This window comes from Hyla sarda, chromosome 3, assembly GCF_029499605.1.
Source record: "Hyla sarda isolate aHylSar1 chromosome 3, aHylSar1.hap1, whole genome shotgun sequence".
NCBI lineage: Eukaryota > Metazoa > Chordata > Amphibia > Anura > Hylidae > Hyla > Hyla sarda.
The window spans coordinates 92,719,231-92,863,409 of record NC_079191.1 but is presented as its reverse complement, the minus strand read 5'-3'; the positions used below and the strand labels follow the sequence as shown (position 1 = coordinate 92,863,409).

General features: G+C 44.5%; 2 protein-coding genes across 2 annotated transcripts; one reads left to right on the top strand and one right to left on the bottom strand.

Moving 5' to 3' along the window:
• Window positions 1-13,096: 13,096 nt before the first annotated feature.
• LOC130360597 (uncharacterized) lies at window positions 13,097-15,186 on the top strand. Its single transcript, XM_056563140.1, has 3 exons — window positions 13,097-13,140; window positions 14,109-14,199; window positions 14,334-15,186. Exons 1-3 carry the CDS (start codon window positions 13,134-13,136, stop codon window positions 15,067-15,069), a joined length of 834 nt encoding a protein of 277 aa, XP_056419115.1. The 5' UTR covers window positions 13,097-13,133; the 3' UTR covers window positions 15,070-15,186.
• A 52,257-nt stretch (window positions 15,187-67,443) lies between these two features.
• LOC130360596 (thyroglobulin-like) lies at window positions 67,444-135,707 on the bottom strand. Its single transcript, XM_056563139.1, has 17 exons — window positions 135,587-135,707; window positions 133,344-133,507; window positions 133,040-133,145; window positions 128,374-128,598; window positions 124,534-124,758; window positions 121,778-121,999; window positions 116,572-116,790; window positions 113,956-114,174; window positions 110,718-110,936; window positions 107,429-107,647; window positions 102,004-102,096; window positions 91,720-91,935; window positions 90,239-90,466; window positions 88,924-89,139; window positions 85,824-86,042; window positions 74,126-74,208; window positions 67,444-68,623 (listed from the first exon to the last, which is right to left on the bottom strand). Exons 1-17 carry the CDS (start codon window positions 135,627-135,629, stop codon window positions 68,597-68,599), a joined length of 2,943 nt encoding a protein of 980 aa, XP_056419114.1. The 5' UTR covers window positions 135,630-135,707; the 3' UTR covers window positions 67,444-68,596.
• Between the last annotated feature and the right edge of the window lie 8,472 nt (window positions 135,708-144,179).

The following is a 144,179-nucleotide window of genomic DNA, read 5'->3' as shown; positions in this document are numbered from 1 at the left end:
GAACTATACCATCGGGGATCGCGAGCTCCTGATCATTAAGTTGGTGTTGGAGGGATGGCGTCACCTTCTGGAGGGCTCTGTACATCCTGTTACAATTTATTCTGACCACAAAAACTTGCTCTGTCTGCAGACCGCCCATTGACTCAACCCACGGCGGGCCCGGTGGTCGCTATTTTTCTCCAGTTTCGACTTCTATATCCACTTCCGTCCTACAGAAAAAAATGTACGAGCCGATGCCCTTTCCAGGTCCTCTGATGTGCATGACAATGAATCTCCTCCACAGCATATTTTTTCTCCTGAACGTCTCATCTCTGTGGCTCCTGCAAGTCTTCAGCATCTGCCTCCCGGAAAGACTTACGTATCTCCCCGTACGAAACTTCGAGTCTTGAAATGGGGACATTCTTCTCTTCTGGCTGGCCATCCCGGTATTCGTAAATCCCTACAGCTCATCTCCAGGCAATACTGGTGGCCTACCTTAAAATGGGATGTCGTTGATTTTGTCCGGTCCTGCTCAGTATGTGCTCGCGACAAGACACCTCGTTCCAAGCCAGCGGGACTTCTTCAGCCCTTGCCAGTTCTTGAGCTTCCCTGGACAAATATTTCTATGGGCTTCATTACCGACCTTCCACCTTCCCGAGGCAATACAGTCATCTGGGTGGTTGTAGATTGATTTTTAAAGATGGCGCATTTTGTACCTTTACCCGGACTTCCTTCAGCACCACAGCTTGCTAAGGTATTTCTTCAGCAAATCTTTTGTTTACATGGACTTCCTTCCCATATAGTCTCAGACCATGGTGTCCAATGCGTGTCTTAGTTCTGGCGGGCCCTCTACTCATGCTTACAAGTTAAGCTGGATTTTTCCTCGGCCTACCACCCTCAGTCTAATGGACAGGTTGAGAGGGTGAATCAGATCTTAGGAGACTATCTGAATCATTTCATCTCTGAGCGTCATGACGATTGGGATGATCTGCTACCCTGGGTGGAGTTCTCCTTTAATCATAAAGATTCTGACTCCACTGGTACTTCACCCTTCTACGTGGTCTATGAACTTCACCCTCATCCTCCTCACCCCTTGTCTTCTTCTTCTACTGGAGTTCCTGCCGTTGATGAACTGCGGAATTTTTCATCCATCTGGCAGAAGACACGTCGCTCTCTTCTACATGCTACTTCTCGCATGAAATTCCAAGCGGACAAGAAAAGATGACCTCCTTCTGAATTCTCTCCAGGTGACAAAGTCTGGTTATCTTCTAAATATATCTGGTTCAGCACCAAGCAACGGAGGAAGTGATGGCGGCATGAGCTAGGGCCGCGCGCTCCGGGGTTCCGCCCCCGGCCTCTGAGCCCTCGGGACGTGGAGGCAAAGTGGACCCCGAGATGCCGAGAGGCCGATGGAGTAATGCTGCTAGGGCTGCATGCCTACCTAGACAGCCTGTGTGAGCTGGGAGCGCAGTTCCCTGGATGGGTCGTAGGAGGAGGGAGGAGCGACGCGAAGGCGTCTGCCGACTCGCGCGATGTGATGAGACGCGATGTTCTCCGTGGAAGGCGATGGCGGTTTGCTGCCCGGCAGGAGATGGAGGTGGCGTGGCTGATGTTTTCCCTCCCCTTGTGTGGTGTGGGGAGAGGCGACGGAGAGAAGGTGAGAGAGAGGGAGGTGTGAATTTCTTCAGCCAATACAGGAGAGGAGTGCCGGCCCTGTTCCGGAAGCCCACCCATGTGTTGAAGTTTAATATGGCAGTACGGTGCGGCGGCATTGAGGTGGAGAAGCGCACATGTGGGGTCTTGCTGCTCTTTGCTGGGACTCTCTTAGACTGGGCCAGACCCTCTCATGGGGAAAGGAGAAACGATATAGATTTGATGCCACACTGACAACAGTCACACGAGATCTAGCTTGCAGCCTTCAAGCCGGTGAGTTATCCCCCCCTTCTGGGGTGGTGGGACATTTAAGTAGCCAGTCTCCCTGGATAGAGGAGCCTAACACGGATAGAGACTGTTATGTAATCCATCTATGGATTTCCTTTAATAGGTTAAATCAGTCATTAGCATCTCTGCATATTATGAACGGCAGCGGCCCTCAGTAATGGCCCCAGGTGAAATAGACAACATTGGACGCCAGATATCCTGCCTGGTTATTCCTTCTGGTGACTTGGTGAGTGAAAGTTGTGGCAATGTATATGACCAAGTCCTTCCTCTCCCCCCCGTGGGGGTTGGCACTGATCTCCCTTGTGGTGTTCCTTGGTGGTTATGCATCGGAAGGGAGTTATAATATCTATAATCACAGGGGTAGTGGCGTCCCAACCCTGCCTTACCGAGGTCAAGCCCTAATGGACAATAGGGGGTCTTGGGGAACTGAATGTATTGGGTGTTGTGGGACTGGCGCCCCCCTCCCTCCTCTAGACATCTTTTTAAACCACGAAAAACACTGCTGCCCATAATGGAATCTCTATGGACTTTTAAGGGTATGGCTAATATAACTATGGCCACGCAGATGTATCCATGGCCTGCTCTATTGCTAAAGTGATGTCCCTAGAAGACTTATTCCTCCCTCTCTCTCGCCCATATACAGGACTAGTCCGGATTCACGGATATAATCGATCGGTTGGACCTTGGTAGATCCCCATTTCCATGAAATCGGACTCTTGCTCTGGATCCAACAGAGGGCTTACAAGATCAGTGACTTTAGGGGGAGGCTGGACTATCTATCAAGGGGAGCTTGAATATGTTAATGATTTCTTAGTGGTATATTATTATGTTATATTTGGCGGTGGATACTTGCAGATCTAAGTGTATCTCAGAATTGTGTGGAGCCACGAATCCTCACCTTTGTATGTTGTAAATAATTGGATGCAAATTATTGGATCTGAGGGGCTTATGGTATATAATTTTGTTAAGATAATAGGTGGCATCTGGTTGGGGATTCGTACACTTTGTAAGTAAAAACCGAAGAGAAAAAAAACGGGAGAAATGGCCCCTAAGGTGAACCCCAGAAGATCAGGGGGTAGCTCGCCACAGAAAGATAAGGGGGCTATGGGGAAACTGGATAAAATATGGAAATCTCCAGCTGTGGGTATTAAAACCAGAACCCAGAAGGATCTCTCCCCTAGCAAAACAGGCTCTAGATACTCAGTTCTGGAGGTGGAAGAAATGGAGGACAGACAGACCGTGCCCCCTATGAGAACCCAGTTGTTGGAGGAGATCTTGGGAGGGGTAAAAAAATCTAATTGTGCAATTGAGGAGATAAATAAACAACTGGGTGTGGTATCTACCGAGGTATCACTGATAAGACAGGATATGTCTAAGATGAGAGATAGGATTTCCAGACTAGAGGAAGAAGCCCCAAAAGTTTAAAAAAGGATCAATGTTCTGGAAGAGGAGGTCAATGATTTGAAGAAGGATAAGATATCCATCAAAGACAAGCTCACTGACCTTGAAGATAGATCTTGATGCTGTAATATAAGGATGGTGGGGTTCCCTGAAGGGGCAGAGGGGGGGGGGGGGGTACTCTGCTATCCAGTTCCTCAGTGGATGGCTGAAGGACGCGATAGGTGAAGGGCACTTCACCCCAATGTTTGGGATCGAACGAGCTCATCGGGTCCCAAGGCGGATACCCCCTCCGGGCAATCCTAATCAAGTTATACACCTCCCAGGATAGGGATATGATTCTTAGGAGGGGGAGAGAAATGAGGGACTTACAGTACAATGGGCAGAACATTTTTGTATATCCGGATTTCTCCTGGGAGACCCAGAGGAAAAGGACATCCTAAAGGCTAAAAAGGCGGCTAAAAAGTGCGGGGGTGCCTTTTTCCCTTTTGTTTCCAACGAGACTCCGGGTAGAGCATAAGGGAAAGGTAATAATATTTGGAACCCCACAGGAAGTTTCAGATTGGATGGATAAAGAAGGCATGTAGTATAAGATATTATTGTGGCATTAGGGGTTGGAAGCATTAGTTGAGTATTAAATGTACGTCTCGGGGGGGAGGGGGGTGGGGGGGACCTTTGGGTTGTCACTAGGATAGGAATGCATAGTAGAAGTACGGTGCATTATAGGGAGGGGGGGGAAGGGTAGGGGGAAGGGGGGAGGGATGGCACGGGAAGATGGAAAGAGGTGTTCCCTTTTTTTTTTTTTAGGTTAATATGTCTATGCTTAAATTGTTAGTTTGGAATGTGCGAGGCATGTCGGATAGAATTAAAAAGTGTGCAATCTTTGATTATATTCGGAGGTGCCTTCCTGCGATTATATGTTTAGTCGAGACCCATAGGTCAAGAGATGAGCAGATACTACCAAGGAAGTGGGCCAAAGAAGAATACCATTCTAGACTCTCTTCGTACTCCGTGGGAGTATCAGTATATGTCCATAGGAAGGTACCATTCGAAACAAAAAATGCAAAGGTAGACAAGTATGGTCGATATGTATTTCTTTATGGAATGCGGGAAAATAGGGCCATTATTTTGGCCTTTGTTTATATTCCCCCACCTTTTAGAGTGGATGTTCTGAGGGACCTCGTGAGTTATAGCAAAAGTAAGACACATGCGGCAGTATGGATAGTTGGAGATTTGAATAATGTAATGGACCCTAGTATGGACAGATACAAACTAGGTAGGAATGTAGGGGGGAGTGAAACAGCATTGGCGGGGTACTGTGGAGAGATGAATTGGGTTGATGGGTGGCGGAAATTAAATCCAGGAGTAAGACAGTACTGCTTCCCGAATTGACCTATGCCTTTGTGATAAGAATGCGATGACCTGGACCAGTAGGGTGCAGTATAGAGCTAAAACCCTATCGGACCATTGCCCAGTGGTGGTGGAAATTGGAGGTAAGGCAATGGGTGGGAAAAGGTTGGGCTTTCGGCTCAACCCCCACTGGATAGAATTAGTGGGAGACCAGGACTGGTTTAGACAGGAAATGGAGGCATTCTGGGAGATTAATCATAAGTCAGCGAATCCTCAGGTAGTGTGGGATACCATGAAGGCATACTTGAGGGGCCTATATATAGGGCGAATTAATAAAAAGAAAAAGGAATTTTTACAGGAAGAATCAACACTGAATAGTAAAGTGGCAACATTAGAAGCAGGGATAGATGAGGATAGTGAGGGTGAACGGCTGTTAGAATTGAAGGCAGCCCAAGAGGAGTACAAAGAATATCTACTTAAAAAGGCACAAAATAAACTATTCTTTAGTGGGCAATTTAACTTTTTTGAGAAAGGGAAACCAAATAAGACATTGTCAAGATTACTTAAAAATCAAGGTGAGGAATGTGATATTATGGCTCTGAGGAGGGTGGATGGCAGCATAACCACAGAAACAGTAGAAATAGCTCAAATGGTTAGCTCTTTTTTCTCCAATCTCTATATAAGTAGCAACATTAATAGGGCTGATGTAGTGGAATTTTTGAGGGGAATTAATATTCCAAGTCTGACAGAGGATGCCAGGGATTCCTTGGATGACCCAATCTCCCTCCAGGAATTGGAGGAAGCATTGGCATCAATTCAAGGGAATACATCCCCTGGGTCCGATGGTATTCCATTCCAGATATATAGCATATATTCAACCCTGCTACTTCCAAAACTGCTGGGTATCATTAATGAATCCTGGAGGGGTAGTGTTCTCCCTAAATCAATGTGTGAGGCTAATATCAGACTCATTAGGAAAAAAGATAAAGATCCTTTGGATCTGGGTTCATATCGCTTTATCTCCTTGCTTAATACGGATATGAAGATAATAGCGAAAGTATTAGCAAGGAGATTAGATAAAGTGGTGGAGGTAGTGGTGGAGAACGACCAGGGAGGATTTAGGTCAGGAAGAACGGTCCACGACAATATCCACCAGGTGTATGAGGCAATCCAGAGTGGATCCCGGGGCCCCCGCTCCATTTTGTCACTGGATGCTACTAAAGCTTTTGACAGGGTGGAGTGGGGATACCTTTGGGAAGTTTTGAAGAGGGTGGGGGTGGGCCCGAGACTTTTGAGTTATATTCAGTTATTGTATACTAATCCGGAGGCGAGCGTAGTGGTAGATGGAATCCCCTCTTACCCATTCAAACTTAGTAGAGGAACAAGGCAGGGCTGCCCCCTTTCACCCTCTTTATTTTTAATTTATATTGAACCCCTAGCAGCTTGGATAAGAGATAACAATGTCTATGAGGGATTTGGTGTAAACAGAGAAATGAATAAGATCTTATTATTTGCAGATGATATCCTCCTTTTTGTAACTAACCCACAAGAAAAAATACATCGTATCATTAAGCTCTTCGAGGTATTTGCCCCTCTATCTGGGTTGGAGATAAACTGGAGTAAATCTACTATGCTCCCCCTGGATGAAGATATAGGGGAGATGGCGGGAAGACTATCCGTGCTAAAAAAAAACGAATGTTTCCCCTATTTGGGAGTAAAAATAGCAGGCACAAATGATAGGTTTGTGATTAACAATATACGAATATACGCCCCCTATTAAATAGTCTAGTGAAGAGAGTAGAAGTATGGATTAAAATGCCTTTCTCGATGTCAGAAAGGATGGCGATAGTAAAAATGGTGGTCCTCCCACAGATCCTTTTTTTCCTTAGTGCCTCGCCAATGTGGATCGGCAAGGGCTGGTTCCGGAAGATAGAAGTGATACTGGGCAGATTGTTATGGGGAAGAAAAAGGGTCCGTTTGAAGTACAGATATTTTATGGCCCCTGGAGATAGGGGGGGATTGGACATGCCCAACGTTCTTGTTTATTAGTCGTGAATTGGAGGAATTCTAGATATTTGGAGAAGATTGTAGTAGATAAGGAGAAAGAGAATATATATGAGGTGTTGGAGTTAGATGATTATGAAGGGAATGGTTCAAATAACACGACGCTAGTGCACAAATATAGAAAAGTATGGGAAAGATTAAAGGAAGAATTACACATAGAAAATAGTTTTGGGTTCACACCCTTATGGGGTAACAACAAATTCAAAGAATTGGTGGATTGTGAGTCAACTTTTTGGGATAGTAAGGGTATAAAACGACTGGAACAAATATTTGATAAAGGACAACTTTTTTCATTTAAGCACATAAAAAGGGGGTATGACATTAGTGACAATGATTGGCTGTATTACTGGCAGGTTAGCCATGCAGTCCATAACACGATAGATAAGGAGGTATATGTAGCACAGAAACACAATTTGATAGAAGCACTAACCCAAATACAACACTTTAAAAAAAAAAAGGAATATCAATTTTGTATAAGAAATTAAATAAGATTATTGAAGTAAGGGGGACCGATAGAATTAAAGAAAAATGGTCTGGGATAGTGGGTACTGTGTCTGAAGATGAGTGGGACATTATGGCCCAAAATATTAGTAAGGTTTCTCGTAATATGGAACATAAAATTACACAATTTAAGATACTACACAGGACCCACTGATGATGATTAGGTATACTTCTCAGATGTAAACAAGTATAAGTATGGCTATTTGGCCTTTTGTCTTTTTTCGTTTCTTGATTGGTGACGTTGTTATATCTGAATGGTACAATGTATTTTTGTAAATTTTTATTATTAAAATAAAGAAAAAAAAAATATATATATATATATATATATCTGGTTCAGGATACCCAGTTATAAACTTGGTCCTCGCTATTTGGGTCCCTATAAAGTCAAGAATAGACTCAATCCTGTGGCCTATTCTCTCCATCTGCCCTCCTCCCTCCGGATCCCGAATTCCTTCCATGTTTCCCTCTTGAAACCAGTCATCTACAACAGATTTTCTGCCTTGACCTTCTGCTACGTTGACTACGCCTCTGCCTCATCCTCATGTACCTCGCCTTGCCCAGTTACCTGTGTGGTCGTGCCGTGTCGGGGTAGCGACCTGTGTGTCGCCTGCCGCTGCAAATCCATCCTGCTTTGCGGCGGGCTCTGGTGAAGACCAGCGGCACCTTAGACTCCGCTCCCCGATACGGTTCGAGTCATCAGCCACACAGGTGAAGGATCCACATCCAGTTTGTGACAGCCCCTCATACAGGTGCATAACAGTTATCATTAGAGATGAGCAAATCGAAGCAGACGAACCCGAATACGTTACAAATTTCAGGATTTATTCGATTCGCAACTAATGTGAATATCGCTGCTATTCTATCGCGCAAATCGCTTCATTAAACTCCATTTTACAGCGTTCTAGGCCCAGGACACCTAAAATGGTGGATCCACATGTCATTAAATGGGCCAGGGGATGCTGGGAAGGCAAGGCGGGAAGGGAGGTAGGCGGGATGACCCTGAATCACATGCAGGATGCAGCCTATCAGCATTCATTGACCCCTGTGATACCACAGCCCTATATTATTGGCAGCCATTTGGAGGCTGCTCATTTCATGCTATACACTGCAGAGAGAGAGGACAGCTGCGTGTCTCTGTGTGTTACACAGACACGCTGAATTGCTTATGCCACAGCGTTCCATTGCCAACTGCTAGTCACATCAGCGTTGTGGACAGAGAGCAGCGCAGTGCTTTGCTTGTTCTCACTGAGAAGGATTTTTACGCCATTATCCTCCCAGTCACTTTATTCAGCATTCAATCAGAGAGGGGCAGATAGCTTTTTTGTTGCCTCATACATATCAAAAAGCTGCCTTAACTTCATGAACTGTATCACAGGAGGCAGGAATGATTTTTCAGCGCAATTCTGTGTATTTTTGCCACAAGAAATCATCTGCTGCTTATACTAATCTGTAGATGGTATAATAACCAGCAGTTCACACCATTCTTAATACACTGTGACATAGTGCAATTTTTTTTTGCAGTGCTGCACTGTTGTGTCCTGCTGCTGTGCAAATATAACTCCAGGCAAAAGTAATCACCAGCTGGTGTTTTATGAAAATACGTTTTCCAAGTGTACTGTAGCTAATATTTTTGCCCTCATACGTGCATACCACATGCCTACATCTAAGTAGTGAACTTTTTTGACCTTTTAATCTGTAACAAGCCTACATACAGTGAAAGGCCAGGGAAAACTAATCACTGGCTGTTGTTTCATGAAAATACGTTTTCCAAATGTACTGTAGAGCATTTTTTTGCCCTCATACGTGAAAACCACATACCTACATCTACGTAGTCTACCATATTGTACATGCTAATCTGTCAAGGGCCTACATACTGTGAAAGTCCAAGCAATAATACTCACCGGCTGGTGTTTTACAAAAATACAGAGTTTTTAATGCGTATTGTAGCAAATTTTTCTACCCTCATCAGTGCATACCACATACGTACATCTAAGTAGTGTACCATTTTGTACCTGTTAATTTGTCAAGGGCCTACATACTGTGAAAGTCCAAGCAATAGAACTCACTGGCTGGTGTTTTACAAAAATACAGAGCTTTTAATGCGTATTGTAGCAAATTTTTCTTCCCTCATCAGTGCATACCACATACGTACATCTAAGTAGTGTACCATTTTGTACCTGTTAATCTGTCAAGGGCCTACATACTGTGAAAATACAAGCAATAGTACTCACCGGCTGCTGTTTTACAAAAATACTGTCAGGATTCGGCAGGCTGGAGGTGGATCCTCTGTGTCAGAGAGGGATTGGTGTGGACAGTACCGGTGGACCGGTTCTAAGTTACTACTGGTATTCACCAGAGCCCGCCGCAAAGCAGGATGGTCTTGCTGCGGCGGTAGCAACCAGGTCGTAGCCATTGGTAACGGCTCAACCTCTCTGACTGCTGAGACAGGCGCGGTACAAAAGGACAAGGCAAGGGCAAGGTCGGACGTAGCAGAAGGTCAGGGCAGGCAGCAAGGGTCGTAGTCAGGGGCAACAGCAGAAGCTCTGGAACACAGGCTAGGAACATACACAAAATGCTTTCTCTGGCACAAGGCAACAAGATCCGGCCATACTGGGAAGGGGAAGTGAGGTTATAAAGGCGTGGAGCAGGTGGGAGCTAATTACAGTGATTTGGCCAGGCACCAATCAGCGGTGCACTGGCCCTTTAAATCTTAGAGAGCTGGCGAACGCGTGCCCTAGAGAGCGGAGCCGCATGCGCCAGAACGTGACAGCTGGGGACCGGGACAGGCAAGTAGCTTGGAATGCGATTCGCGAGCGGGCGCGTCCCGCTATGCGAATAGCATCCCCGTTGGCAGCGTCAGTGCAGCGCTCCCGGTCCGCGGGTCTGACCGGGGCGCTGCAGAGAGGAGAACGCCGTGAGCGCTCCGGGGAGGAGCAGGGACCTGGAGCGCTCGGCGTAACAAATACAGATTTTTTTCTGTGTATTGTTGCGCTTATTTCTGCCCTCATAAGTGCATACCACATCCGGACATCTAAGTAGTGTACTATTTTGTGCCTGTTAATCTGTCAAGGGCCTACATACTGTGAAAGGACAGCCAAAAGTAATCACCGGCTTGTGTTTTACTCCAATACGTTTATTAAGCATACAGTAGCGCATTTTTCTGCCCTCATAAGTGCATACCACATACCTACATCTAAGTAGTGTACTATTTTAAACCTGTTAATATGTCAAGGGCCTAGATACAGTGAAAGTCCAGGCAAAAGTACTCACCAGCTGGTGTTGTACTCAGATACTTTTTTAAGTGTACTGTAGTGCATATTTCTGCCCTCATGAGTGCATACCACATACCTACATCTAAGTAGTGTACTGTTTTTAACCTGTTAATCTAAACAAGACAGCAATCGCCAATGGCAACTGATCATATGCTAATAAATATAAATACTGCGAAACAAGCGTATAAAGATCAATGTATCAAAACTTTATTGACATGAATGCACAGAAACATTTAAAAAATATTAAAATACAGGTATGAGACAAGAAGGGGGAATATACATATGTCAAATATAATGGGCATATATGTCCAGGGAAAAAACTAAGGAAAAGGAGGATAGAGGAGGTCTAATTAATGTCCAGCAACAACATCATTGCCAAAGTGCAGAGTAAATGCATATGTAAACATTTGACTATAAGGTGCATAAAGAAATGTAAACACCCTAGTAAGTTGCCCTATGCTGAAAAATAGGGACATGGCAGCTAGCTGGCATTAAAAGTTAAATAGGTAAACAGTATGTAACATGCCTAGTGGATGACTGTAATAGACCTCCTGCACCCGATGATTCGTCACCAGACTTCATCCGGGAAGACTTCTTCCGGAGTGATGTCTTCACGGAAGAAGTCTGGTAAATGGTTTTTCCCTGGACATATATGCCCATTACATTGGACATATGTATATTCCCCATTCTTGTCTCATACCTGTATTTTAATATTTTTGAAATGTTTGTGTGCATTCATGTCAATAAAGTTTTGATACATTGATCATTATACACTTGTTTCACTGTATTTATAAACCTGTTAATCTGTCAAGGGCCTAGATACTGTGAAAGTCCAGGCAAAAGTACTCACCGGCGACGTGTGCCGAGCCGAGGTGGAGAGTGCTAAGCTGTCGTTTCTTTGCGAAGAAGGCAGTACCAGCCCTGCACAATTTTGTAAAAGAGAAGGTGGGCCAGTCCTTGAGCCTGTCGGTTTGTACCAAAGTGCACGTTAGCACCGACGTCTCCATATGCGTGTTAGAACAAAGAAAAGTGTTTTACACCCCTATTGAGGCTCTCTATAATCCAGAAATAGCCGATTTTAATATAGATTTTTTTTCGAAGAATTCGGCGAATCGTCAGAATCAAATTTTTCTAAAGTTTGCTCATCTCTAATTGACACACACTGGCTGTATAACTCTGCCATATGTTGTATAATTGAAAAGGTAATAAAACATAAAAAAATTTAAAAATTCACAAACGACCCACTGGCCCACCTAATACAGGAAAGGCAAACAAAAAAGTGAACTGGAACCAAAAATAGAACAAATAAATATAGAGGACACATCCAGGCAGAATAGAAAGATAGGAAAGACAAATAAGAATTAGATGTGTTAAAAGTCTAGATCAGTTTTGGTTCTAGGTGTTCAGACTCCACCAATTGCTAGATAAAGCATGAGAAGTGCGCAGATTTGTGTTTTATTTGCTGTTTTCCTGCTCTGTTTTAGGAGCTGGGCTCCATAGACTTAATATAGAACCTGACTCCTGCACCTAAACTGGGAGAGCAGCGATCTGAGGGGAGTGAAGCGCTGAGCTGAGTGCTGCTCCTGCTTCTATCTAGCAATTGGTGGGGATCTGTGTTTGGAAACAACTCACATGCAGAACCAGAACAAGCCATCACTGATAAATGGTAGCACACCCAATATAATCCATTAGAAAAATATTTTATTGGTACAAAATGTATTAGAAACAAACAACTGCACACAAAAAGAAGATTAAAAACATTAAAATCCCTGGCTTGCTAAAGCCAGCACACAACTTAGGGGAGGGGCCATGAACCCCCTCTCCTAACTTGACACCCGCCCTCAGTGATACAATAAACGACCTGTGTGTCACATCTGTAGTTTGCATGCAGGTAACAATAATGCCAATTATGCAATACGTAACACCATATCCATACGTATGTTATATAATGACTACACTGCAGCTATGTAGGGAAACAACTCACATGCAACACTAACTTTTTCATGTCAAAAAAGCCTCCTGTCGTAAAGCCATGTACCCCCTGCATTAGCTCCCCTGCCTCCAGCCAACAGTGTGCTCTCTGCCCCTCCTCCCCTTTCTCTGTTATTTCACGTTCACGATCTTCCTATATATTTGCATATGGGGGGGGGGGGGGGTTGGGGCACATTCAGGTCCATGGTCAAACCCCATTTCTGGAGGTTTAGATCTTCCGTGTTTACTATAATTGGCTATGGACGCGAACAGGTTCCCGACTTTCAAATGAATGTGAAATGATGGTGCAGATGTATAGATAGGTCCTGATTTACTATTGTAAACCCGACCTGTTTTGTTAGGTTTGTATGGCTGGGGCCACACAAAACCCTTCTGTCCTTTCTACAGCAGAATTCTGCTTTCACATTCTCATTATAGGATGATGGGTGCAGATTGAAGAGGAAAATCTAAATTTTTTTGATTTCCTACAACATAAAAAAGTGAAAGGGTCTTACATAGAGACATGTAAAAAGTCCATAGTAAGATCCAGTCAACTTCTCCTTTGCACGATGACATGTGATGATGTCACAATGTTGAGGTACTGTACATAGAATGTTGACCGACTGCCTGAGGTCTTTGTGGCGACAGGAAGGCAAGATGGAAGGTATGTAATATAAATCTTCTGCAATACATATTTTATATTTCATGTCTATATGGCACTCCCCTAGCTGGCTGACACCAGAGAGTAATACATCAGCACAGCATCCAATTGCTTTGATCTCCTTTAGCAATAAGAATTCTATTGAGATAACAGGAAACACATAGGAGATGTACAAACCTCAGAAGCTGTGCAGAAACACTTTAGCTAACATACTGGGGAAGACTTATTACAGAAATACTGGAAGGGAAATTGGCCAAAAAATGTGGAGGACATTTTGTGCACCAAATACAAGACATATTTTAAGCTCTTTTCATTATTGTGTGCAACTTTTTTTTTGCACCTTTTCATCACTCAGCAACTGGCTGAGAAATCACTGTAGTCAAATCTGTCTGCAAATGCAGTGGTTAGGAATTTATCATTGTGACTTTTTTTTTGCAAAAGACTCGCAAATCCCCCAATTTTAGTGCAAGTCCCCACCCTGGCAGGGACCATACTTAGAAAAATGACTAGGCATAGGCAAATGGTTTAATCCCTAGAGGACAACCTTCCCTAACATATGTCACTCTATGATACAAAACTACAACTCTCAGCATTCCCTGACATTGAGGACATGCTGGGAGTTGTAGTTTTGCAACAGCTAGAGAGTCATAGGTTGGGGCTTGTTGCCCTAGGCACGTGTCTCTCTATATGGTACCCAACTACAACTCCCAGCATGCCCTGAGTTTTAATAAATGTGAACAAGCCTGTCCCCCTTACAAAATACAAAAATAAGTAAATAAGCAAACATATTTGACACCACCGCGTGCAGAAAAGTCTGAACTATCAAATGTTTATGTCCCCGTGCGGTGAACGGCGTAAACGTAAAAAAATACTAAAATCATTATTTCAGACAATAATAAACCATATAGAACATGGGTCACACATTGTACGTTGCCAATAAATAAAGTTTTCTCTCTGTTTTTCTCCAACAGATTATGTGAAAACACTGATTATTGTGGTGGCTGCAGTGACTGCAGTATTATCGTGGGGTTTTACTTGTTGTATAGTGGCTGTTTGTATCCGGTAAGTTACTGGCAATATACTGTATATATTATTTCCTATTAGCTAATAAAACTGGGCACATATGCCTCTTTTACTAAACAATATTTTTAATCAAATGTTCTTACTTTTTTAAAAACTTTTTTTTTACCTTTTAGAAATAAAAGAAAAGCTCAAAGAGACAATGCTGACCTACGGGAAATAATTGTCCATAAGATCACAACCAGCAAATCTGACCAAATTTTGGACAGATCAATGGAACATGAAGCTGTCCAACCATACAACATGCCTATACCTACACCAAGGCGATCTCCGGAGAAACTCACCAAAAAACAGAGAGAAATCCTGGAGAGTAATGAAAGGCCGATAACTGATGACATCATAGACGCTTCCCAGAGGATCCTCCAAACACAATTTGCGGCAAATGGACTGCAATCCTGTTGGGGGGCAATACGAGGATTTCTACCAGCGTTTGGCCCTTCCGTCCAAGTTCATTATGATGACGATCGTTGTCACGCATTCACATCCTGCTTCAGAGATGGTAACATCTTTATTGCTGACAGCATTAATAGAACACTTTCACATGCAGGGGAGAGGCAGCTAAAGCAGATTTACAGTTCTGTTGCTCATGATCCCCTAAAAGTGGTGACATTTCTGGATGTGGAACGGCAGCCAAACAACCTTGACTGTGGACTATATGCAATAGCCAATGCAGTTGAGCTTCTTATTGAAAATGGAAATCCATCATATACATATGATAACAGCAAAATGAGAGCCCATCTAGCCCTCTGTATAGAGAGAGGGTTCTTCAGCCCCTTCCCCAAGGAAGAAATCCTTCCCAGCGACATGACCCGCAGGCCTGAGGATGCTGAAGAGCCCATCTGCACTGAGTAGAAGGAGCCTCATTTTAGGTGGAAGCTTCATAAGCGGATATTATACAGAACCAAAAGGATGGACTGGTTCCAGAAGGACTATTACTTATAGTGTAGTAGTAACTATTAAAATAAATGTATCAGATAAAAAAAATCTAAGCAAATGCATTCATCAATTATTTTTTTATTTTTATTTGAATTTCTTGTCATATAAAAAAACATATAGAAAGACAAATCAAAAATTTTAGAAACAATTATTACGTATTTCATGCTGTTGTGACTCTATCTACAACAAAATTATCTATCTAATCATCTTAAATGGAAAAAGCTGATAGGCTTCTATACTTGCCAACACTCATTTTTAGAGATGAGCGAATCGAAGGTGACAAACCCGAATTTGTTACGAATTTCATTGAAAATTTGATTCGCTACGAATACGAATATCACCGCGATTCTATCACACAAATCGCTTCATTAAGCTCCATTTTACAGCGTTCCAGGCTATTGGAGACCTAAGATGGCGGATCCACATGTGAGTACATGGGGCAGGGGATTATGGGAGGGTGGTAAACAGCGGCGGAAATGAAGGTAGGCGGGCTGACCCTGAACCACATGTGAGATGCAGCCTATCAGTGTTCACTGACCCTTGTGATGTCACAGCCCCTATATAATCGGCGGCCATCTTGCCTCTCTTCATTTCATCTATGCACTCAGATGGAGAGGAAGGGACTGCATGTGTGAATAGCTCATACCACAGCGTTACACTGCAACTGCTAGTCACATCAGCATTAGGGAAAGACAGGAGTGCAGAGTGCTGTGCTGTTACACTGAGAAGGATCATTGATTGCTAAACCTCCTATTCACGTTATTGAGCATTGCAGCAGAGAGGGGCAGATAGCTGTCAGCTGCCTCATACAGATCTCCAAGCTGCCTGAACTTTCTGAAGCATCTTATCTCCTCATTGTTCACCCAATTGAGTTAATTTTTATTTGCTCCACAAATCTTCTGCTGCTCAGAATTGTGTGACAGAGTGCAATTTAGGGTTTAATCTCTGGATTTTTTTTTGTGGTGCTGCACTGTTGGGTCCTGCTGCTGTTCAGAAATAAGTCATATTAGTGTGGACTTTAGTGCCTTTTTACCATTTTTCACCTGTTACTCTGTCTCTGTGCTAAATTCAGTGTTATACCACACGTTATACACCTGCCGGTGTATTAAAGAAAAAAAAGGTTTTCCTGAGTACAAATACGCTTTTTCAGTGGCCTTATCATTGCAAAGGGCCTAAATACAAGAAAATAGCGTACCATATACTACCTTTTTTCTGTCTCTGTGCTAAATTCAGTGTTATACCACACGTTATAGACCTACCGGTGTATTAAAGGAAAAAAAAAGGTTTTCCTGCGTACAAATACGCTTAACAGTGCGCTCATCATTGCAAAGGGCATACATACAACCAAGTAGTGTACTATTTAGTACCTGTATTTCTGTCTCGGTGCTAAAGTCAGTGCTATTCCACACATTAGTATACTCCGGCTGGTGTATACAACAAAAAAAAGAGTTTTTTTCTGTGTATAAATACGCTTAACAGTGCGCTCATCATTGCAAAGGGCAAACATAGAACCAAGTAGTGTACTATTTACTACCTGTTATTCTGTCTCTGTGCTAAATTCAGTGCTATTCCACACATTAGTATACACCTGCTGGTGTATTTAAAAAAAAAATGTTTTTTCTGCGTAGAAATACGCATACCAGTGCGCTCATCATTGCAAAGGGCATACATACAACAAAGGAGTGTACTATTTAGTAACTGATATTCTGTCTAGGGCCTATATACTTTGAAAGGACAGCCGTAAGTAATCGCCTGCTGCTGTTCTATACCCTCATAAACGCACTAAGTATGTCAAGCAGGGAAGTGCCAGGACGTGCACAGAGAAGGGGCAGAGGCCTACATACGTCAGGCAGAGTTGGCAGCAGACTTGGGGCGAGTGGCAGCAGGAGTCGCAGCAATAGGCCTGAGCTCCCATTAACACCCAGCGGTCGCGTCGTCGACCCATCTCTCCTCATCATTTGGCTTGCACACTCATCCCCATCATCACAAGCGACATCTGACAACCCCAGTCAAGAGTCGGTGGGTTCCTCAGACACAACCTTCAGTTGGCATGGCCCGGGAGCAGTCCCCATAATCCCATTGCCTTTGTCCTATGCTGTTCCCTCTCCCAAAGAAGTATCTCATGCTTTGGGTTCAGCTCCACTTTGAGTTCAGCTTTTTCCACTCGTAGTCAGCCATTCCGCCAACAATCAATCGGCGAAGCCATGTCCAAGAGACAACAGTATGCGCCCACTCATCCAACGGCGCAGAAGTTGAATGTGCTCCTCTCCAAGTTGCTGGTGTTGCAGTCCCTCCCTTTCCAACTGGTGGACTGTGCAGCTTTCAGGGAATTGATGGCTTGTGCCGAGCCGAGGTGGAGAGTCCCAAGCCGTCATTTCTTTGCGAAGAAGGCAGTACCAGCCCTGCATAAGTCTGTACAAGAGAAGGTGGGCCAGTCCTTGAGCCTGTCGGTGTGTTCAAAAGTGCACGGCAGCGCCGATGTGGGGAGCTGTAACTACGGGCAGGGACAATACATGTCTTTTATGGCCCACTGGGTAAATGTTGTTCCTGCACAGCCACAACAGCAACTTGGACAGGTCACACCGCTTCCTCCTCCACGCTCTCGCTCCCAGGCAGTTGGTCCTTTTACAGTGTGCGCCTCCTCCTCCTCCTCCCACGTATCCTCGGCCTCCACTGCACATCCAAATCTCGGTGTCCCTTCATCGTACCAACTGTGTAGGGCACAGCGGTGTCTAGCTGTCCTTCACATGGTTTGCCTTGGCGAACGGAGTCACACAGGGGAGGGACTGCTGAAGTTCATTAGGGAAGAAATCCGAGTATGGCTTACTCCACGAAATCTGGAAATGGGAACCATGGTGACTGATAATGGGAAGAACATTGTGGCCGCGCTGCGACAAGGAAGTGTGAACCATTCGCCCTGCATGGAACACGTGTTGAATCTGGTTGTCAAGAAGTTCATCAAGTCTTCACCCCATTTGCAAGAGGTCCTGACAATGGCAAGGAAACTGTGCATGCACTTCAGCCACTCGTACACCGCCAAGCACACTTTGCTTGAGCTGCAGCGTCAGAACGGTATCCCACAACATAGTCTCATTTGTGACGTTGCCAAACGTTGGAATTCCACCCTGCATATGTTGGACAGACTATACGAACAAAGCAAAGCCATCACAGATTTTTTGATGATACAAGCAGATAGGAGTGCTCCCCTGTGTAACTTTAATGTGAACGAGTGGCAGCTCATACGTGACGCCTGCTGTTTGCTAAGGCCCTTTGAGGAAGCCACATTTTTTGTTAGTCGCTCGAATTACTCCATGAACGACGTAATTTCACTCCTACATTTACTCCAAAAAATGATTGAAAACATGGCTGTTCACGGCAATGGAGACGTTGCGCCTACATCAGAAGGCTACATGAGTCCTGTGGGGGATGAACTGGAGGAGGATGATGAGGGGTAGAGCGGAGCACAGTTTACGGTGGATGAGATGGCCGGTGTTTCTGGTCATTGGACAGGAGAGGAGGAGCAGCCAGAGGAGCTGGAGGGTTATTACTAGGGAGGTGAGACAGAGGACCCAGACACACCGTGGCAGTATGCAGTGGAGATGGAGGCAGGTAGTCCCAGTGAGTCACTGTCACAAATGGCACGATGCATGCTGAGTTGCTTGCGTAGTGACCCCCGAATTGTCAAAATTCGTCAGCGCGATGACTTCTGGATCTCCACCTTATCAGACCCTCGCTACCGGCCCAGAATGGGGGCCTTTTTTACACCCACTGAGAGGGAGGACAAACTGACCTACTTCAGGGAGCTTCTACATAGTCGGTTGGCCGATGCCTATCGGCCACATGGTCCATCCACTCGCAGGTCTGACTCAGGGGGCCCTCTGCGCTCACCTTCCACTGCCATTGCTGCTGGGGGGGGGGAGGGGTGGCAGGAGCAGTACCGGCTCAATCAGCAGCAGCCTGAGTCTACAGTCGCTGATGAGTAGCTTCCTTCAGCCACATAGTGAAGCTACTCATCAGCAGCAGGTGGACATGGAGCAGGACCTGAACCAGCAGGTGGTGGCTTACCTCGACATGACCCTGCCAACAACCGTTGAAGATCTGCTGGACTTCTGGGCAGCCAAACTCAATTTATGGCCGCAACTAGCGGAGTTTGCCCTGGAAAAGCTGTCCTGCCCGGCCAGTAGTGTGCCATCAGAGCAGGTGTTTAGTGCAGCCGGGGCCATAGTCACCCCAAGGCGAACTCGCCTGTCCACTAAAAATGTGGAGAGACTGATGTTTGTCAAGATGAATCAGGGATGGATCAGCCAGGATTTCCAGCCACCAATGACAGATGGGTCTGAGTAGATTGACCATGCTCCTACAACAACATTTTCTCTATTGTGGTTGGTTATGAAACCCTCTGGGGCAAACCTGGGCATTGTATGGCCCGCTTGCCACATACGGCCCTTTGATTGGCTCTGACCGGCCCGCGCTGATTGGGGGACAACTATGCTGCCTAATCTGGGGGACAACTATGCTCCTAATCTGGGGAACATCTATGCTGCCTAATCTGGGGGACAACTATGCTCCTTATCTGGGGGACAACTATGCTCCTAATCTGGGGGACAACTAAGCTCCTAATCTGGTGGATATCTATGCTGCCTAATCTGGGGGACAAGTATGCTCCTAATCTGGGGGACATCTATGCTGCCTACTCTGGGGGACAAGTATGCTCCTAATGTGGGGGACATCTATGCTGCCTAATCTGGGTGACATCTATGCTGCCTAATCTGGGTGACATCTATGCTGCCTAATCTGGGGTACAAGTATGCTCCTAATCTGGGGGACATCTATGCTGCCTACTCTGGGGGACAAGTATGCTCCTAATCTGGGGGACATCCATGCTGCCTAATCCGGGGTACATTGATGCTGCCTACTCTGGGGCATAACTATGCTCCTAATCTGGGGGACATCTATGCTGCCTAATCTGGGGGACAACTATGCTCCTAATCTGGGGGACATCTATGCTGCCTACTCTGGGGGACAACTATGCTCCTAATCTGGGGGACATCTATGCTGCCTACTCTGAGGGACAACTATGCTCCTAATCTGGGGGACATCTATGCTGCCTAATCTGGGGTACAACTATGCTCCTAATCTGGGTGACATCTATGCTGCCTAATCTGGGGGACATCTATGCTGCCTAATCTGGGGGACAACTATGCTCCTAATATGGGAAAAACTGATGCTTCTGGCCTTGGGCCTATAATTTTTTTAAGTTTAGCAGTAGCTAAATACATGCTTAATGCAAATGTCAACATTGAAGGGGTTATGAAACCCTCTTGGGTACTGCGAATGACTGCTCCAGACTCATTCTGTGTCTTTCACAAACTACTTGCCTCCCTGGTGCCTCAGGCCTTGGGCCTATAATTTTTTGAAGTTTAGCAGTAGCTAAATACATGCTTAATGCAAATTTCAACAATGATCGTTAAATTCTCGGCGCTCTGCCAGGGCCTTCTCCTACCCCGACCTGGGCCGATCCGAGGACCTCACTAACCAACTCACTAACTAATCCAATCGCTTATAGTGACGGGCGGTGTGTACAAAGGGCAGGGACTTAATCAACGCCAGCTTATGACCCTCACTTAATGGTAATTCCTCGTTTTAAGGTTAAATAATTGGAATCCCAGATCCCTATCACGAACTGGTTTCAGCGTGCAACACGCACCTGTCCTTGAAAGATAGAGACACGCTAATCCGTTCAGTGGAGCGCTAGTGCGGCCCAGGACATCTGAGGCCATAACACACCTGTTATTGCTCGATCTCGCAATTGATCGGGCAAGGTAAGGGGTTATTAAAGCCTCTTGGGTACTGCTGAGGTCTACTCCTGACTGCTCCTGGTGCAATGTATGGGGTAATTAAACACTCTTGGGTAGTGTTATTGTTAAATTTACTGATAATTTTATTAGTAATAAAATTGAAATTTGCAGAATGCTAACCGTTACACAACGAAACGCTTGTTGCGTGTGATTTTTTAATGAAAAAAAAAATTTAAAAAATATGGAGAGGGATTAACTCTGCTTAATCATTTTTGGCGATTAGAATCCTTTTGTGATCTGATCTTTTGGAGACAGATGCGCTTACACACATGTAATAATTTTTTTAACCAAATTTCAAACATTGTGTGGTTTATTATTTTTGAGAAGAATGTCTTTTGGTGGTCCACCGTCCTGCATTATAGAGTCTTCTGAACTGCTGTATATGCGCTTGTTTTAAAAAAAAACAGGTATTTTGACAGAAAATTTCAATAATATTTTGCGTTTTTTTGGGGTGGATTGTGAAGCCCGGGTGTGTACTCGTGCATCAGCCAACTCCAGGCTGTGTCTTTCAGGCAATCTATGGGTTCCTGATGCTGCAGAGGGGGGGCCTGGGTCTGGGAATTAAAAATTTTTGGATTGCGGGTGCTACCAAAAAAGATGGGCACACCCTAATCCGTTCAGTGGAGCGCGCCTGCGGCCCCGGACATCTGAGGGCATAACACACCTGTTATTGCTTGATCTCAGGAGAAGGGGGGTTCATCATCGGGAGAAGAGAGTTGCAGGTTGCCCTTGAGTCAGCAAGGCGGTAGCACGGTTGGCAGTCAGCGTGGTGTGGCAGTAGTGGAAATTCTGGAGCCAAACGTGCCCGGGGGAGACCACCTGCTTCGCGGAAGCTTACCTTTCCGGGAGTTAGCGTATTACCAGCACCGGTCGATGAAAGATAGAGACACGCTAATCCGTTCAGTGGAGCGCGCCTGCATAACACACCTTGTATTGCACGATCTCACAATTGATCGTGCAAAGGTAGGGGGTTATTAAAGCCTCTTGGGTACTGCTGAGGCCTACTCCTGACTGCTCCTGGTGTAATGTATGGGGTAATTAAACACTCTTGGGTAGTGTTTTTTTTTTATTTACTGATAATTTTATTGGTAATGAAATTGAATTTTCCAGAATGCTAATTGTTACACAATGGAATGCTTGTTGCGTGTGATTTTTAATGAAAAAAAATATATACTGACAGGGATTAAATCTGCTTCATCATTTTGGGCGAAAAAAGTCCTTTGGTGATCTGATCTTTTGGAGACAGATGCGCTTACACACATATTGACTTAGTTCTTGTAAAAAAAATTTCAAACATTGTGTGGTTTATTATTTTTGAGAAAAATGTCTTTGGGTGGTCCACCGTCCTGCATTATAGAGTCTTGTGAACTGTTGGATATGCGCTTGTTCTTACACAAAGGTATTTCTTTAAAAAATTTCTAAAATGTTGTTGTTTTTTGGAGGGGATTGTGAAGCCCGGGTGTGTACTGGTGCATCAGCCAACTCCAGGCTGTGTCCTTCAGGCAATATATGGGTTCCTGATGCCGCAGAGGTGGGGCCGGGGTATGGAAATTTCAAATTTTTGGATAGCGGGTGCTACCTATGAGAAATCTTTGTAAAAAATGTCATATATTGTGTTGTTTTTTTTGGGGGGGTGGGGATTGTGAAGCCCTGGTGTGTAGTTTACTAGTGCATCAGCCAACTCCACGCTGTGCCATTCAGCCACTATATGGTCTCCTCTTGCTGTCAACATGTCCACGCTGTGCCATTCAGCCACTATATGGCGTCCTCATGCTGCCAACACCTCCACGCTGTGCCATTCAGCCACTATATGGTGTCCTCATGCTGCCAACACCTCCACGCTGTGCCATTCAGCCACTATATGGTGTCCTCATGCTGCCAACACCTCCACGCTGTGCCACTCAGCCACTATATGGTGTCCTCATGCTGCCAACACCTCCACGCTGTGCCATTCTGCCACTATATGGTGTCCTCATGCTGCCAACACCTCCAAGCTGTGCCATTCAGCCACTATATGGTGTCCTCATGCCAGTGGCGTTGCGACCCGGGTGCAGGGGGTGCGGCCCGCACCGGGTGACACCAACCTAATGGCGTGACACCAAGACGCTCTGCAGCACCCCCCCCATCTGTGCCCGACCGGCCTCCCATCCGTCAGCACACCCCCCCCCCCCTGCGCTCTGTGTGCGGTGCGCCCGTCCGTCAGCAAACCCCCCCCCCTTTCACCTGCACTGTGCGCTCGTCCGTCATCACCCCCCCCCCCTCCTTCACCAGCACTGTGCCCGGCCTACGCTCCCACGTCTGCGCCGGCCTGACATCACACCGCATGGCCGCGCAGGAGGACGTCAGTTACGTCACTCGCAGGGCGCCAGGTGAGAAGGAGCGCTGCGCTGGATGGGTGAGTGTGTGTGTCTGTCTCTCTGTCTGTCTCTCTGTCTGTCTCTATCTATGTTTGTGTGTGTGACTGTGTGTGTGTGACTGTGCGTGTGTGTGTGTGTGACTGTGACTGTGTGTGTATGTGACTCTGTGTGTGTGTGACTGTGTATTTGTGACTCTGTGTGTGTGTGACTGTGTGTGTTTGTGTGACTCTCTGAGTGTGTGCGTGTGACTGTGTGACTCTGTGTGTGTGTGTGTGACTCTGTGTGTGACTGTGTGACTCTGTGTGTGTGACTCTGTGTGTGTCTGTCTGTGAGTGTGTGTCTCTCTGACTGTGTGTGTGTGTCTTTTGTGGGGAGACTATTGTGGGGAGACAGCGATCTATTGTGGGGAGACTTTGACCCATTGTGGGGAACCTGCAAGGGAACCTGCGGCCTAATGTGGGGAAACTACTACCTAATGTGGGGAGTCTATGCTACTTAATGTGGGGAACTTGTGCTATCAAATGTGGGGAGTCTATGCTACCTTATGTGGGGAATCTGTGCTACCGAATGTGGGGAATCTAAGCTACCTAATGTGGGGAATCTGTGCTACCTAATGTGGGGAAATTGCTACCTAATGTGGGGAATCTGTGCTACCTAATGTGGGGAAATTGCTACCTAATGTGGGGTAACTGGTACCTACCTAATGTGGGGGAACTGGTACCAAATGTGGGGAATCTATGCTGCCTAATGTGGGGAAAAGATGCTACCTAATGTGGGGAAACTGCTACCTAACTAATGTGGGGGAACTGCTGCCTACCTAATGCTCCCCCCCCTGGCAGTAGCACCCTCATCATCCACCAGCAACACTCCCCCCCCCCCCCAGCAGCACCTCCATCAGCAGATCCTGATGGTGGATGATGGCGGTGCTCCTGCCAGGAGGATGATCCTGCCGATGGATGATGGGGGTGATACTGCCAGGGGGTATGGCCAGTAGCACCCTCATCATCCTCCAGCAACACCCCCCAGTAGTAGCACCCCCATCATCCACTAGCAACACCACCAATACCTCCCTCCTGTGGTAATAGCATCAGCTAACAGATGTTGAGGGGTGTTACTGCGGTTGTGGTATTATATTCAGAGGGCGCAGTTTGTGGTAGTATTATATTCAGAGGGCGCAGTTTGTGGTAGTATTATATTCAGAGGGCGCAGTTTGTGGTAGTATTATATTCAGAGGGCGCAGTGGGTGGTAGTATTATATTCAGAGGGCGCAGTGGGTGGTAGTATTATATTCAGAGGGCGCAGTTTGTGGTAGTATTATATTCAGAGGGCGCAGTTTGTGGTAGTATTATATTCAGAAGGCACAATTTGTGGTAGTATTATATTCAGAGGGCGCAGTTTGTGGTAGTATTATTAGAGATGAGCGAACTTACAGTAAATTTGATTCGTCACGAACTTCTCGGCTCGGCAGTTGATGACTTTGTCCTGCGTAAATTAGTTCTGCCTTCAGGTGCTCCCGTGGGCTGGAAAAGGTGGATACATTCATAGGAAAGAGTCTCCTAGGACTGTATCCACCTTTTCCAGCCCACCGGAGCACCTGAAAGCTGAACTAATTTATGCAGGAAAAGCCATCAACTGCCGAGCCGAGAAGTTTGTGATGAGTTTAATTTACTGTAGTTTGCTCATCTCTAAGTATTATATTCAGAGGGCGCAGTGGGTGGTAGTATTATATTCAGAGGGTACAGTATGTGGCGGTATTATATTCAGGGGTACAGTATGTGGCGGTATTATATTCAGGGGTACAGTATGTGGCAGATTTATATTCAGGGGGTACAGTATGTGGCAGATTTATATTCAGAGGGCGCAGTTTGTGGTAGTATTATATTCAGAGGGCGCAGTTTGTGGTAGTATTATATTCAGAGGGTACAGTATGTGGTAGTATTATATTCAGTGGGTACAGTGTGTGGCGATATTATATTCAGGGGTACAGTATGTGGCAGATTTATATTCAGAGGGTACAGTATGTGTTGGTATTATATTCTGAATGTACAGTGTGTGGTAGTATTATATTCAGTGGGTACAGTGTGTGGTAGTATTATATTCAGTGGGTACGGTGTATGGAAGGTTTATAATCAAAGAGTATAGTGTATAGTAGTTTTATATTTAGAGGATACAGTGTCTGTCAGGTTTATAATAATAATTGTTTTCATATAGAGGATGAGAATGCGCTGACATAGTGAGGAGACGTCTGGGCGTCACATTCTACAGACAGAAGTTTTAGCTGGACCAGGCGGTATGTACCATCTGAATTAGATAAGGGAAGACTATAGAGAAGACGTCACCTGTAGTCACTGATATCATTGTTCATTCTCCTCTCTATGTCCTATCAGACCTGTAGTCACTTGTCAGTTCTACAGTTATGGTGAGTGTAACTACAACCCCCACCATAACCTCACCACTGCTCAAAGGGGTACTCTACTAGAAAACATTTTTTTTAATCAGCTGGTGCTACAAAGTTAAACAGATTTGTAAATTACTTCTATTTAAAAATCTTAATCCTTCCAGTACTTATTAGCTGCTGTATAAGCGATTCACAGGAAGTTCTTTTCTTTTTTAATTTCTTTTCTGTCTGACCACAGTGCTCTGTGCTGACACATCTGTCCATGTCAGGAACTGTCCATAGTAGGAGCAAATCCCCATAGCAAACCTCTCCTGCTCTGGACAGTTCCTGACATGGACAGAGGTGTCAGCAAATAGCACTGTGGTCAGACTGGAAAGAACTACACAACTTCCTGTGGAGAATACACCAGCTTATAAGTACTGTAAGTATTAAGATTTTAAATAGAAGTAATTTAAAAATCTGTTTAACTTTCTGGCACCAGTTGATATAAAAGTAAATGTTTTCCAGTGGAGTACCCCTTTAACCCCTTAAGGACGCAGGACGTAAATGTACGTCCTGGTGAGGGGGTACTTAACGCACCAGGACGTACATTTACGTCCTAAGCATAACCGCGGGCATCGGAGCGATGCCCGTGTCATGCGCGGCTGATCCCGGCTGCTGATCGCAGCCAGGGACCCGCCGGCAATGGCCGACGCCCGCGATCTCGCGGGCGTCCGCCATTAACCCCTCAGGTGCCGGGATCAATACAGATCCCGGCATCTGCGGCAGTTCGCGATTAAAATGAACGATCGGATCGCCCGCAGCGCTGCTGTGGGGATCCGATCATTCATAACGCCGCACGGAGGTCCCCTCTCCTTCCTCCGTGCGGCTCCCGGCGTCTCCTGCTCTGGTCTGTGATTGAGCAGACCAGAGCAGGAGATGACCGATAATACTGATCTGTTCTATGTCCTATACATAGAACAGATCAGTATTAGCAATCATGGTATTGCTATGAATAGTCCCCTATGGGGACTATTCAAGTGTAATAAAAAATGTAAAAAAATGTAAAAGTAAAAGTAAAAAAAAAGTGAAAAATCCCCTCCCCCAATAAAAAAGTAAAACGTCCGTTTTTTCCTATTTTACCCCCAAAAAGCGTAAAAACATTTTTTATAGACATATTTGGTATCGCCGCGTGCGTAAATGTCCGAACTATTAAAATAAAATGTTAATGATCCCGTACGGTGAACGGCGTGAACGAAAAAAAATTAAAAAAGTCCAAAATTCCTACTTTTTTAATACATTTTATTAAAAATAAAATTATAAAAAATGTATTAAAAGTTTTTTATATGCAAATGTGGAATCAAAAAAAAGTACAGATCATGGCGCAAAAAATTAGCCCCCATACCGCCGCTTATACGGAAAAATAAAAAAGTTATAGGTCATCAAAATAAAGGGATTATAAACGTACTAATTTGGTTAAAAAGTTTGTGATTTTTTTTAAGCGCAACAATAATATAAAAGTATATAATAATGGGTATCATTTTAATCGTATTGACCCTCAGAATAAAGAACACATGTCATTTCTACCAGAAATTGTACGGCGTGAAAATAAAACCTTCCAAAATTAGCAAAATTGCGTTTTTCGTTTTAATTTCCCCACAAAAATAGTGTTTTTTGGTTGCGCCATACATTTTATGATATAATGAGTGATGTAATTACAAAGGACAACTGGTCGCGCAAAAAACAAGCCCTCATACTAGTCTGTGGATGAAAATATAAAAGAGTTATGATTTTTAGAAGGTGAGGAGGAAAAAATGAAAACGTAAAAATTAAATTGTCTGAGTCCTTAAGGCCAAAATGGGCTGAGTCCTTAAGGGGTTAAGTAATTCTGGGAGCTGTATATTTCAATAGTGAAAACTTCTTTAACACTTTCCTATTCTGTGGCAACTGGTATATCTGATTATTATACTGGAATTTCTCACAATGCCCTACACCAGTGGTGTCTGTCACACCAGGCTAAAAACTTACTGGGGGGAGGGGGGAGGCTTGGGGGTGACACCATTTTCTACCGCACCGGGTGACACCAACCCTAGCAACGCCACTGCCTCATGCTGCCAACACCTCCACGCTGTGCCATTCAGCCACTATATGGTGTCCTCATGCTGCCAACACTTCCACGCTGTGTCATTCAGCCACTATATGGTGTCCTCATGCTGCCAACACCTCCACGCTGTGTCATTCAGCCACTATATGGTGTCCTCATGCTGCCAACACCTCCACGCTGTGCCATTTAGTCACTATATGGTGTCCTCATGCTTCAGCTTCATCCAAGCTGTGTCATTCAGCCACTATTTGGTGTCCTCATGCTGCCAACACCTCCACGCTGTGTCATTCAGCCACTATATGTCTCCTCATGCTGCCAACACCTCCACGCTGTGTCATTCAGTCACTATATGGTTTCCTGACCCTGATGCCACCACCAGGCTCTGTCATTGTGCTGCTGTGCGGCAGTGATTCTAAGAGTGAGGCCGGTAATCTGCATGTTATTCTGAATAACAGTATTATTTCACTACCCCAGCACACTCCATATGCGTTTTAGGACACAGCAAAGTGTTCTATACTCCTATAGAGGCTGTATGTAGGCTAGAAATAGCCTTTTTTAATATCGATTCGCCGTGAACAAATTCGGATCGAAACAAACTTTTCGGGAAAATTTGGCGAATCGGCCGAATCGAATTTTTGAAAAGTTCGCTCATCTCTACTCATTTCTTCAATAACATTATTTGTGTTAATAGTAAATAATTCTTTATTTTGTGATTTTACATAAGCACCATATAAATTTAAATCTCAAGGCCGACATTTATCACTGTCTTTAGACTGCTTTTTGTGTCTAGAAAAGGCGCACAAAAGGTGCAAGCAGGGTTTATTTGCGCCTTTCTTGTGCCTTTTGGTTTACACATTTCTGCTGATTTTGAGTTGTAATCCATTGATTTTGGCAATACACGTGATATGGAAGGGTTTTATCAACTGTGCCTTTTTGTGAAAAGGCGCAAAAAAGGTGCAAAGCCACTGAAAAGTCTCTAAAACTACACCAGCCCTGACTTAGCTTAGCTTTTTGGTGTATGTGAAGAGAGAAATTTCAGAAAATGTGACCTGCACAAAATTTATCACATGCTCTGTGACCATTTCATAAATGTGGTGCTCCTACACATTATCAGCACACAACAAAAAGGTGTAGAAAAATGCACTGTATTGTACATATTACTGATGTCCCTGTCCTCGGCTCGTCTCTGACCCCCGCAATAATTCAAGGCAGCACATCTAAATGCCAAAAAAAATAAAATTAAATAAGTACTAAAAAAGTTAAGTGAAAATTAAAAAAATTATAATTTAGAATGAAAACTAGAAAAAAAATTATGAAATGCACTCCTCATTCATTTTTTATATTGAGCGATGAATTATTTGGTTCCTGCCCAATCCCCAAAAATGTTTACATTTTTTTTTATCAGTAATGTTTTTTTAATATTGTGTTTAACCCCTTAAGGACCAAGCCCATTTTCCCCTTAAGGAACAAAGTTTTTTTTTTATGTTAGTGGTAAATTTTTGTTGTTACTTGCGTCATTTCTTGGTGAAAAAGTCAAAAATTTTATGAAAAATTTTTAAATTTAGCATTTTTCTTATTTTGAAGCTCTCTGCTTGTAAGGAAAATAAACATTCCAAATAAATTATATATTGATTCACATATACAATATGTCTACTTTATGTGTGCATCATAAAGTTGACATGTTTTTACTTTTTACTTTTGGAAGACATCAGAGGGCTTCAAAGTTCAGCAGCAATTTTAATGGATTTGAAGGGTCTTCATATTAGAAATACCCCATAAATGACCACATTAAAGAAACTGCTCATGTTCTTGTAGACCCAATTTTTGAATTTTTACAAGGGGTAATAGGAGGAAAAGCCCCCAAAATGTGTAACCCAGTTTCTCTTGAGTAAGGAAATACCTCATATGTGTATGTGAAGTGTTTGGCGGGCGCAGTAGAGGGCTCAGAAGGGAAGGAGTGATAATGGGATTTTGTAGAGTGAATTTTGCTGAAATGGTTTTTTGGGGGGGCATGTCACATTTAGGAAGCCCCTATGATGCCAGAACAGCAAAAAAAAAATAAAAAAAAATAAAACATGTGGCATACTTTTTTGGAAACTACACCCCTCAAGGCAGATAACAAGGGGTCCAGTCAGCCTTAACACCGCACAAGTGTTTGACGACTTTTCGTTAAATTCAGATGTGTAAATAAAAAAAAAAAAAAAAAAATTTCACTAAAGTGCAATTCCCCCCCCCCCCCCCTCCAAATTTACAATTTTTACAAAGGGTAATGGGAGAAAATGCCCCCCAAAATTTGTAACCGCATCTGTTCTGAGTATGGAAATACCCCATGTTAGGACATAAAATGCTCTGCGGGTGAACGACAATGCTCACAAGAGAAGGAGTCACATTTGGCTTTTGGAAAGCAAATTTTGCTGAAATGGTTTTTGGGGGGCATGACGCATTTAGGAAGCCCCTATGGTGCCAGAATAGCAGGAAAAAAAAACACATGGCATACTATTTTGGAAACTACACCCCTCAAGCAACGTAACAAGGGGTACGGTGAGCCTTAACACCTCCCAGGCAGTGGCGTCTCCTGCATTCATATTTAGGGGGGGCACATGGGGGGCCAGTGACAAAAGTAGGGGGGGCAATTTTAAAACGTGTGTGCGTGTATGTATATATATATATATATATATATATATATATATATATATATATATATAAAAATTGTAGAGCAGCACTCCCAGGTCAGAGTAGAAGTAAATGGGTGCAAGCAGTCTCAGGGATCCCGGTCCTGGATCCAATGATTGTAGATACAATAGAAGGCAACTGCAGCACACCAACTTAAAGTGCAGGAGAGTGGTTTATTCCAGAAAATACAGGCAACGTTTCTGTGGCCTCACACCACCATTTTCAAGCAGCATATGAGTGATTCAGAGAGCTTTAAATAGTTACACATACATGTAAGCTCATTAGTAAGAATTAACAGTGAAAAATTACATAAGGTGCAAAATAAAAATCCAGATATTATCAGTGAGTCATAAAAGAGAGAATATGAAAAACAAGTGGTATGTATAATTGATTAATTGCATATACAGTACAGGCAGGGCTTACCTGGCAGAGGATCTGTGTAAACCGCCATAATGGCGGCATGCAGCGGCAACCACGCTGCCTCCCGTATCCGGGATTATGTTATTGGCCAATCACAGACACACTACGTTACATTATAGACCCACGTGGGTCGCGTGTAAATGCACGCATGCGCACATCGTCTGTTGTGCTCACATCTGCCATGTAGAAAAAGGGCAGTCAAAGTAAAGTGCATAAAGGCAGTAATGAGTGAGCTATAGCTCACAAGTTTTAATTGGCTGTAGCTAAAAATCATCAGAAGTATATTACAAAGGCCCATTATAACCATTCAAAAGAAAAAAGAAAGACATTTTTATTTTTAAGTAAGGCTTGGTCTTGAACCCACATCACTCAGGCACAAGCACTCAGCACCGTGTCTCCTATACCCCATCACTAACACACTTTGCCACCATCTCCCAGGACTGGGTGAAGTGACAAAGAGTCCAATCTTGGAGGCAGTGTAAAACACAACCGACAAGGACAAGACACACATGCTGCTGACATATTAGGGTCACACATAAGTGTGAGGAGGGTGCTCATGCATGCTACACTTGCACTGTGGGAAAAAGTCGTTGACCAAGTAGTAATGGCGGATATATAATCTTTTATTGGGGCCACCGAAAAAGTAGTAAATATATCTGTGATAGGTCAAAAACAGCAATACTAAGGGGCGGGAGAAAAATGTTTTATAGCAGAAATTTATTTTTATTTTTAATTAAATACAAATAAGGAAAAAAGGACGCAAAATCTTCAACAGAATTGCCTCTGTCCGGTATTTGCTGCCGTTATTCTGTTTCATGTTCTATAAAGAGAAAAAAGAAAGAAAAAAATTATTAGTATAAATACATAGAATCACTACAAAACCTTCTTATTCGACAGGGGTTCATCAACAAAACTTAATCAGGTATCATGCATGGTAAATTTGCGGCGTCACAATACACTCGACATTCAGACCGTGTGGTTTCAAAGATTGAAGTTCATGAATCCATTTCAATTCTCTCTTTTTCAAGAGACTAATACGGTCACCCCCACGCTTAAGTGGGCGATATGGTCAATTAGAATGAATTTAAGGTCTTGTTCTTTATGCTTGGCCTCAGTAAAGGGTTTCGCCATGGAAAGATCTAGCCATTTTTTCTTATGCTATAGCGGTGTTGATTCATCCTGGTCTTAAAATCACATGTGGTCTCCCCTACATAGAGGAGACCACATGGACAGACCAGGATGTACACCACAAAATTTGACGTACATGTTAGATAATATTTCAGTTGGTAATTTTTGCCTGTGCTCGGGTGGACAAATGTAGAGCCTTTAATCATATATTTACAATTTACACATAGTCGGCAGGGAAATGAACCTCTAGCCGCTACACTGAGACATTTTTGGGGATTTGTTTAAAGGGAAACATCCGATTTGACTAATTTATCCCTAAGATTAGTGCCTCGTCTGTATGAGAGTAGTGGACGAACCTGGAATTCCGTGATATTTGGGAAACTCTTATGTAAGATATTCCAATGTTTGTTTAGTACTGATGCTATCCTTTTGGAATGGCCACCAAAGGTGGACACAAAAGGAATACGACCTTGCAATTTTTTACTCTTCTTTTTAGAAGTCTGTAAGGTTTCCTCTCTATTTAGAACCATAGTCCGGGCCTTACCTTCCTGTAATAGTGTTATCACTTTTGGACACTACCATCAACTTTGATAGCGGCATCTAAAGGGTTAATGTCGGACATCAGCCTGATTGGTGATGTCTGGCATTAGCCGAGGGTTCTAGCTAATGATTTATACAACACAGTGGGAGCAGGCACTATGCCTACACATACGCCTTGTGTCCTTAGGTCTCATTAAGGCTGGATTCACACTACGTTTTTTTCCATAATGTTATCAATCGGTTTTTCTAAAGAAAACCGTATGGCAAAAAAACGGATGGAACAGTATGGAAAAAAGTAAACCGTATGCGTTTTTAAACAGTATACTGTTTTTAAAAGTGCATACAGTTCCGTCAGTTTTTATAGAAAAAAAACCCATACGTTTTTGAAAATTTTGTCCATTTTTAATGGGAGGGGTCTTGGGTGGGGACTTTAGGATTCAAATGCGCATGTGCAAAGTAAAAACGTATATGTTTTTCCCGTATGGAACCGTATACATGTGCGTTTCCCATTGACGTCCATATTAAAAAAAACATATGCGGTAGCAGTACGGTTTTTAAACCGGAGTCAAAACCGTGGTTGACCACAATTTTGTCTCTGGTTTAAAAACCGTACTGCAACCGCATACGTTTTTTTTAACATGGACGTCAACGGGAAACGCACATGTATGCGGTTCCATACGGGAAAAAGGTATACGTTTTTACTTTGCCCATGCGCATTTGAATCCTAAAGTCCCCACCCAAGACCCCTCCCATTAAAAATGGACAACATTTTTAAAAACGTATGGGTTTTTTTTCTTTAAAAACTGACGGAACTGTATGCACTTTTAAAAACAGTATACTGTTTAAAAACGCATACGGTTTACTTTTTTCTATACTGTTCCACCCGTTTTTTTGCCATACGGTTTTCTTTAGAAAAACGGATTGAAAACAGTATGGCAAAAACGTAGTGTGAACCCAGCCTTACACGGATGGATCCCCAGCATATTTTACGCTGCAGATCCCCCGACAATGGACCCTACAGTGCTGCCTCCATCTGTGCTTGCTCAAAACAGCAATCCTCCGCTACGAGCAGACACGCTTTGATGTGTATACTCGCACACATCGCGGCTGCTCTCGGCCTAGCTCAGAGAGCAGGAGGAGCAGCCATGATGTGTGCGAGTATACACATCAAAAGCGTGTCTGCTCGTAGCGGCGGAGCAGGCACAGATAGAGGCAGCACTGTAGGGTCCATTGTCATTGGATCTGCAGCATAAAATACACTGTGTATCCACCCCTGAATGAGCCCTTAGGGTACGTTCACACGTACAAGATCTGCTGTATATTTTCTGCAGCTGATTTTGCTACCTATTGAAGCTAATGGGTTGCAAAATCAGCTGCACAACATATGCAGCAAAAATATGCAGCAGATCCTGTACATGTGAATGTACCCTTGAGGGGTTAATGATAAACTAGCAGTGTGTTCACATGTTGTCCTTCCAGAGAGGTCACTTTCCCTCCTCCAGTGTCCACAGGTCTCCAACAGGTCACATTACCAGAACAATTTATGGAAAAATCGCGGCAAAAATTGCGCTGTTTTACCGCGATTTACGAAAAATCGCAGTAAAAGCGCACAATTTTTGCCGCGATTTTTCCCAAAAATTGTTGTTATAATGTGGCCTGTTGGTGACCTGTGGACACTGGAGGAGGGAAAGTGACCCCACTGGACTGCTACCAGGGGGGAGAGAGGCAGGACACAGGACATCACTCACCTCACATGAAGCGGCTGCTCTGCTGTGTGACCTGTCAGCTCTCGGCCCGTCCTCTCCTGTGCTGGGGGCGGAGCCATCAATGTATCGGGACATCCCTATTTATTTTAAATTGGGGGGGCCCAAGGGGGGGGCACGGCCTGATCTAGGGGTGGCCATGGCCCCCTCTGCCCCCCCCCCCTAGCGACGCCACTGCTCCCAGGTGTTTGATGACTTTTCGTTAAAATCGGAGGTGTAAGTGAAAAAAATAAAATTTTCACTAAAGTGCTGATGTTTCCCCAAATTTTACATTTTTACAAGGGTTAATAGGAGAAAATTCCCCCAAAATTATTAACCCTATTTCCCCTATTAACCCATGGAAATACCCCATGTGTGGACATCTAGTGTTCTGCTGGCGCACTACAATGCTCAGAAGAGGAGGAGTGTCATTGAGCTTTAGGAGAGAGAATTTGTTTGGAATGGAAGTCAGGGGCTATGTGCATTTACAAAGCCCTCCGTAGTGCCAGAACACTGAATCGCCCACATTTGACCCCTACTTTAGAAACTACACCCCTCACAGAATTTAATAAGGGGTGCAGTGAGCATTTACACCCCACTGGCGTTTGACAGATCTTTGGAACAGTGGGCTGTGCAAATGAAAAATTACATTTTCAAAAATTTCCAAAAATCTGTCAGACACCTGTGGGGTGCATAAATGCTCACTGCACCCCTTATTACATTATGTGGGGGGTGTAGTTTCCAAAATGGGGTCACATGTGGAGGGGGGGGGGGGGGGTCCATTGTTCTGGCACTATGGGGGCTTTGTAAACACACGAGGCCTTCAATTCCGGACAAATTTTCTCTCCAAAAGCCCAATGGCGCTCCCTCTCTTCTGAGCATTGTAGTGCACCAGCAGAGCACTTTATATCCACATATGGGGTATGTTCCTACTCAGAAGAAATGGGGTTACAAACTTTGGGGGGCTTTTTTCCTATTTTCCCTTGTGAAAATGAAAAATTTAGGGAAACACCAGCATTTTAGTGAAAACATTATTTTTTTTTTCATTTTCCCATCCAACTTTAATGAAAATTTGTCAAACACCTGTGGGGTGTTCAGGTTCACTATACCCCTTGTTACGTTCCGTGAGGGGTGTAGTTTCCAAAATGGGGTCACACATGGGTATAAATTTTTTTGCTTTTATGTCAGAACCGCTGTAAAATCAGCCACCCCTGTGCAAATCACCAATTTAGGCCTCAAATGTACTTAGTGCGCTCTCACTCCTGAGCCTTGTTGTGCGTCCACAGAGCATTTTACGTCTACATATGGGGTATTTCCGCACTCAGGAGAAATTGCGTTACAAATTTTGCGGGTCTTTTTTTCCTTTTACCTCTTGTGAAAATAAAAAGTATGGGGCCACACCAGCATGTTAGTGTAAACATTTAACTTTTTTTACACCAACAGGCTGGTGTAAAGCCCAACTTTTCCTTTTTATTAGGGGTAAAAGGAGAAAAAGCCCCTCTAAATTTGTAGTGCAAATGCTCCCGAGTACGGAAATACCCCATATGTGGCCCTAAACTGTTTCCTTGAAATACGACAGGGCTCCGAAGTGAGAGAGCGCCATGCGCATTTGAGGACTATGTTGGGGATTGCATAGGGGTGGACATAGGGGTACTCTACGCCAGTGATTCCCAAACAGGGTGCCTTCAGCTGTTGCTAAACTCCCAGCATGCCGGGACAGTCAGTGGCTGTCAGGCAATGCTGGGAGTTGTTGTTTTGCTAAAGCTTGAGGCTCCGTTTTGGAAACACTGCCGTACTATACGTTTTATTTTTATTGGGGGGGGGGGGGGGGGTGGGGGGACAGTGTAAGGGGGTGTATAAGTAGTGTTTTACCCTTTATTATGTGTAGTGTTTTTAGGGTACATTCGCACGGGCGGGTGTTTACAGTGAGTTTCCCGCTAGAAGTTAGCACTGCAGCGGAAAATTTGCAGCAGTTCAAACATGAAGCGGGAAACTCACTGTAAACCCGCCCGTGTGAATGTATCCTGTACATTCCCATTAGGGGGGGGGGGGGGAGTCAAACCTCCAGCTGTTGCAAAACTACAACTCCCAGCATGTACTGACAGACCGTGCATGCTGGGAGTTATACTTTTGCAGCAGCTGGAGGCACACTGGCTAGAAAACATTCAGTTAGGTTCTGTTATCTAACTCAGTATTTTCCAACCAGTGTGCCTCCAGCTGTTGCAAAACTACAACTTCCAGCATGTACTGATCGCCAAAGGGCATGCTGGGAGATGTTGTCATGCAACAGCTGGAGGTGTGCAACTACAACTCCCAGCATGCCATGACAGCTGTATGCTGTTCGTGCATGCTGGGAGTTGCAGTTTTGCAACATCTGGTGGGCTACAGTTTAGAGACCACTGTACAGTGGTCTCCAAACTGTAGCCCTCCAGATGTCACTAGGCAACTACTCACCGGCCTCCATAGGATTGTCGCACCAGGGAGCCACATCGCCATCCTCTGCCGCCCACCGCCAATCGTCAATGGTAAGTGGACCTGCAGAGCTTGTCCCCTTCGGTTCCCTTGTTCTGCCCGCACTACTGTGGGTTGGCAGAACGGGGGAACCGAACTTTAGCCCCCCCGCCCCCGATCTGCTATTGGTTGGTCGTTTCTGACCGACCAATAGCAGGCATAGGAGGGGTGGCATCCCTGTCACCTCACTCCTATCCCTTCAGGGGGATTGTGGGTATCTTGGACAACCCCAATGCACCTTATTTTCTGGGTCACTGGAGACCCGTATGACCGGCGATTTGCGTCGATTGCCGACATGGGGGGGGGGTCTCAGGACCCCCCTGGGCATATGCACGGGATGCCTGACTGCTGATAGATATCAGCAGTCATCCTGGTCCAGTCCCCGCCCGGTGTGCAGCGGGGATTGAAATTCCCACGGGCGTACAGGTACGCCCTTGGTCCTTAAGTAGCAGGGAGCGAAGGCGTACGCCCTTGGTCCCTAAGTGGCTAATGAAGTGTGTGTGTGTTTCACTTTTTTATAAATTTTTTCGGTAGTACTACTACTCCCAGAATGGAACAGACTGTTGCATGATGGGAGCTGTAGTACCTGTACTAATAGACAGATCGCCCCGGGTGTCACTCCTAACACCCTATGCGATTGTCCTTTCTATTGCAGAGATGGAGCAGTTTTCTCTTGCGCTTTCATCTCTGCACTGTACTCTGGCTGGCCAGTGATGTGAATAGAATTCACGTAACTTATTCATATTTCCCGCAGATAGCTGTGATTGGCCAGATGGTTCCATTGGCCAGACATTCTGTCAAAATGTCCTTCGACTCTATGAGGTACAACTGGGCTACTGGGGTGTATTTGGGTAAGACAGTAGCAGCATCAGACAAGTTGACTAACCACACCGGGACTCTCCCTTTGGTGACAGTGACTAGGCTTCCCACAGCTCGGACAAGAGGATGATCTTCTAGTTGCATAGGTTCCAGCAGGGCCTGATAGTCCCTATTCTTGACTCAGGACGTGCACAACATCAGATGATAGTCTTTGTGTTTGGTTGTAAAGTCACCGAGCTGATGTCTTGAACTCTTACTCATCAGATTTCACCTTGCTTGATGGCAAACTTCTGCTCCGCCTGTAGAACTTTCAAGTGGTGCTGTGTAGCCCGCTGGCCTGAAGGGGACATATGGGGAAGAGGGGCATACAAGGCATCCAACACCTCAGTGATACAATTTTTCAAAATGTTCATCCCCAGTATAAACTCAGAAGACCACTTATCTGGCACACTAGTTACAATCACTTCCTGCCTGCTAAGTACATGCTCTCCCAACTGAATGGTTGGCTCCCAGTATCCATGTCTGGGGACTGGTTGCCCATTTCCCTCAACTACTCTGAAATTAACATCATCAGGCTCACACAATAAACTAGCATACCAATGCTGATAGAAAACACTTTTAGGTATAGAAGACACTTGTGACCCTGCATCTATCAAAGCCTCCAACGGTACACCTTCTACAATAACTTTTACATAGGGGCAGAAAGCGACATAAAGTGAGAGTCCGGACTTAGGTCGTTCAAGGATTGGGCCTGATGACTGTTTTCCTGAGGGCCGGTCCGCGACCTCAGGGGAAATCCGTTTAAACTCCAGCACTGCATTTTCCAATGTCCTGACTTATTACAGTAAGTGCAAAAGGGTCTGAATCCCCGAGGGTCTATTGGGTGGAGGATTGTGGTAGTTGGGATTGCAGGGGGTAGGAGCAGGGGCAGGTTTTCTAGGCAGGGGTGGTTCACGGTCAGGTGGAGCGGCATGGGTGGCCAGCTCCTTTACAGCCTTGGTCAGTTGCTCAATGACCTGCCAAACAGTCTGTAAGTCTGAGGCTGCAGTGACTGGCAAAGTAGACGCAACTGGGGCGGGGACAGATGACGGTAGTGGTATAGGTCTGGCTACCGCCCCCTAGTAGCTCTTGGACGGGTGTAAGGGGTGCACAAACTTCCTCTAACACAGTCCAGGACTCAATCACTTGGATAGCAAGTCTTTTGAAAGCGGGGAATAACATATTAGGGTTTTGGACCGCTAACATTCTCAGCTGGGCTTTGTCCCATTTGTTAAGGGCCCCATCAATAAATCTGTCCATTAACACCTTGTTGCCCTGCTCAGGGGTTATACCATCTAATTTTTGGACAGTCTCTAGGGGATTCTGCAGGGCTACGGCTTATGCTCTCAAGGTCTCACCTGGCTTTTGCCGCTTTTCATACAGCTGGAGACGTACCACTGATGCAGAATGTGACTCAAATACCTGGTACAGTACTTCAAAGATCTGCCCTACAGTCGCCTTCTCAGATACTGGCCAGTTACAGACTTCCTCTAACGCTGGTCCCTGCAGTTGTCCTGTGAGCAATTGCACCTGTTGATTAGGAGGGAAAGAGTAAAAGACAAACAAACTCTGGATCCTCAAATATAAAACTAACAAAACCTTAGGCGCTATGCATCAAAAAATATATGTCCCACAGCAGCTATATATGCCAACCTAATGGGTCCCTGTATGACTCTGGATCCTCTCTTTGAAATACCTCCATTGTAGGTAGGGAGGACAGGGTTCCCCATGGACACCGTTGCAGATGCTGGAACACCAGGACTGTTGATGTTGACTGCAGGCAGGGCGGGCAAGGTCCCGACTGCTGTGGCAGGTGATGACCTTGCTGCCGGAGATGAAGGGGCACTGTCGTCTGGTTGATCTGGAGAGCTTTGTTCTGACATCCTGTTGATTTTTGAGTGTGCTGTCGCTTTAAGAGATATAAGGTGCCTTCTCCTTTAAGATGCTTTAAGTTGACTAATGGGGTACTGTAATGGATGCTCCCCCTCAATTTTGCAGGCACGGAAATAGTCTTGCAACCGGACTTGCAGGCACTACCGGGTTAATACTGACAGCTGCTAGCACCGGAGACTTAATACTGACAATGATTGGTGTTTGCAGAGTCTGCGTTGCAGCGGGTGCTTGACAGATAACAGCAGAGATGAGCGCAGAAGCCGGAGCTTCCAATATGGCTGCGCCCAGGGAACTTCCGGTTTTGGTACGGTCAGCAAAATCTTCCCCTGTGCAACATGGGGCGCCAATTGCCGGATTAACGTAGGGGCGGATGGAGCTGCTGCTCCAGGCCCCTACGTTAAAATAGGCCCAGCATATAGCACGGGCAGCCCGCGACCAGGGCCGGCGTTAGGGCAGGGCAAACCAAGCAATTGTCTAGGGCCCCCATCCCCCAGGGGGCCGGCTGCTCAACATAGGCCTAATCAAGCACGGGGGGATCCGCGGCCGCCAATGAGCAGCCCGCATGGGGCCCCTGTCACATTATGGACATCCCTGTGTCCTGAAAAATCTTTTTGGGACACAAGGATGTCCCTGTTATCTTTCCGCGGGTGGAGGCCCCCGCGTTAACTTTAAAAACGCAGGAGCCGCCGGGAGTTAGCGCACGCAGGGACGTCACTGACGTCCCATGCGTGCGCCCATAGCGATGGAGGAGCGGAGCTGTGAGGAGGACGCGTGCCGGCAGGAATGGTAAGTCACCAGCACCAGCTGGCAGCACGTCCTCTTTGGTGCTCCGACCACCGGTTCTCCGATCCCGGGACCTACTGCTATGGTCTATAGGCCATAGCAATATATCGTGACCCTGGACCGGAGGAGCGGTTGTCGGAACACTGAAGTGGGGCAGTGCACAGACATACAGCCTCCAGCTATACACTGTATATGGCTGAAGGCTGTACGTCTGTGGGGGAACTATACTGCACCTAATGTGGGGGAACTATACTGCACCTAATGTGGGGGAGCTATACTGCACCTAATGTGGGGGAACTATACTGCACCTAATGTGGGGGAACTATACTGCACCTAATGTGGAGGAACTATGCTGCACCTAATGTGGGGGAACTATACTGCACCTAATGTGGGGAACTGTACTGCACCTAATGTGGGGGAAGACTAGGGGCAAATGGCATTAACCCCATGTATTCGTGATATCAGGGCGTGGTTTTCCCTCAATACCACCCGAAGGTATACCACTGGATCCTGGGATAGGCATGGGGGCGATGATGACTCCGATGACAATTTACGGACAACGATAGGCCTACTGAGTGACAGGTGGAAGAGTCTATACAGTTCAGCCCGGCCCACGGAGGTGACCAGTGACTTCATAGACCTTAAGGGCATGCTGGGACTTGCAGTAGATTTGGCCAATTTTAGTGCAGGCCACTCTGACTTGACAATAGATTACTGTGACTGACTTGACTTGAGACTGACTAAGCTGTGATTGTAGCTTATTTGCAGACTTGAAGGCTTGTGGCTGCAGGACGGACTTGAGGCTTCCTATGGACTCCAGAAACACTTTAGGAACTCCGCAAAGACTTAACTGGAAATCAAGAGCATAAGAGCGAGAGCTTGCTCCACCCAGGGCTTCTATGGGGGAGACTAGGAGGGGTCCAATAGGCCACCCTTAGGTTACATGGTCACTGATACCTAACGGGGTTACACTCACTTGCCAACTCACATGACAACTGGTGATGACATGTTAACATTTCTTAAAGCAATAACACTCTTCTTTACATTTTACAGTATAACACATGGCAGAATATATATATATATATATATATATATATATATATATAAATAAGGGGACAGGTGTCGGGGGTCCAGGGGACACTGCAGAGATGTTGCCTGTCTGGGCAGCAAGGGTACAGGGGTGTAACTCCTGTACTGGGCCACCACACTACCAAGCTTACAGGAAGGCTACCTACTACCTGCATAGCTTTAAATATATAAGTCCTAATATTATGCAACAATTTCGCCCTTGTGTCATCATGACACTACTAAGGGAGTGCATACAATCCTGTATATCACAGGGGAATTCAGACAATCAAATATTATACACAGAGTTATTATACACATATTATCACAGAGGTCAAACAACACCTGAAATGAGGGTACAAAATTGATTTTTATTTGAAACAACAATTATTTATTAAAAAATATATATTATGTAATTGGAGAAGTGTTGTGATGGTCAGCCAATACAAAAATATGGGTGAGGTCCCCAAAGTCAGAGTCCCTAGGTACCGTTGGGGTCCTCATCTATAGTTAGCCTCTAGTCACCCCTTTAGTAGTTGAAATTATTCAAATTCTAAGTGTATATATGTATATAATGTATACTTACCTTGTTGTAGTGTCGCAGGACCTGTGGGTCACGTGATGCGTTCCAGAACTCTATGGTTTTCTAGTTAAGGACCTTTGGAGGTAGTCAGGTGATCACCCACCATGCATTGTAACGGTGAGTAACAGCTGACATTGGACCAATCCAAAATGGCCCTGCCCCTGCCCATATAAGGGAGCGGCGGCCATTAATCTCGCTCTTGTTCCTGCACTGCTCATGAGGAAGGATCTGCGCAGCTCTCATCAGCACTTGCTAGGCCTAAGCCCTGCGGCCACGGCCATCTCTCAAAAACTGTGTTACTTCAATCCCTGTTAACTCCGCAAGATCACTGGACCTAAATACTCCTCTAAATCCAGCAGATCTCTGAAAGGAACCCTAATTCCAATAATTTCTGGATAACTCAATGGTCCTCAGCATCTGTCAATCATTATCATGCTGAATAGAGACTTTGTTAATAAGACTGTTGCTGTTATTGGATGTACCGCAAATACCTCAGTAAAGTTTCACGCAAGTTCAAGTTCATCTTTGCTCTGGACATTCAGTCATTTAAGCACGCACCTATCGTTTCTGGGAAGGGTGGCGATAGGCCGAAGATTTACCTCAGCGTATTAACCCTCACCCTGGCGTCACGAGTAACAAGGGTTAAATTAACCCCTCATATACCAACACAGCAACACCCCATCTACACCACACCCCAAGGCGGTTACCACAGAATTAGCAAGAATAATTAGTCTGTAAACATGTACATTCAGCAGTAAAAAATACACTGAGGCACTACAAAGCACATTGTGACCAAAATAGGTAAATAATATAATGAACATGTGCAAACCAAAAAAATATATATTTTTCCTCATGAATAACTCCATTTTTCTAGGTACAAATTTTGTGGCACATATTGCATATCACATATCATATAAAGTGCTCATAGTAAACATGCAGCGATATAGTGCAAATGTAAATGTAAACAAGACAAATGCATGGATAGCGCAGGAAGTCATTTTTTGGGATGAGCGAACTTTTCAAAAATTCGATTAGAATTTTCCGAAAAAGTTTGTTTCGATCCGAATTTTTTTGCGGCAAATCTATATTAAAAAAGGCTATTTCTAGCCTACATACAGCCTCAATAGGGGTATAGAACACTTTGCTGTGTTCTAAAACGCATATGGAGTTTGCTGGGGTAGTGAAATAACACTGTTATTCAGAATAACATGCAGATTACCGGCATCGCTTTTAGAATCACTGCTGCACAGCAGCACAATGACAGAGCCTGGTGGTGGCATCAGTGTCAGGAGACCATATAGTGGCTGAATGGCACAGCGTGGAGGTGTTGGCAGCATAAGGAGACCATTTAGTGGCTGAATGGCACAGTGTGGAGGTGTTGGCAGCATGAGGACACCATATAGTGGCTGAATAGCCCAGCTTGGATGAGGCTGAAGCATGAGGACACCATATAGTGGCTGAATGACAAAGCGTGGATGTATTGGCAGCATGAGGACACCATATAGTGGCTGAATGACACAGCGTGGAGGTGTTGGCAGCATGAGGAGACCATATAGTGGCTGAATGACACAGCTTGGATGAGGCCGAAGCATGAGGACACCCTATAGTGGCTGAATAACACAGCGTGGAGGTGTTGGCAGCATGAGGACACCATATAGTGGCTGAATGACACAGCGTGGAGGTGTTGGCAGCATGATGAGACCATATAGTGGCTGAATGACACAGCTTGGATGAGGCCGAAGCATGAGGACACCATATAGTGGCTGAATGACACAGCGTGGAGGTGTTGGCAGCATGAGGACACCATATAGTGGCTGAATGACAGCTTGGATGAGGCTGAAGCATGAGGACACCATATAGTGGCTGAATGACAAAGCGTGGAGGTGTTGGCAGCATGAGGACACTATATAGTGGCTAATTGACACAGCGTGGAGGAGTTGGCAGCATAAGGAGACCATATAGTGGCTCAATGACACAGCTTGGATGAGGCCGAAGCATGAGGACACCATATAGTGGCTTAATGACACAGCGTGGAGGTGTTGGCAGCATGAGGAGACCATATAGTGGCTGAATAACCCAGCTTGGATGAGGCTGAAGCATGAGGACACCATATAGTGGCTGAATGACAAAGCGTGGATGTATTGGCAGCATGAGGACACCATATAGTGGCTGAATAACACAGTGTGGAGGTGTTGGCAGCATGAGGACACCATATAGTGGCTGAATGACAGCTTGGATGAGGCTGAAGCATGAGGACACCATATAGTGGCTGAATGACACAGCGTGGAGGTGTTGGCAGCATGAGGAGACCATATAGTGGCTGAATGACACAGCTTGGATGAGGCCGAAGCATGAGGACACCATATGGTGGCTGAATTACACATCGTGGAGGTGTTGGCAGCATGAGGAGACCATATAGTGGCTGAATGACAGCTTGGATGAGGCTGAAGCATGAGGACACCATATAGTGGCTGAATGACAAAGCGTGGAGGTGTTGGCAGCATGAGGACACTATATAGTGGCTAATTGACACAGCATGGAGGAGTTGGCAGCATGAGGAGACCATATAGTGGCTCAATGACACAGCTTGGATGAGGCCGAAGCATGAGGACACCATATAGTGGCTTAATGACACAGCGTGGAGGTGTTGGCAGCATGAGGAGACCATATAGTGGCTGAATGGCACAGCGTGGAGGTGTTGGCAGCATGAATAGACACTAGGCCTTCACAATCCCTAAGATTAAAAGATGAATTTAGAAATTTAAACCGAAGATTTTGGATAGTGGGTGCTACCTATGATAAAATTTGAATTTTTTAGACCCAGGCCCAGCAGCGGCATCAGTAAACCATATATTGCCTGAATGACACAGCCTGGAGTTGGCTGATGCATGAGGAGACCATTGAAATATCTGATTTTTTTATTTGAAATTTAAATCAAAGTTTGATTGTCACGGACCCCAGCGTGTGGGTACAAAGGACCAAATCCTACAAGCCCCCACAGGGCTCATGTGGCTGTGAGATGTAGGCGCAATGTCTCCATTGCCATGACCAGCCATTGTTTCCAAGACTTTTCACCAAGGCAAACCATGTGAAGAACAGCGTGACACCGCCATGCCCTGCACACATGGTATACTGAAGGGCCACTGAGACTTCTCCGGGCAGAGGAGGCTTAGGACACAGTGGAGGATGTGGAGGCGGAGTTGCACACTGTCACAGGACCAATGGGCTGACAGGGTAGAACAGGAAGCAGCATGAGTACACAAGAGGGGTTCACAACCCCTAAAATGAATAGATGAAGTTTGAAATCTCTATTGAAGATGCATGTTAGGTAGTGCTACCATCCAAAAATGTAAGGCCCAAGGCCAGAAGCATGAGTAAGCCAAGTAATTCCTGAAAGACACCGGCGCAGGCATCAGCAGTACACCCGAGGGTTTCATAACCCCTTTACATTGCAAGATTAATGTTGAAATTTGCATTAAGCATGTATTTAGCTACTGCTAAACATCCAAAAATTTAAGGCCCAAGGCAGAAGCATCAGTGAGGCAAGTAGTTCCTGGAAGAGACACAGAATGAATCAGGAGCAGGCATTCGCAGTACCCAAGAGGGTTTTATAACCCCTTACATTTAAAGGTCAATGTTGAAATTCGCATTAAGCATGTATTTAGCTACTGCTAAGCTTCCAAAAATTAAAGGCACAAGGCCAGAAGCATCAGTGAGGCAAGTAGTTCCTGAAAGAGACACAGGATGAGTAAGGAGCAGGCATTCGCAGTACCCAAGAGGGTTTAATAACCCCTTACATTTAAAGATCAATGTTGAAATTTGCATTAAGCATGTATTTTGCTACTGCTAAACATCCAAAATTAAAGGCCCAAGGCCCGAAGCATCCGTGAGGCAAGTGGTTGCTGAAAGTCACAGGATGAATCAGGAGCAGGCATACGCAGTACCCAAGAGTGTTTCATAACCCTAATTGATAACCCACGAGGGTTTCATAACCATAATTGTGAAGTGTTGGTGTAACAGCATGGTCAATCTACTCTAAGGCATCTGGCATTGGTGGCTGGAAATCCTGGCTGATCCATCCCTGATTCATCTTCACAAAGGTCAGTCTCTCCACATTTTTCGTCGACAGACAAGTTCGCCTTGGGGTGACTATAACCCCGGCCGCACTAAACACCCGCTCTCATGGTACACTACTGGCCGGGCAGGACAGCTTTTCCAGGGCAAACTCTGCTAGTTGCAGCCATAAATCAAGTTTGGCTGCCCAGAAGTCTAGCGGATCTTCAATGTTTGTTGGCATGTCAAGGTATGCCACCACCTGCTGGTTCAGGTTATGCTCCATGTCTACCTGCTATGTGGGTGAAGAAAGCTACTCGTCAGTGACTGTAGACTCAGGCTGCTGCTGATGGAGCTGTTACTGCTCCTGCCACCCCTCCACTCCCCAGCAGCCATGGCAGTGGAAGGTGAGCGCAGAGGGCCCCCCGAGTCAGACCTGCGAATGGACGGGCCATGTCGCAGATAGGCATTGATTGGCCAAATGACTACGTAGGATCTCTCTGTAGTAGGTCAGTTTGTCCTCCCTCTCAGTGGGTGTAAAAAAGGCCCCCATTCTGGGACGGTAGCGAGGGTTCAATAAGGTGGAGAGCCAGAAGTCATCCCGCTGATGAATTTTGACAATTCGGGGGTCACTACGCAAGCAACTGAGCATGCATCGTGCCATTTGCGCCATTGACTCAGAGGGACTACCTGCCTCCATCTCCACTGCATACTGCCACGGTGTGTCTGGGTCCTCTGTCTCACCTTCCGCATAACCCTCTAGCTCCTCTGGCTCCTCCTGCTCCTCCTCTCCTGTCCGATGACTAGAAACATCGGCCATCTCATCCAACCTAAACTGTGCTCCACTCTGCTCACGTAGCCTTGAGATGTAGGCGCAATGTCTCCATTGCCGTGACCAGCCATCATTTCAATCATATGTTGTAGGAAATGTAGGAGTGGCATTACGTCGATCATGCCGTAATCCAGGCGACTTACAAATAATGTGGCTTCCTCAAAGGGCCTCAGCAAACGGCAGGTGTCACGTATGAGCTGCCACTGGTTCACATTAAAGTTACACAGGGGAGTACTCCTATCTGCTTGGATCATCAGGAAATCGGTGATGGCTTTTCTTTGTTCGTATAGTCTGTCCAACATATGGAGGGTGGAATTCCAACGTGCGGCAAGACTATGTTGTGGGATACCGTTCTGACGCTGCAGCTCAAGGAGGGTGTGCTTTGCGGTGTACGAGTGGCTGAAGTGCATGCACAGTTTCCTTGCCATTGTCAGGATGTTTTGCAAATGGGGTGAAGACTTCAGGAAGTGCTTGACAACCAGATTCAACACGTGTGCCATGCAGGGCGCATGTTTCACACTCCCTTGTCGCAGCGCATACACAATGTTCCTCCCGTTGTCGGTCATCATGGTTCCCATTTCCAGATTTCGTGAAGTAAGCCATACTCGGATTTCTTGACGAATGAATTTTAGCAGTTCCACCCGTGTGGCTCCGTTCGCCAAAGCAAACCATGTGGAGAACAGCTTGACACCGCCGTGCCCTACACACATGGTACAATGAAGGGCCACCGAGATTTGTACGTGCAGTGGAGGCCGAGGACACGGTGGAGGATGAGTAGGTGGAGACGTACACTGTCACAGGACCAACTGCCTGAGAGCAAGAGCGTGGAGGAGTAAGAGGTGTGACCTGTCCAAGGGGCCGTAAAAGACAAGTATTGTCCCTGCCCGTAGTTACAGCTCCACATGTCGGCGCTGCCGTGCACTTTTGAACACACCGATAGGCTCAAGGACCGGTCCACCTTCTCTTGTACAAACTTGTGCAGGGCTGGTACTGCCTTATTCACAAAGAAATGATGGCATGGGACTCTCCACCTAGGCTCGGCACAAGCCATCAATTCTATGAAATGTGCAGAGTCCATCACTTGAAAAGGGAGGGACTGCAGCACCAGCAACTTGGACAGGAGCACATTCAACTTCTGCGCCGTTGGATGAGTGGGCGCATACTGTTGTCTCTTGGACATGGCTTCGCCGATGGATTGTTGGCGTAATGGCTGACAAAAAGCGGGAGAAGCAGGAGCATCTGGAGCGACAGAAGGAGGGTTTGACACACAGCTCCCTACGGCTGAGGTGGTGGAGCCTTGGCTGGATGAAGGAGGGAGCGGATGGCCACTGGGTAATGCAGCAGGCTGGACCACTACATGGGAGCCACGGTTCTCCCAGGCCGCTTTATGGTGGCGAAGCATGTGTTGATGCAGGACCGTGGTGCCGACATTGGGACCCTGGCCACGCTTCACCTTCTGCCGACATATCTTGCATGTGGCTACGTGAACCTCCTCCAGATGCCTGATGAAAAACTGCCACACTGCCGAGTAGCTGATTTTCCCACCTACAGTCCACACTAATTGACTGCTACTGGTGCCGTCTCCAGGAACCCCTGTTCCACTACCTACCGGAAAGGTAGGCTGCAGCGAAGCAGTTGGTCTCCCCCGGGCACGTTTGGCTCCAGAATTTCCCCTCCTGCCACCATGTTGACTGCCAACCGTGCTACCGCCTTGCTGGCTCAGCTGCTGCCTCAATGGCAACCTGCAACTCTCTTCTCCTGATGATGATGAAGCCCCTTCTGCACCCGGCTCCTAACTGCAATTGGCTTCCTCATCATCAACAGGTGTCTGCATGTCATTTATGTCCTCCTCAGGTTCCCCAACAGTGTCTGCTTCAGGACCCTGAACCCTGGCAACACCGCCTTCCACGTCACTCTCCGCATCACTACTTGGCGGCGCATGTCTCCTCCCCTTCTTAGCTGTGCAGTAGCTGCTGACTGTCCTCTATTAGATCGTCCTCAGTGAATAGTGGAGCTGAACCCACAGCATAAGATACTTCTCTAGGAGAGGGAACAGCATAGGACAAAGGCAATGGGAGGACAGGGACTGCTCCCGGGCCATGCCAATTCAGGGTTGTGTCTGAGGAACCCACCGACTGTTGACTGGGGGTGTCAGATGTCACTTGTGAGGAAGTGGATGAGCGTGTTAACCAATCAACGACAGCAGATGGTTTGCTGGTCGAGACACGACCGCTGGCTGATAACAGGAGCTCAGGCCTCTCACTGCGACTCCTGCTGTCACTCGCCCCTAGTCTGTTGCCAACTCTGCCTGTATTTAGGCCTCTGACACTCCTCTGTGCACGTCCTGGCACTTCTCTGCCTGACATACTTAGTGCATATATGAGGGTATTACAATACACTTCACTACTCTTTAAACAGTATTTGTCTAGAACAGCAGCAGGTGATTACTTTTGGCTGTCCTTTCACAGTATGTAGGCCCTTGACAGATTAACAGGTACAAAATGGTACACTAATTAGATGTACGTATGCGGTATACACTGATGAGGGCAGAGAAATGCGCAACAATTCGTAGAAAAAATCTGTATTTTTGTAAAACACCAGCTGATGAGTACTATTGTTTGGACTTTCACAGTATGTAGGCCCTTGACAGATTAACAGGTACAAAAAGGTACACTACTGTGATGTACGTATGCGGTATACACTGATGAGGGCAGAAAAATTTGCAACAATATGCAGAAAAAATCTGTATTTTTGTAGAACACCAGCAGGTGAGTACTATTGTTTGGACTTTCACAGTATGTAGGCCCTTAACAGATTAACAGGTACAAAATGGTACACTACTTGGATGTACATATACGGTATGCACTGATGAGGGCAGAAAAATGCGCAACAATATGCAGAAAAAAATCTGTATTTTTGTAAAACACCTGCAGGTGATTACTTTTGCCAGGACTTTCCCTGTATCTAGACTTGTTACAACGAATGTGAATATCGCCGCTATTCTATCGCGCAAATCGCTTCATTAAACTCCATTTTACAGCGTTCCAGGCTCCAGGACACCTAAAATGGCGGATCCACATGTCAGTAAATGGGAAAGGGGATGCTGGGAAGGCGGGAAGGGAGGTAGGCGGGATGACCCTGAATGACATGCAGGATGCAGCCTATCAGCATTCATTGACCTCTGTGATGTCACAGCCCTATATAATTGGCAGCCATTTTGCGGCTCCTCATTTCATGCTATACACTGCAGAGAGAGAGGACGGCTCCGTGTCTCTGTGTGTTACACAAACACGCTGAATTGCTTATACCACAGCGTTCCACTGCCAACTACTAGTCATATCGTTGTGGACAGAGAGCAGTGCAGTGCTTTGCTTGTTCTCACTGAGAAGGATTTTTATGCCATTAACCTCCCAGTCACTTTATTCAGCATTTAATAAGAGAGGGGCAGATAGCTTTTCGTTGCCTCATACATCTCAAAAGCTGCCTTAACTTCATGAAACATATCACAGGAGGCAGGAATGATTTTTCAGCACAATTCTGTGTATTTTTGCCACAAGAAATCATCTGCTGCTTATACTAGTCTGTAGTCGGTATAATAACCAGCAGTTCACACCATTCTTAATACCATTCATAATACAAAAATATTTTTTTGTGGTGCTGCACTGTTGTGTCCTGCTGCTGTGCACAAATAAATTGTTTCAGCCGACTGTAGTGCATTTTTCTGCCTCATACGTGCATACCACATACCTACATCAAAGCAGTCTACTATTATGTATCTGTAAAACAAGTCTAGATACTGGGAAAGTCCTGGCAAAAGTAATCACTGGCTGGTGTTTTATGAAAATAAGTTTTCCAAGTGTACTGAAGCGAATTATTTTGCCCTCATACGTGTATACCACATGCCTACATCTAAGTAGGGCACTTTTTTGAACCTGTTAATCTGTAACAAGCCTACATAGAGTGAAAGGCCAGGGAAAACTAAACTATTTTCATGAAAATACATTTTCCAACAGTTTAAAAAAAAAAAATACAGAGTTTTTAGGCGTTTTGTAGCGCATTTTTCTGCCCTCATCAGTGCATACCGCATACGTACATCTAAGTAGTGTACCATTTTGTACCTGTTAATCTGTCAAGGGCCTACATACTGTGAAAGTCCAAGCACTAGTACTCACCGGCTGGTGTTTTACAAAAATACAGAGTTTTTAAAGCGTATTGTAGCTTATTTTTCTGCCCTCATCATTGCATACCCCATACGTACATCTAAGTAGTGTACCATTTGGTACCTGTTAATCTGTCAAGGGCCTACATACTGTGAAAGTCCAAGCAATAGTACTCCCGGCTGGTATTTTACAAAAATACAGAGTTTTTAGGTGTATTGTAGCGCATTTTTCTGCCCTCATCAGTGCATACTGCATACGTACATCTAAGTAGTGTACCATTTTGTACCTGTTAATCTGTCAAGGGCCTACATACTGTGAAAGTCCAAGCAATAGTACTCACTGGCTGGTGCTTAATGAAAATAAGTTTTCCAAGTGTACTGTAGCATATTTTTTTGCCCTCATACGTGCATACCACATACCTACATTTAAGTAGTGCACTTTTTTGTACCTGTTAATCTGTAACAAGCCTACATACAGTGAAAGGCCAGGGAAAACTAATCACTTGCTGTTGTTTCATGAAAATACGTTTTCCAAGTGTACTGTAGCGCATTTTTTTGCCCTCATACATGCAAACCATATTCCTACATCTAAGTAAAGCACTTTTTTGTACCTGTTAATCTGTAACAAGCCTACATAACGTGAAAGGCCATGGAAAACTAATCACTGGCTGTTGTTTTATGAAAATACGTTTTCCAAGTGTACTGTAGCGCATTTTGTTTGCCGTCATACGTGCATACCACAAACCTACACTAAGTAGTGTACCACATTGTACCTGTTAATCTGTCAAGGGCCTACATGTACTATTTTGTACATTTTTATGGTAGCACTAGCAAACATACATGCTCAATAAATATTTCAACATTGATCTTTTAATGTTAGGGGTTGTGAAGCCCTCTTATGTACACATCCTGCTGCCTGATCCAGGCTGTGTGTTTCAGGAACTACTTGGCTTACTGATGCTGCTGGGCCTGTGCCTACATTTTTTGGATGTTAGCACTAGCTAACATACATGTTCTATACAGATTTTAATATTCACCTTTTAATGTTATGGGTTATTAAGCCCTCTTGTGTACTTCTGCTGCTGCCTGATCCAGGCTGTGTGTTTCAGCAACTATATGGTTTAGTGATGCTGCTGGGCCTGTGCCTAAAATTTTTTGATGTTAGCACTAGCTAACATACATCTTCTATACAGATTTCAACATTAACATAATGTTAGGGTTTGTGAAGGCCTCTTGTAAACTCATGCTGATGCCTTCTCCAGGCTGTGTGTTTTAGGAACTACTTGACTTAGTGATGCTGCTAGGCTTGGGCCTTAAATTTTTGGATGTTAGCACTAGCTTACATACATGCTTAATTGAGATTTCAACATTGATCTTTCAATCTTAGGGGTTATGAATCCCTCTTGTGCACTCCTGCTGATGACTGCTCCTGTCTGTGTCATTCAGCAACTACATGGTTAAGTGATGCTGCTGGGCCTAGGACATTACCTATATATGTTTATGGTAGCACTAGGTACCATACATCTTCAATGGAAATTTCAAAATTCATCTTTTATTCTGAGAGATTGTGAGGCCCTATTGTCTCCTCATCTGCCGCCAACTCCAGGCTGTGCTATTCAGACACTATATGGTCTCCACGTAGAAACACCAGCTCTCCAATCCCCTATAATGTGCTCGGATCGGTGTCCAGCCAACACCAGCAACGAAAATGAAAGGCAGATGATCCAGCACTATTTCTATGCAGCTTTATTAGAAACACAGCACACAGGTAAAATCAGCCTGAACTCAGACGCGTTTCAAGCGCATGCGCTCTTTGTCGGTGATGTCACAGGTACTACCAGGTGAGGTTAAATACCTTTTGCTTGTGGGAGGGAAGGGAAAAAATCCCATATCCCCACCTCTCTCTGGAGACGTGTGGCATATTTCACATTAGTAAGAACAAACAATGTTAAAATATATGTATAAAAAAACAAAAAATGAAACATACATGCAATGATATGACTTGATTGTTCATAAAATTATAGGATTTAAATGTCACGGAAGGGGGTTCGTAAAATTGGTGTTTATGCTTTTAGTAGTGAAACAGCAGTTCTTGACGGACATTTAGACCCGTCGGAGAGCGGGTCCCCAGTGTGAACTGCCAATATGCTTCACGATCTGCCAATTTTTTCCTGATACAACCCTCTCTCGTGCCCATTTTTACATGCTCAATGGCAAAAATTCGAAAGGTGTTTAATTTACCGGCATGTGCAAAGTGAAAATGTGCAGATGCAGCAGATCTCTGTCTTACTGCTGTCATTGTACTGTCATTCAGATGTTCCAGTGCTCTTATTTTCAGTTTTCTTGTTGTGTATCCCACATATTTTAAATTGCACTCTGTGCATTCTATCAAATAAATTACATTACTGTAATTACAGTTCATGTAATTATTGATAGGGTACCTTTTTGTACCATCCGAGCTCTCGAACTGGGTCGTCTGTTTGACATACTGACAAGTACGGCATACTTTATGTCCGCACTTGAAAAACCCTTTCCTTTCTAACCAGCTGCTATTTCTCCTGTTCTGTGAAACGACCACACTCGGGGATAGTTTGTCCCCAAGTGTGGGGGCCCGTTTGGACACTATTCTGCAACCTTCTTCTAAGATTCCAGCCAGCGTATAATCCTGTTTCAGATAATGTAAATGTCGCTGTACTATGCTTTTGACCTGATTGAAGTAAGGTGAATAGGTAATAGCCAGAACTGGTTTTTTGGATCTGGTGGATGATTTATTGGCATTATTTGGGTTTAATAAATTAACTCTTTCCTTTTTAGCTACTTTTTGTTCAGCTTTTTTAAGAGTATGATTGGAATATCCCCTAGATTTTAATCTTTGTTTTAATTCACTGGCTTGTGTGTTATATACATTTGTATTTGTACAATTCCTTTTTAGTTTGGTTAGTTCCCCAACTGGGATCGCTTGGACCGTGTGTGTGGGGTGATTGCTATCTGCTCTCAGGACCGTATTGCCCGATATGGGCTTTCTGTACGTGGAGGTCTCAATGATTTGATTCTGGGACCCTCTCAACACTAAATCCAAAAAAGTTATACTAGTGGAGTCCACATGATAGGTAAATTTTAAATTAAACATATTATTGTTTAAGTAGTCCACAAACAGTGGCACGGTCGCGATGTCCCCTCTCCAAATAAGGAGGAGGTCATCAATGAATCGGCCGTACCACTGTATGCTGGCCTTAAAGGGATTTTCATCTGTATAAATAAATTGTGATTCCCAAAACGACATAGTTAAATTAGCAAGTGAGGGTGAATGTCTGGCCCCCATAGAAACACCGCTTACTTGGACAAAAAAGGACCTATCAAAAGTGAAGTAGTTACGGGACATGAGAAACCAAACAACCATTTTAATGTATTCACATAAATCTGGAGAGTAGTTGCTATGGGTAACGAGATGATGATCCAGGGCCCGCATGGCAACGGTCCATGGTATGCTGGTGTATAATGACACCACATCACAGGAGAGCCATGCGAACCCTGGATCCCACTCCGTGTTTTCAAACGATTTTAACACATCTCTGGTGTCTTTTAAGTACCCGGGAACTTGCTGTACTAATGGCTGTAATAGCCGATCCACCCATGTAGACAATCGCTCCAGCAAAGATCCACTGCTCCTGTCTGTGTCATTCAGCAACTACATGGTTAAGTGATGCTGCTGGGCCTAGGACATTACCTATATATGTTTATGGTAGCACTAGGTACCATACATCTTCAATGGAAATTTCAAAATTCATCTTTTATTCTGAGAGATTGTGAGGCCCTATTGTCTCCTCATCTGCCGCCAACTCCAGGCTGTGCTATTCAGACACTATATGGTCTCCTCATGCTTCAGCCACCTCCAAGCTGTGTCATTCAGCCACTCTATGGTCTCCATATATTGACTGTGTATTGTAGGAAACATTTGGCTATCCTTGAGTTACTCTCCCAGCATTATTGCCATGCTGATACTAGAACATTAATAAAAGGAATATTGCCAAGGACTAGCAGAAACAGGGAATTGTGGATACTGACCACTGGCTGTTGGAATTGATTGACTATCCCAGGTGGTAGATTTACCATTTTGAAGTTCCTCGGTTCCAATAGGCTTTAAGTCGTTCATTGTTTGTTGTGGTTCTTCAGTTGCAGAATTAAGTTGTATCATGTTTTCCTGTTCCTCCGATGAGCTAATGTCACCGGAGCACACAATACTCATATTGTCATCTAATGAAGGATCCTTTTCTTCAGAGAACGTATCTATCATTTTATTATTTTGAATGTCAGGTGGTATTCTGACAATTCTTTGAAGCCCTGGGGTCTCCTCATGCTTCAGCCAACTCCAGGCTGTGCCATTCAGACACTATATGGTCTCCTCCTACTGATGCCACCTCCAGGCTCTGTCATTGTGCTGACATGTGACATGGGAATCCTTGTTAGATTAGGTCCTTTGTACCCAAATGCCTGGGCCTGGGCCACTAAAACTTGGGAGTTAAAAGTTCCATTTCAAAATCCTCAATGTCATTTTCAAAATCTTAGATTTCTATTTAAAATTAATGTATTTCAATGGTCTCCTCATGCTTCAGTCACCTTCAGGCTGTACCATTCAGACACTACATGGGCTCCTTATGCTTTCCCCACCTCCAGGCTGTGTCATTCAGCCAATATATAGTTTTCTGATGCTACTGGGACTGGGATATTAACTCCAAATATGTTCTGGTAGCACTAGCTAACATAAATGCTTAATTGAGATTTCAAGCTTGATTTTTAAATGTAAGGCGGTATAAAACCCTCTTGGGTACTGCTGATGCCTGCTCCTAACTGTTCCTGTGTCTTTCAGGAACTACTTGGCTTATTGATGCTTCTGGGCTTGGGCCTTAAATTTTTGGATGTTTAGCACAAGCTAAATACACGCTTTATAGAAATTTCAACATTGATCTTTCAATGAAAGGAGTTATGAAACCCTCTTGGGTACTGCTCATGCCTGCTCCTGACTGCTCCTGTGTCTTTTAGGAATTACTTGGCTTACTGATGCTTCTGGGCTTGGGCCTTACATTTTTGGATGTTTAGCAAGAGCTAAATACATGCTTAATAGAAATTTTAACATTGATCTTTCAATGTAATGGGTTATGAAACCCTCTGGTGTCCTGCTGATGCCTGCTCCTGACTGTGTGTTTAAGGAACTACTTGGCTTACTGATGCTGCTGTGCTTGGCCCTTACATTTTTGGATGGTAGCACTAGCTAACATGCATCCTTAATAGAGATTTCAACATTCACTTTTGACTTAAAAAGTAGAAGACAAAGCCAGACGGGGAAAGCAAAAACATATAACTTTAAAAAGGCAAATATCCCTGGGCTGAGAGCTGCACTACAGGACATAGACTGGGGGGAGGTGTTCTCAAATACTGATACAGAAGGTAAATGGGACATCTTTAAATCAACTCTAAATAACTATACAGCTAAATATATACCAAAGGGGAACAAATATAAACGATTAAAACTAAATCCTACATGGCTGACAAATGAGGTTAAAAGAGCAATAAACAACAAAAAAATAGCCTTCAAAAAATTCAAATCTAATGGGTCAGCTATAACATTTAAACAGTACAAGGAGCTTAATAAAATCTGTAAAAATGTAATAAAAACAGCAAAAATTCAAAACGAGAGACAGGTGGCCGAAGAAAGCAAAACTAATCCTAAATATTTTTTTTAGATATATAAATACAAAAAAACCAAGGACAGAGCATTTAGGACCCCTTAATAATGATAATGGGGAGGTTGTCACGGGCGATCAAGAGAAGACGGAGCTACTGAATGGGTTCTTTAGTTCTGTATACACTATGAAAAAAGGAGCTGACATTGGCCAGGTCAGTGCTGGTAACACATCATGTAATGTACTCAACTGGCTTAATGTAGAGATGGTACAAGGTAAGTGATATAAATGTAAGCAAATCTCCAGGGCCGGATGGACTACACCCAAGAGTTCTTAGAGAGGTAAGTTCAGTAATATCTGTACCCTTGTTCATGATATTTAGAGATTCTCTGGTGTCTGGTATTGTGCCAAGGGACTGGCGCAAGGCAAATGTGGTACCAATCTTCAAGAAGGGCTCTAGGTCTTCGCCAGGCAATTATAGACCGGTAAGTCTAATGTGCATTGTGGGTAAATTGTTTGAAGGACTTATAAGGGATTACATACAGGAATACATAGGGGATAATAGTATTATAAGTGATAGCCAGCATGGGTTTACTAAGGATAGAAGTTGTCAAACCAATCTAATTTGCTTTTATGAAGAGGTGAGTAGAAGCCTTGACAGAGGAATGGCTGTGGATATAGTGTTTCTGGATTTTGCCAAAGCGTTTGATACTGTCCCTCACAGACCTCTGACAGGTAAGTTAAGGTCCTTGGGCTTGGAAACTTTAGTTTGTAACTGGATTGAACACTGGCTCATGGATCGTACCCAGAGAGTGGTGGTCAATGATTCATACTCTGATTGGTCCCCGGTTATTAGTGGTGTACCCCAAGGTTCAGTACTGGGCCCGCTGCTGTTTAATTTATTTATCAATGATATAGAGGATGGTATTAACAGCTCTGTTTCTATCTTTGCAGATGACACCAAGCTTTGTAGAGTCTATAGAGGATGTGCATAAGTTACAAGATGACTTGGATAGACTAAGTGTCTGGGCATCCACTTGGCAAATGAGGTTCAATGTGGATAAATGTAAAGTTATGCATCTGGGTACTAATAACCTGCATGCATCGTATGTCTTAGGGGGGATTAAACTGGCAGAGTCACTGGTAGAGAAGGATCTGGGTGTACTTGTAGATCACAGACTACAGAATAGCATGCAATGTCAGGCTGCTGCTTCCAAAGCCGGCAGGATATTGTCATGTATGAAAATAGGCATGGACTCAAGGGACAGGGACATAATACTCCCCCTTTATAAAGCATTGGTACGGCCTCTCCTGGAATATGCTGTTCAGTTTTGGTCGCCTGTTCATAAAAGAGACACTGCGGAGTTGGAAAGGGTGCAGAGACGCGCGACTAAACTAATATGGGGCATGGAACATCTTAGCTATGAGGAGCGATTAAAGGAGTTACAATTGTTTAATCTTGAGAAGAGACGTTTAAGGGGGGATATGATAAACGTATATAAGTATATAAATGGCCCATACAAAAAATATGGAGAAAAACTGTTCCAGGTTAAACCCCCCCAAAGGACGAGGGGGCACTCCCTCCGTCTGGAGAAGAAAAGGTTTAGTCTAAAGGGGCGACACGCCTTCTTTACCGTGAGGACTGTGAATTTATGGAACGGTCTACCTCAGGAACTGGTCACAGCAGGAACAATTAACAGCTTTAAAACAGGGTTAGATACATTCCTGGAACAAAATAACATTAATGCTTATGCAACATTATAAAACTACATCCCTTTCCCTTATCCCCTTACACCCTTCCCTTCAATTCCCTGGTTGGACTTGATGGACGTATGTCTTTTTTCAACCATACTAACAATGTAACTATGTAACTATGTAATGTTCAGGGTTGTGAATCCCTCTTGTGCTGCCTACTCCTGTATGTGTCATATAGCAACTACATGGTTAAGTGATGCTGCTGAGCCTAGGACATTACCTATTTATGTTTATGGTAGCACTAGGTACCATAAATCTTCAATTGAAATTTCAAAATTCATTTTTTATTATTAGAGATTGTGAGGCCATATTGTCACCTTATCTGCCGCCAACTCCAGGCTGTGCCATTCAGACACTATATGGTCTCCTCATATTTCAGTCAACTCCAGGCTGTGCCATTCAGCCAATATATAGTTTACTGATGCTGCTGGACCTGGGTCTGGGAATAAAAATGTTGCTATGGTAGCACTAGCTACCCAAACTCTTCGGTTTCAAATTCAGAATTCATCTCATAATCTTAGGGATTATGAAGGCCTAGTGTCCACTCATGCTGCTGCCAGCTCCTGGCTGTGCCATTCAGCCACTATATGGTCTCCTCCTGCTGCCAACACCTCCACATTGTGTCAGTCAGCCACAATATGGTCTCCTCCTGCTGCCAACACCTCCACGCTGTGTCATTCAGCCACTATATGGTCTCCTCATGCTGCCAACACCTCCACGCTGTGTCATTCGGCCACTATATGGTTTCCTCATACTGATGCCAACTCCAGGCTCTGTCATTGTGCCGCTCTGTGGCAGTGATTCTAAAAGCTATGCCGGTAATCTGCATGTTATTCTGAATAACAGTATTATTTTACTACCCCAGCCCACTCCATATGCGTGTTAGAACACAGCAAAGTGTTCTACACCCCTATTTAGGCTCTCTGTAGGCCAGAAATATCCATTTTTAATATAGATTCACTGCGAATAAATTTGGATCAAATTTTTTCGAAAAGTTCAGCGAATCGGCCGAATCAAATTTTTCAAAAGTTCGCTCATCTCTAGTTATCATGATATAGCAAACCCTTTGTAAAGCCTCATATTTTTGTATTGGCTGATCATCACAGCACTTCTCCAATTACAAAATATGTTTTATTTTTTTTTTTATAAATAATTGTTGTTTCAAATAAAAATACATTTTTTTACTTCATATCAGGTGTTGTTTGAACTCTGTGCTATGTATAATACCTACATAACTTATATGAGGCTTTTCATTTATGGAACAACTATCTGGGGGATTTACTTTTAAATTCATTATGTTTTTTTTTTATATATACATAAAAAAGCCCTTCCTTAATAAAAACTGAAAACATCCCCTTTTTCCCATAAAAAAAACCTGTCATACGACATTTAAAATAGTATCTTAATTGGTATCGACGAGTATTTAAAAAAAAATATCAGTACTCGTACTTTTTCTTAAAAAAATGATATCGGGACATCCCTAATAAATAGACTTATTTGGCATGACTATCTCTCTTACAAGTAGAGAATTTCTAATCTAGAAAAATGCAAAAAACCACTGCATGTATCAACAAAATTTACTACTAATATAAAGTACAATACGTCACAAAAAAACAACCTCAAGCACAAAAACAAAACAAAACAACCTTGACGACCTGGTATTTAAGGACACAGGGTGTACCTGTACGGCCGTGGGAATTCCGGTGCCCGCTGCTCAGGAGTGAGAGTACATGTACATTTGAGGTGATTTGACCAGGGATGGCTGATCGTTACAGCGGTTCTGACATAAACGCAAGAGAAAAAAAACACCCACATGTGACCCCATTTTGGAAACTAAACCCCTCACGGAACGTAACAAGAGGTATAGTGATCCTTAACACCCCACAGGTGTTTGACGAATTTTCATTAAAGTTGGACATAAAAATGAAAAATGTGTATTTTTTCACTAAAATACTGGTGTTATCCCAAATTTTTCATTTTCACAAGGGGTAAAAGGTAAAAAGCCCCCCAAAATTTGTAACACCATTTCTTCTGAGTATATAAATACCCCATATCTGGATGTAAAGTGCGCTGCGGGTGCACTACAATGCTCAGAAGAGAAGGAGCGCCATTGGGCTTTTGGAGAGAGAATGTGTCTGGAATTGAAGGCCATGTGCGTTTACAAAGCCCCATGGGCCAGAACAGCCCCCCCCCCCACATGTGACCCCATTTTGGAAACTACACCCCTCACGGAATGTAATAAGTGGTGCAGTGAGCGTCTATACCCCTTGTGAAAATGAAAAATTTGGGGTAACACCAGCATTTTTATGAAAAAAATCGAATTTTTTATTTTCATGTCCAACTTTAGTCAAACAGCTGTGGGATGTAAAAGCTCACTGTACCCCTTGTTACGTGCCTTGAGGGGTGTTGTTTCCCAAATAGTGTGCCATGTGGGGCTTCTGGACCCATAGGGGCTTCCTAAATGTGAAATGCCCCCCAAAAACTATTTCAGCTAAATTCTCTTTCAAAAAGCCAAATTTTGCTCCTTCTCTTCTAAGCATTGTAGTGTGCCAGCAGAGCACTTAACGTCCACATATGGGACGTTTTCTTAATCAGGAGAAATTGGGCTTAAAATTTATTTTGAAAAAGAAAAAATTGATGTTAAAAATCAAATTTTCCATTTTTACGTCCAACTTCAACACAAAGTCGTCAAACACCTGTGAGGTGTTAAGGTTCGCTATACCCCTTGTTACGTTCCTTGAGGGGTGTTGTTTCCAAAATAATGTGCCATGTGTTTTTTTTGCTGTTCTGGCACCATGGGGGCTTCCTAAATGCAACATGGCCACCATGTTGTGAGCCCGCAGAGCACTTTATGTCAAATTGGGCTACAAATTTTGGGCTACAAAAATGAAAAAAAATGGGGTTACAAGAACATGTTAGTGTAAAAAATGCAGATTTTTCTCAAACTTTCTGAATGTCATTTTGAATACTGTGAGGGGTGCAGTTTCTATAATGGGACATTTATGGGGTATTTCTCACAGAAAGGCCTCTCAAATCCCCTTCAAACTTAACTGGTCCCTGAAAAAGTCAGATTTTGAAATTTTCGTGAAAATTTCGAAAATTGCTGCTATACTTTGAAGCAATCTAATGTCTTCAAAAAGGAAAAAACCAAAAACATGTCAACTTTCTGATCCCAACATAAAGTAGACATATTGTATTTGTGAATCAATATATACAAAATAAAGATAATGGGGGAGATTTATCAAAACCTTTGCTGAGGAAGAGTGGTGCCTATTGCCTATAGCAACCAATCAACAAAAAACGTGGTCTCAAATGGCTGGAGGTGCTCAACCCCAAATGCGGTTGTGCATTTATACTGGGGGAGCAATGTTCAAATTGAGACATTCGCCAGTGTATCATGAAGGACACACCAGAGCCCGCACACCAACGCCAAGGTTTCTCAAATTGGTGCGAGACCTAACGCTAATCCTACCTGTGCTTGATAAGCAGAACAGGGGCCAGTGGGCAATTACGGCAGCATTCGGTTGACTCACAACTTCCTTCCAGATACCCTCCAGCGTGACTGAGCACACATGCAATGGGAGGAGGGAGGCAAGCTGCAAGCCCCACCTGAGTTGGCTATTATGGGTGCCTGGCCTCACAGGTGCTACCTTAATGCTGCCTTGTAGATATTCAAGGCGCATTAATGTTGGAGTTTACACACCTCCAAATTTAATATTTAAACAAACAAACAACAAAAAACGTGGTCTCAAATGGCTGGAGGTGCTCAACCCCAAATGCGGTTGTGCATTTATACTGGGGGAGCAGATCCTGCCCTTGTAGTCCGTTGCTAGGGGCGATCCCCAGCATAAAAATGCATACAATGGAGGATGCCTACAGCGGACTACAAGTGCCACAATAGAATCCTACACCAGATAAACGGTGTGGATGTGTAACAATTAGAATACAATACAGGAATATGGGTGCACTACTGTGGTAGATGTAAACAATACATTGGCTATCCCTCAACACTGATGTTCAAATTGAGACATTCGCCAGTGTATCATGAAGGACACACCAGAGCCCACACACCAACGCCAAGGTTTCTCAAATTGGTGCGAGACCTAACGCTAATCCTACCTGTGCTTGATAAGCAGAACAGGGGCCAGTGGGCAATTACGGCAGCATTCGGTTGACTCACAACTTCCTTCCAGATACCCTCCAGCGTGACTGAGCACACATGCAATGGGAGGAGGGAGGCAAGCTGCAAGCCCCACCTGAGTTGGCTATTATGGGTGCCTGGCCTCACAGGTGCTACCTTAATGCTGCCTTGTAGGATCTGCTCCCCCAGTATAAATGCACAACCGCATTTGGGGTTGAGCACCTCCAGCCATTTGAGACCACGTTTTTTGTTGTTTGTTTGTTTAAATATTAAATTTGGAGGTGTGTAAACTCCAACATTAATGCGCCTTGAATATCTACAAGGCAGCATTAAGGTAGCACCTGTGAGGCCAGGCACCCATAATAGCCAACTCAGGTGGGGCTTGCAGCTTGCCTCCCTCCTCCCATTGCATGTGTGCTCAGTCACGCTGGAGGGTATCTGGAAGGAAGTTGTGAGTCAACCGAATGCTGCCGTAATTGCCCACTGGCCCCTGTTCTGCTTATCAAGCACAGGTAGGATTAGCGTTAGGTCTCGCACCAATTTGAGAAACCTTGGCGTTGGTGTGCGGGCTCTGGTGTGTCCTTCATGATACACTGGCGAATGTCTCAATTTGAACATCAGTGTTGAGGGATAGCCAATGTATTGTTTACATCTACCACAGTAGTGCACCCATATTCCTGTATTGTATTCTAATTGTTACACATCCACACCGTTTATCTGGTGTAGGATTCTATTGTGGCACTTGTAGTCCGCTGTAGGCATCCTCCATTGTATGCATTTTTATGCTGGGGATCGCCCCTAGCAATGGACTACAAGGGCAGGATCTGCTCCCCCAGTATAAATGCACAACTGCATTTGGGGTTGAGCACCTCCAGCCATTTGAGACCACGTTTTTTGTTGTTTGTTTGTTTAAATATTAAATTTGGAGGTGTGTAAACTCCAACATTAATGCGCCTTGAATATCTACAAGGCAGCATTAAGGTAGCACCTGTGAGGCCAGGCACCCATAATAGCCAACTCAGGTGGGGCTTGCAGCTTGCCTCCCTCCTCCCATTGCATGTGTGCTCAGTCACGCTGGAGGGTATCTGGAAGGAAGTTGTGAGTCAACCGAATGTTGCCGTAATTGCCCACTGGCCCCTGTTCTGCTTATCAAGCACAGGTAGGATTAGCGTTAGGTCTCGCACCAATTTGAGAAACCTTGGCGTTGGTGTGCGGGCTCTGGTGTGTCCTTCATGATACACTGGCGAATGTCTCAATTTGAACATCAGTGTTGAGGGATAGCCAATGTATTGTTTACATCTACCACAGTAGTGCACCCATATTCCTGTATTGTATTCTAATTGTTACACATCCACACCGTTTATCTGGTGTAGGATTCTATTGTGGCACTTGTAGTCCGCTGTAGGCATCCTCCATTGTATGCATTTTTATGCTGGGGATCGCCCCTAGCAACGGACTACAAGGGCAGGATCTGCTCCCCCAGTATAAATGCACAACCGCATTTGGGGTTGAGCACCTCCAGCCATTTGAGACCACGTTTTTTTGTTGTTTGTTTGTTTAAATATTAAATTTGGAGGTGTGTAAACTCCAACATTAATGCGCCTTGAATATCTACAAGGCAGCATTAAGGTAGCACCTGTGAGGCCAGGCACCCATAATAGCCAACTCAGGTGGGGCTTGCAGCTTGCCTCCCTCCTCCCATTGCATGTGTGCTCAGTCACGCTGGAGGGTATCTGGAAGGAAGTTGTGAGTCAACCGAATGCTGCCGTAATTGCCCACTGGCCCCTGTTCTGCTTATCAAGCACAGGTTGGATTAGCGTTAGGTCTCGCACCAATTTGAGAAACCTTGGCGTTGGTGTGCGGGCTCTGGTGTGTCCTTCATGATACACTGGCGAATGTCTCAATTTGAACATCAGTGTTGAGGGATAGCCAATGTATTGTTTACATCTACCACAGTAGTGCACCCATATTCCTGTATTGTATTCTAATTGTTACACATCCACACCGTTTATCTGGTGTAGGATTCTATTGTGGCACTTGTAGTCCGCTGTAGGCATCCTCCATTGTATGCATTTTTATGCTGGGGATCGCCCCTAGCAACGGACTACAAGGGCAGGATCTGCTCCCCCAGTATAAATGCACAACCGCATTTGGGGTTGAGCACCTCCAGCCATTTGAGACCACGTTTTTTGTTGTTTGTTTGTTTAAATATTAAATTTGGAGGTGTGTAAACTCCAACATTAATGCGCCTTGAATATCTACAAGGCAGCATTAAGGTAGCACCTGTGAGGCCAGGCACCCATAATAGCCAACTCAGGTGGGGCTTGCAGCTTGCCTCCCTCCTCCCATTGCATGTGTGCTCAGTCACGCTGGAGGGTATCTGGAAGGAAGTTGTGAGTCAACCGAATGCTGCCGTAATTGCCCACTGGCCCCTGTTCTGCTTATCAAGCACAGGTAGGATTAGCGTTAGGTCTCGCACCAATTTGAGAAACCTTGGCGTTGGTGTGCGGGCTCTGGTGTGTCCTTCATGATACACTGGCGAATGTCTCAATTTGAACATCAGTGTTGAGGGATAGCCAATGTATTGTTTACATCTACCACAGTAGTGCACCCATATTCCTGTATTGTATTCTAATTGTTACACATCCACACCGTTTATCTGGTGTAGGATTCTATTGTGGCACTTGTAGTCCGCTGTAGGCATCCTCCATTGTATGCATTTTTATGCTGGGGATCGCCCCTAGCAACGGACTACAAGGGCAGGATCTGCTCCCCCAGTATAAATGCACAACCGCATTTGGGGTTGAGCACCTCCAGCCATTTGAGACCACGTTTTTTGTTGTTTGTTTGTTTAAATATTAAATTTGGAGGTGTGTAAACTCCAACATTAATGCGCCTTGAATATCTACAAGGCAGCATTAAGGTAGCACCTGTGAGGCCAGGCACCCATAATAGCCAACTCAGGTGGGGCTTGCAGCTTGCCTCCCTCCTCCCATTGCATGTGTGCTCAGTCACGCTGGAGGGTATCTGGAAGGAAGTTGTGAGTCAACCGAATGCTGCCGTAATTGCCCACTGGCCCCTGTTCTGCTTATCAAGCACAGGTAGGATTAGCGTTAGGTCTCGCACCAATTTGAGAAACCTTGGCGTTGGTGTGCGGGCTCTGGTGTGTCCTTCATGATACACTGGCGAATGTCTCAATTTGAACATCAGTGTTGAGGGATAGCCAATGTATTGTTTACATCTACCACAGTAGTGCACCCATATTCCTGTATTCTATAGCAACCAATCAAATAGCTTCTTCTTTTTTTTTTTTTTTTTTAAAGAGGCCTGTGGAAAATAAAGGAACCAATGATTGGTTGCTACAGGAAACTCAAACACTCTTCCTCTATGATAAATTTTCATAAATCTCCGCCATTGTTGGCATTTTAACCCTAAAATATACTGCATATAAATGAACCGCCCCTCTCCCAAAAGTAGCAAAATTGTGGAGTTTCTTTTCAATTTTACAAACAATTTAGAAAAATTATTTATTTATTGTATGTGGGCTGGGCATCTATATGGGTGTGGATTACACATGAATGGGCGAATGGGCGGACCCATGATCCTCATTGCCCAGGGGCCCCATGGGTTGTCAGTTCACCACTGGTTCCTCCTCTCTGCAGTGGAGGGCTTTTCTGCCATAGAATATTGGCGGGCAAAGCTAGAGCATTGGCACGGGCGATAGAATCCAGAATTTGGGTTAACCCTCGTGGGGGGCAACTGGAACTTTGTTTTTTTGGAACAGCACAAGTGTGTCAGGCTGTGTGCACCTGGCTGCTGCGCACAAAATATCAAGGACAATTACAGTAGAAATTCCCTTATTAGGCATACAGTCTATGATGGCCAAATGAATATTGTCTCCCCCTCTTTTCCTGAGAGACGTATTGCTGGGTTTACAATTGTCTTATGTCGGGCATACGGGAACCCAGCCTAAATCTTGATGTAACTGATGCCAATATTGGTGACAACATGCATCAGTTGTGTAGTACCCGCCAACCATTGTTTCTGAACGCCGGACGAATAGGATCAGTTCTAGCATCAGTCTCCTAAAGTGTCGGAGGGAAAAGATGATGGACGCCAGATACTGTATATGTAAAGGAGGCCTTAGGAGATTAACTTTTACAGACCCAGTGCTGTACCTGCAGTTCACGTGGCGGTACTGTATGGCAGATTGCACTCAGAAATGTCACACAGCAATAATATCACAGTCAATACTTGCAGTTTTTATGCAATAACAAAGTCCTTGTTCACAATGGGGGTCATTTGAATAAAAAGGCACACAGCCATATCCTGTTCATGACATCAAAAAGTTTTGGTATGCAGGGAATGAGGAATAGTGTAGACCAGTGTTTCGCATGCGCGGTCCTCAAGTACCACCAACAGGTTATGTTTTCAGGATTTCCTTGGTCTTTCACAGGTGATATGACTGTGGTGATGCCTGATTCACTGACCAGAATTCTATCACCTGTGAAAGACTAAGGAAATCCTGAAAAACATGACCTGTTGAGGGCACTTGAGGACCGCGCTTGAGAAACACTGGTGTAGACTAATGTGCTAGAATACTCAGTTGGCTGGTGGTCAATTTATGATGCCTGGAGTGTGGTATAAACAGGTGTGTGTAGTAATGTTGGTGCTAGTAGTCCTGCAGACAAAGTTCACAAACCACAACAACTCCAATTGAAGGGGTCATTGGTATCCAAACTTGGGGAAAGAAATACTCAGAAGCAGAGAATTTGGATAATTGAAATTTACTGAGCAGTTTGCAGAATCACAATACAGAGGTGACAGTTCAGATAATGGAGACAAGATTCCGGCAATCCAGTTACCCAGGTGGAGATTGAATTTAGTGAGAAGCCACAGTGGCAGTTTCCTAGAAATTGTGGGACTTGAGTATGTGTGGAGACAATCTAGACATTCTTGAGTCAGGACTTTTCACTGACTGGTGACACTTGTAAGACTTGACTGGAGGTGACAGGAGATCAGTGGAGATAACTGACACAAGCTGGATTCTTAATAGATTGAGTTTCTTTAGATGGGCATATCGCCAGGGTCATTTACGGGGGCAGTCCATGGAAACTTGAAAGATCCCTCTACCTCACCTAAGCCTAGAAGCCATTTACTTGAGAGCATCAGGCAAAGGGGCCCGTACGCAAGTTCGTCACAGAGATGGATGGGACCCTGATCCAACTTGCTAAAGACCCCATCAGACATATGCCTTTGCCCCTAAAGAACCTTTTAGACAATGATGTGACTTCACCTTGATGGCGGAATCGGTGTGACAGAAGATCAGCTACTCTAGAACAGGTGGACAATACTAAAGGCCTACTCTCATAAAAGGTATGACTGCAGCTGGGGATGTTTCTTCACCTCTGGCTAAACCAAGACTAAACTAGCTAAACTGGACCTCTCCCTGTCCGTGGGGGACTAGGGTGGAGGCAGGGCTGGTTTGCCTTGATTGGCAGAGGATTGTTACTGTGGCTACTCACCAGTTCTTGGAAAACAATTAACTTAGCAGTTAACACAGCAGTTAAAGGCAAAGTAACAGGAAATGCAGAAAAAAAACCACAATAATAAACATTTTTATCTCAGAACACACTAAAATTCTGAGACAAGCACCTTGGGGTTATCAACCACCTGAACAGAGCTAAGGTAGTAAAATGTTTCTGTTCTGGGACAACAAAAGAAAATCAAAACATAAGTCATAAGTATCACAGCTAGTTAAACCTATAAAATAATTCTTGGAATTCACACAAGTCCCATACTGTGCAGTGTTTTCATGGAATTAAAGATTTCTGATCTCAAAAACAGAAAAGTGTCCATTTCTGGTGGAAGAGTAATCAAACTTGTTGTGTCTTGGTTGTGTCTGCAAACACAAAATCCTGCCCTTGGGTTCAGCTAAATAGTTTGCACTGCTTTTTCTGAAATTGGATAAAATACAGAAAGTGAAAACAAAAAACAACATGAACTACCACTGAAAAAACTCACTACTCAACTACAAAGCTTTACTAGAAGAGTAACGCACACACATACAACTTGTTTTGAAAGTCATTCAATTGAAGATATAAAGTCTAGAGATAAAAAAAAAATAAGATTTTCATAAACTGTGAAATCTTGTTCAGGTGTGACGGTGATAAAACTGACTGAATCCATTATTCTTCCATAAATGTACCTAATGCCAGTTACTTCTCAAAATGTTAATGAGATATAATGCAGATACATGTTATTTAGGGTATATTCACATAGGCCCAGATTTATCAAACTGAGTGAGAGAGAAAAATAGAATGATTTTCCCACAGCAACCAATCACAGCTCAGCTTTCAGGCTGGAATTCCTTTTTGGACTTTAGCGATCCAAAAAAGTGATGGAGATACCTTTTTTACCCAAATTTCGGGTACCATAAAAAAAAACAAATTATAAAAAGATACAATAGTGATGAAAAAATTTGTATTTAATGAAACTTATCTTTTTTATAACAAAATTTTTATTAATTTTTAAACAGGGATCAATTTATGTGGGCAGGCCGACAATAATAAAAATGTAGTGTGTGTGTTTATCACTTTTTTTCTTTATTTTTTAGGTGGTACTACTACTCCCAGCATGGAACACACTGTTCCATGATGGTAGTAGTACCTGTACTAATTAACAGATCACCCCAGGTCCGTTGCGATCCTTCTGTATAATTTATAGATGAGGCCGGCCGCCCCCTGCACTGACGTATATATACACCTATTCATATTTACCGCAGAGAGCTGTGATTGGCCAGATGGTTCCAGCCAATCACAACTCTCTGCGGGAAATATGAATAGGTGTATATATACGTCAGTGCAGGGGACCATAGAAGAGCAGATGACCGCAACTGTACATTATACAGGAGGATCACAGCGGGTGTCAGGAGTGAATATCCACTGTGATCTTTCCTTAACTGTAGGTACTACAGCAGAGTGGGCTCCATGTTGGGAGTAGTAGTACCTGCAGTTAAGAACAGATCACAGCGGGTATCATTCCTGACACCCGCTGCGATCATCCTATCTATTTCAGAAATGCTGAGTGGCTTTCTCCTGCGCTCCTTATTTCTGCACTATACTCTGGCTGGCCAGTGATGTGAATAGAACATATGAATTTTCACTGGCCGGCCAAGAGTACAGAGCAGAGATGCGAACGCTGTATAGAGCCGCTCCGCCTCTCTGCTATATTATGGACAATCGCATCGGGTGTCAGGATTGACACCCAGGGCGATATGTCTATTAGTACAGGTACTACTACTCCCATCATGGAACAGTCTGTTCCATGCTGGGAGCAGTAGTACTACCTAAAAAATGTTTAAAAAAATAGAGAAAAAAAAAGTGAAACACACACACTTTATTAAAAATGTATTAAAAGTTAATTATAAAAAATAAAAATCTCCTTAACCCCTTGGGGACCGAGACCATTTTGACCCTAAGGACCAGAGCATTTTTTGCAATTCTGACCACTGTAACTTTAAGCATTAATAACTCTGGGATGCTTTGACTTTACATTCTGATTCCCAGATTGTTTTTTCGGGGCATATTCTTCTTTATGTAAGTGGTACATTTTCCTCGATACTTGCATCATTTCTTGGTGAAAGATTCCAAAATTTCATGAACAATTAGAAAATTTTGCATTTTTATAACTTTGAAGCTCTCTGCTTGTAAGGAAAATAGACATTCCAAATAAATTATATATTGATTCACATATACAATATGTCTACTTTATGTGTGCATCATAAAGTTGACAAGTTTTTACTTTTTGAAGACACCAGAGGGCTTCAAAGTTCAGCAGCAATTTTCCAATATTTCAAGTAAATTTCAAAATCTGAATTTTTCAGGGACCAGTTCAGTTTTGAAGTGAATTTGAGGGTCTTTATGTTAGAAATACCCCATAATGGACCCCATTAGGAAAACTGCACACCTCAACGTATTCAAAATGATATTCAGAACGTTTATTAACCCTTTAGGTGTTTCACAGGAATAGTAGCAAAGTGGAGGCGAAAATTCAAAATCTTCATTTTTTACACTAACATGTTCTTGCAGACCCATATTTTTTATTTTTACAAGGGGTAAAAGGAGAAAAAGCCTCCAAAATTTGAAACAACATTTTTCTCGAGTAAGGAAATTCATCATATGTGAATGTAAAGTGCTCTGTGGGTGCACTAGAAGGCTCAGAAGGGAAGGAGCAACATAGGGCTTTTGGACAGCTAATTTTGCTGAAATGGTTTTTGAGGGGCAGAACAGCAAAAAAACACCCCACATGGTATACTATTTGGGTAACTACACCCCTCAAGGAACATAACAAGGGGTACAGTGAGCCTTAACACCCCACAGGTTTTTGACAACTTTGTGTTGAAGTTGGACGTGAAAATGTTACCCCAAATTTTTCATTTACACAAGGAGTAATAGGTGAAAATGTCCACCAAAATTTGAAACACCATTTCTGTCAAGTAAGGAAATACCTTATATGTGGATGTAAAGTGCTCTGTGGGTGCACTAGAGGGCTCAGAAGGGAAGGAGCGACATTGGGCTTTTGAAAAGTGAATTTTGGGGAAATGGTTTTTGCGGGGCATGTCACATTTAGGAAGCCCCCATGGTGCCAGAACAGCGAAAAACACCCTACATGGCATACTATTTTGGAAACTACACCCCTCAAGGAACGTAACAAGGGGTGCAGTGAGCATTTACACCCCACTGGCGTTTGACAGATCTTTGTAACAGTGGGCTATGCAAATGAAAAATTACAGTCACCTGTGGGGTGTAAATGCACACTATACCCCTTATTACGTTCCGTGAGGGGTGTAGTTTCCAAAATGGGGTCACATGTGGGTATTTATTTATTTTGCGTTTATGTCAGAGCCGCTGTAACCAGCAGCCACCCCCGTGCAAATCACCAGTTTAGGCCTCAAATGTACATGGCGCTTTCTCACTCCTGAGCCTTGTTGTGTGCCTGCAGAGCATTTTACGCCAACATATGGGGTATTTCTGTACTTGGGAGAAATTGTGTTACAAATTTTGGGGGTCTTTTTCTCCTTTTACCTTTTATGAAAATTAAAAGAATGGGGCAACACCAGCATGTTAGAGTAAAAAAAAATATTTTTTACACTAACATGCTGGTGTAGACCCCCCCAAAATTTGTAGCGTAATTTCTCTCTAGTACGGAGATACCCCATGTGTGGCCCTAAACTGTTGCCTTGAAATACGACAGGGCTCTAAAGTGAGAGAGTGCCATGCGCATTTCAGGCCTAAATTAGGGATTTTCCTCCACCCAAAATGCTGTATGTCAGTTTTCCCCAAACAGGGTGCCTCCAGCTGTTGCAAAACTTCCAACATGCCTGGACAGTCAATGGCTGTCCAGCAATACTGAGAGCTGTTATTTTGCAACATTTGGAGGCTCCGTTGTGGAAAAACTGACGTACAAGACGTTTTTTTTATTTTTAATGGGGGGGGGGGGGGGGGGCACAGTTTAAGGGTGTAGTGTATATGTAGTGTTTTCCTCTTTATTTAGGGTTAGTGTAGTGTAGTGTAGTGTTTTACTCTTTATTTAGCGATAGTGTAGTGTAGTGTTTTTAGGGTGCATTCACACGGGCGGAGATTTACAGTGAGTTTCCCGCTGCAGTGGAAAATTTGCTGCAGCTCAAACTTGAAGCGGGAAACTTGTTGTAAACCTCCGCCCGTGTTAATGTACCCTGTACATTCACATGGGGAAAGGAGTGGGGGGCAAAACTACAACTCCCAGAAAGCACTGACAGACCATGCATGCTGGGAGTTGTAGTTATGCAACAGCTGGAGGCTCAATGGTTGGGATTGGGAAACACTGAGTTAGGTAACAGACTATCGCAGTGTTTCTGCACCACTGGCTGTTTCCTAACTCAGTGTTTCCCAACCCATGCGCCTCCAGCTGTTGCAAAACTACAACTCCCAGCATGCATGGTCTGTCAGTGCATGCTGGGAGTTATAGTTTTGCAATAGCAGGAGGCACACAGGTTGGGAAACAATGAGTTAGGAAACAGACAATGTTTCCCAACCAGTGCGCCTCCAGTTGTTGCAATACTACAACTCCCAACATGCCCAGACAGCTGAAGGGCATGTTGGGAGTTTTAGTTATGCAACAACTGGAGGAGAACAGTTTGGAGACCACTGTGTAGTGGTCTCCAAACTGTAGCCCTCCAGATGTGGCAAGACTTCAACTCCAAGCATGCCCAGACTGCTCAGGCATGCTCGGAGTTGTAGTTCTGCAACATCTGAAGGACAGCTGTCTCCAAACGGTGGCCCTACAGATGTTGCAAAACTACAACTCCCAGCCTTTGGCTGTCTGGGCATGCTGGGAGTTGTAGTTTTGAAACTCCTAGATACAGCAGTGAAGATCACTTTACGGTGATCTTCACAGCTGTATCTGGGAAACCGCTGCCGCAGCCTCCACTTGCCTGCGCCTCCTGCCAGCTGCCGGTCCCTGGTCCTCGGTCGCTGCGTGAGCCCAGGTAACCGGCACCTGTGGTCCCCACAATGGCCTCCGCACATTGCCGCCATCTTCCCCTGCTATGCCCCTACATCCAGGGGCGCATCGGCCAATTGCAGGGGATAGGAGTAGGTGGCACCCCTGCCACCTCGTTCCTATCTTTTAGGCCGATCGGGGCTGTCTCTGACCGCTCCGATCATCCCTATTTTACGGGATATCGGGTCATCAGAGACCCAATCAGCCCAGAATAGCCGCAAATCGCCGATCTGAATTGATGGACCGACATGGGGGGTTCTTAGGACCCCCGAGGCATTTGCACGGGATTCCTGCTGAATGATTTCAGCAGGCATCCCGTTGCGATCCCCATCCGGCTACCGGCAGGGATCGAAATTTCCACGGGCGTACAGGTACGCCCTTGGTCCTTAAGTACCAGGACAAAGGGCGTATGGTCCCCAACAGGTTAAATAAATGTTTTCCCATCCCTACTTTATCCTTTTTTTTTTTTTGGTACCCAACACATTTTTAAAAAAATGCCAAAGGGGCCAAAAATGCAATCTCAACTCAAATGCAAAAACGACAGAAAAAATGTCAGACAGAGGAAATTGCACTGGATTTTTTTTCTGGTGTTTTCTTCAGTGAAAAAAATGCTGGAAAAAAAAACCAAGTGGAATCCTAGCCTCACTTTACCAGAGCTTGTTAGCTGAGCTGTGATTGGTTGCTGTGGGAAAATCTCTCCACTTTTTCTCTCACACAGTTTGATAAATCTGGGCCATAGTGAGTAAGTAACAGCATCTGCTAAGGGACATTGGCACTATTTGGCCCTATGTTTTACTTATGTATATAGACATAACAATTACTCGGAGAAGCATGTATGTGAAGTGACCATCTGCTTAGACATAGTTGTATATAATACTATACCAACAATTTAATGTAATACTTATAATTTAACCTACCTGAGCTTCAAGAAGATACTCAGTGATATCCTTAGTCTTGTCTCCATTGCTTCTGGTGACCACAGAATGTGTAGGGACTTGCTCTAAAAAAACAATACATAGAATTTATATTGGAAGAAGGTATATATAAATACACTGCTCAAAAAAAATAAAGGGAACACTAAGATAACACATCCTAGATCTGAATGAATGAACTAATCGTATGAAATACTTTCGTCTTTACATAGTTGAATGTGCTGACAACGAAATCACACAGAAATTATCAATGGAAATCAAATTTATCAACCCATGGAGGTCTGGATATGGAGTCACACTCAAAATCTAAGTGGAAAACCACACTACAGGCTGATCCAACTTTGATGTAATGTCTTAAAGGGGTATTCCAGGAAAAAAAACCTTTTTGCAATATATCATCTGGCTCCAGAAAGTTAAACAGATTTGTAAACTTCTATAAAAAAAATCTTAATTCTTCCAGTACTTATCAGCTGCTGAAGTTGAGTTGTTCTGTCTAACTGCTCTCTGATGACACCTGTCTCGGAAGCTGTTCAGAGTAGGAGCGAACCTCTTATGCTCCGTACAGTTCCTGAGACAGACAGAGGTGTCAGCAGAGAGCACTGTTGTCAGACAGAAAAGAACAACTCAACTTCAGCAGATGATAACTATTGGAAGGATGAAGATTTTTTAATAGAAGTAATTTACAAATCTGTTTAATTTTCTGGAGCCAGTTGATCTGAAAAAAAAAAAAAAAAAAGTTTTTTCCTGGAATACCCCATTAAAACAAGTCAAAATGAGACTCAGTAGTGTGTGTAGCCTCCACATGCCCGTATGACATCCCTACAACGCCAGGGCATGCTCCTGGACAGTTGGTGGGTGGAGCGAGACATGATGTCCCAGATGTGTTCAATCGGATTCAGGTCTGGGGAACGGGAGGGCCAGTTCCTAGCATCAATGCCTTCCGATTGCAGGAACTGCTGACACACTCCAGCCACATGAGGTCTAGCATTGTCTTGCATTAGGAGGAACCCAGGGCCAACAGCACCAGCAAATGGTCTCACAAGGGGTCTGAGGATCTCATCTCGGTACCTAATGGCAGTCAGGCTACCTCTGGCAAGCACATGGAGGGCTGTGCGGCCCCCCAAAGAAATGTCATCCCATGCCATTACTGACCCACCGCCAAACCGGTCATGCTGGAGGATGTTGCAGGCAGCAGAATCTTCTCCACGGCGTCTACAGAGTCTGTTACGTCTGTCACATGCGCTCAGTGTGAACCTGCTTTAATCTGTGAAGAGCACAGGGCGCCGGTGGCGAATTTGCCAATCTTGGTGTTCTCTGGCAAATGCCAAACGTCCTGTATGGTGTTGGGCTGTAAGCACAACCCCCACCTGTGGATGTCAGACCCTCATACCACCCTCATGGAGTCTGTTTCTGACTGTTTGAGCGGACACATGCACATTTGTGGCCTGCTGGAGGTCATTTTGCAGGGCTCTGGCAGTGCTCCTCCTGCTCCTCCTTGCACAAAGGCGGAGGTAGCAGTCATGCTGCTGGGTTGTTGCCCTCCTACGGTCTCCTCCACTTCTCCTGATGTACTGACCTGTCTCCTGGTAGCGCCTCCATGCCCTGACAGACACAGCAAACCTTCTTGCCACAGCTCGCATTGATGTGCCATCCTGGATGAGCTGCACTGCCTGAGCCACTTGTGTGGGTTGTAGACTCCATCTCATGCTACCACTAGAGTGAAAGCACTGCCAGCATTCAAAAGGGACCAAAACATCAGCCAGGAAGCATAGGAACTGAGAAGTGATCTGTGATCACCACCTGCAGAACCACTCCTTTATTTAGGGTTTCTTGCTAATTGCCTATAATTTCCAACTGTTGTCTGTTCCATTTGCACAACAGCATGTGAAATTGATTGTCAATCAGTGTTGCTTCCTGAGTGGACAGTGGGATTTCACAGAAGTGTGATTGACTTGGAGTTACATTGTGTTGTTCCCTTTATTTTTTTGAGCAGTGTATATACAGTCTGTATAAAAAAAAATAGGGCATATATATATATATATATATATATATATATTACTCACTAGTTCATGGAGATGCTTAACTTGTCTTTTTATCTGTCTAACTTCTGTATTTGGCTCACAAATCCCTCTTTTCTGCTGCTCACTCTTTCTGACAGAAAAGGTTGTGGCCGAGGCAAGCACTGAGCCTTGCTGACCAGAAAAGGGTGTGGCCGAGGCAAGCACTGAGCCCGCCCTCACTCACCATGTATCCACTTCCTCCCTGAACCTGCTGTGCTGGTTTTTTTCATTCAATCACTGCAGGCTGCTCTGTAAACCCCTCTCTTCTTTTAGACAGGAGTCTGATCGACAAGACAGGAGTAAGCACATAGAAGTGCTAGGTTTGGACTTTGTCCCAGCCTGTGCCTTAGCTGGGACATAGATGATGCTGCAGCTGGACAGGAATATGTTCTGGATGGTATGGGGACCGTAGTGTTTTTTCTTTTATAAGCCATGATTTCTATAAAAATGAGATAACATTTTTCATGAAGTATGGACCTGCTGGGAGGCCACACAGGATGTCGGAGTCATGGTGTGAATGGTATGATGATAGGACATCATCACGCCACCTACCAACTCATACACATGTGCTTTTTTCTTCAGATTAATCAGTGGAAAAATAAATATATTATATGTATATATATATATATATATATATATATATATATATATATGTGTGTGTGGTGAGGGTGTGATGAGGGCAGATGTTATTACCCTAGGGGAAGATGGCATTAATCCCTTGTATTCGGGATGCCAGGGCGTGGTTTAACCTCTGCACCACCCGAAGGTATGCCGCATGATTCTGGACTAGGCGCGGGGCAAATAATTACTTTCATGCCAAGTTACGGAACAACGGCAGTTTAACTGAGGTAGACAGGTGTAATAGTCTGGACAGCTCAGTTAGTTCCAAGAAGGTGACCAGTGACTTCAGAGACTCTAGGGCTCGCTGGGACATATAGTGGATTTGGACAATTTGCTGCAGGCCCACGCCGACTGTATACAGACTGATCTTGACAGACTTGACTAGATTGACTTCACCCCGTATGTAGCTTACCAGGTTTTGACGTTCACCTGTGGGGTACTGGATAAGTGGAAGTGTGGCTGCGGGGTAGGTCTTGTGCCTCCTCAGGACACCAGACACTCTCTCGGGACTTGACTTCCCTGACCTCAGAACTCAAGAGACTGGCTCCTCCCAGGGTTTAGATGGTGGAGACTCTGGAGGGGTCCCATAGGTCACCCTATTAGTCAAGTGATAACTGGTACCTTCCTTGGTTACAGCACTTGGTAACAGTATTTAAAGGCACTGAATAGTATATATACATTACAATAGAAAATATTAGATATAATTAACCATTTACATTGCATAGGGTAAGGAGGGACTCAGAGGACACTGAAATAGAGTCCGCCTGACATGACAGCAAGGGTACAGGGGTGCAACTCCTGTACTGGGCTACCACAAACTCCCCCTCATAACAACAGCTGTCCTTGGCACCCAATCCTAGAGGGTGGATACAAATAAGGTGGCCACTGAGTCCATGTAACAACAATAGAGACAGTTCCTGGGGCATTGCACCAATGTCCTTCACAGGGCTGGTGAACTGGGGAAAGAGTCCATGTGGCATTACAATTAATGTCCTTCCATGCTCCAATTTTTTTGGATTTGACAAATGAGATAATCCCAACTGGTTTTCTTTTCTTTTTGTGAATACTTGGTTCGGATAGGGCTGCCTGAGGCTTTCTACCCGGATGCCTGTGCTAATGTGGCCCTTCGGCTTTAGTTACTACTCCCCATAACATTAGACTAGTAAATACACATTTTCTGACAACAAATGAGAATGTTGCCTATGTACGTGTTACTTACACCTCCAGAACTCTCTGGCCACAAGAGAACCCTGTACACAATGGACAGGAAACATTAGACAGTTTTTAACTGGTATGGATTGAATATATATACTGGTTAGCTACAGTCATGACTAATTATGTGACATTTGAGTAGTTACATAATAGATGCTATGTACATTACTGACTATCTGTACATGAAATTACATTAGAAGTAATTATTCTTAACTGACTAGACATTTATGTGCCGTAAACTGATAACTTTTATACACAAAGGTACTTTTACTCTCTATACCTTGCTGGTATTTGACATGACAGTGAGGTAAGTGGATACGCCTCTCCTGACATAGGCAGGATATCTCCTATACAATTGCCATGGGTAGAAAAGACTTCAAATACTTAAGACATTTTGCATAAACACTTTATATACAATTTAGTACAATGTACCTCAAATGATACAATTTTACAGCAATAACAATAAGTGCTTTCATGTGTGCACAAGAATAAACAATATATTACTCTGTAAATAGTTCCGCTCCATAGTTCTGGTTGTCACGATTCGGCTGGCTGGATGTGGATCCTCTGTGTCAGCGAGGGATTGGCGTGGACCATGTCGGTGGACCGGTTCTAAGATGCTACTGGTATTCACCAGAGCCCGCCGCAAAGCGGGATGGTCTTGATGCGGCGGTAGCAACCAGGTAGTATCCACCGGCAACGGCTCAACCTCGCTGACTGCTGAGAAGGCGTGGGACAGAAGGACTAGGCAGAGGCAAGGTCAGACATAGCAGAAGGTCGGGGCAGGCGGCAAGGTTCGTAGTCAATGTGGATAGCAGAAGATCTGGAACACAGGCTTAGGACAACACTAAACGCTTTCACTGGCACAAGGCAACAAGATCCGTCAGGGAAGTGCAGGGGAAGTGAGGTAATATAGCCAGGGAGCAGGTGGAAGCTAATTAGGCTGATTGGGCCAGGCACCAATCATTGGTGCACTGGCCCTTTAAATCTTAGAGAGCTGGCGCGTGCGCGCGCCCTGAGGAGCGGAGCCGCGCGCGCCAGGACATGACAGCCGGGGGCCGGGACAGGTGAGTGACTTGGGATGCGATTCGCCAGCGGGCGCGTCCCGCTATGCGAATCGCATCCCCGCCGGCAATGTCAGTGCAGCGCTCCCGGTCAGCGGGTCTGACCGGGGCGCTGCAAAGAGAGAGATGACGTGAGCACTCCGGGGAGGAGCAGGGACCTGGAGCGCTCGGCGTAACAGTACCCCCCCCCCCTTAGGTCTCCCCCTTTTTTTGTCCGGTAACTGCTTCACGTGGGACGAGGACACTGGGAGCGATTGTAGGGTTTCCTCATCAAAGGCAGGCAGTTCAGGAGGAGTGGGAAAGGGGAGGGAGGGCAGAGGGTGAAGCTTGGCATGGGGCAGAGTGTTACCAGGACGGGGGCTATGAGGAGGCAAAGCATAGTCCTGATAGGCCTTGGGGAGACCAGGTGTAGGAGGAGGCACTGAGGCTTGCCTGACGGGACTGGGAGGAGACGTGAGGCATCTCTTGCGGCAAGCAGGACCCCAATTCTTGATCTCCCCGGTGGTCCAGTCAAGGGTGGGAAAATGATGCTGGAGCCATGGCAGACCGAGGAGGACTTCAGAGGTACAGTTGGGAAGGACGAACAATTCAATCTTTTCATGATGGGGTCCAATGCACATTAAGAGAGGTTCTGTGCGGTAACGCACAGTACAGTCCAACTTCACTCTGTTGACGGAAGAAATGTAGAGCGGCTTGACGAGACGGGTCACCGGGATGCAGAACTTATTCACCAAAGAGTCCAGAATAAAATTTCCAGAAGCACCAGAGTCCAAGCAGGCCACGGCTGAGAGGGAGGAGTTGGCAGAAGGAGAAATCCGCACGGGCACAGTGAGACGTGGAGAAGCAGATTTCGTACCAAGAGACGTCACACCCACGTGAGCTGGGTGCGTGCGTGCGTTTCCCAGACGTGGAGGGCAAATAGGGCAATCCATCAAGAAGTGTTCGGTACTGGCGCAGTACAGACATAAATTGTTATCCCTACGGCGAGTCCTCTCTTCGTGGGTCAGGCGAGACCGATCCACTTGCATAGCCTCCTCGGCGGGAGGCACAGGGGTAGATTGCAGAGGATACTGTGAGAGAGGTGCCCAGAGATCAAGGTCTTTTTTCTGGCGGAGCTCCTGGTGTCTCTCAGAAAAACGCATGTCAATGCGGGTGGCCAAATGGATAAGTTCTTGCAGGTTGGCAGGAATCTCTTGTGCGGCCAGCACATCCTTGATGTTACTGGATAGGCCTTTTTTAAAGGTCGCACAGAGAGCCTCGTTATTCCAAGATAATTCGGAAGCGAGAGTACGAATTAGGATGGCGTACTCGCCTACTGAAGAATTACCCTGGACCAGGTTCAGCAGGGCAGTCTCGGCAGAAGAAGCTCGGGCTGGTTCCTCGAAGACACTACGGACTTCAGTGAAGAAGGACTGGACTGTGGCTGTGGCAGGATCATTGCGGTCCCAGAGCGGTGTGGCCCAAGACAAGGCCTTTCCAGAAAGAAGGCTCACTACGAACGCCACCTTAGACCGTTCTGTAGGAAATTGGTCCGACAACATCTCCATATGTAGGGAACATTGAGATAAGAATCCACGGCAGAGTCTAGAGTCCCCATCAAATTTGTCCGGCAGGGACAAGCGGAGGCTAGGAGCGGCCACTCGCTGCGGAGGAGGTGCAGGAGCTGGCGGAGGAGATGGTTGCTGCTGTAGCAGTGGCAGAAGTTGCTGTAACGTGGCAGTCAACTGCGACAGCTGCTGTCCTTGTTGGGCAATTTGCTGCGATTGCTGAGCGACCACTGTGGGTAGGTCAGCAAGACTTGGCAGCGGCACCTCAGCGGGATCCATGGCCGGATCTACTGTTACGATTCGGCTGGCTGGATGTGGATCCTCTGTGTCAGCGAGGGATTGGCGTGGACCGTGTCGGTGGACCGGTTCTAAGATGCTACTGGTATTCACCAGAGCCCGCCGCAAAGTGGGATGGTCTTGCTGCGGCGGTAGCAACCAGGTCGTATCCACCGGCAACGGCTCAACCTCGCTGACTGCTGAGAAGGCGTGGGACAGAAGGACTAGGCAGAGGCATGGTCAGACGTAGCAGAAGGTCGGGGCAGACGGCAAGGTTCGTAGTCAATGTGGATAGCAGAAGATCTGGAACACAGGCTTTGGACAACACTAAACGCTTTCACTGGCACAAGGCAACAAGATCCGGCAGGGAAGTGCAGGGGAAGTGAGGTAATATAGCCAGGGAGCAGGTGGAAGCTAATTAGGCTGATTGGGCCAGGCACCAATCATTGGTGCACTGGCCCTTTAAATCTTAGAGAGCTGGCGCGCGCGCGCGCGCGCCCTAAGGAGCGGGGCCGCGCGCCAGGACATGACAGCCGGGGGCCGGGACAGGTGAGTGACTTGGGATGCGATTCGCGAGCGGGCGCGTCCCGCTATGCGAATCGCATCCCCGCCGGCAATGTCAGTGCAGCGCTCCCGGTCAGCGGGTCTGACCGGGGCGCTGCAGAGAGAGAGACGCCGCGAGCGCTCCGGGGAGGAGCAGGGACCCGGAGCGCTCGGCGTAACACTGGTACAGAAGAGTTCTCAGTAAAGGATCACGGCTACAAGCCGGGCAAATGAACATGCGCAAAATGGTGGCAAAGAGTTCTTGGTTAGTCCACCAGGCACTTTTCTTGATCGTTGTATAACCTGTAAAACAATAGTGGTACTTCCACAGAAACAAAGTAAGTCTCTCGACTTACAAAGTTATCACACATAGACCTTTAGCTTGAAAATTTCCCATCCCAGCCTCGCCTGTCTGACTGCTTCCTAGGCTGGGACATGTAATGGGGACTACGAGACTGTGCCCCGTCCGAAGGACTGACATGAGTGTTCCAATTCATTCTGGACAATGTTGAATCAGGTTATGGTAGGACTAACGATAATTACTATTTGAACAGCAGCAACTTGTGCCACTGGGGGACAATTTGTTGGTGCCTGTTGGGCCAGTCAAACCTCCTCCTCAGCAGGAGTAGGCCGAGGCACTTTAGTTGGTGCCCAGTGAGTAGGCCAAACCTCCTCAGCGACAGGAGTAGGCCTGGTGCCATGACAGGCACCTCGGGCAGATAGGTTTCTTCTTCTTCTTCTTGATAGGTTCCCCTGGCTTTAGGAGACAGCAAGCCAAAGGGGTCCGCATCCCAGTCGTCCAATGGGAAGTAGGTGAAAGGGAGCTTCATGGGATTTTTTTGAACGGTTCACTGCTGCTGCCCACTCTCCTCTCAAACTTTTGACTGGAGTATATTCTACTATCTCCCTGCTCTCCAGAGAATGCAAAAGTGGTGAGAGGAAATAGTCTCTCTTGACTGCTCTTCTATTTACCAGGATGGTTCCACCATGACGGCAGTCCATGAGGGTGCCAAACCCCTGCACTCTGTCAAACTTAACAACCGTGGCTCTGTGCCTCTCCAGGGGTGGTTCTCCCTTTCGGGGGTTGTCCAGCATCAAGAGTTTTTGTGTCCTGTTGCTGCACTTGGCACACTTCATATGGTAGTGGTTTTGGCCGATACTCTTTTCTTCCTTGTGCCCTCATTTCCCCCACTAATGCAGCCATTTGGGCCTCTTCCTTCGCCCTCTCGGACCGGGCTTTTGGAACTGAGGGATGGAGCTTCCCTGGCAGGTGTAACAGACATTCGCTCATATATTGGATGAGTGTCAGCTCATTGCCAAATAGCCACTTGGGCAGCGGCGGTGACCAGGGGCGTGCTGTGGGCTGCTGGACCTGGGGGGCAGGCTCTGGACTGGGGGTAGATAAAGCGGCCTCAGCCGGGGTACTCACTTCTGACTCCTCCATATGGATCTCTGTCCAGGATCCCCGGGTCCGCTGATGCGGGGACAGCCTCACCGCTGACACTCCTTGAGACAATGCGGGCGTCTCACCCATCGGATTCGCTGGCCACTCGTCGTCGTCATCGGGCAGCGGGAAATTAAGATGGGCGTCTTAGGCCCGTATGGAGATTCTCTGCAAATGATCTGCCAACTCTCGAAACATCTGTGCAGCGGCCGCTGCAACTTTTCGGGCACCAAGCGCCATATTGCTTTGTCTGCAAACTTCCGGCAAACTTAAGAGGTCCAGCGACGCTGTTTCTTTTATAGTGGACTTCGGGAAGATGCCGCCGGCCGAAAGTACGTCACCAGTGCAGCGCTGACTTCCGCTCTACCAGCAACAAAGGGCAGATCTTTCAAGTTCCACCTAGAACTCGGGATGGCAACATGGCTTCCACGCCCAGGAACGGGACATTGACCAGCGCGAGACATTTTCACGTGCTTCTCCTGCACATCTTTAACTCTTTCAGGTACAGCCAGCAATTTGTTACGCAACATAAGTTTGGCCCGTATTTCACACATGGCAGGCACAATTCTTTTACATAGTTACATAGTTAGTACGGTTGAAAAAAGACATATGTCCATCAAGTTCAACCAGGGAATTGAAGGGTAGGGGTGTGGCGCGATATTGGGGAAGGGATGGGATTTTATATTTCTTCATAGCATTAATGCTACGGTTCACAATGGCAGATAACAGACTTTTCTTTACCCCCCCCCCCCCCTCTATTTCTCTAATTCACAAGCGCCTATCAAAAAACAGATTTTACTGACAAAGTCCCGTACACTTTCTGGCGTATTGTTTTGTCGTACACTCGTGTGTTTTACTCTGCAATTCTGGACACAGTTCAGACTGAGGGGGTACTTTCGGCACAAGGCACACACCTGTATCCTGTTCGTGACACCAAAAGTTGTGGTGAGGGTGTGATGAGGGCAGATGTTATTACCCAAGGGGAAGATGGCATTAACCCCTTGTATTCGTGACGTCAGGGTGTGGTTTAACCTCTGCATCACCCGAAGGTATGCCGCTGGATCCTGGGCTAGGCGCAGGGCAAATAATGACTCCAATGCCAAGTTACGGAACAATGGCAGCTTTACTGAGGTAGACAGGTGTAATAGTCTTGACTGCTCAGTTAGGTCCAAGAAGGTGACCAGTGACTTCAGAGACTCTAGGGCTCGCTGGGACTTATAGTGGATTTGGACAATTTTCTGAAGGCCCACTCTGACTGTATGCAGACTGACTTCACCCCGTATGTAGCTTACCAGGCTTTGACGTTCACCTGTGGGGCACTGGATTAGTGGAAGCGTGGCTGCGTGGTAGGTCTTGTGCCTCCTCAGGACACCAGACACTCTCTCGGGACTGGACTTCACTGACCTCAGAACACAAGAGACTGAACCAGCTCCTCCCAGGGTTTATATGTGGAAGACTCTGGAGGGGTCCCATAGGTCACCCTATTAGTCATGTAATCACTGGTACCTTCCTTGGTTACAACACTTGGTAACAGTATTTAAAGGAACAGAACAGTATATATACATTACAATAGATAATATTAGATATGATTAACCATTTACATTGCATAGGGTAAAGAGGGACTCGGGGGACACCGAAATAAAGTACGCCTCACAGGACAGACAGGGTACTGGGGTGCAACTCCTGTACTGGGCCACCACATGTATATGGGGGAAAGGGGTTGAAAGGGTAAAGCAAATGTGCGAAAAGGCTCTTCTAGTGGCCTTTCTAAGTTCAAATAGATATGATGCTTTACTTTAACATCACATGCAGGAGGATGTCGGTAAGAGGCAATAAAAAAGGGTCAAAAAATGGGGCACAGTTTTTATGCCATTTTCCCATATAAGTTACAGGGAATTGAAGGGAAAACCCATCTATTTTCTGTACTGTCGCTGCACACAGTTCGTGCCGTGTGTATAAAGTGTTTTTCGCTGGTGCTGAAGCCTTTCAGTTTTGCATGTTATGAGTGAATAACGGGCATGTTTTTATAGGTGCAAAAAAGTTCACCTGATGTATGATGTGCGACATTGGCAAAAGCTGCACACTTTTGCACAGATGTCAGGCCAGTTGGGACCACATGCAGCAAGCCATGCATAGTTAGTACCAAGTGCCGGAAGGGTGTGTTCACTCAATAACTAAAAAGGCATGTTAAAAGTGCAATATGTGAACACAGCCTGTCTCACCCATTCTCATTATGGTCTGTCAGCCTCTTATACACTCCTGCCTCTAGGGACCATCCTGTAATCTCTAGGGGTGGGGCCAAGGAAGGAAAAGACAGCCAGGAACAAGGAGAGTAAATGAACCTCTCCAGACTGTATACATTATATAGTCATCTTTATAAATGGCTGTATAATGCATAGCCCCCAAAGATTTAACTAGGGATGTACAGCATCAGTAGCTAAATCCTTCCCTGCTGGGGCAGTGCAGAGCACTCAGCCAAATTAAGGGGGGGAGGTAAATATCCAGCAATCTGTAGAGATTGCTGGTGTTAGTGTTTCTCCTGAACATCACTAGTTTACTCTTCACAGGTTGGGCAGGAGTATGCAATGTATAACTCTTGCTCAGTCACAGCTGCAAGCTAGTACAAAGCAGGGACTCCTGGAATTAGAGTGGTGGGAATCCAGACTCCTGTACAGTACACAGCAGTGCACAGCATCGTACCCTGCAAACGGAGGTAAATAATGTATTTATAATGCACAGCAGGCCACGTCTATTTTTCCTGCCTCCCTGTACAAATGTGGGCAACAGTCACTGCCAGCATGTGTGAAGAGGCATACACCTCTTCAGACCCGCCAACCAGCTGCACATGGTGCATGTGACACTAGAAGTCGCACACATTGATACATGACCCCAATAATGTTTAAAAAAAAAACTTACCATGGGCTGCGCAGTTTTGAGCTGGTTGTCCAGGTGGGGTCTTTGTCCCAGCTATCTCCTCACCATTTACATTAACACACCAACAGTAACCGGTGCTGCCATGACACTGCTGGGGGCTGTAGTTACCCTTTTCATCACACTTAGGCACAAACCTTCCAACTGAAGGTATCTTTCCTCCGAGTATTTTTTGTCGTTCCTTTAAGCAGGGGGTATCTGGTGCTGAAATATATACAATATATGAAAATAACTATGTGCTGTAAACTTTCTAGAACTTCTGTGCATATCACATTAAGAGGTGGGGCACATACTGTTTTATACCTAATGAAATGAAAATCTGGATGAAATAAAGGCATTATAGTGTTAAAAACAAAGGATAGCACAATATCAGAATATTTGCAGACCCTGAGAAAGCAATCATTATTTATTCCCATTGATTTCAGCACCACGGTTCATCTTATGTAACTCATATTGACCAATGCAACAGTCTTATGGGTAAGGGTCAGGATAAAGCAGGACATTACACTATTGGTATTCCTTTATAGTGTATATAGAAAATACAGAACATAACATTTTTTTTACCTGCTGGATATGTGCACTGCTGTATATTGTACAGGAACCTGGACTCCCACCACTCTAATTACAGGAGTCCCTGCTCTGTACTAGTTTGCATGCGGCTATACAGCTGCGAATGCAGCTGTGGCTGAGCAGGAGGTATACATTGCATTGATTGATTTTTCTATATTTTCTTTATAAATTGAAATTTTAATTTATTTATGTGGGTGGGGCATCTATATGGGTGTGGGTTACACTTGGTTGGGGCATGGGGGGCCCCATGATCCTCTATTGCTCGGTGGCCCCATGAGTTGTCAGTCCACCCTTGGTCAGAGTGTCAGCGCAGAGACCCCTGTTATCATTAGAATAAGCAATGGTTCACTCCTAAGATCGCTGCGCGCTAGGGAGTGAAGCGCAATACCATAAGGCCCAAAATGATGTATGTGAACTCAGCCTTAAAGGAGTTCAGTGGTGCTAAAAATGTATCCCCTATCCAAAGAATAGTTCTGGGCAGGAGATCCCAGTAGTCGGACCCCCGCGATCTCCTAGCCGGCATCTCCCTCTCCTTGTGCATGGATGATTTTTATATTGAAGTAATTTACAAATCTATATAACTTTCTGGAACAAGTTGATTTGAAAAAAAAAAATAATGTTTTCCACAGGAGTACCTCTTTAAGTGCCCTCCCAATCATTCTTATCTTTCAGGTGTTTGTGGTTGAGTGTGGACAATTCTTGTGGTAGATGTACAGGGTGGGCCATTTATATGGATACACCTTAATAAAATAGGAATGGTTGGTGATATTAACTTCCTGTTTGTGGCACATTAGTATATGTGAGGGGGGAAACTTTTCAAGATGGGTGGTGACCATGGCGGCCATTTTGAAGTCAGCCATTGTGAATCCAACTTTTGTTTTTTCAATAGGAAGAGGGTATGTGACACATCAAACTTAGAAAAATAATGACGTGCTTGGTTTTAACGTAACTTTTTTCTTTCATGAGTTATTTACAAGTTTCTCTTTGTTTACAGCCATTAACATCGAGGTTAACACGTGAGGAGCGGATAGAAATTGTGTTGATGTCTGGTGAACGCAGTAACCGGGTCATTGCAGCAGATTTTAATGCGAGACACCCTACAAGACCACTCATCTCCCATGCTACAGTTAGCAAACTGCTTGCTAAGTTTTGTGAAACTGGTTCAGTGTTGGATTTGCCAAAATGTGGACGCATGAAATCGGTCACTAATGAAGAAACATCAGTGGCTGTCCTAGCTTCATTCAGCAAGAGTCCACAGCGTAGCACTCGCCGCATATCACTGGAGAGTGGCATTAGATGAAAATCCCTTCGGCAGATATTAACTATTCACAAATGGCACCCTTACAAACTCCAGCTACTGCAGCATGTCAACGAGGATGACCCAGATCGGCACACTGAATTTGCAGAATGGGCAAAACAAAAATTGGAAAAGGACCCTCAGTTTACGCAGAAGATTTTGCTCAGTGATGAGGCAAACTTTTATGTGAATGGTGAAGTTAACAAACAAAACCACCGCTATTGGTCTGACACTAACCCACATTGGATAGATCCCTCCAAGACTGTTGGAACACAAAAATTGATGGTATGGTGTGGTATATGGTGTACAAAGTTAGTGGGGCCATTCTTCATCAATGGAAACCTCAAGGCCACTGGATATGCAAAATTGCTACATGATGATGTGTTTCCCTCTTTATGCACTGAAGCTGGCATGTTCCCTGAGTTTTTCCAGCAAGATGGTGCACGACCACATTATGGGTGTCAGGTCCGAGCATTCCTAGATGAACAGTTTCCTGGAAAGTGGACTGGTCGTCAAGGTCTCGCGATCTGACCCCCTTAGACTTTTATCTTTGGGTTCATCTGAAGGCAATTGTCTATGCTGTGAAGATACAAGATGTGCGGCACCTGAAACTACGGATACTGGAAGCCTTTGCTAGCATTTCTCCTGCAGGGTTGCATTGACAATCCAACACAATGGGCAGCACATTGAACACATTTTATAAGTGGTCAGAAACTTGTAAATAACTCATGAAAGAATAAAGTTATGTTAAAACCAAGCACATCATTGTTTTTGCTGTGAAATTCCCAATAAGTTTGATGTATCACATGACCTTCTTCCTATTGAAAAAACTAAAGTTGGATTCACAATGGCCGACTTCGAAATGGCCGCCATGGTCACCACCCATCTTGAAAAGTTTCCCCCCTCACATATATGACATAAATTGCACACCAATAAGGTCCTGTACACGACCGATTTAATAAACCTCTAAGCCAAGTATCAATGTAACTAATAATCACCAACTGACCAACACCAGTGAATAGAGGTGGCCCCCTCACATATACTAATGTGGCACAAACAGGAAGTTAATATCTCCAACCATTCCCATTTTATTAAGGTGTATCCATATAAATGGACCACCCTGTACATTAGGCATTGTTAGTAAATTGGTCATAATTACAAGGTTGATTGAGGGGTAAAAATGAAATTCTGTATCAAAAATTCACAGTACTTTCTCACCTGTGACCTCACATGTAGGGGGGGACTGCCCAGATGCAGTTCTTGTACCCTGTATCTCTTGACCATCTTTGGTAACACACCAACAATACCCAGTGCTGCCATGGCATTGCTTTGGGCTGTAGTTGCCTTTCTCATCACAGTCAGGTACAAAAGCTCCTGGTAAAGGTTGCCCTGCACCAAGCACTTTCTTCCTTTCTTTTATGCAGACTGTTTCAGCTGATAAAACAAATGGAAAAGCATGTTCGGCAGTGGTAGGAAAGAGGGTATGAAACTGGACAGTGATCACTGTTCTGAGTACATGCAAGGACATCACAAGGTCCAAAACAATTAACAAAACCCTGTGCAGATGTTAGGAAAGCAGGTCAGGATACAAAGGGTTAAAAGGCTAAAGGACAAAGTACAAAACACTGGGAATAAACAGACAGACAGAGAAAGCATAGTCAGAAAGGCCGAATCAAAACCAAGAGAGCTTGCAGTACAGGAATGGAAGACGGAGGTATAGTCAGAACTTAACCAAGAGTCAGAAGTACACAGGATCCTTCCTGTGTACTTCTGACTCTTGGCTAAGTTCTGCAAGGTAAACAGTATAATAGAAGTTAGTGCTTCTGGGAGGGGGCATGATTAATAGCTATCACGCCCCCTCCCGTAGGCTTGCATTGAGGGGCAGAGCGTGATGTCACATAGGGGTGGAGGCGTGACTTCACATGCCGCCGGCCCTGCGGTCGACCGTAATCAGACCCGGAGCGAACACGCTCCGGGGACTGATTACAAACGGGGTGCCGCGTGCATGATCACGGGCGGCCCCAGCTGTGGGACTCCCGCGATCAGGCATCTTATCCCCTATCCTTTGGATAGGGGATAAGATGTGTAAGCACCGGAGTACCCCTTTAATAATGTTAAACAAATCAGTAATTTCAATGTTTTCATATAGCACATATATTTACATACTTTGTAGGTGACAGCTGTTTTGCACTCTTTCTCTGACAGAGGAAGCACATCCAACTGCTAAATTACTTATACCTGCAAAGTTTTTCATGGCAGCATCTACGCCCACAGGTTCACCATGAAAAAACTGCTGGTAATGTTTAAAAATAAAACTTGTTGTACACCTACTTCGATGAGGGACAACCTTTTATTTGCTTGCTGCCGCTGTGTTTTTCCATTGAGCACCCCGATATGCAGAAAGACTGCATACACTGGGTCTAGTAGTAAAAGCGATTTTTTGATATCCCCCATATTGTAAAATTGTTTATACTAGAGGGCTGTGCCGATCACTGTATCTTTACTTTGCATTTATAATTTAAAAAAAACTTACCATGGGCTGCGCAGTTTTGAGCTGGTTGTCCAGGTGGGGTCTTTGTCCCAGCTATCTCTTCACCATTCACATTAACACACCAACAGTAACCGGTGCTGCCATGACACTGCTGGGGGCTGTAGTTACCCTTTTCATCACACTGAGGCTCAAACCTACCAACTGAAGGTATCTTTTCTCCGAGTATTTTTTGGCGTTCCTTTAAGCAGGGCGTATCAGCTGCTGAAATATCTACAATATATAAGAATAACTATGTGTTATACATTTTCTAGAACTTTGGTGCAGATCACATTAAGAGGTGGGGCCCATACTGTTTTATACCTAATGAAATACAAATATGGATGAAATAAAAGCATTATAGTGTTAAAAAAATTAACTAAGGATTGCAAAATATAAGAATATTTGCAGACCCTGTGTAAGCAATCATTATTTATTCCCATTGAATTCAGCCCCAAGGTTCATCTTATGTAACTCATATTGACCAACGCAACAGTCTAATGGGTAAGGGTCAGGATAAGGCAGGACATTACACTATTGGTTTTCCTTTATAGTGTATATAGAAAATACAGAACATAAAATCTTATTTACCTGTTGTATATGTGCTAAGGTTTGATGCTGTCGACTGTTGTATAGTGTACAGGAACCTGGACTCCCACCACTCTAATTACAGGAGTCCCTCTACTGTACTAGCTTGCATGTGGCTATACAGCTGCGAATGCATACCTCCTGCCCAACCTGTAAAGAGTAAACTAGTGATGTTATACATCACTACTTAACTCTGTTCAGGAGAGACACTAACACCAGAGATTTTTCTATATTTTCTTTATGAATTGAAATCTTAATTTATTTATGTGAGTGGGGCATCTATATGGGTGTGGGTTACAATTGGTTGGTGCATGGGGGGGCCCCATGATCCTCTATTGCTCGGTGGCCCCATGAGTTGTCAGTCCACCCCTGGCCAGAGAGTCAGCGCAGAGACCCCTGTTATCATTAGAATAAGCAATGGTTCACTCCTAAGCTCGCTGAGCGCTAGGGAGTGAAGCGCAATACTGTAATGCCTAAAATACTGTATGTGAACTCAGCCTTAAAGGAGTACTGTGGTGCTAAACAATTTATCCCCTATCCAAAGAATAGCTCTGGGAAGGAGATCCCAGTAGTCAGACCTCCGCGATCTCCTGTCCGGCATCTCCCTCTCCTTGTGCATGGAGGATTTTTACATTGAAGTAATTTACAAATCTATATAACTTTCTGGAACCAGTTGATTTGAAAAATAATAATAATAATAATAATAATAATGTTTTCCACAGGAGTACCTCTTTAGGTGCCCTCCCAATCATTCTTATCTTTCAGGTGTTTGTGGTTGAGCGTGGACAATTCTTGTGGTAGATGTATATTAGGCATTGTTAGTAAATTGGTCATAATTACAAGGTAGATTGAGGGTTAAAAATGAAATTCTGTATCAGAAATTCACTGTACTTTCTCACCTGAGACCTCACATGTAGGGGGGGACTGCCCAGATGCAGTTCTTGTACCCTGTATCTCTTGACCATCTTTGGTAACACACCAACAATATCCAGTGCTGCCATGGCATTGCTTTGGGCTGTAGTTGCCTTTCTCATCACAATCCGGTACAAAAGCTCCTGGTAAAGGTTGCCCTGCACCAAGCACTTTCTGCCTTTCTTGTATGCAGACTGTTTCAGCTGATAAAACAAATGGAAAAGCATGTTCGGCAGTGGTAGGAGAGAGGGCATGAAATTGGATGGCGGTCCCTGTTCTGAGTACATGCAAGGTCCAAAACAATTAAAGGGTACCTCTCATCAAAAAAACTTTAGATATATTATAGATTAATGTATGCAAAATAACTTCACAATTGCATGTTATTAAAAAATATGCTTCTTTCTATTTAATTTTCCACTTTGAAGAAATGACCACTAGGGGTCTCCCTACCAGTCCTGGCAGCAAGCATTTCAGACTCATGCTGGAGTCCTAAACACTACGAGCTGCCAGTCTGCTTTGTTCACAAAGGAGAACACTCGGAGCTGCCAGCCTGCTTTGTTCACAAAGGAGAACACTCAGAGCTGCCAGCCTGCTTTGTTCACAGCCTGTTTGGCTGTGAACAAAGCAGGCTGGCAGCTCTGAGTGTTTAGGACTCCAGCATGAGTCAGAAATGCTTGCTGACAGGACTGATCGGGAAAAATACAATAGAAAGAAGCATATTTTTCATTAACATGCTATTGGAAAGTTATTCAACATTCATTAATCTAAAATATATCAAAAGTTTATTTGATGAGAGGTACCCTTTAACAAAACCCTGTACAGATGTCGGGAAAGCAGGTCAGGATACAAGGGGTTAAAAGGCTAAATAAAAAAGTTCAAAACAGACCAGAAATGATAGGCTCCAACACCCTAATTGGTACAGGAGTTGCCACAGCAACACAGAAAGCTGAACTTAGGATAACTTAACCCTTAGGTCAGAGCCAGATCCACACAATAATGGACACAAATACCTTTGACAGATAAAAACCTTTGACATGTCTCTAGGACATGTCTTAAATTGTTATGCTTTAACTTAGAGGCTGGGTTCATACATTGTAAGATCAAAAATGTTTTAATAATGTTAATGGTGTTTAAAACAAATCAGTAATTTCAATGTTTTCATGCAGCACATATATTTACATACTTTGTAGGTGACAGCTGTTTTGCACTCTTTCTCTGACAGAGGAAGCACATCCAACTGCGAAATTACTTATACCTGCAAAGTTTTTCATGGCAGCATCTACCTCCACAGGTTCGCCATGGAAAAACTGCTGGTAATGTTAAATAAAAAAAAAAAACTTGTTGTACACCTACTTCGATGAGGGACAACCTTTTATTTGCTTGCTGCCGTTGTGTTTTACCATTGAGCACCCCGATCTGCAGAAAGACTGCATACACTGGGTCTAGTAGTTATACTAGAGGGCTGTGCCGATCACTGTATCTTTTCTTTGCATTTATAAAAAAAAAAAGTCTTACCATGGGCTGCGCAGTTTTGAGCTGGTTGTCCAGGTGGGGTCTTTGTTCCAGCTATCTCTTCACCATTTACATGAACACACCAACAGTAACCGATGCTGCCATGACACTGGTGGGGGCTGTAGCTACCCTTTTCTCCAGATGTTGCAAAACTACAAATCCCAGCATGCCCAGACAGCAAACTGCTGTGTGGGCATGCTAGGAGTTGTAGTTTTGCCCACAGTTTAGAGACCACTGCACAGTTAATGTTTTATTGGGAGAGGGGCTTATTCACTTTCCCGAAAGCTTTTTTATTAACTTTTATTTTTTATTTTTCTACACTTTTTCAGTTCCCACTGGGTACTATTTATGTCAATCTTTTGATTGCAAATACTGAATTGTGCTATGCATAGGCAAAGCACGTATCAGTAGTATATGCCATCCACTTCTCTGGTCTGCTAGAAGGCAGACCAGAGAAGAAGAGTGCAGCCCTCGGCTGGAGCAGGTGAGTGTAGCTCCGCCGACCATGTGTGTCTGTACACCTTCGCAATACTTCAGATGCCTTGATCAGTATTAATTATGGCATCTGAAGGGTTAATGGCAGACATCAGCTGGATCGCTAATGTCCACCATTATCCATGAGGTCCCCACTGCTAGTAACAGCAGCCGGCCCATTCCGATCAATTTGTTGGGTGAGAACGTAACCTAGTCCTGTACATGTACGTTTATGTGCGCTAAGTATCTGAGCACATCAACATACATGTACGGTGCATGTTCTCTAGGGGTTAAGGGCTGATCACATTTTATATTATTTTGTGGTCATTATTTCCTAGATGTTCCCCATCATGCACATTACTTTGTCAGGTCTGTTGGTTTGCTGCCTTATCTGTTTGCCTCAAACAATGGATTGCCTGTTGCTTCTATTACATTTGGAGACATGGTTGCAGACCCCTATCAGTAATATTATATTTTTCTTTCCATATATTTCTACCCACAGGGACTCCACATTATCATTTTCCTCACATTTATCTTCCCACAGTATGGCCTTTAGATAGGACTTTACATAAAGGCAAACCCCTGCCCCTTTTTACGACTGTTTCAGAAGAAACTATAACCCTGTAAGTTACCCAACCCAGTCATAGCTATCGTCCAGCCATGTCTCTGTTCTAAATCTTCCTCAGACATTAGCAACTGCAGTTTGACAATTATATTGGTCAGACTTCTATCATGCAATTAAGAGTTTTTTTTTTTAATTATCCCTATCTCTATGAACCCCTCCCTCTGCTCCACACTCAAGTAAATTAGTAAGTTTCAGTTCCCTCTCTACATTATTTTGTCCTCTACTTTTGTAGTTGCTCTCCCCATTCCCTAGTAAAAACACTCCTCCAACCTCTATGCCATCTACTCCCCAAGCACAGCTGCACCCTCCCAATTTAGGTGCAGACCATGGCTACTGTAGAGCCTCTAGCAGTCAGAGAAGCTGGCCCAGTTCTCCATGAACCAAAACCCCTTCTTCCTACACCTGTTCCATAGCCACTTGTTAACCTCCCTAATCTCCCGCTGCCTCCCTGTTGTGGCACATGGTACAGGTAATATTTCATAAAATATTTCCTTGGTGGACTTGCTGCCTAGGTGCCTCAAATCCTTTTTGAGGACCCTCCACACAATATCGCACAATACTTTGCCCTGCCCTGGGTGCTGCCAGCTTGGATCACCAGTTGAGTCTTCAGAAAATGAATCAGTGCCGTTTTTAAGACATGTCTTAAAATAATAGATTTATGCAGTCCATATTGATTATGGTTTGCATATGATTTTATATTATAAGTGTCAATGAGGGCCTCGTTTTTAAATTTCATCTAAGGCTTTAAAAAGTCTAGAGCCTCCCCGATTAGAAACTGCAACATTCAAATTGGGAAATGGCAGCTTGATTCTTCTTTAGAATCTGTTTTTTTTTTTTTACATGCCTGTGCTATACGTTATATTAACTATGTCCTCTTTATGGCATTGTCAAGAAGAGGCGAAGCATCGATAAGATTAAAATTATAATTTCTTGGACACCCATGAAACCATCCTTAAAGGGGTACTCCGGTGAAAACCTTTTTTTTTTAAATCAACTGGTGCCAGAAAGTTAAATAGATTTGTAAATTACTTCTATTAAAAAATCTTAATCCTTCCTGTACTTCTTAGCTGCTGAATACTACAGCGGAAATTATTTTCTTTTTGAAACACAGACCTGTCTGCTGACATTATGACCACAGTGCTCTCTGCTGACATCTCTGTCCATTTTATGAACTGTCCAGAACAGAATATGTTTGCTATGGGGATTTCCTTTTACTCTGGACAGATGTCAGCAGAGAGCACTGTGCTCGTGATGTCAGCAGACAGCTGTTTGTTCCAAACGGAAAAGAATTTCCACTGTAGTATTCAGCAGCTAATAAGTACAGGAAGGATTGAGTTTTTTTAATAGAAGTTATTTACAAATCTGTTTAACTTTCTGGCACCAGTTGATTTAAAAAGAAAAAAGTTTTTCACCGGAAAACCCCTTTAACCCCTTAAGGACTGAGCCCTTTTTCACCTTAAGGACTCGGCCATTTTTTGCAAATCTGACCACTGTCACTTTAAACATTAATAACTCTGGAATGCTTTTAGTTATCATTCTGATTCCGAGATTGTTTTTTCATGACATATTCTACTTTAACAAAGTGTTAAATTTTTGTCGTAACTTGCATCCTTTCTTGGTGAAAAGTCCCAAAATTTGATGAAAAATTTGAAAATTTTGCATTTTTCTAACTTTGAAGCTCTCTGCTTGTAAGGAAAATGGATATTCCAAATTTTTTTTTTTTATTCACATATACAATATGTCTACTTTATGTTTGCATCATAAAATTGATGAGTTTTTACTTTTGGAAGACATCAGAGGGCTTCAAAGTTCCGCAGCAATTTTCCAATTTTTCACAAAATTTTGACACTCGCTTTTTTTCAGGGACCAGTTCAGGTTTGAAGTGGATTTGAAGGGTCTTCATATTAGAAATACCCCATAAATGACCCCATTATAAAAACTGCACCCCCCAAAGTATTCAAAATGACATTCAGTAAGCGTTTTAACCCTTTAGGGGTTTCACAGGAATAGCAGCAAAGTGAAGGAGAAAATTTACAATCTTCATTTTTTTATACTCGCATGTTCTTGTAGACCCAATTTATGAATTTTTGCAAGGGGTAAAAAGGAGAACATTTTTACTTGTATTTGAAACCCAATTTCTCTCGAGTAAGCACATACCTCATATGTCTATGTTAATTGTTCGGCGGGCGCAGTAGAGGGCTCAGAAGGGAAGGAGCGTCAAATGGTTTTTGGGGGGCATGTCACATTTAGGAAGCCCCTATGGTGCCAGAACAGCAAAAAAAAACACATGGCATACCATTTTGGAAACTAGACCCCTCGGGGAACGTAACAAGGGGTAATGTGAACCTTAATACCCCACAGGTGATTCACGACTTTTGCATATGTAAAAAAAAAAAAAAAAAATTTTACCTAAAATGCTTGGTTTCCCAAAATGTTTACATTTTTAAAAAGGGTAATAGCAGAAAATACCCCCCAAAATTTGAAGCCCAATTTCTCCCGATTCAGAAAACACCCCATATGGGGGTGAAAAGTGCTCTGCTGGCGCACTACAGGTCTCAGAAGAGAAGAAGTCACATTTGGCTTTTTTGAAGGAAATTTTGCTCTGGGGGCATGCCGCATTTAGGAAGCCCCTATGGTGCCAAGACAGCAAAAAAAAAAACACATGGCATACCATTTTGGAAACTAGACCCCTCAGGGAACGTAACAAGGGGTAAAGTGAACCTTAATACCCTACAGGTGTTTCACAACTTTTGCATATGTAAAAAAAAATTACAAAAATTACCTAAAATGCTTGGTTTCCCAAAAAATTTACATTTTTACAAAGGGTTAAAGCAGAAAATACCCCCCAAAATTTGAAGCCCAATTTCTCCCGATTCAGAAAACACCCCATATGGGGGTGAAAAGTGCTCTGCTGGCGCACTACAGGTCTCAGAAGAGAAAGCGTCACATTTGGCTTTTTGAAAGCAAATTTTGCTCTGGGGGCATGCCGCATTTAGGAAGCCCCTATGGTGCCAGGACCGCAAAAAAAACCCACATGGCATACTATTTTGGAAACTAGAGCCCTCGGGGAATGTAACAAGAGGTTAAGTGAACCTTAATACCCCACAGGCGTTTCACGACTATTGCATATGTAAAAAAAATAAAAAAAAATTTACCTAAAATGCTTCTTTTCCCTAAAATTTAACATTTTTAAAAAGGGTAAAAGCAGAAAATACCCCCCAAAATTTGTAACACAATTTCTCCTGAGTACGGCGATACCCCATATGTGACCCTAAACTGTTGCCTTGAAATACGACAGGGCTCCAAAGTGAGAGCGCCATGCGCATTTGAGGCCTAAATTAAGGATTGCATAGGGGTGGACATAGGGGAATTCTACGCCAGTGATTCCCAAACAGGGTGCCTCCAGCTGTTGTAAAACTCCCAGCATGCCTGGACAGTCAGTGGCTGTCTGGCAATACTGGGAATAGTTGTTTTGCAACAGCTGGAGGCTCCGTTTTGGAAACCGTGGAGTACCAGACGTTTTTCATTTTTATTGGGGAGGGGAGGGGGGCTGTGTAGGGGTATGTGTATATGTAGTGTTTTTTACTTTTTATTTTATTTTTTGTTAGTGTAGTGTAGTGTTTTTAGGGTACAGTCGCACGGGCGGGGGGTTCACAGTAGTTTCTCGCTGGAAGTTTGAGCTGTTGCAGAAAATTTGCCGCAGCTCAAACTTGCAGCCCGATACTTACTGTAAGCCTCCGCCCATGTGAGTGTACCCTGTACATTCACATTGGGGGGGGGCATCCAGCTGTTGCAAAACTACAACTCCCAGCATGCGCTGACAGACTGTACAAGCTGAGAGTTTTAGTTTTGCAACAGCTGTAGGCACACTGGTTATGTATCACCGAGTTTGTGACCTTACTCAGTGTTTCAAAACCAGTGTGCCTCCAGCTGTTGCAAAACTACAACTCCCAGCATGTACGGTGCATGGTGACTGCTGGGAGTTGTAGTTTGCAACAGCTGGAGGCACACCAGGTCGTGAAACACCGAGTTAGGTAAAAAAAAAAATGCGTTTCACAACCAGTGTGCCTTCAGCACAACTACAACTACAGCCAATGGGCATGATGGGAGTTGTAGTTATGCAACCAGCAGATACACCACTACAACTCCCAGCATGCACTTTAGCTGTTTGTGCAAGCTGGGAGTTGTAGTTATACAACAGCTGAAGGTACACTTTTCCATAGAAAAAATGTGCCTCCAGCTGTTGCAAAACCATAAGTTCCAGCATGCCCATAAGGGAATGCTGGGACTTGTGGTGGTCTGCCTCCTGCTGTTGCATAACTACAGCTCCCAGCATGCCCTTTTTGCATGCTGGGAGCTGTTGCTAAGCAACAGCAGGAGGCTGTAACTCACCTCCTGCTGCTGCTCCGTCGCAGGACTGTCCCTCGCCGTGGCCGTCGCTCCCGATCCCAACAGGAACGCCGGGGATTGGGGTCCCCAGCACCCGGGGTCATCTTCCCGCACCCGCTCACGTCCTCCGGAAGAGGGGCGGAGCGGGTGCGGGAGTGACACCCGCAGCAGGGGCCCTGATTGGTCGGCTGGTAATCCGGCCGCCGAATCAGGGCGATCGTGAGGTGGCACCAGTGCCACCTCACCCCTGCAGGCTCTGGCTGTTCAGGGCCGTCAGAGACGGCCCCGATCAGCCAGTAGTTCCGGGTCACCGGGTCACTGGAGACCCGATGAACCCGGAATCGCCGCAGATCGCTGGACTGAATTGTCCAGCGATCTGCGGCCATTGCCAACATGGGGGGACATAATGACCCCCCTGGGCAATATGCCGGGATGCCTGCTGAACGATTTCAGCAGGCATCCGGCTCCGGTCCCCAACCGGCTAGCGGTGGGGACCGGAATTCCCACGGGCGTATGGATACGCCCTGCGTCCTTAAGGACTCGGAATGCAGGGCGTATTCATAAGAACAATGGACGTACTCCTACGCCCCAGTTTCCGAGTCCTTAAGGACTGGAGGGGAGCCGGTGCCCGATGCCTGCTGAAATCGTTCAGCAGGCATCGCGGCATATCGCCCAGGGGGGTCATGATGACCCCTCATGTCGGCGATGGCAGCAGATCGCTGGACAATTCAGCCCAGTGATCTGCGGCGATTCCGGGTCAATCGGGTCTCCAGTGACCCGGAATTACTATTTGATCGGGGCCGAACAGCCATAGCCAGCAGGGGTGAGGTGGCACTGGTGCCACCTCACGATCGCCCTGATTCGTCGGCCGGTTTACTGGCCGACCAATCAGGGCGCCTGCTGCGGGTGTCACTCCCTCAACCCGCTCCACCCCTCTTCCGGAGGGCGTGAGCGGGTGCGGGAAGAAGATCCCGGGAGCTGGGGACCCCTATCCCCGGCGTCAATGTTGGGATCGGGGCGCCAGGAGCAGCGGTGGCGAGGGACTGACCCTTGTCCCGGAGCAGCAGTAGGAGGTGAGTGACAGCATCCTGCTGTTGCTTAGCAACAGCTCCCAGCATGCAAAAAGGGCATGCTGGGAGCTGTAGTTATGCAACAGCAGGAGGCAGACCACCACAACTTTGTATAACTACAACTCCCAGCTTGCACAATCAGCTAAAGTGCATGCTGGGAGTTGTATTGGTGCATCTGCTGGTTGCATAACTACAACTCCCAGCATGCCCGTTGGCTGTCGGTGACTGCTGAGAGTTGTACTTTTGCAACAGCTTAAGGCACACTGAGTTAAGTAGCAAACCAGTGTGTCTCCAGCTGTTGCATAACTACAATCCCCAGCATCCCCAGCCAAAGTAGTATGCCTCCAGCTGTTGCATAACTACAAGACCCAGCATGCCCTTCCGCTGTCCGTACATGCTGGGGGTTGTAGCTTTTGCAACAGCTGAAGGCACACTGGTTGCAAAACACTGAGTTTGTTACGAAACTCGGTGTTTCACAACCAGTGTGCCTCCAGCTGTTGCAAAACAACAACTCCCAGCATGCACTGATAGACCGTACATGCTGGGAGTTGTAGTTTTGCAACAGCTGGATGTTTCTCCCCCCCCAATGTGAACGTACAGGGTACACTCACATGGGCGGAGGTTTACAGTAAATATCCGGCTGCAAGTTTGAGCTGCGGCAAATTTTCTGCCGCAGCTCAAACTGCCAGCGAGAAACTACTGTGAACCCCCCACCCATGCGACTGTACCCTATAAACACTACACTACACTAACAAAAAATAAAAAGTAAAAACACTACATATACACATACCTCTACACAGCCCCCTTCCCCAATAAAAATGAAAAACATCTGGTACGCCACTGTTTCCCAAATGGAGCCTCCAGCTGTTGCAAAACAACTACTTTCAGTATTGCCAGATAGCCACTGACTGTCTAGGCATGCTGGGAGTTTTACAACAGCTGGAGGCACCCTGTTTGGGAATCACTGGCGTAGAATACCCCTATGTCCACCCCTATGCAAGTCCCTAATCTAGGCCTCAAATGCGCATGGCGCTCTCACTTTGGAGCCCTGTCGTATTTCAAGGCAACAGTTTAGGGTCACATATGGGGTATCTCTGTACAAATTTTGGGAGGTATTTTCTGCTATTACCCTTTTTAAAAATGTAACATTTTTGGGAAAACAAGCATTTTAGGTAAAAAAAAAATATTTTTTTTTACATATGCAAAAGTCGTGAAACACCTGTGGGGTATAAAGGTTCACATTACCCCTTGTTACGTTCCCTGAGGGGACTAGTTTCCAAAATGGTATGTCATGTGTTTTTTTTTTGCTGTTCTGGCACCATAGGGGCTTCCTAAATGCGGCCTGCCCCCAGAGCAAAATTTGCTTTCAAAAAGCCAAATGTGACTCCTTCTCTTCTGAGACCTGTAGTGCGCCAGCAGAGCACTTTTCACCCCCCCTATGGGGTGTTTTCTGAATCGGGAGAAATTGGGCTTCAAATTTTGGGGGGTATTTTCTGCTATTACCCTTTTTAAAAATGTAAACATTTTGGGAAACCAAGCATTTTAGGTAAAAACATTTTTTTTTTTTTTACATATGCAAAAGTTGTGAATCACCTGTGGGGTATTAAGGATCACTTTACCCCTTGTTACGTTCCCCGTCTAGTTTACAAAATGGTATGCCATGTGTTTTTTTTTTTTGCTGTCCTGGCACCATAGGGGCTTCCTAAAGGTGACATGCCCCCCAAAAACCATTTGTCGCTCCTTCCCTTCTGAGCCCTCTACTGCGCCCGCTGAACACTTTACATAGACATATGAGGTATGTCCTTACTCGAGAAAAATTGGGTTTCAAATACAAGTAAAAATGTTCTCCTTTTTACCCCTTGCAAAAATTCGAAAATTGGGTCTACAAGAACATGCGAGTGTAAAAAATGAAGATTTTGAATTTTCTCCTTCACTTTGCTGCTATTCCTGTGAAACACCTAAAGGGTTAAAACACTTACTGAATGTCATTTTGAATATTTTGGGGGGTGCAGTTTTTATAATGGGGTCATTTGTGGGGTATTTCTAATACAAAGACCCTTCAAATCCACTTCAAACCTGAACTGGACAGTTTTGAGCTGGTTGTCCAGGTGGGGTCTTTGTCCCAGTTATCTCTTCACCATTTACATTAACACACCAACAGTAACCGATGCTGCCATGACACTGCTGCGGGTTGTAGATACCCTTTTCATCACACTGAGGTACAAATCCTCCAATTACAGGTGCCTTTTCTCCAAGTATTTTTTGTCGTTCCTTTAAGCAGGGCGTATCAGCTGCTGAAAGACATACAAATTGCTTTATATTCTAGATTAAAATTGTAAAAAACAAAACAAAAACTCTTTACTTGTACAGATGGGAGGGCCAATGCACCTACTTTCAACTAAATGGGGGTTCACCTATCTGCTATTTACCTAACTTTCCACTAGTGGGTCAGGGGTTACGTTTCTACTAGATTGGTGCACAAACAGAACTACAGTTGTATGGGGAAAAAATGGTGATCACTTGCACTGTATGAGGGTACAAAGGGGTGCCTAACTTCTATGTAAGGAGCCACAATTGGGGCATGTTGTGTGGAGGCACAAATAAAGCTATAATATTGTGTGGAGGCATGTAGTGCACCCTTTTATATAAGGAGAAAGTGGGGCCAATTATTGTTGATGGCATAATTACTACTAGCTTTTCTAATGCTCTAGTTCAGACAGTGTCTAAACCTAAACGCGTTTCAGGGTACTCAGATCGACCCCTTCTTCAGAAGTCCGTGGTTGACCACGATTTTGTCTCCAGTTTAAAAACCGTACTGCAACCGCATACGTTTTTTTTAACATGGACGTCAATGGGAAACGCACATGTATGCGGTTCCATACGGGAAAAACGTATACGTTTTTACTTTGCACATGCGCATTTGAATCCTAAAGTCCCCACCCAAGACCCCTCCCATTAAAAATGGACAAAATTTTCAAAAACGTATGTTTTTTTTCCTATAAAAACGGACGGAACAGTATGCACTTTTAAAAACAGTATACGGTTTAAAAACGCATACGGTTTACTTTTTCCCATACTGTTCCATCCGTTTTTTCCCCATACGGTTTTTGATAGAAAACGTATGCGGGAACCGTAGTTGAAAAATGTAGTGTGAACCCAGCCTTATTCAAATGAATTAGATACGGGCCGTGTCCAGTGACCAGATCATCAAAAAGTAATGTGAACCCAGCCTTAGGGTGCGTTCACACGGAGTAATTCAAGAGGAATTTACTTGAGTAATTCCTCTTAAATTCTCTCTTCTAAATGAATGCACATCTCCTCTGCCCATTGACTTCAATGTTACTTCCGCTGTCCTGTTCACACTGCGGAAATTCTGCTAGCAGAATTCCGACGCTGAATTCTGTTCTGCTTGAAGAAAGAACATGTTCATTCTTCAAGCGGAATCCGCGAGCAGAAATCAATTGAAGTCAATGGTAAAAAAAAATCCACCGACATCGTATTCGCGTGCAATTTGCACGGAATTCACACGGAAATGGCTGAAAAAACCTTCACTTCTTTCTCCCCCATTTCCGCGCGCAATTCTGCCCAAACTGCACGCGAATTTCCTGTGAATTGCGTGCGAAAATAAAATTATTTTTTCCGACCATAAATTTTTCGGCGGGAATTACTCTTCATTTACTCCGTGTGAACGCACCCTTAGTGTGAAGGGCGGTGGCAGGGAGAGGGCACAGCTTCCATACTCCATGACAAGTAAAGGGAGGACAAGCAGATCATCACTTCTGGGCTTTCAGGAGACTTGGAAAGCTGGGTGACATTACACAGTGCAGGGCTCACATTACTTTCCTAACTTTATGTACTGCCTGTCACCCAGCTTTCCTAGCCTCCTGAAGAGAATATATATGTCTGGTGAAACAGCTGTATTGAAGGCATTAAGTACTAGATGTCACACTAGTATTCTGCTATTCAAGAGTCGTATAAAGCTGAAGAAGTACTGTAAGTCTTGCACTAAGACTCCTTTATGGCAGAGTACTATTGTGACATCTGTTATTTCCCTCCATGTCATCTCTCTAATATGGCTGTTTTACCAGACACATATTCCCTTCAGGAGAGTGGGAAAGCTGGGTGACATGCAGTACACACAGCTTTCCCAGTCACCTGAAGAGAGCCCCCATATAACCAAGTAGTGTCCCACACTGTGAACACACAAATAAATTCATACATAGACAAACAATGCACAGATACAAACACATGCACATTACATACATAACATGTATACATTATATACACACATGATTAGGCTCAAGATACACATACATACACACACATACATACATACACGCATACATACATACATACACACATACATACATACATACACACATACACACACATACACCTACTTTTTAGGCAGAATTGAGCAGCTCCAGGGGGGTCCACATCTTGTGTGACTTTTAGTTTCAGTTTCACTTTAGTTTCAGGCTTCAGACTGTGCACCTTGCAGCCCCCTCCTCCTCCTATTCCCCGACTGCCGAGGTGTATACAGCAAGAGGCCTGCGTGGGGGAGGGGCCCACGAGAGAGGAGAGAGGCCTGGGTACAGGCAGGGCATGGGGGAGGGGAGAGGATGGGCTCCGGAGCCCTGTTGCTTTGCAAGGAGACTGTTCTTTTTACTGACATTAGGTGTGGGGTGCGAGAGGAGGGTGAAAGTGTCGGCAGCTGGGGCCCCTCTACACAGTGCTTCTGGTCCGGGCCCCTGACGGCAGTACTGCCTGTATTGCCCCGATGGCGGCCCTGCCCTTAAGAGAGGAGCTGTGTAAACCCCATGTGAACCTGCCTGCCAATGGGAACCCCTAAATTCTCCCCTATATAGTGTAGTGGGGGAGGAGGGCCACAGTGTAAGTTGAGCCACAGTGCAGTAAAGGTGTGTTGTTGTGTAGAAGCCTCGAGGGAAGGCCCAGATCAAATTTATTCAATCCGGCCATTCTGCAATGATCACCCGCATGGTGAAAGTTCATGCCCTGGTGGAGAAGGCTACAAGACCATGATGAATCCTACCTACCAGGATTCATTTACGTGTCTTTCAAATCGATCCTTTGATGAAAGCACCACAAGTCCCAAAAAGACAACAGGGCTCCCAAGGGGTTACACTGCATCCTCTCACCCAGCACCAAACTGTCTGTGTAATACCATCTACACCCTGCTCAGTAAAGACAGTTCTCCATAACCTAACGTGGGTGTGTTCCTTTATTCCCCGTGTCTGGCCCAGGAGAAGCTGTGTCCAACCTCGGACCGTGTATAGGATAATGATGCCCATTTGGACTGTATGCAGCAAATAGCAATCTCTATAGAGATTGCTATTGTTAGTGCCTGTGCAAAACAGAGTTGCGTAGCGATGTACAACATCGCTAGTTTATTCTTTTTTTGCACGATAGGAGGTATACAATATATACCTCCTGCTCACCCACAGCGGAATCCCCAGCTGTATAGCTGTGTGCACAGCTAGTACAGATCAGGGACTCCTATCATTAGAGTAACAGGAGTCCAGGCTCATGAAAAATGAAAGCAGTAATCTGATTGGTTGCTATGGGCAACTGCACCACTGTTCCTCTACACAAGTTTTGATAAATCTCCTCCTTTGATTCCAGCCCCAAGGTATATGTGAAGTAATTCATATTGGGGCACACACCGGTCTTACGTGTAAGGGTCAGGATAGGGCCGGACGTTACACTACTGTATTCCTTTATAGTGTATATAGCAAAAACAGAACATAAAATCTCATTGACCTGTTGGATATGTGCTAAGGTCCTTAGTGCTGCAACCATTGTGATAATTTGTAGTTAAAACAACTATGAGGTTTTGTTTACATTTTATTATTGTTCTTTATGTTAGCAGTTTATGGAAGATACGAGGATTCAGTCAATAAAATGGATTTATAAAGATTAGAGTCTTTGCCTCTGATTTTATGCTTTTTATTATATATTTTGACCCTGAAGGTTTATTCCATCTAGTTGTTCACTACAGAAGATACCGGACAGACAAGCTGCTATTTAAGCAGAGTGTTCTGTTAATCTAATATGGTTACACACAATGCGTCATTAGACTTTTTAACGCTTTTTTTTACATTTTGTTATGTTGGCGCTGTGTGCTAAAATAAAAAATTTAGTTTTCCTCCATCAATCTGCAGTGTGATAGCTTTATTCTTCAACCTGTGTGTCTGATATTCATCAAATATATTTTTTCCATGAATAATACTTATATTGGTGTTTTAGGGTCATGTTAATTGCATGTTTTCAATATTTAGTTCCCCCACATGAGGTGCAGTATAGTTTCCCAAATTTGGTGCAGTATAGTTCCCCACATTAGGTGCAGTATAGTTCCCCACATTAGGTGCAGTATAGTTCCCCCACATTAGGTGCAGTATAGTTCCCCAAATTTGGTGCAGTATAGTTCCCCACATTAGGTGCAGTATAGTTCCCCACATTAGGTGCAGTATAGTTCCTCTGCATTAGGTGCAGTTTAGTTCCTCCACATTAGGTGCAATATAGTTCCCCACATTAGGTGCAGTATAGTTCCCCACATTAGGTGCAGTATAGCTCCCCCACAGACATACAGCCTTCAGCCACATACAATGTATGGCTGGAGGCTGTCTGCCTGTGTACTGCCCCACTTCAGTGCTCCGCCCACCGCTCCTCCGGTCAGGTGTCACAATCTACTGCTATGGCCCATGGGCCATAGCAGGAGGAGCAGTGGTCGGAGCACTGAAGATGACGTGCAGGTAACTTACCATGCGCGTGCGTCATCCTCCTTCTCGATGCTCCGCTCCTCCATTCCTATGGGCGCATGACGTCCCTGCGTGCGCTACCTCCCGGCGGCCCCTGCGTTTTTAAAGTTAACGTCGGGCTGCAGAAAGGTAACCTGGACATCCTTCTGTCCCCAAAAGATCTTTTGGGACACAGGGATGTCCCGAATGTGACGGGGCCTCCTGCGGGCAACTCAGTGGCGGATCGTTCCCCTGGATCCACCACTGAGCAGCCCTCAGTGGGCCCCTGGGAAATTGCCCAGATTGCACCCCGCCCTAACGCCGGCCCTGCCCATTTGGTCTGTATGCAGCAAATAGCAATCTCTATAGAGATTGCTATTGTTTGTGCCTGTTCCAAACAGAGTTGCGTAGCGATGTACAACATCGCTAGTTTATTCTTTTTTTGCACGATAGGAGGTATACAATATATACCTCCTGCTCACCCACAGCGGAATCCCCAGCTGTATAGCTGTGTGCACAGCTAGTACAGAGCAGGGACTCCTATCATTAGAGTAACAGGAGTCCAGGCTCCTGTACAGTATACAGAGGTGCAGAGCACCATACCCAGAAAACAGAGGTAAATAATGATGCTATGCATCCCTACCTACCTCCTTATACTTTGTGAGCCAGGCAGGCTGCACCCGAACTACAGTGTGTTTATTATGCACAGCAAGCCAGATCTATTATACCTGTTCTGCTGTGCCAATGTGGGCGACAGTCACTTTCACACCCTTATACTAGCCAGCATGTATGAAGAGGCACAATGCACATGACACTAGAAGTTGCATACATTGATATATGACCCTCATAAAGGTCATTAAAAACTTACCATGGGCTGCGCAGTTTTGAGCTGGTTGTCCAGGTGGGGTCTTTGTCCCAGCTATCTCCTCACCATTTACATTAACACACCAACAGTAACCAGTGCTGCCATGACACTGCTGGGGGCTGTAGTTACCCTTTTCATCACACTTAGGCACAAACCTTCCAACTGAAGGTGTTTTTTCTCCGAGTATTTTTTGTCGTTCCTTTAAGCAGGGGGTATCTGGTGCTGAAATATATACAATATATGAAAATAACTATGTGCTATAAACTTTCTAGAACTTCTGTACAGATCACATTAAGAGGTGGAGCACATACTGTTTTATACCTAATGAAATTAAAATCTAGATGAAATAAAGGCATTATAGTGTTAAAAAATAAACAAAGGATTGCACAATATCAGAATATTTGCAGACCCTGAGAAAGCAATCATTATTTATTCCCATTAGGGGAGATTTATCCATACTTGTGTAGAGGAACAGCGGTGCAGTTGCCCATAGCAACCAATCAGATTGCGTCTTTCATTTTTAAAGGGGCCTGTGAAAAATGAAAGCAGTAATCTGATTGGTTGCTATGGGCAACTGCACCACTGTTCCTCTACACAAGTTTTGAAAAATCTCCTCCTTTGATTCCAGCCCCAAGGTATATGTGAAGTAATTCATATTGGGGCACACACCGGTCTTACGTGTAAGGGTCAGGATAGGGCCGGACATTACACTACTGTATTCCTTTATAGTGTATATAGCAAAAACAGAACATAAAATCTCATTGACCTGTTGGATATGTGCTAAGGTCCTTAGTGCTGAAACCATTGTGATAATTTGTAGTTAAAACAACTATGAGGTTTTGTTTACATTTTATTATTGTTCTTTATGTTAGCAGTTTATGGAAGATACGAGGATTCAGTCAATAAAATGGATTTATAAAGATTAGAGTCTTTGCCTCTGATTTTATGCTTTTTATTATATATTTTGACCCTGAAGGTTTATTCCATCTAGTTGTTCACTACAGAAGATACCGGACAGACAAGCTGCTATTTAAGCAGAGTGTTCTGTTAATCTAATATGGTTACACACAATGCGTCATTAGACTTTTTAACGCTTTTTTTAACATTTTGTTATGTTGGCGCTGTGTGCTAAAATAAAAAATTTCGTTTTCCTCCATCAATCTGCAGTGTGATAGCTTTATTCTTCAACCTGTGTGTCTGATATTCATCAAATATATTTTTTCCATGAATAATACTTATATTGGTTTTTTAGGGTCATGTTAATTGCATGTTTTCAATATTTAGTTCCCCCACATGAGGTGCAGTATAGTTTTCCCCACACTAGGTGCAGTATATTTCCTCCACATTAGGTGCAGTATAGTTCCCCACATTAGGTGCTGTATAGTTTCCCCACATTAGGTGCAGTATAGTTCCCCAACATTAGGTGCAGTATAGTTCCCCCACATTAGGTGCAGTATAGTTCCCCACATTTGGTGCAGTATAGTTCCCCACATTAGGTGCAGTATAGTTCCCCACATTAGGTGCAGTATAGTTCCTCTGCATTAGGTGCAGTATAGTTCCTCCACATTAGGTGCAATATAGTTCCCCACATTAGGTGCAGTATAGCTCCCCCACAGACATACAGCCTTCAGCCACATACAATGTATGGCTGGAGGCTGTCTGCCTGTGTACTGCCCCACTTCAGTGCTCCGCCCACCGCTCCTCCGGTCAGGGGTCACAATCTACTGCTATAAGGTGCAGTATAATTACCCCACATTAGGTGCAGTATAGTTCCCCACATTTGGTGCAGTATAGTTCCCCACATTAGGTGCATTATAGCTCCCCCACATTAGGTGCAGTATAGTTCCCCCACATTAGGTGCAGTATAGTTCCCCACATTTGGTGCAGTACAGTTCCTCCACATTAGGTGCAGTATAGTCCCCCACATTAGGTGCAGTATAGTTCCTCCACATTAGGTGCAGTATAGTTCCCCACATTAGGTGCAGTATAGTTCCCCACATTAGGTGCAGTATAGTTCCCCACATTAGGTGCAGTATAGTTCCCCACATTAGGTGCAGTATAGTTCCCCCACATTAGGTGCAGTATAGTTCCCCAAATTTGGTGCAGTATAGTTCCCCACATTAGGTGCAGTATAGTTCCCCACATTAGGTGCAGTATAGTTCCTCTGCATTAGGTGCAGTATAGTTCCTCCACATTAGGTGCAATATAGTTCCGCACATTAGGTGCAGTATAGTTCCCCACATTAGGTGCAGTATAGCTCCCCCACAGACATACAGCCTTCAGCCACATACAATGTATGGCTGGAGGCTGTCTGCCTGTGTACTGCCCCACTTCAGTGCTCCGCCCACCACTCCTCCGGTCAGGTGTCACAATCTACTGCTATGGCCCATGGGCCATAGCAGGAGGAGCAGTGGTCGGAGCACTGAAGATGACGTGCAGGTAACTTACCATGCGCGCGCGTCATCCTCCTTCTCCTCAATGCTCCGCTCCTCCGTTCCTATGGGCGCATGACGTCCCTGCATGCGCTACCTCCCGGCGGCCCCTGCGTTTTTAAAGTTAACGTAGGGCTGCAGAAAGGTAACCTGGACATCCTTCTGTCCCCAAAAGATCTTTTGGGACACAGGGATGTCCCGAATGTGACGGGGCCTCCTGCGGGCAGCTCAGTGGCGGATCCTTCCCCTGGATCCACCACTGAGCAGCCCTCAGTGGGCCCCTGGGAAATTGCCCAGATTTCCCCCGCCCTAACGCCGGCCCTGCCCATTTGGACTGTATGCAGCAAATAGCAATCTCTATAGAGATTGCTATTGTTTGTGCCTGTTCCAAACAGTTGCGTAGCGATGTACAACATCGCTAGTTTATTCTTTTTTTGCACGATAGGAGGTATACAATATATACCTCCTGCTCACCCACAGCGGAATCCCCAGCTGTATAGCTGTGTGCACAGCTAGTACAGAGCAGGGACTCCTATCATTAGAGTAACAGGAGTTCGGGCTCCTGTACAGTATACAGAGGTGCAGAGCACCATACCCAGAAAACAGAGGTAAATAATGATGCTATGCATCCCTACCTACCTCCTTATACTTTGTGAGCCAGGCAGGCTGCACCCGAACTACAGTGTGTTTATTATGCACAGCAAGCCAGATCTATTATACCTGTTCTGCTGTGCCAATGTGGGCGACAGTCACTTTCACACCCTTATACTAGCCAGCATGTATGAAGAGGCACAATGCACATGACACTAGAAGTTGCATACATTGATATATGACCCTCATGAAGTTCATTAAAAACTTACCATGGGCTGCGCAGTTTTGAGCTGGTTGTCCAGGTGGGGTCTTTGTCCCAGCTATCTCCTCACCATTTACATTAACACACCAACAGTAACCGGTGCTGCCATGACACTGCTGGGGGCTGTAGTTACCCTTTTCATCACACTTAGGCACAAACCTTCCAACTGAAGGTGTTTTTTCTCCGAGTATTTTTTGTCGTTCCTTTAAGCAGGGGGTATCTGGTGCTGAAATATATACAATATATGAAAATAACTATGTGCTCTAAACATTCTTGGACTTCTGTACAGATCACATTAAGAAGTGGAGCACATACTGTTTTATACCTAATGAAATTAAAATCTGGATTAAATGAAAGCATTATAGTGTTAAAAAATCAACAAAGGATTGCACAATATCAGAATATTTGCAGACCCTGAGAAAGCAATCATTATTTATTCCCATTAGGGGAGATTTATCCATACTTGTGTAGAGGAACAGTGGTGCAGTTGCCCATAGCAACCGATCAGATTGCGTCTTTCATTTTTAAAGGGGCCTGTGAAAAATGAAAGCAGTAATCTGATTGGTTGCTATGGGCAACTGCACCACTATTCCTCTACACAAGTTTTGATAAATCTCCTCCTTTGATTCCAGCCCCAAGGTATATGTGAAGTAATTCATATTGGGGCACACACCGGTCTTACGTGTAAGGGTCAGGATAGGGCCGGACATTACACTACTGTATTCCTTTATAGTGTATATAGCAAAAACAGAACATAAAATCTCATTGACCTGTTGGATATGTGCTAAGGTCCTTAGTGCTGAAACCATTGTGATAATTTGTAGTTAAAACAACTATGAGGTTTTGTTTACATTTTATTATTGTTCTTTATGTTAGCAGTTTATGGAAGATACGAGGATTCAGTCAATAAAATGGATTTATAAAGATTAGAGTCTTTGCCTCTGATTTTATGCTTTTTATTATATATTTTGACCCTGAAGGTTTATTCCATCTAGTTGTTCACTACAGAAGATACCGGACAGACAAGCTGCTATTTAAGCAGAGTGTTCTGTTAATCTAATATGGTTGCACACAATGCGTCATTAGACTTTTTAACGCTTTTTTTAACATTGTTATGTTGGCGCTGTGTGCTAAAATAAAAAATTTTGTTTTCCTCCATCAATCTGCAGTGTGATAGCTTTATTCTTCAACCTGTGTGTCTGATATTCATCAAATATATTTTTTCCATGAATAATACTTATATTGGTTTTTTAGGGTCATGTTAATTGCATGTTTTCAATATTTAGTTCCCCCACATGAGGTGCAGTATAGTTTCCCCCACACTAGGTGCAGTATATTTCCTCCACATTAGGTGCAGTATAGTTCCCCACATTAGGTGCTGTATAGTTTCCCCACATTAGGTGCAGTATAGTTCCCCAACATTAGGTGCAGTATAGTTCCCCCACATTAGGTGCAGTATAGTTCCCCACATTTGGTGCAGTATAGTTCCCCACATTAGGTGCAGTATAGTTCCCCACATTAGGTGCAGTATAGTTCCTCTGCATTAGGTGCAGTATAGTTCCTCCACATTAGGTGCAATATAGTTCCCCACATTAGGTGCAGTATAGCTCCCCCACAGACATACAGCCTTCAGCCACATACAATGTATGGCTGGAGGCTGTCTGCCTGTGTACTGCCCCACTTCAGTGCTCCGCCCACCGCTCCTCCGGTCAGGGGTCACAATCTACTGCTATAAGGTGCAGTATAATTACCCCACATTAGGTGCAGTATAGTTCCCCACATTTGGTGCAGTATAGTTCCCCACATTAGGTGCATTATAGCTCCCCCACATTAGGTGCAGTATAGTTCCCCCACATTAGGTGCAGTATAGTTCCCCACATTTGGTGCAGTACAGTTCCTCCACATTAGGTGCAGTATAGTCCCCCACATTAGGTGCAGTATAGTTCCTCCACATTAGGTGCAGTATAGTTCCCCACATTAGGTGCAGTATAGTTCCCCACATTAGGTGCAGTATAGTTCCCCACATTAGGTGCAGTATAGTTCCCCAAATTTGGTGCAGTATAGTTCCCCACATTAGGTGCAGTATAGTTCCCCACATTAGGTGCAGTATAGTTCCTCTGCATTAGGTGCAGTATAGTTCCTCCACATTAGGTGCAATATAGTTCCGCACATTAGGTGCAGTATAGTTCCCCACATTAGGTGCAGTATAGCTCCCCCACAGACATACAGCCTTCAGCCACATACAATGTATGGCTGGAGGCTGTCTGCCTGTGTACTGCCCCACTTCAGTGCTCCGCCCACCACTCCTCCGGTCAGGTGTCACAATCTACTGCTACTGCCCATGGGCCATAGCAGGAGGAGCAGTGGTCGGAGCACTGAAGATGACGTGCAGGTAACTTACCATGCGCGCGCGTCATCCTCCTTCTCCTCAATGCTCCGCTCCTCCGTTCCTATGGGCGCATGACGTCCCTGCGTGCGCTACCTCCCGGCGGCCCCTGCGTTTTTAAAGTTAACGTAGGGCTGCAGAAAGGTAACCTGGACATCCTTTTGTCCCCAAAAGATCTTTTGGGACACAGGGATGTCCCGAATGTGACGGGGCCTCCTGCGGGCAGCTCAGTGGCGGATCCTTCCCCTGGATCCACCACTGAGCAGCCCTCAGTGGGCCCCTGGGAAATTGCCCAGATTTCCCCCGCCCTAACGCCGGCCCTGCCCATTTGGACTGTATGCAGCAAATAGCAATCTCTATAGAGATTGCTATTGTTTGTGCCTGTTCCAAACAGTTGCGTAGCGATGTACAACATCGCTAGTTTATTCTTTTTTTGCACGATAGGAGGTATACAATATATACCTCCTGCTCACCCACAGCGGAATCCCCAGCTGTATAGCTGTGTGCACAGCTAGTACAGAGCAGGGACTCCTATCATTAGAGTAACAGGAGTCCGGGCTCCTGTACAGTATACAGAGGTGCAGAGCACCATACCCAGAAAACAGAGGTAAATAATGATGCTATGCATCCCTACCTACCTCCTTATACTTTGTGAGCCAGGCAGGCTGCACCCGAACTACAGTGTGTTTATTATGCACAGCAAGCCAGATCTATTATACCTGTTCTGCGGTGCCAATGTGGGCGACAGTCACTTTCACACCCTTATACTAGCCAGCATGTATGAAGAGGCACAATGCACATGACACTAGAAGTTGCATACATTGATATATGACCCTCATGAAGTTCATTAAAAACTTACCATGGGCTGCGCAGTTTTGAGCTGGTTGTCCAGGTGGGGTCTTTGTCCCAGCTATCTCCTCACCATTCACATTAACACACCAACAGTAACCGGTGCTGCCATGACACTGCTGGGAGCTGTAGTTACCTTTTTCATCACACTTAGGCGCAAACCTTCCAACTGAAGGTGTTTTTTCTCCGAGTATTTTTTGTCGTTCCTTTAAGCAGGGGGTATCTGGTGCTGAAATATATACAATATATGAAAATAACTATGTGCTCTAAACATTCTTGGACTTCTGTACAGATCACATTAAGAAGTGGAGCACATACTGTTTTATACCTAATGAAATTAAAATCTGGATTAAATGAAAGCATTATAGTGTTAAAAAATCAACAAAGGATTGCACAATATCAGAATATTTGCAGACCCTGAGAAAGCAATCATTATTTATTCCCATTAGGGGAGATTTATCCATACTTGTGTAGAGGAACAGTGGTGCAGTTGCCCATAGCAACCGATCAGATTGCGTCTTTCATTTTTAAAGGGGCCTGTGAAAAATGAAAGCAGTAATCTGATTGGTTGCTATGGGCAACTGCACCACTATTCCTCTACACAAGTTTTGATAAATCTCCTCCTTTGATTCCAGCCCCAAGGTATATGTGAAGTAATTCATATTGGGGCACACACCGGTCTTACGTGTAAGGGCCAGGATAGGGCCGGACATTACACTACTGTATTCCTTTATAGTGTATATAGCAAAAACAGAACATAAAATCTCATTGACCTGTTGGATATGTGCTAAGGTCCTTAGTGCTGAAACCATTGTGATAATTTGCAGCTAAAACAACTATGAGGTTTTGTTTACATTTTATTATTGTTCTTTATGTTAGCAGTTTATGGAAGATACGAGGATTCAGTCAATAAAATGGATTTATAAAGATTAGAGTCTTTGCCTCTGATTTTATGCTTTTTATTATATATTTTGACCCTGAAGGTTTATTCCATCTAGTTGTTCACTACAGAAGATACCGGACAGACAAGCTGCTATTTAAGCAGAGTGTTCTGTTAATCTAATATGGTTACACACAATGCGTCATTAGACTTTTTAACGCTTTTTTTAACATTTTGTTATGTTGGCGCTGTGTGCTAAAATAAAAAAATTTCGTTTTCCTCCATCAATCTGCAGTGTGATAGCTTTATTCTTCAACCTGTGTGTCTGATATTCATCAAATATATTTTTTCCATGAATAATACTTATATTGGTGTTTTAGGGTCATGTTAATTGCATGTTTTCAATATTTAGTTCCCCCACACTAGGTGCAGTATAGTTCCCCCCACACTAAGTGCAGTACAGTTCCCCCATACTAGGTGCAGTATAGTTCCTCCACATTAGGTGTAGTATAGTTCCTCCACATTAGGTGCAGTATAGTTCCCCACATTAGGTGCTGTATAGTTTCCCCACATTAGGTGCAGTATAGTTCCCCCCACATTAGGTGCAGTATAGTTCCCCCACATTAGGTGCAGTATAGTTCCCCACATTTGGTGCAGTATAGTTCCTCCACATTAGGTGCAGTATAGTTCCCCCACATTAGGTGCAGCTTAGGTCCCCACATTTGGTGCAGTATAGTTTCCCACATTAGGTGCAGTATAGTTCCCCACATTAGGTGCAGTATAGTTCCTCTGCATTAGGTGCAGTATAGTTCCTCCACATTAGGTGCAGTATAGCTCCACCACAGATATACAGCCTTCAGCCACATACAGTGTATGGCTGGAGGCTGTCTGCCTGTGTACTGCCCCACTTCAGAGCTCCGCCCACCGCTCCTCCATTCAGGGGTCACAATCTACTGCTATGGCCCATGGGCCATAGCAGGAGGTCCCGGGGCCGGAGGAGCGGTGGTCGGAGCACTGAAGATGACGTGCTGGTAACTTACCATGCGCGCGCGTCATCCTCCTTCTCCTCGATGCTCCGCTTCTCCGTTCCTATGGGCGCATGACGTGCGTGCGCTACCTCCCGGCGGCCCCTGCGTTTTAAAGTTAACGTGGGGCTGCAGAAAGGTAACCTGGACATCCTTCTGTCCCGAAAAGATCTTTTGGGACACAGGGATGTCCCGAATGTGTCGGAGCCTCCTGCGGGCGGCTCAGTGGCGGATCCTCCCACTGGATCCACCCCTGAGCAGCCCTCAGGGGGCCCTTGGGAAATTGCCCAGATTGCCCCCGCCCTAACGCCGGCCCTGCCCATTTGGACTGTATGCAGCAAATAGCAATCTCTATAGAGATCGCTATTGTTAGTGCCTGTTCCAAACAGAGTTGCGTAGCCATGTACAACATCACTAGTTTATTCTTTTTTGGCACGATAGGAGGTATACAATATATACCTCCTGCTCACCCACAGCGGAATCCCCAGCTGTATAGCTGTGTGCACATACTTTGTGAGCCAGGCAGGCTGCACCCGAACTACAGTGTGTTTATTATGCACAGCAAGCCAGATCTATTATACCTGTTCTGCTGTGCCAATGTGGGCGACAGTCACTTTCACACCCTTATACTAGCCAGCATGTATGAAGAGGCACAATGCACATGACACTAGAAGTTGCATACATTGATATATGACCCTCATAAAGTTCATTAAAAACTTACCATGGGCTGCGCAGTTTTGAGCTGGTTGTCCAGGTGGGGTCTTTGTCCCAGCTATCTCCTCACCATTTACATTAACACACCAACAGTAACCGGTGCTGCCATGACACTGCTGGGAGCTGTAGTTACCCTTTTCATCACACTTTGGCACAAACCTTCCAACTGAAGGTGTTTTTTCTCCGAGTATTTTTTGGCGTTCCTTTAAGCAGGGGGTATCTGTAGCTGAAATATATACAATATATGAAAATAACTATTGGCTATAAACATTCTTGAACTTCTGTACAGTTCACATTAATAAGTGGAGAGAAGGAGCAGCGGCACTCATTGCCGGCGCCGCGGCCCCGCTGCCTCCCCCATCCCCTGTTGTATAATTACCGGTTGCCGCGGGTCCGCGCTGCTTCTTGCCTCCGGTGTGGCGTCCCCTGCGTCGTTGCTATGCGCTGCTAGACGCAATGACGAGTGACGTCACTCGTCATTGCGCCGCGCCGTGCAGCTCATAGCAACGACGCATGGGACGCCACACCGGAGGCCAGAAGCAGCGCAGACCCAACCCAGTGAATAGGTAATTATACAACCGGGGATGGGGGAGGCAACGGTGCAGCGGCGCCGGCAATGGGTGCCACTGCCCCTTCTCTCCCCCTGGCTATTGTCGCCACTGCCCCATTGCCGATAGCCAGGGGGAGAGAAGGGGCAGTGGCGCCAATAGCAGGGGAGAGAAGCGGCGGCAGCAGAGCTCTAGACCCCAGGACAGGCAGGGGCAGAGAAGCCGGCAGCGACGGCAGGTCTCTGCACCTGCAAAAACTGCTGCAGTTCATTGATTTAACCCCTTAAGGACCAAGCGTTTTTCTGTTTTTGCACTTTAGTTTTTTCCTCATTACCTTTTAAAAATCATAACCCTTTCAATTTTGCACCAAAAAATCCATATAAGGTCTTATTTTTTGCGCCACCAATTCTACTTTGTGATGACATCAGTCATTTTACCCAAAAATCTACGGCGAAACTGAAAAAAATAATAATTGTGTGACAAAATTGAAGAAAAAACGCTATTTTGTAAATTTTGGGGGCTTCTGTTTCTACGCCGTACATTTTTCGGTAAAAATGACACTTTATCTTTATTCTGTAGGTCCATACTATTAAAATGATACCCTACTGATATAGATTGGATTTTGTCGTACTTTTGGAAAAAATTATAACTACATGCAGGAAAATTAATACATTTAAAATTGTCCACTTCTGACCCCTATAACTTTTTTATTTTTCTGCGTGCAGGGTCGTATGAGGGCTTAATTTTTTGCGCCGTGATCTGAAGTTTTAAACGGTACCATTTTTGTATTGATCAGGCTTTTTGATCACATTTTATTCCTTTTTTTAAGGTATGAAAAGTGACCAATATTACGCTATTTTGGACTTTAGAATTTTTTCGCACGTACGCCATTGACCATGTGGTTTAATTTACGATATATTTTTATAGTTCGGACATTTACGCACGCGGCGATATCATATATGTTTATTTTTATTATGCTTATATATTTTTTATATGGAATTTGGGAAAAGGGGGGTGATTTAAACTTTAAAGGGGTATTCCAGGCAAAACCTTTTATATATATATATATATATATATATATATATATATATATATCTCAACTGGCTCTGAAAAGTTTAATAGATTTGTAAATTACTTCTATTAAAAAATCTTAATCCTTTGAATAGTTATTAGCTTCTGAAGTTTTCTGTCTAACTGCTCAATGATGATGTCACGTCCCGGGAGCTGTGCAGTTCCTATGGGGATATTCTCCCATCATGCACAGCTCCCGGGACGTGACATCATCATTGAGCAGTTAGACAGAAAACAACAATTCAACTTCAGAAGCTAATAACTATTGGAAGGATTGAGATTTTTTAATAGAAGTAATTTACAAATCTGTTTAACTTTCCGGAGCCAGTTGATATATAAAAAAAAAAGTTTTGGCCTGGAATACCTCTTTAATGTGTGTGTGTTTTAAACTTTTTTTTTTTTTTACACTTTTAGTCCCCTTAGGGGACTTTTAGGAAGAATCATTTGATTCCTCATACAGAGCAATGGGATTACATAAAATCCCATTCATCTGTGTGCTCTGCGCTCGAATGATAAAGCCTGGTCCTGCCAGGCTGTATCATTCAGAGAGCCGGAGCCGACACAGAAGTAGAGGTAAGCCCTCAGTCTACCTCAGCAGTGGATCGACCCCCCCCCCCCCCCGCGAACGCGCTGTGGGGGGGGGGGGGGGGGGCGATCCACCCCACTGGAACACCAGGGACTGAATACAGGCACCTTTAGATGCTGCTGTCAACTTTGACAGCGGCGATCTAAAGGGTTAATAGCAGGCCGCGGCGATCACCGCATGTCGGCTATTAAGGCCGGCCCCCAGCTCCAGGAATCAGCTGGGGGCCAGCCAGTATGATGCGGGCTCAAGTCAGGAGCCCGCCTCATACCCGGTTGAGGGCCATTGGATGTGTACACACGTCCATGGTCCTTAAGAGGTTAAAGTGCCCGCCTTAAATCATTGAACTGCAGCGGCTTATCGGCGTATAACACGCAGATAGACTTTGGGCTAAAAATGTTAGCCTAAAAACTGCGTGTTATACGCCGATAAATACGGTAATTGCATGTTTTCAATATTTAAAAGTTCTTTTACTTGACCGGTATGCCTTAACCCCTTAAGGATGCAGGGTTTTTCAGTTTTTGTTTTCCTCCTTATCTTTTATAAATCATAACCCTTTCAATTTTCCACCTAAAAATACATATTATGGCTTATTTTTTGCGTCACCAATTCTACTTTGCAGTGACATTGGTAATTTTACCCAAAAATCCACGCAGTGCATATTTCGGTAAAAATTACACCTTATCATTAGTCTGTAGGTCCATACGGTTAAAATGATAACCTACTTATATAGGTTTAATTTTGTCGCACTTCTGGAAAAAATCATAACTACATGCAGGAAAATGTATACGTTTAAAAATGTCCTATTCTGACCCCTATAACTTTTTTATTTTTCCACGTACAGGGCGGTATGAGGGCTCATTTTTTGCACCGTGATCTGAAGTTTTTATCGGTACAATTTTTGTTTTGATCTGACCGTGCGGTTTAATTAACGAAATATTTTTATAGTTCGGACATTTACGCACGCGGCGATACCACATTTACACTGTTTTATTTTTTTAATGGGAAAAGGGGGGTGATTCAAACTTTTATTAGGGAAGGGGTTAAATGATCTTTATTAACACTTTTTTTTCCCTTTTTTTTTTTTGCAATGCTATGGCTCCCATAGGGACCTATAACACTGCACACACTGATCTCTTATACAGATCACTGGCGTGCATTAACACGCCTGTGATCAGTGTTATCGGCGCTTGACTGCTCCTGCCTGGATCGCCGATCGGACACCGAGGAGGCAGGTAAGGTCCCTCCCGGTGTCCTGTAAGCTGTTCAGCCCGACTGAGCAGCTGGGATACTTTCACTTTTGCTTCAGACGCGGCGGTCAGCTTTGATTGCTGCGTCTGAAGGGTTAATACAGGGCATCACCGCGATCGGTGATGTCCTGTATTAGCCGCGGGTCCCGGCCGTTGATGGCCGCCGGGACCTACCCGATATGATGTGGGGTCACCGCGTGACCCCGCAGCATATAGCGGGAGCCGGCGGAAGACGTAAATATTCGTCCTTTGTCGTTAAGGGGTTAAAGGGGTACTCCGGTGAAAAACTTTTTAATTTTTAAATCAACTGGTGCCAGAAAGTGAAACAGATTTGTAAATTAGTCTACGATTAAGCACTTAGGTGCGAAACGCGTTAGACCCTACCCTATGTATGTGATTTCTGTTGGATTATCCTGAGTAAAGCAAGATTTTAACTGCACACCTTGCGCTGGACGAACTTTTCTTTGCAAGCGTGCATTCCAAGTGGAGGGTGGGACCGGCGCGTCCCTGCGCAGGTGATCCAGTGATTGTTTGGGAGAGTGAGCAATAACAGCATTTTGCAGATTTGTAAGTTACTTCTATTAAAAAATCTTAATCCTTCCCGTACTTATTAGCTGCTGAATACCACAGGTGAAATTATTTTCTTTTTTGAACTCAGTGCTCTCTGCTGACATCACTAGTACAGTGCTGTCTGCTGACATCTCTGTCCATTTTAGGAACTGTCCAGAGCAGCGTATGTTTGCTATGTTTGCTATGGGATTTTCTCCTACTCTGGACAGTTCCTAAAATGGACAGAGATGTCAGCAGAAAGCACTGTGGTCGTGATTTCAGCAGAGAACTCTGTGTTCCAAAAAGAATATAATTTTCTCTGTAGTATTCATCAGATAATAAGTACTGGAAGGATTTAAAAATTTTTTTAGAAGTGATTTACAAATCTGTTTAACTTTCTGGCCCAATGTTTAAAGCAATGTTTTTTTAGGGGCTCTATTTACCTATTATATTTGGGTGTACCTAGTATATGATGAGTCTTCCTAGTGTATATCTCCTGTTTTTGAGGTTCACCTACTTATGAACTAAATGACTGTGTACCAATCAACTATTTACCCATTACATGGTTAACCTTTCTATTATATGGGTGCACAACAAAAACTACAAAAGGACTGATTATTTAAATTGTATGGAGTTACAAAGGGTTGTATAAGTTCTGTGGAAGGAACACAAAAGGGTTCATTATTATTGTGTGGGGGCACTAAGGAGGCCATGTTATTGTGGGGAGGCATAAAGGGGGACTATTATTGTGTGAGGGAAGTATTACTACTTGAGGACACTTTTACAGTGTGAGGACATAGGGGCACTTTAATAGTGTGTGGGTGCGAGAAGAGCCCTATTAATGTGGCACCATTACTGTGTGAGGCACCATTACAATTTGAGGGATTCTATTACTGTGTAGGCTGCAAAAAGATGGTACTATCACTCTTGTAAGGAGGGAGATAAAAGAGAAAGAAACAACTTTGAAGTTACAAAAATAAGTGATTTGGAAAATACCTATATTAATGAGGAATAGGCAGGGCAGATAAAGCAGTGGAGTTGAAATGCTCTTCAAATGGCCTTTACAAAGTTCAAGTAAATAAGATGCTTTAAAGTGACACCAAATGGAAGGGGATGTCAGGCAAGGGCATGGAAATGGGGTCTGAAAATAGGGACACAGTTTTTTTTTTGCCATCTTCCCAATATAATTTAACTTATTAAAAGGAGTAATACCTGCATCTTCACATATTACAGGAGCTTTGCCTGGTCCAGCTCGTGAACCCTCTATCTCTTCACCATCTTTGTTCACACACCAGCAATGACCGGTGCTGCCATGACACTGTTTTGGAACATAGTGACCATCATCATTGCATTCTGGTACAAATTCCCCTATGGGGATGGGTTTCTTTCCTTCTCCAAGTGCCCTCTGGCGGTGCCTCAAGCAAGGGGTACTTTCTATTAAAGTAAAACGCAATTATCAGACAGAAGGGACTTTGGACTCTTCACGTGATAGAGATGACTCTGTTTACGGTGGATTACATTTACATTAGGCCCTGCATAGTGTTTCATCATGTCACAGATAAATGTAATTGAGGTCTCACAATAACACCAAGCATTATGGTTGTACCTGAATAACTCACAATTCTTCCCCACTGTTGTATCAGTACTTAAATATTTAGCCTACTTATTGATGCAGCTTTTCTAAAAAGTTATTTGAATGACAGTATTGATAACACCACATGTGGTGATCACAATGCAGGAAGAGCCCCGGCAACACATCCCACGGCCTGTGAGTGCATGTATGTCTTGTGCATTTAATTTTAGTCTTATCAAATGGGTCGTCTCATGACTGAATGCTACATTTTTCTGTTACATCATATAAAATACCATTTTTCAATTTTACAAAAAATCTTCCAGTGCAAGTTATGTCTTCTGGTGCTTTCTGCTGTTTTTTGGGTTCTTTCTCAGAAGATTCAGCTCATGTATCCTGTGTGGGTTTATGCACAGACCCAGTAACTCAGTCCCACCACCTAAATCCTCTTGTACATCCATTCGTGGCTGGTGGAATCCTGCTATTGCCAGGCCAGCAAAAAGGAGCCAATTATTAAAAATGGCTTCTTCCCATTGGCACCATGGACACATTAGGTGGATATTCCGAGAGGAAAACAAAAAATCACCAGGGAGTTCCATAAAATGTATCCAACAGCAAAAATTAGACAAAGGGACATTTTAATTATGTTAACTGAAAAAGCAATAATTTTCTGCTTTTGCCAAAATTGTACAGGAGCAGTGAATAGGAGGGTAAAAAAAAAAAAGAACATACCATTTAGCTTGCTACACTCTTTAGTTCCTATCAGAATTACCCTGATTAAATCCCATTAACTTTACAAATGACCACTAGCCTTAGTGGTCACAAGCCCTTTTCTTCTTGCACATGAGCACCAAGGCCAGCAATTGGCTGTAGTGGTCCCATGCAAGTGTATGGGACGTCATTGGGATACTAACGCCAAGCATTGCAGAGTGGTATGGAGCTGGATCAGGAGTCAGTAGAGCAATGAGATTGTAGGGTTTTTTTGTTGTTGTTTTTTTCTTTAAACTCTTATTCTTTGGAAAAAGTGTCAAAAGCCAGGAAATGCACTTCAAGTAGATGTGAGTAGACTTTTTTCTGCAATGTGGATGCAAAAATATGCATGTGACACGCTTGCCTGAAACCGGCCTTATGGTTACTGCAAAGAATGGGAGGAAATGGACACAAAAGTGTCCGTCTGCACCATTAGCAGCCCATTGGGGTGAGTGCTAACCTAAGCTTTCTATGTCTGTATGTTTCCTTAAAAAGGAAAACTGTCACCCTGATCACCCACAGTAAACATAATACACTGGGTTATAGTGTGGGTGACCAGGAATCCAAAGAGGGGTCACTTATTACATTCTGTCCAGTTGTTACTGTGATACTTTGTGCCTTTAGAAGTTCCTAAGCTGAATTCATTTAATTGTGCTTATGAGGCGGGTCCCCACCAGCTTGCTGCCCCTGCCTCTGTCCATCTTCCATCAATTTACATAATCCTCTTCTGCCACTCCACGTCCCAGTGATGTGGAGTTGCCAGTCATGTGAGCACTCTGCTCTGTAGCTGAAGTGCATGCAAATATCATGCATATCATCGTTTCTCGGCCTTTTGGCCAAGATCAAGTGTAGTACCTTTCCTGTTAGTTGGCGGTGTGGAAGACCACCAAGGCAGGATGGGGAACCACACAGTAGGACAGGTGTACCAGGGATGGCTTTATAGCACAGCAGTTGTCCCCAATGAGACCTGTTCCCTGCTGGATCTGGCCTTAAGGTCCGGGTAGAGTGAAGGCCGAGGTGCACAAGTGGCCTGGGAGTGGTGACCCCAGATTGCCGGAATTCACTTGGGATTGGCAACCCCACTTGAAGGAAAGCACGTAGCACGCACTTTTTCTCTCACTCTTCTAGGCACTCACCCTTAGTATCCTGGCCTTCCGGCTAGGATCGGGGAATTTTTTATAGATGGATGTCCGGGCAGTATTACACACTGCGCGCATCCACTTATTTATTTCTTATTTTTGTCACTGTTTTTGTCACGGAAGTAAATGTTCTGAATGCTCTTTTCGTGCTGCGGGGGTCAGCCACCCCCCTCGTGATGTCATGACCACATCCCCTCAATGCAGGTCTATGAGAGGGGGCGTGATGGCCGTAAAGCCCCCTCCCATAGACTTGCATTGATGGGGCATGGCCTTGATGTTACGAGGGGCGTGGCCGACATACGCAGCGAGAAAACAGCGTTCGGTACATTTACTTCAGAATGCTGGCCAGTGGAGTACCCCTTTAAATGATTTTGAAAGAGGTCACCAAAATTTTACTTAAAAAGTAGATGACCATGTAATGTATTTATTTCATACATACATACAGCAGTGGAGGTGCAGTATTCATATGTCAGCTATACCCAACTGTAAAATTGAGAACTGTATCTCACTTTTAGCTGCTGAATCTTCACACGTTTGGGATGGTTGTCCTGGTGATGTTTTTGTTCCATCAATCTCTTTACCTTCTTCATTAACACACCAACAGTAACCTGTGCTGCCATGGCATTGCTTTGGAATATAGTTGCCCTTTTCATCGCACTCGGGCACAAAAGCTCCCAGTAGGGGTCTTGATGCTCCAAGCAGAGCCTGACGTTCCTTTTGACAGGGGCCTTGATCTACAAAATGAACACATTTTTCTATTTATGCATGTATTCAATAGGGATGAGTGGCATTGGCCATATTCGAATTCACAATATTTTGTGAATATATAGACGAATATTCGTCCTATATTCGCAAATTTCGCATATTTGTTATATTCGCATATTTTCATATTCGCGTATTCGAGGAAGAAAACAGTTAGGGGGTGGACAACTTTACTATTGGTTGCTAGGGATGTTGTTGATAACCTCTGACAAGTGTATTTGCATCATTCTAATTGGCCCAGAAGTGAAAAGAAGGAATATGCGAATATTCACATATGCGAATATGCGGAAGAAAGTGAATATTCGTAATTTCGAATATATAGCAAATATATTCACAATATTTGCGATAAAATTTTTAAATGCGAATATTCACGCCCAACACTAGTATTCACACACAGAGTAAGGTTTATTATTATTGGCAGCACATTCTCCACTACCCCAGTAAGTGTGTGTTTAGCAGATACCTGTTTCATGTTAACCATTTTGTGTCTGAATAGTAATGTATCTATAATCTGTATGTAATCTGTATCTATAACAAGGCGGCATCCTTTGCATCTAGAGGAAATAAGGTTTCTACACCAGCACAGACGGGTGTTCTTTACTGTAAGAGCAGTGAGACTTTGGAAATTTCTGCCAGAGGAAGTGGTCATGGTAAACTCATTAAAAATAATAAAAAAGAGGCCTGGATGTGTTTCTGGAGAGTAATAACATTACAGGTTATGGATAATTGATTTATAGGGAAAGAACGTTGAACAAGGGATTTATTCTGATTGCGATATTTGGAGTCGGGAAATTTTTTTTTTCCTAGTATGGGGCTATTGGGATCAGCATCATAAGGGATTTTTGCCATCTTCTTGATCAACACAGGAGGGACAAAGTAATGTGGCAATTGGTTCAATTTCTACCAAGTACAACACCTGCAAAGAGTTTGTATGTTTTCTCCATGTTTGCGTGGGTTTTTCTCAGGGTATTCCGGTTTTCTCCCACAAATCAAAAACATACTAATAAGTTTAGATTTTAAGCCACAATGGGGAAAGGGACCAATCTGAGTGTACAGCGCTGTTAAATCTGTGTGCGTTATATCAATAAATAATTATTATAATAATTTTTGTTATAGAATGGATAGTGGAAATAGAAGACAAAGTCCAGCTAAGCCCCTGCTTGACCACCGCGTCACGGAACGGTGCAGACTTCACTGTATGCAGTAAGCAGAAAAGAACAATTGTCCAGCATGGAAGCTCAAATGCAGGTGCAATCTTTTATTGATGGACAGCAATACACATGGACGGACAGGCAGTGACGCGTTTCGATCGTCTCAGCGATCTTAGTCATACTGATACGCCTATGGTGTCAGTACGACTAAGATCACTGAGACAATCGAAATGCATCACTGCCTGTCTGTCCATGTGTATTGTTGTCAATCAATAAAAGATTGCACCTGCATTTGAGCTTCCGTGCTGGAGAAGTGTTCTTTTCTGCAGAATGGATAGTGGGAACAGTGTTTGGCGAAAACTAGGGACATAGTTTATGCTCCAGAATAGAGTGCATGATTCACAACTGACACTGCTCAGTACTACTCTATAATGCCATCCATGCTACTGCTGCTTCTAAGAGTGTGCTAAAGAGACATAGGGGAGCAGGATGCCCTCTTCTCTGTCTGTGCTAGTTTGTACAGTGGGGCAAAAAAGTATTTAGTCAGCCACCAATTGTGCAAGTTCTCCCACTTAAAAAGATGAGAGAGGCCTCTAATTTTCATCATAGCTATACCTGAACTATGAGAGATATAATGAGAAAAAAAATCCATAAAATCACATTGTCTGATTTTTTAAGAATTTATTTTCAAATTATGGTGGAAAATAAGTATTTGATCAATAACAAAAGTAAATCTCAATACTTTGTTATATAACCTTTGTTGGCAATGACAGAGGTCAAACGTTTTCTGTAAGTCTTCACAAGGTTTTCACACACACTGTTGCTGGAATTTTGGCCCATTCCTCTATGCAGATCTCCTCTAGAGCAGTGATGTTTTGGGGCTGTCGCTGGGAAACATGGACTTTCAACTCACTCCAAAGGTTTTCTATGGGGTTGAGATATGGAGACTGACTAGGCTACTCCAGGACTTTGAAATGCTTCTTATGAAGCCACTCCTTCATTGCCCGGGTTGTGCATTTGGGATCATTGTCATGCTGAAAGACCCAGTCACAATTCATTTTGCCCTTGCTGATGGAAGGAGGTTTTAACTCAAAATCTCACGATAGAGGACCCCATTCATTCTTCTCTTTACACGGATTAGTTGTCCTGGTACCTTTTACAGAAAAACAGCCCCAGAGCATGATGTTTCCACCCCCATGTTTCACAGTAGATATGGTGTTCTTTGGATGCAACTCAGCATTCTTTCTCGACGAGTTGAGTTTTTACCAAAAAGTTCTACTTTGGTTTTATCTGACCATATTACATTCTCCCAATCCTCTTCTGGATCATCCAAATGCTCTCTAGCAAACTTCAGATAGGCCCAGATATGTACTAGCTTAAGCAGGGGGACACATCTGGCACTGCATGATTTGAGTCCCTGGCGGCGTAGTGTGTTACAGATGGTAGCCTTTGTTACTTTGGTCCCAGCTCTCTGCAGGTCATTCACTAGGTCCCCCCGTGGTTCTGGGATTTTTGCTCACCATTCTTGTGATCATTTTGACACCACAGAGTGAGATATTGCGTGGAGCTCCAGATCGAGGGAGATTATCAGTGGTCTTGTATGTTGTCCATTTTCTAATAATTGCTCCCACAGTTGATTTCTTCACACCGAGCTGCTTGCCTTTTGCAATATTCAGTCTTTCCCGCTTGGTGCAGGTCTACAATTTTGTTTCTGGTGTCCTTCAACAGCTCTTTGGTCTTAGCCATAGTGGAGTTTGGAGTGTGACTGTGTGAGGTTGTGGACAGGTGTCTTTTATACTGATAACAAGTTCAGACAGGTGCCACTAATACACCTATTGAGTGGAGGACAGAGGAGACTCTTAAAGAAGAAGTTACAGGTCTGTGAGAGCCCAAAATCTTGCTTGTTGTAGGTGACCAAATACTTATTTTACCAGGGATTTTACCAACTAATTCATTAGAAATCCTACAATGAAATTTCCTGTATTCTTTCCCCCCATTCTGTCTCTCATAGTTGAAGTATACCTTTGATGAAAATTACAGGCTTCTCTCATCTATTTAAGTGGGAGAACTTGCACAATTGGCGGCTGACTAAATACTTTTTTGCCCCACTGTGTGTGTGCGTGCAATGTATGGGAGAGATCACAGCAGCTAGTCCCCACCCGCAAACTCTAGAAGAACTTACAGATAGAAATGAGGCCTACAAAAGGAAGGGGAAGGGGTTGCTGACAAATATCATATACAAATTATATAATGTCCTTGGGCACTATTATTTGTCCAATAAATGATTTTGAAACAGGCCACCAAGGATTTAACTTTTAATGGTAGATGACCATGAAATGTATTTATTTCATACATACATACATACAGCAGTGGAGGTGCAGTATTCATACGTCAGCTATACCCAACTGTAAAATGAAATTGAGAACTGTATCTTACTTTTAGCTGCTGAATCTTCACACGTTTGGGATGGTTGTCCTGGTGATGTTTTTGTTCCATCAATCTCTTTACCTTCTTCATTAACACACCAACAGTAACCTGTGCTGCCATGGCATTGCTTTGGAATATAGTTGCCCTTTTCATCGCACTCAGGCACAAAAGCTCCCAGTAGGGGTCTCCCTGCTCCAAGCAGAGCTTGACGTTCCTTTTGACAGGGGCCTTGATCTATGTATAACAACAAAAATAAAAAACAAAGTTCTGTGAGAATTGAGCTAGATTGAGGTGTCACATATTTTGTTGCATGTGTACATAGGTGTATTGACATATATTTTCTCCTAGCAGGCTTAAAGGGGTTGTCCAGGAATTTAAAAAAAACACAAAAAAACAGAGCTAATTTCTTCTAAAACCAGCGCCACCTCTGTATTTAGGTTATGTGCGGTATTACAACTTGGCTCCATTCACTTCACTACAACTGACCTGCAACACCACACACGACCTGAGGACAGAGGTGGCGATGTTTTTGGAAAAAATAGTTCTGGGTTTCTATTCCTGATTAGTCCCTTTAAGTAAAAAAATATTTCTATTTATGCATGTTTTCACACACAGAGTAAGATCTATTGTTCTTGACAACATATTCTTCACTACCCCAGTAAGTGAGTGAGGAAGAGATGTGTTTAACAGATGGGTATTATCTAAAAATATGATAAAATGAGAAAACAACTGGAGGAAGAAGAAAGGGAGTTTCAGGTGAACAATTTATACAAGTGGAGAGACAGACACTAGTTCAATCCGGGACTGGCCTTAGTGGTGACAACCACAGTTAATAAAACCTCTTGGGTACAATATATCGATATATATCACTGGTGTTCACATAACCTAATACCCAACATAATTAGATCCCATTATTTTCTTACGTGTTTTGCTTAGAAATGAGATGCCAAACTCATCAGGGAAAAACCAAATTCAATCTATAACAGGATACTGATATCACCAGAAAAACACATAAATATAATAATGTAGATATAGATGTGTCCCAAGTAAGAAATAATATATTTAAATGGGCACTGTCATATTCAATAACTTTTCATATGTTGTACATCTTGGCAAAACATTAACCTTTCTAATATACTTCACAAGAAAATGTTATTTTCTTTTTATGGAAATCATGGCTTATAAAATCATGGCTTTGTCCAATCTGAAGCACAGGCATGGACAAAGTCCAGTAAGTGAGGGTGGGATGGCTCTCCTCTGTCTTATAGGACAGGAAAGAGCACAGAAGAGTACTATCAGATAGGAGAGAGCACAGAGGAGTCCTATCCGACAGGAGAAAGCACAGAGGAGTGCTATCAGACAGGAGAGAGCACAGAGGAGTGCTATCAGACAGGAGAAAGCACAAAGGAGTGCTATCAGACAGGAGAGAGCACAGAGGAGTGCTATCAGACAGAAGAGAGCACAGAGGAGTCCTATCAGACAGGAGAGAGCACAGAGGAGTGCTATCAGACAGGAGAGAGCACAGAGGAGTGATATCAGACAGAAGAGAGCACAGCAGAGTGATATCAGACAGAAGAGAGCACAGAGGAGTACTATCAGACAGGAGAGAGCACAGAGGAGTGCTAGCAGACAAGAGAGCACAGAGGAGTGCTAGCAGACAGGATAGAGCACAGAGGAGTGCTATCAGACAGGAGAGAGCACAGAGGAGTACTATCAGACAGGAGAGAGCACATAGGAGTACTATCAGACAGGAGAGAGTACAGAGGAGTCCTATAAGACAGTAGAGAGCACAGAGGAGTGCTATCAGACAGGAGAGAGCACAGAGGAGTCCTATCAGACAGGAGAGGGCACAGAGGAGTAGTATCAGACAGGAGAGACTACAGAGTAGTAGTATCAGACAGGAAAGAGCACAGAGGAGTACTATCAGACAGGAGAGAGCACAGAGAAGTGCTATCAGACAGAAGAGAGCACAGAGGAGTGCTATCAGACAGGAGAAAGCACAGAGGAGTGCTATCAGACAGGAGAGAGCACAGAGGAGTGCTATCAGACAGGAGAGAGCACAGAGGAGTACCATCAGACAGTAGAGAGCACAGAGGACTGGTATCAGACAGGAGAGAGAACAGATGAGTGGTATCAGACAGGAGAGAGCACAGAGGAGTCCTATCAAACGAGAGAGCACAGAGGAGTCCTATCAGACAGTAGAGAGCACAAAGGAGTTGAATCAGACAGGAGAGAGCACAGAGGAGCACTATCAGACAGGAGAGAGCACAGAGGAGTGCTATCAGACAGGAGAAAGCACAGAGGAGTCCTATCAAACAGGAGAGAGCACAGGGGAGTGCTATCAGACAGGAGAGGGCACAGAGGAATACTTTCAGACAGGAGAGAGCACAGAGGAGTCCTATCAGACATGAGAGAGCACAGAGGAATACTATCAGACAGGAGAGAGCACAGAGGAGTCCTATTAGACAGGAAAGAGCACAGAGGAGTGATATCAGACAAAAGAGAGCACAGAGGAGTGCTATCAGACAGGAGAGAGCACAGAGGAGTACTATCAGACAGGTGAGAGCACAGAAGAGTCCTATCAGACAGGGGAGAGCACAGAGGAGTGCTATCAGACAGGAGAGAGCAGATGAGTACTATCAAACAGGAGAGAGCACAGAGGAGTACTATCAGACAGGAGAGAGCACAGAGGAGTGCTGTCAGACAGGAGAGAGCACAGAGGAGTGCTATGGGACAGGAGAGTGCACAGAGGAGTGCTATCAGACAGGAGAGAGCACAGAGAAGTGCTATCAGACAGGAAAGAGAACATAGGAGTCCTATCAGACAGGAGAGAGCTCAGAGGAGTCCTATCAGATAGGAGAGAGCACAGAGGAGTGCTATCAGACAGGAGAGAGCACAGCAGAGTGACATCAGACAGGAGAGAGCACAGTGGAGTGATATCAGACAGGAGAAAGCACAGAGGAGTGCTATCAGACAGGAGAGAGCACAGAGGAGTACTATCAGACAGGAGAGAGCACAGAGGAGTGCTATCAGACAGGAGAGAGCACCGAGGAGTACTTTCAGACCGAGGAGTGTCCCAAGACAATGAAGAAATCCATGCAGAATAGAGTTGCACATACAAAGTCAATTCACCTGTCCAATATCTGAAACTGCATGATGGCAGTTGTTACAAGTAGAATGAAATATTACATACAGCAAATGAGCATGAGCAGAACATCTTCCATATATCCTTTAGATAGGGGATAAGATGTCTCAGGGCCGGAGTACTCCTTTAATCTTTGTGACACTTAAATATCACGTGCATAATAATTTGGTACAGGGTGTAATATAATGCTTTAAATGAACAGGGGATAACCCTATAATGTGAGATGTAATCCCCACAATGGTGAATGTTATATGTAAAAAGAACAACTGAATAGATGCAATATTGGAATATGCAGACTATACTGCTATCAGTAAATGAGAAAGGTCAGATAATACCCTACACTCTAAGTAATGCCATGTGACTGAGCTCTTAATATTATTCAGTGACAAATGGGTCTGAGCCTGACCGTGGACATAGGGTGATAAAAAAGCTGTGCCTAGCGGCTATTCGTCAAATGCCCAACAATGTCGGTGTGGTGTCCCGGTACTGGACATGGTCCTGTACCTTGTGTCATAAGTCCCCATGGTCAGAGTTCCTTCGTCCTGATAGGAGTCTCTTAATGGGATAACCCCTAGTCCCCTCTTCCTTCTTTAATTTAATGTGTATATTGTATATATTTTATTTTAGAAAGGATACTTCCAGAACCTTAGGTCATGTGATCTATAGTAAATGTGATGCTAAGGTTAAGGACCTTTCAGGTCACATGATTTTGCCACCTGATGTACCACAATCCTTTGTAATAGGACTGACAGCTTTGGGGATCCAATAAGCTTTGAGCCTGCCCCCTTGCCATATAAGGGCGCTGTTTCCAATCATCTCTCTCTTGGGTTCCGGACTAACAGAGAGAACACAGCTCTGTGCATACCTACAAGACAAATCTAGGCCTGAAGCCTATCTCTTCAGCATCTTGCAAACTGTGAGTTTATCCAACTCTCTACTAAAATCTTACGTGACTACTGAACCTAACTAACCTAAATACAGTGGAACAGCGTAAAACAAGCCTCAAAGCTTATTCCCTACAAGGTCCCAACCAACCTGGGAGGAGCCTAAGTACCGGTCCACTGTATAGACTGTTTGCTGATTTCATCCAGCATAAAATCTGCAGTAAAGATAATTCCAGTTTACTACAATCCTGGTTGTGAACAATCCTTTATTCCTCCGTATCGTTCCTGGGACGGGTGGCGGTAGGATATATATATGAGGAGGAACCCGCACCCTGGCGTCACAACAGTTAAGAGTTAATGCAACACCCTTTCATCACCGCACAGCTACATCCTATTCACCCTACACCCCCCGAACTACCACATCTGGGTATATAAAATGCCTTAGTGATGGCTGCATTGGGACGGTCTGAGCCTGTCATAATGACCTCCTTAACCCCCTCTTAAATTATTTACTCTAATGTATATGAGCACCTTAGGTCTGTAGACTTATCATCTTATCAATTATATATCAAAAATAATGTTTTTGTGGTTTTTGTTCACTTTCTTTAATGACAAATAAAATCCAAAAATGTATTATATCACTTGCCTCTCTGAGAATGACTGCCAGTCATGATAGGCCTCAAATTAAAGGGATTTAATGAAGCTTTGTGAACTTGTTCATTATTCAGAGAAATGGCATCCGCTTGTCCATCCTGAAAAAATATAGGGATATAATTGTTATATTGGTCTCTTTTATTCCCTTTCTGATAGCATGGATCCCCAAGTATGAGCTGATCCCCAGCGATCAGTTGAATTTATCAGTGGATCTCTTAACTTAGAGATCAATGAGGGTCTGAACACCCAGACCCCGACTGGGCAAACCTTTTACCATGTCTATGTGCTGTACTTACACTTATAGCTTTCATGCAGTCCTCAGTGCTTGATTTTTTCACACATTTGAGGACAAACCCATTGACACTGCAGGATTTTGCTTGATCATTGCACTTTTTTACTTCAGTCTCTGACGTCACACACCAACGTATGTCTCTTGGTTTTGGTGCTGCAAAGCTCAGTCCTGTAAAATTGCAGAATAAGGGTTAAAAGTGAGAATAACACACTCCTCTTACAGAATATTCTCTTTGCGATAAATGCAAGCATGTTTAAAAGTGTCAAAGATTCTTATTTTTTAACAAACAAAATGAAATACTTAAATTGTCTCTGCCATTTAAAATTACATTTTTTTGGGGACATGTCACAGAGACATTAATACCGATTCCACAAATAGGACCCCCCGCTTGCTTCGAAGAGAGGCTGATATACCGTTTATACTCGAGTATAAGCCGACCCGAGTATAAGTCGAGACCCCTAATTTCAACCCAAAATCCCAGGAAAAGTTATTGACTCGAGTATAAGCCTAGGGTGGGAAATACATCATCCCCCCCTGTCATCATCCAGACCCGTCATTAACATCCTCATCATCATCACCGCCTGTCATCATCCAGACCCTCATCATCATCACCTGTCATCATCCCCTTGTCATCATCCCACACATCCCCCTTCATCATCCCCTTGTCATCATCCCACACATCCCCCCTTCATCATCCCCTTGTCATCATCCCACACATCCCCCCTTCATCATCCCCTTGTCATCATCCCCACCCCCCTTCATCATCCCCTTGTCATCATCCCCACCCCCCTTCATCATCCCCTTGTCATCATCCCCACCCCCCTTCATCATTCCCTTGTCATCATCCCCACCCCCCTTCATCATTCCCTTGTCATCATCCCCACCCCCCTTCATCATCCCCTTGTCATCATCCCCACCCCCCTTCATCATCCCCTTGTCATCATCCCCCCCCCCTTCATCATCCCCTTGTCATCATCCCCCCCTTCATCATCCCCTTGTCATCATCCCACACACCCCCCTTCATCATCCCACACCCCCCCCCTTCATCATCCTCTTCTCATCATCCGCCCTCAGTGGTCTTCAACCTGCGGACCTCCAGAGGTTTCAAAACTACAACTCCCAGCAAGCCCGGCCTTCGACATCATCCAGCCCCCTCTCACCCCCTTTTAGTTCTGTACAGTACTCACCTCCGCTCGGCGATGGTCCGGTCCTGCAGGGCTGTCCGGTGAGGAGGTGGTCCGGTGGGATAGTGGTTCCGGGCTGCTATCTTCACCGGGGGCGCCTCTTCTCCGCGCTTCCGGCCCGGAATAGAGGCGTTGCCTTGACAATGACGCAGAAGTACGTTGGCAATGAACGTACCTCTGCGTCGTTGTCAAGGCAACGTGACTATTCTGAGGCCGGGCCGGAAGCGCGGAGAAGAGGCGCCCCCGGTGAAGATAGCAGCCCGGAACCACTATCCCACCGGACCACCTCCTCACCGGACAGTCCTGCAGCACCGGACCAGCGCCGAGCGGAGGTGAGTACTGTACAGAACTAAAGGGGGTGAGAGGGGGCTGGATGATGTCGAAGGCCGCAGTGGTCTTCAACCTGCGGACCTCCGGAGGTTTCAAAACTACAACTCCCAGCAAGCCCGGACAGCCGATGGCTGCCCGGGCTTGCTGGGAGTTGTAGTTTTGAAACCTCTGGAGGTCCGCAGGTTGAAGACCACTGCGGGTGGAGAGTTCACTCGAGTATAAGCCGAGGGGGGTGTTTTCAGCACGAAAAATCGTGCTGAAAAACTCGGCTTATACTCGAGTATATACGGTACATGGACAAAAAAACAGATGTACCCACTTACAGTAGACATAGTATAAAGAGGAGATAAGTCCAGCATCCTATTCAGTGCATCTTAAAGGGGAACTCCGATGGAAACATGTGCAAAATAAATGATGCTCAACTGGTGCCAGAAAGTTAAACAGATTTGTAAATGATTTCTATTTCAAAATCTTAATCTTTCCAGTACTTATCAGCTGCTGTAATACTACATAGACAATTGCGCAGTGACAGCCCCTGCAATAACAGCTTATTGTGGGAGTCGATCTGCTGAGATCCAGTTGCTGTTGGATTCAGCCTTAAATAAAATGTTACTTACACATAGATTAAAATCTATTTCAAGACATAAACTTTCAAATATGCGGTTTAAATGTTCCATCATGAATTACATAAGTGCTATTGTATGATCACATAGTAATGGATGTCTGTGCTTACCCAACATGCAGAGACATATCAACACTTGGAAAGCCGGAGTCATCCTCGGTTCCTACAAATGTGTCCTATACAATGCTGCAGCAGCCTCTCCGTTATTTATAAGAGAGAGGAGGACGCTGAGTAAATGCCTTGTCCTTGTATTATTTACATATCAGTTTCTCAATATAACCTTTTCAGCTGCTTTTATTGGTTTTGGCACAGAGACATGTTATTTTTCCTGTAAATGCTGGTAAAATGTCTGGGGTCCAATGCCTGAATAAAACTTTTAATAGGTGTCAGTTAAAATGGACAAATAACCCCATAAACATCAAAATAAAGGAACCATACATGGGATATAACAGTATCAGTGCCCCAGATGTGTCAGACAGCAATAATAAGCAATACAGCATACAGTAAGGAGTGGTAAGTGAACAGTGCCCTAGATAGATAAATTAGGGGTTCTCACCTAAATCTGAATGCGGTCTTTAGGACTGGGGTCTCCATAAGGTATATCCAAAAAGTTAATCTTAAGATCCAGCGAAATAAGATATAGAGCAGGTAGCAAGGGCAGAGGAAGAATAACAAAATCCCTGGAAATCCCTGAATGTGTGTGGTGTGGGCTAGATCTACTCACACAGGGAACAAGCAGGGCGGCAGCCGACGCGCCCCCTAAATGCAGCTTTATAAGAGAGCGGGAGTGATGCACTCACCATAGAGCTGCATGGAGGGGGTGTGTCGGCCACTGCTTCATGCGGTGATTACACGCTACCCTTAGAAGGAGTGTGGACGGTGGGGGATAGTGTGGTTTGGGTCCCAGCGGTCGGACCCCCCCACTATCTGACACTAGGATAGGGGATAAGTTTTTCTCTCCTAGAGTTCTCCTTTAACCCAATAGGGTCTATTCACACGTATAGTATTCTGCACAGATTTGATGTGCAGGATTTGATGCTGTGTTCAGGCATTTAGTTTACAATGAAATCTGTGGAAGGAAGCCCTGTGCATCAAATCCTGCACATCAAATATGCGCAGAATACTGTATGTAAGAATAGACCATTAATCCAGATCTACAAATACAGATCCCATTGTTACCCTACTCTCTTGAATAAAACAGACCTCAGTATTACCCCCTCCATAATACCCACTCCCGAATCACATCCACTGCATCAATAATTGATAAATAGTATGCCATTTTTTCAATATCACATGTTGAATATATATATATGTATATATATATATATCCTCAAAAAAGTGGAAGCGGCACTCCAAGATCACATCAAAATAGTGGTTTATTCACTCATCTGTGTAAGCGACGTTTCGACTTATCAATACAATATTGATAAGTCGAAACGTCGCTTACACAGATGAGTGAATAAACCACTATTTTGATGTGATCTTGGAGTGCCGCTTCCACTTTTTTGAGGATATTACGTTGGGGGTCGGTCTGCCCCTGAAGCTGAGCACCCAGACGGATCTAGAATCCTGTACCACGGTGCTTCTTCTTTGTTTTCCTTTTATATATATATATATATATATATATTTAAATCAAGGTTATACAAGCCACGTGTTTATTAAGGTTATTAAATACATAAGGCAAGCCACGTGTTCAAGTAAAAAGGTTATCAGTTGTGACAAGGACATCACAATACTGTATGTATATATAAATATACACTGCTCAAAAAAATTAAGGGAACACTAAGATAACACATCCTAGATCTGAATGAATGAACTAATCGTAAGAAATACTTTCGTCTTTACATAGTTGAATGTGCTGACAACAAAATCACACAAAAATTATAAATGGAAATCAAATTTATCATCACATGGAGTCCTGGATATGTAGTCACACTCAAAATCAAAGTGGAAAACCACACTACAGGCTGATCCAACTTTGATGTATTGTCCTTTAAAACAAGTCAAAATGAGGTTCAGTAGTGTGTGTGGCCTCCACGTGCCCGTATAACCTCTCTACAACGTTTGGGCATGCTCCTGATGAGGTGGCAGATGGTGTCCTGAGGGATGTCATCCCAGACTTGGACTAAAGCATCTGCCAACTCCTGGACAGTCTGTGGTGCAATGTGGCGTTGGTGGATGGAGCGAGACACGATGTCCCAAATGTGCTCAATCGGATTTAGGTCTGGAGGATGTTGCAGGCAGCAGAACATTCTCCACGGCGTCTTCAGACTCTGTCATGTCTGTCACATGTGCTCAGTGTGAACCTGCTTTCTCTGGCAAATGTCAAACGTCCTGCACGGTGTTGGGCTGTAAGCACAACCCTCACCTGTGGATGTCGGGCCCTCATACCACCATCATGGTGTCTGTTTCTGACCGTTTGAGTGGAGACATGCACATTTGTGGCCTGCTGGAGGTCATTTTGCAGGGCTCTGGCAGTGCTCCTCCTGCTCCTCCTTGCACAAAGCCGAAGGTGTTGCTGCTGGGTGGTTGCCCTCCTACGGCCTCCTCCATGTCTCCTGATGTACTGGCCAGTCTCCTGCTAGCACCTCCATGCTCTGGACACTACGCTGACAAACACAGCAAACCTTCTTGCCACTGCTCGCTTTGATGTGCCATCCTGGATGCGCTGCACTACTTGAGCCACTTGTGTGGGTTGTAGACTCTGTCTCATGCTACCACTAGAGTGAAAGCCACTCCTTAATTGGGGGCATCTTGCTAATTGCCTATCATTTCCACCTGTTGTCTGTTCCATTTGCACAACAACATGTGAAATTGCAAAACCAAGAAATGAAGCGGAGCAACTCACCAGGTATGTAGTACAGGGACTTCTTTAAGGCCTGACGAAGCACTTCGGCGCGATACCGGCCAGTCGCCAAGCTTGAATACCCCTGCACGCATACCATCCCGCTCCCCTGTCTGTAATCCTGCCTTCACGCTGCAAGTGAAATAAAGAAGTCCCTGTACTACATACCTGGTGAGTTGCTCCGCTTCATTTCTTGATTTTGAAATTGTCTGCCCTGCATTCTACAGCGTGTACAGCACCACACAGTTCACAGGTGTGACTTCAAGAGATAGGGTTTTATTACTGGTTAACATTAAGACTTGAACAGCAGCAGGTAGCTAGTGCTGGTACCGCACCTCTCTCACACATTGAACATGTGAAATTGATTGTCAATCAGTGTTGCTTCCTGAGTGGACAGTGGGATTTCACAGAAGTGTCATTGACTTGGGGTTACATTGTGTTGTTTAAGTGTATCTTTATGCAAGGAGGAGCATTGCCAGAGCCCTGCAAAATGACATCCAGCAGGCCATATATATATATATATATATATATATATATATATATATATATATATATATATAAAATCTACGACATACTACATAATATTTCAGTGTACACTCAGTGTGAGGAGCTAATGGTTGCAGAACGAAGTTATTAGAGCACAATTGAGTTTTAAATATAAATGACTTTTTGACAAAATAGCCACTACACTTTTCATAACTCACGGTTTCTTTGGAAAATTCTTCCGGATTTATTTTTCCTCTTTCATATTATTCTTATTGCACTTCAAATCGTCTTGAAAAGACTAAATAGCAGCATATTAAGCAGCAGAATTAAACAGCATTAGCAGTAGTTCCATCAGTCATGGCACAACGTTTCAGGGGCGGACCCCCTTAGGCGCATGATTACATATGGCGTGCGACCAGCATTTGTTTGCCCTACACACGTGTTTGATTGAGGTTGCAGAACGAAACCATATATGCACATGGGGGGACATGTATCAAAGATTTTACCCCTGTTTTGTGTGTATTTTTTTGCGCAAAATTTTGCGCAAGCCCTTTTTTTTGCGCATTTTTTTGCGCACGTTTTGGTAGAGCATATCCTCCAGATGTGGCTGAATCAGGGTACCTTGGAGTGACATCTATAGTACACATGGATTTATTACCTGCGTTCTTTTCCTTTGCACCAAAAATTTTGACGCAAGTGCGTCTTTTTCCCAGCAAATATAAGCCAACTTTAACTGCACGTAGCGATCCTTTCTATTTCTGAAGGAAAGTTCTACTAAGGAACCACCAGAATGTTTTAACTCTCAATTCCTCCTTTGGTTTGCTTTATTTTTTTACTCCTTGGTTATTCCAAAGCACTTTTAAAATAATTTGCATATAGAATATTTGTTTACAGTTCAGTTATTCATTAGATCACTTGTATATTGGTTTTGTTATTTTATGATCCAACAATTTAATACATTTACATAGGAAATGTTTGATATCTTACTTATCATTGAACAAGCTCCGTCACATTAAAATAGCTTTGTAATCCACTTAACACTGTAGATCATTTTCCTTATATTTTTAAAATTTACTGCTTTCCGTTATACTTTTCCCCAGCGCCCGGTAAGATGGTGGCTTTCACTGCTGGCCAGCCATCTTACCATGTGACCATGGGGGGTTTCTTCCCCCCCCCCCCCAGCCAGTCAAATCTGACTAGCTGATAGCAGCGTTTTGCTATGAGAATACTTAGCAGCGCGGTGTGTGAGTCCGGATCACGGGGATCGGGACACACACCGCTCTACTGAGTGTCCCTTACCCTTCCCCTGGCATCACTTACCCGGCCATGCGGTGTCCCGAGCGGTCCCGGTACGAGCGGCGTCCTCCAGGCGGTCCCGGGGGTGGTGCGTCCCGGCGGTGAGTTTCCGGCAGCAGGGCAGCATCTTCATTGGCAGCAGTGAGATCGCCGTAAAGCGATCTCACTGCTGCCTCTGGGAGTTTCAAAACTGTAACTCCCAGCATGCCCAGACAGCCTTTGGCTTTCTGGGCATGCTGGGAGTTGTAGTTTTGCAACATCTGGAGGGCCACAGTTTGGAGACCACTGTATAATGGTCTCCAATCTGTGCTCTTCCAGATGTTCCAAAATTACAAATCTCAGCATGCCCACTCTGTCGAGGCATGCTGGGAGTTGTACTTCTGTAACATCTGGAAGACCACAAATTGGAGACCATTATACAGTGGTCTACAAACTGTGGACCTCCAGCTGTTGCAAAACTACAACTCCCAGCATACCCAGACTGCCCAAGCATGCTGGGAGTTGTATTTCGTCAACATCTGACCCTTCAGATATTGCCGAAATACAACTTCCAGCATGTTTGGCCATGCTGGGAATTATAGTTTTGCAACAGCTGGAGGCACACTAGTTGGGAAACATTGTTCGTTTCCTAACTCTTTTTCCCAACCCGTGTGCCTCCAGCTGTGCCTCCAAACTATAACGCCCAGCATGCACTGACAGACCATGCATGCTGGGAATTGAAGTTGTGCAACAGCTGGAGGCACACTGGTTTGGAAACACTAAGTTATGTAAAAAAACTTTCAAGTGTTTTGCAACCAGTGTGCCTTCAGCTGTTGCATAACTACAACCCTCAGCATGCACGGACTGCCAAAGGGCATGCTGGGAGTTGTAGCAGTATGCCTCCAGCTGTTGCATAACTACAAGTTCCAGCATGTCCTTCTGCTGTCACTGCATGCTGAGATTTGAAGTTTTTGCAACAGCTGAAGGCACACTGGTTGTGAAACACTGAGTCTGTTTCCGTGTTTCGCAACCAGTGTGCCTCCAGCTGCTGCAAAACTACAACTCCCAGCATGCACGGACAGCCAAAGGGCATGCTCGGAGTTGTAGTTTTGCAACAGCTGGATGTTCCCCCCCCCCTCCCCCCAATGTGAATGGACAGGGTACACTCACATGGGCGGAGGTTTACAGGGAGTGCTGCAAGATTGAGATGCAGCAAACTCGCTGTGAACCCCCGCCCGTGTGACTGTACCCATTTTTTGGGACACAATTTAGCCAGAGTACGGAGATACCACATATGTGGGCGCAAAGTGCTCTGCGGGCGCACAACATGGCCCATAAGGTAGAGTGCACCATGTACATTTGAGGTGATTTGCACAGGGGTGTCACAGATGTTACATGAAGAATAAGGACATTGGTATAATTGACGTGTTATAATTGGGTGCAAAAAGTGGTATTATTGTGAGATTAAAACTCTACATAATGAAGAAAAAAAATTCTAAAACTAATAACGAGGACACAATTACTGTTTAGGTGCAGATACGCTGCAGACAAAGCTTCTACTAAATAGAGCTGCGGTATAAATTTATGCTCTGAGGAGAATTCTAAATTTAAACGCAATTCAAGAAAGTAGCTGCACAAGAATGATAAATTTAACGCAGCTGCGCCAAATTTAGACAACAGGCAGAGGGGTAAAAAACTTCTATTATACACTGGAAATGATACATCTCCCCCATGGAGTATTTCTGTTTGTGGCACATTAGTATATGTGAGGGGGGAAACTTTTCAGGATGGGTGGTGACTAGGGATGAGCGAATCAAACTTGACGAACCCGAATTAGTTACGAATTTCATGAAAAATTTGATTCGCAACGAATACGAATATCGCCGTGATTCTATCGCACGAATCGCTTCATTAAACTCCATTTTACAGCATTCCAGGCTATTGGAGACCTAAGATGGCGGATCCACATGTGAGTACATGGGGTCGGGGATTATGGGAGGGCGGGAAACAGCGGCGGGAATGAAGGTAGGCGGGCTGACCCTGAATCACATGTGAGATGCAGCCTATCAGTGTTCACTGACCCCTGTGATGTCACAGCCCCTATATAATCGGCAGCCATCTTGCCTCTCCATTTCATCTATGCACTCAGATGGAGAGGACGGGACTGTGTGTGTGTCAATAGCTCATACCACAGCGTTACACTGCAACTGCTAGTCACATCAGCATTAGGGAAAGGCAGGAGTGCAGAGTGCTTTGCTGTTCCCACTGAGAAGGATCATTGATTGCTAAACCTCCTATTCACGTTATTGAGCATTGCAGCAGAGAGGGGCAGATAGCTGTCAGCTGCCTCATACAGATCAACAAGCTGCCTGAACTTTCTGAAGCATCTTATCTCCTCATTTTTCAGCCCAATTGATTTATTTATTTTTTTTGCTACACAAATCTTCTGCTGCTCAGAATTGTGTGACAGAATGCAATTTAGGGTTTAATCCCTGGATTTTTTTGTTTTGTTGTGGTGCTGCACTGTTGGGTCCTGCTGCTGTTCAGAAATACATGATTGTTCAGTGGACTATAGTGGATTTGTACCACTTTGTACCTGTTAATCTGTCAAGTGGCTACATACTGAGCAAGTCCAAACAATAGTATTCACTGGCTGTTTAAAAAAAAAAAGTTTTTTTCTGCGTATAGTTACGGATATTACTGCCCTCATCAGTGCATACCGCATAGGTACATCCAAGTATTGTACCATTTAGTACCTGTTAATCTGTCAAGGTGCTCCAAACCGTCAAAGTCCAAACAATAGTATCCACCGGCTGGTGTTTTGCAAAAATGCAGAGTTTTTTCTGCGTATAGTTAGGCATATTACTGCCCTCATCAGTGCATACCGCATAGGTACATCCAAGTATTGTACCATTTAGTACCTGTTAATCTGTCAAGGTGCTCCAAACCGTCAAAGTCCAAACAATAGTATCCACCGGCTGGTGTTTTACAAAAATACAGATTTTTTTCTGCGTATAGTTAGGCATAATACTGGCCTCATCAGTGCAGACCGCATAGGTACATCCAAGTATTGTACCATTTAGTACCTGTTAATCTGTCAAGGAGCTCCATACCGTCAAAGTCCAAACAATAGTATCCACCGGCTAGTGTTTTGCAAAAATACAGAGTTTTTTCTGCGTATAGTTAGGCATATTACTGCCCTCATCAGTGCATACCGCATAGGTACATTCAAGTATTGTACCATTTAGTACCTGTTAAGCTGTCAAGGTGCTCCATACCGTCAAAGTCCAAACAATAGTATCCACCAGCTGTTTTTTTTTACAAAAATACAGAGTTTTTTCTGCATATAGTTAGGCATATTACTGCCCACATCAGTGCATACCGCACAGGTACATCCAAGTATTGTACTATTTAGTACCTGTTAATCTGTCAAGGGCCTACATACTGTGAAAGGACAGCCGTAAGTAATCACCTGCTGCTGTTCTAGACAAATACTGTTTAAAGAGTAGTGTAGCGTATTGTAATGCCCTCATAAACGCACTAAGTATGTCAGGCAGAGAAGTGCCAGGACATGCACAGAGGAGTGGCAGAGGCCTAAATACTTCAGGTAGAGTTGGCAGCAGACTTGGGGCGAGTGGCAGCAGGAGTCGCAGCGAGAGGCCTGAGCTCCCGTTATCAGCCAGCGGTTGTGTCTCCACCAGCAACCCATCTGCTGTCGTCGATTGGTTAACACGCTCATCCACATCATCACAAGTGACATCTGACACCCCCAGTCAACAGTCGGTGGGTTCCTCAGACACAACCCTCAGTTGGCATGGCCCGGGAGCAGTCCCTGTCCTCCCATTGTCTTTGTCCTATGCTCCTAAAGAAGTATCTTATGCTGTGGGTTCAACTCTACTATTTACTGAGGACGATCTAATAGAGGACAGTCAGCAGCAACTGGACAGCCAAGAAGGGGAGGAGACATGCGCCGCTTGCTCCGCTAGGCGGCCAAGTAGTGATGCGGAGAGTGACGTGGGAGGCGGTGTTGCAAGTGTTCAGGGTCCTGAAGCAGACACTGTTGGGAAACCTGAGGAGGACATCAGTAACGTGCACACA

Excerpts from the sequence above, each read along its gene's own strand:
- LOC130360597 (XM_056563140.1), top strand. Across the intron at positions 14,200-14,333 it reads ATAGTGGCTGTTTGTATCCG|AAATAAAAGAAAAGCTCAAA; the intron begins GTAAGTTACTGG and ends TTTACCTTTTAG.
- LOC130360596 (XM_056563139.1), bottom strand. The coding sequence starts at position 135,629 with ATGACTCCGGCTTTCCAAGTGTTGATATGTCTCTGCATGTTGG. Across the intron at positions 133,146-133,343 it reads ACTGCATGAAAGCTATAAGT|GATGGACAAGCGGATGCCAT; the intron begins GTAAGTACAGCA and ends ATATTTTTTCAG. Across the intron at positions 68,624-74,125 it reads AGTATCTTCTTGAAGCTCAG|AAAAAGCAGTGCAAACTATT; the intron begins GTAGGTTAAATT and ends ATCCAATTTCAG.